At 40.7% G+C, this 114,499-nt stretch overlaps 7 protein-coding genes and 1 long non-coding RNA gene across 9 annotated transcripts; 3 read left to right on the forward strand and 5 right to left on the reverse strand.

Annotated features, from left to right (window-relative positions):
* The first annotated feature begins 934 nt into the window (after window positions 1–934).
* LOC134100541 (myosin heavy chain, fast skeletal muscle-like) lies at window positions 935–12,720 on the forward strand. The gene is made up of 38 exons (XM_062553781.1): window positions 935–1,138; window positions 1,285–1,428; window positions 1,514–1,670; window positions 2,786–2,813; window positions 2,954–3,080; window positions 3,166–3,258; window positions 3,583–3,646; window positions 3,737–3,835; window positions 3,915–4,018; window positions 4,104–4,242; window positions 4,680–4,798; window positions 4,955–5,104; window positions 5,207–5,377; window positions 5,467–5,767; window positions 5,878–5,948; window positions 6,030–6,117; window positions 6,202–6,319; window positions 6,400–6,523; window positions 6,660–6,796; window positions 7,097–7,352; window positions 7,461–7,703; window positions 7,790–7,966; window positions 8,069–8,214; window positions 8,317–8,407; window positions 8,516–8,905; window positions 9,037–9,282; window positions 9,376–9,572; window positions 10,005–10,188; window positions 10,331–10,496; window positions 10,649–10,773; window positions 10,859–11,167; window positions 11,288–11,491; window positions 11,584–11,709; window positions 11,795–11,965; window positions 12,058–12,162; window positions 12,244–12,339; window positions 12,452–12,583; window positions 12,700–12,720. The coding sequence occupies exons 1-38, from the start codon at window positions 935–937 to the stop codon at window positions 12,718–12,720; spliced, it is 5,823 nt and encodes a 1,940-aa protein (XP_062409765.1).
* A 12,926-nt stretch (window positions 12,721–25,646) lies between these two features.
* LOC134101247 (myosin heavy chain, fast skeletal muscle-like) lies at window positions 25,647–37,721 on the reverse strand. Its single transcript, XM_062554844.1, has 39 exons — window positions 37,518–37,721; window positions 37,258–37,401; window positions 37,022–37,178; window positions 36,911–36,938; window positions 36,369–36,495; window positions 36,156–36,248; window positions 36,002–36,065; window positions 35,819–35,917; window positions 35,627–35,730; window positions 35,395–35,533; window positions 34,977–35,095; window positions 34,722–34,871; window positions 34,461–34,631; window positions 34,072–34,372; window positions 33,901–33,980; window positions 33,708–33,795; window positions 33,504–33,621; window positions 33,199–33,322; window positions 32,964–33,100; window positions 32,574–32,829; window positions 32,215–32,457; window positions 31,952–32,128; window positions 31,717–31,862; window positions 31,519–31,609; window positions 30,862–31,251; window positions 30,466–30,592; window positions 30,257–30,375; window positions 29,540–29,736; window positions 29,198–29,381; window positions 28,929–29,094; window positions 28,691–28,815; window positions 28,303–28,611; window positions 27,963–28,166; window positions 27,765–27,890; window positions 27,514–27,684; window positions 27,237–27,341; window positions 26,743–26,838; window positions 26,037–26,168; window positions 25,647–25,667 (listed from the first exon to the last, which is right to left on the reverse strand). The coding sequence occupies exons 1-39, from the start codon at window positions 37,719–37,721 to the stop codon at window positions 25,647–25,649; spliced, it is 5,832 nt and encodes a 1,943-aa protein (XP_062410828.1).
* Window positions 37,722–60,185: 22,464 nt separating this feature from the next.
* LOC134101149 (heat shock protein beta-1-like) lies at window positions 60,186–61,690 on the reverse strand. Its single transcript, XM_062554734.1, has 3 exons — window positions 61,020–61,690; window positions 60,836–60,899; window positions 60,186–60,425 (listed from the first exon to the last, which is right to left on the reverse strand). Exons 1-3 carry the CDS (start codon window positions 61,387–61,389, stop codon window positions 60,284–60,286), a joined length of 576 nt encoding a protein of 191 aa, XP_062410718.1. The 5' UTR covers window positions 61,390–61,690; the 3' UTR covers window positions 60,186–60,283.
* A 307-nt stretch (window positions 61,691–61,997) lies between these two features.
* Window positions 61,998–69,639, forward strand: LOC134100371 (uncharacterized). Of its 2 annotated transcripts, XR_009941265.1 has the most exons (5): window positions 61,998–62,108; window positions 62,226–62,472; window positions 67,297–67,393; window positions 67,831–68,072; window positions 69,080–69,639. It is a non-coding gene; the product is annotated as an uncharacterized LOC134100371 (long non-coding RNA). The 2 variants fall into 2 exon arrangements; XR_009941264.1 differs by lacking the exon at window positions 69,080–69,639 and having other exon boundaries at window positions 67,831–68,297.
* LOC134100370 (sushi domain-containing protein 2-like) lies at window positions 64,438–76,824 on the reverse strand. The gene is made up of 19 exons (XM_062553547.1): window positions 76,617–76,824; window positions 76,243–76,444; window positions 75,778–75,926; window positions 74,946–75,113; window positions 74,581–74,755; window positions 73,838–74,039; window positions 72,930–73,015; window positions 71,672–71,940; window positions 71,093–71,239; window positions 70,768–70,932; window positions 69,111–69,359; window positions 67,856–68,134; window positions 67,227–67,400; window positions 66,964–67,066; window positions 66,318–66,346; window positions 66,160–66,200; window positions 65,973–66,039; window positions 64,797–64,858; window positions 64,438–64,630 (listed from the first exon to the last, which is right to left on the reverse strand). Exons 1-19 carry the CDS (start codon window positions 76,681–76,683, stop codon window positions 64,595–64,597), a joined length of 2,670 nt encoding a protein of 889 aa, XP_062409531.1. The 5' UTR covers window positions 76,684–76,824; the 3' UTR covers window positions 64,438–64,594.
* A 1,007-nt stretch (window positions 76,825–77,831) lies between these two features.
* Window positions 77,832–83,520, forward strand: LOC134100373 (BTB/POZ domain-containing adapter for CUL3-mediated RhoA degradation protein 3-like). The gene is made up of 7 exons (XM_062553551.1): window positions 77,832–77,891; window positions 78,576–78,789; window positions 79,271–79,440; window positions 79,771–79,857; window positions 80,057–80,109; window positions 80,234–80,429; window positions 80,799–83,520. Exons 1-7 carry the CDS (start codon window positions 77,889–77,891, stop codon window positions 81,015–81,017), a joined length of 942 nt encoding a protein of 313 aa, XP_062409535.1. The 5' UTR covers window positions 77,832–77,888; the 3' UTR covers window positions 81,018–83,520.
* Window positions 83,514–100,625, reverse strand: myo1hb (myosin IHb). Its single transcript, XM_062553550.1, has 32 exons — window positions 100,566–100,625; window positions 98,414–98,575; window positions 97,450–97,565; window positions 96,790–96,988; window positions 96,356–96,436; window positions 95,675–95,854; window positions 94,973–95,071; window positions 94,723–94,836; window positions 94,402–94,473; window positions 94,069–94,188; window positions 93,872–93,939; window positions 93,634–93,739; window positions 93,187–93,267; window positions 92,621–92,712; window positions 92,116–92,210; window positions 91,753–91,799; window positions 91,563–91,643; window positions 91,146–91,251; window positions 90,761–90,878; window positions 89,326–89,439; window positions 89,090–89,166; window positions 88,412–88,480; window positions 87,759–87,843; window positions 87,262–87,424; window positions 86,827–86,910; window positions 86,393–86,486; window positions 86,162–86,217; window positions 85,689–85,824; window positions 85,401–85,468; window positions 85,141–85,238; window positions 84,922–85,021; window positions 83,514–84,703 (listed from the first exon to the last, which is right to left on the reverse strand). The coding sequence occupies exons 2-32, from the start codon at window positions 98,537–98,539 to the stop codon at window positions 84,677–84,679; spliced, it is 3,072 nt and encodes a 1,023-aa protein (XP_062409534.1). The 5' UTR covers window positions 98,540–98,575; window positions 100,566–100,625; the 3' UTR covers window positions 83,514–84,676.
* A 10,990-nt stretch (window positions 100,626–111,615) lies between these two features.
* Window positions 111,616–113,273, reverse strand: LOC134101248 (uracil-DNA glycosylase-like). The gene is made up of 4 exons (XM_062554845.1): window positions 113,167–113,273; window positions 112,918–113,006; window positions 112,240–112,418; window positions 111,616–111,886 (listed from the first exon to the last, which is right to left on the reverse strand). The coding sequence occupies exons 1-4, from the start codon at window positions 113,271–113,273 to the stop codon at window positions 111,746–111,748; spliced, it is 516 nt and encodes a 171-aa protein (XP_062410829.1). The 3' UTR covers window positions 111,616–111,745.
* Between the last annotated feature and the right edge of the window lie 1,226 nt (window positions 113,274–114,499).

Genomic DNA, 114,499 nt, shown 5'->3' on the forward strand with positions numbered 1-114,499 from the left:
ATCTGGTCTTTGGAAGAAAAGGTAAAGCACTACATCTGATTTATCTGAACAGCTAAACGACTGAAACAAGTTATTTCCAACTTGCCTAAAATGTTTTGGGAGACATTTATTAATGATGAACTATGGCACCGGTGTAGCTCCATTCAAGGAATCATTTGTATAGAATTAGTGCGATAATGCTTAAATAGTCAATTACCTAATGTGCCTAGTTACTCTAATGGATCTAAAGATCTTCAGAACGGAAGCACGTTTAAACATTCCCAGGCTCCACTATAATTCATTGACATGAATGTAGCTCCATGTAGCTCCATTCAAGGCATAATTTGTATAGAATTGGAAATCTATGCTACAGATTGTGTCCAATATGCCTAAATAGTCAATTAACTAATGTGCCTAGTTATGACTCTAATAGCACTAAAGGTCTTGAGAACAGAAGCTTACGTTTAAACACTCCCACACTCCATGATTCATAGACATGTTCCGGGTTATTGACATTTTACTGAATAAAGCAGCTTCAAGTGGGAAATGGAAAACTGGGCAAAGTAAACATCATCAAAGGTCCATAAATCACTTCAGTAGTTCATGGTGTGCTTTGGATATGTGTGGATACTCAAGGTGTATATTAGTATATGGGGATAGGATCAGATTTCAGGGCAATTATGCTGTAAAAAAATTGGTTTCATTATTATTTATATGTCTAAAGACTCTGTTGAACTTGACGTTTGAATGAATTGTACAGTTTGAGTAGCCAATGTACATTGATAAGCTCCATATGAGGTCTGGCAAACAAGTGTGGCTTTCCATGTTCTGTCACTTAATGATTGTCAACTGCTTTATTTGCAGCGCTGTGTCTGTACATCTAATTATATACATAATTTTGGATGTTGAGACTGTCTGCTCTTCATGTTTATGATTAATGCAGTAACCAGCAATCATGGGGGACGGTGAAATGGCCTGCTTTGGCGCCGCTGCCATATACCTTCGTAAGCCTGAGAAGGAGAGAATTGAGGCCCAAACCAGGCCCTTTGATGCAAAGAGTGCTTGCTATGTGTGTGACAAAGAGGACTTGTACGTCAAGGGCACAATTAAAAAGAAGGAAGGCGGCAAAGCCGTTGTTGAAATACTTGAAACCAAGGAGGTACTTTAGCAAGACTGTTAAAATTCATAATTCTAAAATTCTAAAATTAAAATCTGATGATACAATTCTTAATTCTAAAATTAAATCTGATGATCAAATTCTTGAATGTATCTCTTTATTAAAGCTGTTTTCTACATTGTTTTTAGGAAAGGACAGTGAAGGAAGATGAAGTCTTTCCCTTGAATCCTCCCAAATATGACAAAATTGAGGACATGGCCATGATGACCCACCTCAATGAAGCCTCTGTCCTGTATAACCTCAAAGAGCGTTATGCAGCATGGATGATCTATGTAAGCATTACGCTTTTGAACAAATTAAAAGAAAAGAAAAATGAAAAGCAATGGAAAACCAATCTTCTTTATTTCTTCATTCTAGACCTATTCTGGACTTTTCTGTGTCACTGTGAACCCCTACAAGTGGCTCCCAGTATACGATCAAGAAGTGGTGAATGCCTACCGAGGCAAGAAGCGTATGGAGGCCCCACCCCACATCTTCTCTGTCTCTGACAACGCATATCAGAACATGCTTCAAGGTATGCTTTCAGTTTTAAAGCCAACACTGATTAATAATCATTAATTACTAGTGCAGTGACCGTACAAACATTGTTTTCCAAGAAACTTGTTGCCAAATGACGTTGATGCAGGTAGATCATGTTAGATTGTGATGATGTAGAATCAAGCCCATGCAGTTAGTAGAGCTTTTTACTGTCTTTGCAAAGTAAAAAAAGTGAAGGGGAAAAGCAAAGATTAGTTACATAAACCGTCTCTGGGAAAGGCGTCTGAGTTGCAGCTAATGGCAATATTAGACACATTACGTACGCTACCCGTGCGTTTTTGCTGTTGTTGGGAAATTATAGCCTAAAGCTAACCGTGGCCTAAAAGCTGACCATGGCAATTCCAGCGCTATGAACTCGGAAATGATGTTTGAATGAATGCTATGAAGCCATAGTCGATGTCCAGATAGAGTCAAGAACGGCTGTTTTAAATGCTAATTTTAACAGAATGCTACCAACGTGTGTGTCGGCATTGCAAGATCAGCAACCTGATCAGGCAACAGAACCGCGGTTGTTGATGAGTAGATGCAACGTTGACTTTAACAGCCTGCTTACCAACATGGGTGCATGTGTGTCGGACTCAGCATGTTTATCCAACATTAACAATCTTGAAACGGTCCGTTGCTTACGTGAGACATCGTAATTTCCATGAATGGCAACACGTGAGTTTGTCAGCGAAATGTGCTTTTTTGTTTCTATGCTGGAGTGAGTGAGAAGGGGCGTGGCTAAAGTGTGGAGAGCGGTAGAATTGTGGGATTGCAGTAGAGTTGTTTTTTGCTTAATTTAGCGATATCTTTGTTATTTTTTGTCCAAAAACGGCCAAACTTTGCACTGCACTCACGCATGTCATTAGCAAGACACGTGTCAAATTTTAGGTCAGTCGGATGAGTGGTTCGAGAGTTATGCGTGCCACACACAGAGTGACACACAGACAGACGTTCCTTGCATTAATAGATTAATTAATTAATAGATTAATAGATAGATTAATAGATAGATAGATAATAGATTAATAGATAGATAGATAGATATTAATATATGATATATTTGACTAATTTATGTAAACCATTCATGTAAATCTCTATTTTGCCCCACAGACAGGGAGAATCAGTCTGTCCTGATCACGTAAGTGTCAAAGTATCCCTTATAACTTTTTACAGGTTTTAATAAAGGGCTAAACTTTGCATAGCGTATACAGTATACTCTTCTGGTACACTTTGTAATTGTAATTGTGAGAAAATTGCCATATCTTCTGTTCAATACAGCGGAGAATCTGGTGCTGGCAAGACTGTAAACACCAAGCGTGTCATCCAGTACTTTGCAACAATTGCAGTGTCTAGTGGGAAGAAGGGAGCAGCACCAGATGCTCCAGCAGCTCAGGGAAAAATAAAGGCAGGGGCCCCTTGCATATTTATAGGCTAATTATCATATAGCACCAGACATGAACTTCAATAACAATATATCTATGGACTTGCAGGGCTCTCTTGAAGACCAGATTATTGCTGCCAACCCACTGTTGGAGTCTTATGGTAACGCTAAGACTGTGAGGAATGACAATTCTTCACGTTTCGTAAGTTTAGTCTCTTTTTGTTGTTTTTAGACAGAATGAACATCTTAGAGCTTTTCTTTTAACAAAACACACTAAAACGTTATCTTATATCTATTAGTATTTTTTTAAACCATTCTCTGGCTTTCTACTTTCTACTCTACACTATCATATTTTACTTTTTGTATCAGTAAAGTCAGTATTCATTTTTACTCTTAGGTCTATTACTGAATATTTTAATATTTTTTTAATACTTGAATATTTTCCTCATTTGTAACTTGTAACCTGCATTGGTTAACAGCTTCAGCTAAATAAATACATGTCATTTCAAAATGTAATCTCAAACAGGGTAAATTCATCAGAATTCACTTTGGCTCATCTGGGAAACTGGCTAGGGCTGATATCGAGACTTGTAAGTATAATGAAATAATTCATCTGTTTAAAGAAATATTTAATTATTGCCAAGTATCAAATGAAAATGCATCCTTTCCTGCTTAACAAGATCTACTGGAGAAGTCTAGAGTGACATTCCAGCTTCCTGATGAGAGAGGCTACCACATCTTCTACCAGATGATGACTAACCACAAGCCTGAGCTCATAGGTAAGGTTAATATTTTCAACAAACATTCAAAAATCAATACATGTCATTCTGAATTCATAATATAATTTGACCCCTACAGAAATGTCCCTCATCACAACCAACCCCTATGACTTCCCAATGTGCAGTCAGGGTCAGATTACTGTGGCCAGCATTGATGACAAAGTGGAACTGGATGCCACAGATGTAAGTCTTCCACATACTGTAAGTATTTCCCCCCCTTTGATTTCTTGAAAAAGCTCCAAAATAATCAAACAATTTATCATTTCAGGATGCCATTGACATCCTGGGTTTCAGCGGAGAGGAGAAAGTGACCATTTACAAGCTGACTGGTGCTGTGCTACATCATGGCAACATGAAATTCAGGCAAAAGCAGCGTGAGGAGCAGGCTGAGCCTGATGGCACTGAGGGTAAGTTACACTAATGGACCAGTCACTTCTAGTAATAACTAAAGGGTACTCTACTCTTATTTATTTATCCATTCACTCATTCATTTTTGACTGATTCTCAAGCAGAACCATTGTCACTGCTACTGTACACCATGCCCAAAAATGAAATACCGCCATGTGATTATATCAACATGGATATTCATGTATATTCATATTCTAAATTTCCTTCTGGATTAAGAAACTATCTATCTTCATTTAAAGACAAACATTTACAAAACAATGGTCACTCTGATACCTTTATTTTTGTGAGACTTGTCTATCTAAGACAAATGTTCTGAGGGAGAGGAGATTTAGGTGAACAAACTTGTTTCATAAGTTGTCCCGAATTTGTTTGGAGTGTGGAGTATGAAATTGGTTGCTACAAATGTCAAAATGCTACACTTTGGCACTTTTTTTAGATGCTGACAAAGTCGCTTACCTTCTGGGCCTGAACTCCGCTGACATGCTGAAAGCTTTGTGCTACCCAAGAGTGAAAGTTGGAAATGAGTTTGTCACCAAGGGTCAGACTGTGCCACAGGTATTATTCTAGTCACTAAGAGCTTCACAAGATCACAAACCACTTGGCAGAGTTTGGACAGAATTGCTGATAGTGAAATTACCTGTTTTTATCATATAAGCATTTTAGTTTTAGGTTTGAATATAGCATGACCGTTGTTTGAATATTCTGTTTCAGGTCAATAACTCAGTTTCGGCCTTGTCCAAGTCCATCTATGAGAGGATGTTCTTGTGGATGGTCATCCGTATCAACCAGATGTTGGACACTAAACAGCCAAGCCAGTTCTTTATCGGTGTGCTGGATATTGCTGGCTTTGAGATTTTCGATGTGAGTGTTATTCACCAATTCAATAGTTGTTCACCAACTATTTGTTTCTAGTGACTCATGTTGTAATATTCTCCAATTATGTATGACATTTCTCCTACATAGTACAACAGCATGGAGCAGCTGTGCATCAACTTCACCAATGAGAAACTGCAACAGTTCTTCAACCACCACATGTTCGTTCTGGAGCAAGAGGAGTACAAGAAAGAGGGCATTCAATGGGAGTTCATTGACTTCGGCATGGACTTAGCTGCTTGCATTGAGCTCATTGAGAAGGTCAATTTCAATTAGTCAAAAAAGCCAAGTGCTACATTTCTATTGTTTTATAATACCCACCATTACAACTAAGCTCATTTTCCCAACAGCCTATGGGAATTTTCGCCATCCTTGAAGAGGAGTGCATGTTCCCCAAGGCCTCTGACACCACTTTCAAGAACAAGCTGTATGACCAGCATCTTGGCAAGAATAGGGCCTTTGAGAAGCCCAAGCCCAAAAAAGGCTGTGCTGAGGCCCACTTCTCTCTGGTGCACTATGCCGGCACTGTGGACTACAATGTCACTGGATGGCTGGACAAGAACAAGGATCCACTGAACGATTCTGTTATTCAGCTGTACCAGAAGTCGGGAGTGAAACTCCTGCCTGTCTTGTACCCACCTGTCGTTGAGGGTAACAAAAGCTATATAAAGTATAAAAGCTAATATAGGAATATCCAGTCTATAAACTTTCTGTGCATTTAACTCAACTGTGGAATTTTTCACTTGTCTGTATGTCAACAGAGACTGGTGGCGCTAAGAAGGGTGGTAAGAAGAAGGGTGGCTCCATGCAGACCGTGTCATCACAGTTCAGGGTATGCATTACATCAATAACACACATGAAACATCCTAAGGAGAGTTGAGTGTATGATTGCACCTCATTCTTATCTCTACAGGAGAACTTGGGCAAACTGATGACCAACTTGAGGAGCACCCATCCCCACTTTGTGCGTTGTCTGATTCCAAATGAAATTAAGAAACCAGGTAGAGAGCTTGGCTGAAATTATACAATATATTCTTCTAAACCTGATATTTTCCTTGAAAATACACACCTCTCTATTTTAACAGGTCTTATGCAGAACTTCCTGGTCATCCACCAGCTCAGGTGCAATGGTGTTCTTGAGGGTATCAGAATCTGCAGAAAGGGTTTCCCAAGCAGGATCATTTATGCTGACTTCAAGCAGAGGTGAATATAGGTATCAATTTGTTATAACAAACATATTTGTATTTGGAAGGGAAAATAATGCCCTCTTTCCTTTAAAATAGATACAAAGTGCTGAATGCCAGTGTTATCCCTGACGGTCAGTTCATAGACAACAAGAAGGCTGCTGAGAAGCTCTTGGGATCCATCGATGTTGATCACACCCAGTACAAGTTTGGACACACTAAGGTAAGATGATTTTAGAATTATCTATGATCAGACTAAGGTACTTTGCAAACTGTTTTTTTTTTAATTGGGGATAACAACAAGCACTATATTTATCTACGTTTCCAATCAAATGTTTTCATTTCATCTTCTCTTTCAGGTGTTCTTCAAGGCTGGTCTGCTGGGTACCCTTGAGGAGTTGCGAGATGAGAAACTGGCTTCCCTGGTCACAATGACTCAGGCTCTCTGCCGTGCATATCTAATGAGGAGGGAGTTTGTGAAGATGACAGCAAGGAGGTAATGTATGATGTATTTGGTGTTATCATGTTCAATAATCATCTGTCATGATATATAGCATCTCAGTTTTTTTAATTAACCATAATAGTTTTGGTTGAAAGAATAATGAGTCTCGTATAAATTGTTAGTGGAAATAACATAAAGCAAAATTTCTTAATTTTTTTAAAACTTTAACTAAATGACTTATCATTCCCAGTCCGTCTTTAATACAAACATAATTGTATCAAAGATGGGACTGGTCACTGTCGTTATTTGACAATCAACTGACCCAAGTTTTTTCAAACCATTTACTTTTTACAGAGAGGCAATCTACACCATCCAGTACAATGTCCGTTCATTCATGAATGTCAAGACTTGGCCATGGATGAAGGTTTACTACAAGATCAAGCCTCTACTGAAGAGTGCTGAAACTGAAAAGGAGCTGGTCAGCCTGAAAGAGAACTTTGAGAAACTCAAGGTGGACCATGAAAAGACAACAGCCAGGAAGAAGGAGCTGGAGGAGAAGATGGTGTCTCTGGTGCAAGAGAGGAATGACCTGGCGCTGCAAGTGGCATCTGTAAGTGTATACTGTACCATGTCACTATTCACAATCATACCACTACCCAGTCTCAGCATTGTGTTTGATTGTATATTATGCCATGCTTCTATGTCACATTTACAATAGGGATCTGAGGGTCTCAACGATGCTGAGGAGAGGTGTGAGGGTCTCATCAAAAGTAAGATCCAGCTCGAGGCCAAACTTAAAGAGACAACCGAGAGACTGGAGGATGAAGAGGAAATCAATGCTGAATTGACTGCCAAGAAGAGGAAACTGGAGGATGAGTGCTCTGAGCTCAAGAAGGACATTGATGATCTGGAGCTGACCTTGGCCAAAGTGGAGAAGGAGAAACATGCCACTGAAAACAAGGTTTACATTCTTTAAAAAACAGAGAATACTATATGTGGCAAGAAGTTTTGTTCAATAGATACTGATATATGATTTTCTATGTGCAGGTCAAGAACCTGACAGAGGAGATGGCTGCTCAGGATGAGTCCATTGGTAAGCTGTCAAAGGAGAAGAAAGCCCTCCAAGAGGCCCATCAGCAGACTCTTGATGATCTTCAAGCAGAGGAAGACAAAGTCAACACTCTGACCAAGTCCAAGACTAAGCTTGAACAACAAGTGGATGATGTGAGTTAACAACCTGAGAGTTAAAGGAAATATATGGATATCTTTGTGCCTCTTAATTGCAATATGTCATGCTTCAAATGCTTAATGTTCCTCAATCTGCAGCTTGAAGGTTCCCTGGAGCAAGAAAAGAAGCTCCGCATGGATCTTGAGAGAGCCAAGAGAAAGCTTGAGGGAGACCTGAAGCTGGCCCAGGAGAATATCATGGATCTGGAGAATGACAAGCAGCAGTCTGAGGAGAAGCTGAAGAAGTAATGGGAAATTCCCAGTAGCAACACTATGTAAATGTATACTCATAATGCCACTAAACCCTTTTCCTGTAATTAGTCATTGACAATTAATTCACTTTACAGGAAGGACTTTGAAACAAGCCAACTTCTTAGCAAGATTGAAGATGAACAATCATTGGGTGCTCAGCTTCAGAAGAAGATTAAGGAGCTTCAGGTTTGTTTTACATAAACATATGATTTTATACTGCTTTGAGTAATCTTTTACTCAATCACATTTAAATCTCAATCTTAATCTCACTTATCTTTTTAAAAATACCAACAGGCCCGCATTGAGGAACTGGAGGAAGAGATTGAGGCTGAGCGTGCAGCTCGTGCCAAGGTTGAGAAGCAAAGATCTGATATCTCCAGGGAACTTGAGGAGATCAGTGAGAGGCTAGAGGAGGCTGGTGGTGCCACTGCTGCTCAAATTGAGATGAACAAGAAGCGTGAGGCTGAGTTCCAGAAGCTGCGTCGTGACCTTGAGGAGTCCACCCTGCAGCATGAAGCCACTGCTGCAGCTCTCCGCAAGAAGCAGGCTGACAGCGTGGCTGAGCTGGGAGAGCAGATTGACAACCTCCAGCGTGTCAAGCAGAAGCTTGAGAAGGAGAAGAGTGAATTCAAGATGGAGATTGATGATCTCGCCAGTAATATGGAGGCTGTTGCTAAGGCTAAGGTAAACAACATAAGTAGCAAAGGTTAGCATAATGAATACCTGAACTCTAAATCCATTAATCAACTCTCCGGAATCAAGGGCTACAATTTGGTTTCATCTTGATAATGATTATTTGTATTGTTCACTAACAGGGCAACTTGGAAAAGATGTGCCGCACCCTTGAGGACCAACTTGGTGAAACCAAGGCCAAGAGTGATGAGGGTGCCCGTCAGGTCAATGACCTCGGTGCTCAGAGAGCAAGGCTTCAGACTGAAAATGGTGAGCTTGGCCGCCAGGTAGAGGAGAAGGATGCTCTTGTGTCTCAACTGACCAGAAGCAAGCAGGCCTTTACTCAGCAAATTGAGGAGCTGAAGAGACTGAATGAGGAGGAAGTCAAGGTACTGATACCTTTGCATGAAATTAAGAAATTGGATAACATAGATCACCTCATGGGCAATGCTTCATTAACTCGTTTATTTGTTAACAAACAGGCCAAGAATGCCCTGGCCCATGCTGTTCAGTCTGCACGCCATGACTGCGATCTCCTGAGGGAGCAGTTTGAGGAGGAGCAGGAGGCAAAGGCTGAACTTCAGCGTGGCATGTCCAAGGCCAACAACGAGGTAGCTCAGTGGAGGACCAAGTATGAAACTGATGCCATCCAGCGCACTGAAGAGCTTGAGGAGTCTAAGTATGTATCAAACATGCAAAGTATCAAATAGAATGCTGGGTAACACTTTATATTGTGGGGTGAATAACTGTTCTTGTGGTACTACCACCTTACAATCCCCATACTGAGCCATGCATATTTAAGCCATAATTCATATGCAACAACGTATTAACTAACTATGAATAAGGGGTAATTAGGCGCTTACATAGGGTAAATTATTAAATAAGGGTCTAGTAAGGGTAGGATAAGGTCTTGCAGAATAAGGTATTCATTATTGACTTATAATGACTAACAAATGGCTAGAATGCTACTAATGTTAGTAAGCAGCTAATTAATGGTGAATATATGTGTCTTAATATAAAGTGTTACCGAATGGGGTGGTGGATTACTATATTGTGTATTAAAACCAAGGCAACTATGAAGTAATCTCACATAAATACATTGTTATCTCAGGAAAAAGCTTGCCCAGCGTCTGCAGGAGGCTGAGGAGCAAATTGAAGCTATCAACTCCAAGTGTGCCTCTCTGGACAAGACCAAGCAGAGACTCCAGGGTGAGGTTGAGGACCTTATGATTGATGTGGAAAGAGCCAATGCTCTGGCTGCCAATCTTGACAAGAAGCAAAGGAACTTTGACAAGGTAATACCTCCAAAATATAAGAGACATGGACATTTAGGTAAAACAAAACAAAAACAAAGAGAAATATTTCTACATATGTACATGAGATTTTGGTAGCTGTGCATTGATGTAAATGACCAAAGATACAAACTACTTCTCAAAGGTCCTGGCAGAGTGGAAGCAGAAGTACGAGGAGGGTCAGGCTGAGCTGGAGGGTGCCCAGAAAGAGGCTCGTTCTCTCAGCACTGAGCTGTTCAAGATGAAGAATTCTTATGAGGAGGCTCTTGACCAGTTGGAAACTCTGAAGAGGGAAAACAAAAACCTCCAACGTAAGTCAAGATGACCATGAAATACTTCACAATAAAACCATATCAAGAAAAACTAATACTGTATTATGTACTGCCATTTAAAGAAAAAGTAATAGCATATGAAGAGGGACTGACTTTGTGTTAAATTAAATGTTCTAAATGTATTTCTACAGAGGAGATCTCTGACCTGACTGAGCAGCTGGGTGAGACTGGAAAGAGCATTCATGAGCTGGAGAAGGCCAAGAAGACTGTTGAGACTGAAAAGTCTGAGATCCAGACTGCTCTCGAAGAGGCTGAGGTAGACATTCAGGCTGACATTATTAGGACTTTTCAGAAAGGAAAAATATATATATTAATTTCAAATCCTTTATTTTCTTATTCAGGGAACTCTTGAGCATGAGGAGTCCAAGATTCTTCGAGTGCAGCTTGAGCTGAACCAAGTAAAGGGTGAGGTTGACAGGAAGCTTGCAGAGAAGGATGAGGAGATGGAACAGATCAAGAGGAACAGCCAGAGGGTGACTGACTCCATGCAGAGCACTCTGGATGCTGAAGTCAGGAGCAGGAATGATGCCCTGAGAATCAAGAAGAAGATGGAGGGAGACCTCAATGAGATGGAGGTTCAGCTGAGCCATGCTAACCGCCAGGCTGCTGAGTCCCAGAAACATCTGAGGACCGTTCAGGGTCAGCTCAAGGTCAGCCATAACAACAGAACCTTCTAATTGCTTTACATGCTTGTGTTACTTGGCCACCAAACATTATGGTAACAATGGCTCATATATTGAGGTAGTGTACATATTTTTAATAACCTCCAGGATGCCCAACTGCACCTTGATGATGCTGTCAGAGGACAGGAAGACATGCAGGAACAGGCTGCCATGGTGGAGCGCCGGAACACCCTGATGGTGGCTGAGATTGAGGAGCTCAGAGCTGCCCTGGAGCAGACAGAGAGAGGCCGCAAAGTGGCTGAGCAAGAGCTGGTTGATGCCAGTGAGCGTGTTGGCCTCTTGCACTCCCAGGTAAAGAACAACAGAAGTTGTTTTAACTGATGTTTTAACAGACTGTTCCAGCATTGAAATTATACCATAGGTTGTCTGTTTTTCCAAATTAGAACACAAGTCTGATTAACACCAAGAAGAAGCTTGAGGCTGACCTGGTCCAGGTCCAGAGTGAGGTTGATGACATTGTCCAGGAGGCTAGAAATGCTGAGGACAAGGCCAAGAAAGCCATCACTGATGTACGTTTGCTTTTTTTTCAGAATCAGAGCATTATATTCAGAAGTACTTGTACATCTATTTAAAATACACTATTTTATCATCTAGGCTGCCATGATGGCAGAAGAGTTGAAGAAGGAGCAGGACACAAGCTCCCATCTGGAGAGGATGAAGAAGAACCTGGAGGTCACTGTGAAGGATCTGCAGCATCGCCTGGATGAAGCTGAAAATCTGGCCATGAAGGGTGGCAAGAAACAGCTCCAGAAACTGGAGTCCAGGGTAGGCAGCCAAATGTGACACTGAAAGCATGTGTTTACCTCATAGCTACATAAGAGGCAGTGGCTGAAACTGAAACAATTTTCCACATTAAGGTTCGTGAGCTGGAGGGTGAGGTTGAGGCTGAACAGAGACGTGGTGTTGATGCAGTCAAGGGAGTCCGCAAATACGAGAGGAGGGTGAAGGAGCTCACCTACCAGGCAAGAAACATGTCTGCTTCATGTACAAATGCTTATCAAATCAAAGAGAATTCTCTTTCTTGACACATTTTTTCTCTTTAGACTGAGGAGGACAAGAAGAACATCAACAGACTCCAGGATCTGGTTGATAAGCTGCAGCTGAAGGTCAAGGCCTACAAGAGACAGTCTGAGGAAGCTGTGAGTCATTTCTGTTTTGGCTAAACACATCAATGTTTGCTTCTCATGGTACATGATGAATTGGCTGCTATGTTGCTCTGCATTAATTGCACTACAATTTAATATCTAACAGGAGGAGCAAGCCAACTCCCACTTGTCCAAGTTCAGGAAGGTTCAGCATGAGCTGGAGGAGGCTGAGGAGCGTGCTGACATTGCTGAGTCTCAGGTCAACAAGCTGAGGGCCAAGAGCCGTGATGGTGGCAAGGTATGATCATTTTTCCCATTATTTATCAATATTTCTCAAATGAACGTTGAACATCTGAAAATCATTGATCTTTATTTGTTGTCTAGTGAACTTTTTTGTTATTATTGTTTTTAAAGGGCAAAGAGGCTGCTGAGTAAACCCTCTGATTCCATGTCATTTTCATCTGGAAGAATAATTCTGACTGATGTGACTATTCTTTAACAATGACTATCTAATAAAGTATTTGCATTTCTGAATATTTTGTTTTGTCTTTTTTATTGGCTCCTCTAGTTTTGAAGGTCATTCATGAATTTCAGTCCAGAGTTTATATATCGAAATATTATATTAATAATAATAATAATATATATATATAGTATATATATATATAAATATAATAATATATACAGTATATACTGTGTCTATATATCTGTATGGATGTGACTGAAGTCCATATGGGGGTCAAGGCTGGTGACCCAAAACTTTTGGCAATATATTGTATAACAAAATGTTTCAAATCTAAGGATCTATGCTGTAAAGGTAAACATACTGTCAACCCCAGCTCTCAACCCTACATCTGAAGTAAGCTGGCACAGTTGAACTGCCCATCTTTCTATCCAAGTTAAGTGCTCTTAATAGAATCAACATTTTCAGAATCAGCTTTATTGGCCAGGTTTGTGTGAACAAACAAGGGCCGCGTTTCCCAAACACGTTAAGAAGCTCTTAACGCCAAGATCTTCTTTGGAGCGCTTTTAAGAACGCTGTGAAAGAAAAACGTGTTTCCCAGAGTCGCTCTTAGCTTAAGAAGATCTTTCACTAAGAAGGAAACGTACGATCGAGCTGACCCTTTCTTAACAGCCTTCTTAGCGATCAAATGCTCAGTGATCATAGCCTGCCGCTAGGGGCACCTAGATTTGGCTTTAGTGACCAAGCTGCATCAGGGAAACGTATCCTCCACTTTTTTAAACAATAAAACAATTTTCAATGTTGCAATGCACTCTTGGCTGTGGACCACTGGCGCAAGAAACATAGACTTACAAAAATAATATTGAATTACACGTCTAAGTTTTCAACACATCTGCATATGAGTTTATAATACTTCACATACAAAAAACATCAACAACCCTGTGGCATTCCACGGATATCAAGGAAACAGATGTAATTGAACTAAGATCCTAATCCAATGAGGCTTCACCTGCTACAGTAGCCTAGTATAAGCGTTGCCAAAGTCCGCGATGTAAAAGTCCGGTTTACATTAATGCATATGTGCACCCCACTCGCAGGCCACATGGGCTGGAGGGTTACATCTTCTCGGATAAAAAGTAGACTAGCCTACATCACATGCCTACTACCACACTATCTATAAGAGAGATGGGATGCGTCTTGCATGAGTTAATATATCATTGGCCTGAGCTAATAAAAAATAGACCTAGGCTATATTGACTATCACCCTGTTTTATCAGTTAGTTTGAGTTTTTTGGCAGACGTAAGGAGCCGCGACCGCATAGCCCAGGCTGCAGAAGTGCCGCAAGGCAGGGCGCAGCAAATTATCTTCAGAAACAATATATTTAAGCTCACGATATTCACACCGGCCCAAAACGTTAACGGCCCACCGGTAATCCTCCCGAAACTCCCGAATCCGATTAGCCACCCGGGCCTGCACACACACACACACACACACACGCACGCACGCACGCACGCACGCACACACACACGATACATGCGTGGCCTAATTGCACCTGTAGGGGGAACACGGGGCGCTGTGTGTGACTTGTGCGCTTATAAAGGAGTGGGTGATCGATTTGCCGGGCATCGATTGATTCCGTTTCAGCACCACCGTGGTGAACAGCTCTCGTTAAGAGCTTCCTCAGAAGCTTCTTTGGCTTGATCTTAAAGCAATAGTTCGGAATTTTGGACATAGGACCTAATTTCCAACTCAGTCTGGGTGATATAGGTCGGTGAAGACCATTTTCAGTGAATTTCTGCCCTTCCTATGAGTTGCAGCGTTCATCTCGTGCTAATCCAAGATAACGCAAGTCAACGGTAACATCCAGCCTGCCACTGAAAACACAGAACACCCGAAACAAATACATTTTAACGTTAGACTATCGATGCACATGCCTCGTGTTGATAGAACCATGTTAGAAATAAAGCGAACCTTGCATCGCATTGCAATAGCCTACTTTGTTCCCTGTATGGCAGTGGCGGATTGATATTGAGAAACTAGTCCCTCAAAATGTAATAAATCATTGAGTTGCAAGGTTAGTTTTATTTCTAAAATTATTCTATCAACACGGACATGTATATCGATAGTCCGACGATTTAATTGACTTGTCTCGGGTGTGCGGTGGAGTGAGTAAGACTGTTGTTGATGTCAGACTGATGTTACCGTAGAAATGTGTTAGCTCAAAACCAGCGTTAGCAAAGGGGGACGCTGCAACTGAAGGAAGGGGCTAAACGCGATAAAAATCACCTCGGTAAAGTTGGAAATGAGGTCCTATGTCCAAAATTCCAAACTATTCCTTTAAGATTCTCCTAAGAAGGCAGTTAAGAACGCGTTTGGGAAACACCCGTATCTTAGCACTCCTTCTTAGCGATTCCTTCTTTGGAGCCTTCTGAAGTCCTTAAGAATCCTAACTAATCCTAGCTATGCTAGCGGCGGTCATAATTAGTAGCAAAACTAGCAAGTGCTAGACTAGCAAACAAAGCAAGCCTTTCATTTTGCAACCTACACGAAACACACGCAATTAGCACAACCAATCAGAGTACCCCAACGCCCAAAACCCCGACGGCGAAACTAGCCCCGACTGAGCAAGCTCAAAGTCTCCCGACCAGATCCCGACGGGAAAAAAGTCTCCCGACCACCTCCGCAAACTGGGACACACCGGACCAAGTTCTTCCCAACCCCATACAACTCCTCCAGACGTCCAACCGTCAGGTTGGTGTATCTCCTGCTTTAGGTCCTGTGTGCCTAGGTTGATCCCTAGGGGGAGTGGTGGGGGACTTTTCCTAAAGTCCACTGTCATCTCCACAGTCTTATTGGGGTTAAAGATGCACTGAACTGAAATTTTAAGTAAATGTGATATAACAGATGTATTGTATTTCTTCTCATTGGTACAATGATTAAAATGGCTGGATTTGTTAAAAGTAAGGCTGTCAAAATAACTGATTAATTTAGATTAATTAATTTGAGATAAAATAACTGATTAAAAAAATGAACGCAGAATAATTGATGACCTTTGACCCGGAGCCATTCTAGTCAGTAACCATTAGACCGTAAAATGGGGAGACAGGAATGTGCTGCCTAGATCATTGATTGGAACATTTGCTTTAAAAAAAACGGCCTGTCGGTGTTAAAAAGAAAGTGTTGATTAAAACAAAGTCCTCTGCAATGTCTGCAGCACAGAATTTGCATATCACCGGAGTTGGTCAACTCTTAAGTACCACATTACTGCAAAGAAATAGTGTTGACATTGCGATTTTGCGATTACATTGTATGCGATTAATTTAGATTAATTAATCACAGAGTATGTAATTAATTAGATTACATTTTTTAATCGATTGACAGCCCTAGTTAAAAGGGCTCAAATGATACGTTGAAAGTGGTGTTGTTGTTACATGGGCGCAGCCATGTTGGATTTTAACAACCAGCTACGTCACTGGCATGGTAAGCTAGACCGTGGCTAATTAGCCTATAGTAATTCTGAGGCTATTACTCTAAGGCTAGGTGACATGGCTGATGAAACCAACAGGTCTAGGGGGGGTTCCTACTGTATAGAGCTCCACAGTCCCGCCCCTCCTCCGAGAGAGGTGCTTGCCCGGAAGTACATTTCTCATTCATTTCTCCCATTGACTTCTGGAAAAATCCAGATATAAAGAGTTTTAGACCATGCCTTAGGCTAACCAGCTACTATGTGACTCATAAGCATATAACTTATAATTTCGAGTGAAAAAATGAACAGAAAATGTAAAAAAAGCGAAAGGTACAAGCTGTGTACATATCTTAAATTCCGAGTTAGAGAACTCAAATCCCATGATGCTTTGCAACATTTGCAGCCTAACGATAGTTTAACATGGTTCCATATTAATCTGAGAAAAGAAGATTATTACTTCCTACCGTTTCCATTGAGTAAATTCAACCTTCAAGATGAGAAAACCGTTCTTTTTCGGAAGACCACACATCGGTCCTGACAGCCCTGCAGCCATTTTAAGTTTTGAAGTTCCAGCGAGACATAGCTGGACGATAGGCGCGGGAAAAGTTGAGTACAGTTTGTTTGGGATTGCCATGGCAACGGCGATCTTTACCAATCAAAGGCTCTGCTTCCAGTTTTACACGTTAGGGTGTCGGGTAGTGTAGTACTCTCTCGTTAAATCGTGAACAGCATTGTTTTCTCAAAACAAAGTTGATGTCCCATTAACTTTTGACATCTATATGAGCAGGTATAATCGCTTAGTCACATCGTAGCTGGTTTTAAGTCTACCATGGACGGTTACAACTTTATGGCTTATTCTCCAGTTGTCAATGGAGAAATTGTATTGGATTTTTTCTTCCGGGCAAGGCTGTGGGCGGGACTGTGGAGCTCTATAGAGATTGAGAACGTGACGTAAAACGCAACGCATTTTGGGAATAGGTGGCCCAAAACTAAGTTGTTTTACTGATGTGCGGGAATAACGAAGTGCAGTTGTTGAAATGCTGTTTACCTGCTGTGTTATAAAATTCAATAGAGTAACATGGAGCTTATCTTTTATCATTTTCCAGCGTGGAAAAATAATAGTAGGCCTACTCGCCATGTTTCAGAGGTGACAAAAAGGCGAGGAATGGCATGGATAGCAGCAGTAAGGAAGCGCAAGATTATGTTCTGTTTTTTACACAAATTTTTCACGCTTAGTTTTCATTATTATCATGCCAGATAGACCCAGAACACATGGGCTGGCATCAGGCGAGCCAAACCTATCCATAATTCTTTGTGTTTTGATGACATTGGTCACATGTCTTAGCGATCTCTATTGCCCCTGGCTGCAGTAACAAAAGATGTATAGGGCGAAATACATTTTCACAGGCTTCCTTTGATGAGGAAACCAGCTCTAAATGCATGGCTAGCTGCCTTAATTTAGACTTAGAGTCTGTAGCGAACATTTTTTAACCACAGATTATATAGAAAACTGTTCGTTTGACAATACAGGGTCAATGAGGGTTAAAACAGACAGATTAAAACCTGATGCAATTCCCTCAGTGTTTGACTTCTCAGACTACAGCACAGGCCAAACAGACAGACCATCGGGAAATAACACCACCACCGATGCGATCTGCCGCAGAGACAGGGCGCTGAAACGCACACGTCAGGCACGACAGTAAGAGGACAGAGAGGTATGTTTAGCTGCCAACATGTCTACTACTGTATGCAAAGGGCTGGATGTAACGTTGTTGTCAAATAAACAAACTCATACATATTCACCTACATGCATAAATAAAGCCTAACGTAGACCTTATGCCATATAGCGTTCAACAAAACTGAGACTGACACATTGGGCATAACCAAGCTAGCAGCTAGATACCAAACGATCCAACCAAAGGCTTCACGTTAGCCTCCACGCTGGAAACAAACTCACGTCAAACTCCACATAAACTAGCACTCCGATGATAGCCTTTATACCGTAAACCATGACTCCGACGGTATAACAGATCGATAATAATGCGTTTACTAGCTGGTAACTAAACCACAGCGGGTTTGTAAACATAATCCCTTTCTACTCACCATGAAGTAGCTGATGTTCACCGTCTCAGGGCAGATTGGTGTAAGGATCCCCGCATTGATGAGTGGCGTACACACAAGTTTAATTTTCGTTTACTTTGTTTTCTTGTACAGTAAACAATACCGTAACAACACCTTAACAGCATGGTAAGAGTTAATAGCCACATACGAGTCCAAACTATCCTTTACTTTTTGGAGCTACCTTTTCCGTTTCTTTGAGCACTGCCATGCCATCCCGCCTTGGCCATACCAAAACCGAAACTTAACATAACCCGTTTCAAAATAAAGGACCCTCCCATTTTATTGTATAGATGGAAAGCCTATTCACTTACAAAACAATAATTACATATTATATATATATATATATATATATATATATATATATATATATATATATATATATATATATATATTATTTAATGCATAATGTGCTTGGATACAATACATTAGAGTGCACGACAGTATAACAGCCCTCCAACCTCCCACCACATTTCCCTTTTTTTAAACACCATGCATGATATTGATCCACAGCATCCGAAATGACCTATGCATGGTGATGCATTGAAGGCCTACACCTATCAAATGGTCCAGGTTGACCTCTTGACAGCAGATGGATTCAAGTGCGGTGTCCATGCTCCAGCAGCTTCCACACACACACCAGTCACTTCGACCCAAACGATCCTCAGGTAGGCCAGAAGGTGGAACTGGAGCCTGAAATTGATCGCCCCCCATCTGATCATAGTTAACCACTACAGGCTTGTCCCTCACAGGCTCAAATGCGTAGGCGATGTTCATTTTCGCGCTAAAAAAATCCACCGGATTCGAATGATAGCCTCATGGGCGGCGCCAGGGTGTTGCTTGCTATAGCTAAAGCAACACCAATATTTTGATAAGCAACACCAAAGCAACATCAAGTTGGCTCGAGTTTTTTAATGCGGGTGAATGTCGCTGATGTCTTGGAGATAGCCCCGGACCTCTGTGCCTAAAAACAAAATATGAAAATCGCCCAGAGTTTTTATGAGGTTCCAAAAAGGTTCCACGGCCAGCAGCCACAACTGCAATAGTGTTACTAACTAAGGAGTCGGAATAATTTGTTGCAAATTCGACAGCAGTGTTCTATTCTTCCCCCTTCACTCGGACTGATATTACCAGAACCCGTCTACAGCTTCAGCGTAGCCTGGTTAATTGATATGGATACAAGAGGGGGCAGCCAGTGCAAGAAGAGGTTGAGAGTGAGACATCATCTCCCCCACCCCTATAGTAGCCTACTTCCATCAACTCTGTTAGCTAGCCAACCTCTGTGCCTCGCTAACATACCGATTTTCATGCAAACTGAAAATTGGACGAGGAGTTGTGTTGGATTAATCCATTTACAGTTAGCGAGTGGCACCTCATTCATTCATCATGGGTTTTTTAAGCTTTATTTGTTATGAAAATATGATGATGAGGACCCCAACGAATGGCCTTCATATTCTCTACGTTGAAACTGCAAACAGCACACAGTTTTCAAAGTTTCCCGGGGTAGAAACCCCTGTAGCCTACCCCGTAAAAGAAAAAAAAAACACCTGCTTTTGCACTAGTGACGCTCCTGGTCGGCGATATGCACTAATATGCCTACACAGCAACAAGTGTAGGCTATTTGTCTGGATTAAAAAAACGACGCGAAGGACACAATGTAACAGGCTATTGCATTCTCGAACTCGACAGGATTCGGGAAGATCTGTCCACGGTAAGACATTAGATTTTGCTTTTAGCCTACTTTATCTCAGCCTACTGGAGCACATCGGGTAGCCTACAGTAGGCATTTATATCAGAGACGAACTTTGGAGTCAGCAGCCATCCACATGGTCAAAGACATTAAAGTCTGCTTCTGCTTCCCCCATCCATAGGCTATAGTTCATTAAAGAAGCTTCCCCTAGTATTTTGTTCATTTTTGGATTTGCAATAGCCGTTGCGTGGTCGTGTGCGTGTGTGTGTAGCTCAGTCTGGCCAGATGTTAAAATTTGTGACGTGACGTTATCTGGTTATCTGTGCTGCCGCTGCGGGGGGGGGGGGGGGGGGGGGGGGGGCAGCAACACCTGTCTGTATCACAGCAACAGCTTAGCTACACCAACAAAATGATCCTGGCGCCGCCCATGGATAGCCTACCTCAGGCTCACGTATGCTAATTTCTCGTCAGCGTGCTGCAGCTGCTGCTTCTCAGCTCCTATCATGCCAATAACGCATTTTTTTGTTGCTTTAAAAAAGCTATGTGTTGATTTTTTTAAACATTTTTTTTAGTGTAATTTATCTGTTATTGTGATAACCAACACATTATCAACGTTGTTTTATTTTAGTTCAGTTCATCTTTAAGCTCCAGGTGGTTCTGACTGCACCACTGAAGGCCCTTTTCCTCCGACAGAGAACCGGCTCTGTTCCCGTTCGCGAACCAACATTTGAACCGTTGGTTGCGTTTCCACCAAACAAAAGCCGGTCCGGAACGTGGCACCTTGGTTCGGAAGTTGAACCAAAAAATACTTGTTTTTTCCTGCGAACCAGAGTGGGCATGTCATTGCGCCATTCAGAGAGGAGAAGGCTAAAAGCATGAGTTTTCCGTCCATATCAACTATTGCCATGAGTAAACAAAGCGATCCAACTAGCATTGCACTGTAGACGTTGACTAGCATTTTAAACAGCTAGTTTTTATGGGACAACTGGTCATATCATTCTCCCGTTTATGCATCTCATTAACTTTTGCTTTTGCATGCACCACCCATTGTTGATGACGCATCTTTGGTTCGGTTCAGAACTGGTGTAAATGCGGGCTAGTTCACTTGATAGCACCACGGTTCAAAGAATTCTAAACGGCACCAGTTCAACACCAGGTTCGTTTTCGGTGGAAAAGGGCCTTGAGCCAGCTGCTCCACTTCCTATCTGTAAGCAGACTCAGCACCATCCTGGATCCTGGAGTTTTACAGATGGGCTCTTGAGGTGCAGTCATTTGTGTAGAGGGAGAAGAGCAGCGGGAAAAGGACACATCTCTGTGGGGCACCTGCACTAATGGACCGGGTCAGAGACGGTTTATAAAGCGAGGCGATTCATATGAGGGTAAATTCTGGTTTCATTGTGACGCAACTGCCACTCCCATTTAGGAGGCAAACGGGAGCATTGATACGGGAGAAATAAACCTGCTATCAACGGCACCTGCTTCTGCTGATTCTACACCGTTCTAAACCGATTATCTCGTCACTGATCACGCCCCTTTAGGAGGCGGAAGTGGTGCCATTTCATTCCATTGAAAAACCCCTTTATGATTCATCTTAGTAACTATACGATTTTTGACCGGGTTTTTGATAAGACACTCCCCAGTCTGACAAGCTGCTGCCTGTCAGACAGAAAGCTGATGATCCACTGACAGGTAGAGGCAGGCACTGATAGCTGAGTGAACTTCTGATGTAGGAGTTCAGGCATGATGGTGTTGACCGCCGAACTGAAGTTCACAACAGGATCCTGGTATACGTCCCTGGGGAGTCGAGGTGGTGCAGGATGAATTGCAGTCCCATATTGTTGTGTAGTGAATAACACAAGTTGCTTACTTCATTAACTTTATTAAGCTGAGCAGCGGTAACAGCATACAGTCAGTCTTCACATAGCACACAGTATCTCTCCCATTTTACTGAGCTAGGTAGCCTCTATTCTATTCTAACGTATGCCTCCACCTAGTGGTATGGAAGGGTAACACATCTTTGTCATACATATTGACTGCATCATCCGCCGACCTGTTTACTCTGTAGGCAAACTGCAGGGGGTCTAGCAGGTATCCTGTTATGTCCTTCAGATGGCACAATACCAGGGGGTTGGGTGTTGAGGGGAAACCTATTGTACTTGATGGGTGTGATAATGGGTGCTTTTCAAACCTGCAGTAGAAGTCGTTTGTAATTTGTGTAGGGCTGTCAATACATTTTTTAAAAATTATCTAATTAATTACATAGCTGTGATTAATTAATCTAAATGAATCGCATATATAATCTTTGCTGTGCAAGCATTTTAAATATTTCAATTAAAATTAATCGTTGAATAATCGTCAGCATTATAGTGACATTAAAGTTAAAAAAAACCTCTTTTATTATTACTTTGACTGCTCAAATAATGGTCATGACAATATAATATGACCTAATGTCATATGACCCAAATTCAGACCATAAATACGAAAATCCTTGTCCAGTGTTTCAGACGGCTATACTACATGAAACAATGATTCCATGTTTTATTTTGTTCAAAATGGACTGATGATTGACTCAATTTTCAGTCAATTCAATTAAACCTGTTATCAAAGTGATTTAATGATAATAGAGATTGTGCTGTAACAAAAACACTGTCAATTACTTAAAGTTGCTTCTGAAGCATGACAAAGATTGGAGGCGTGGGTCTAACCTTTTTTCTCCTTAGAAATGGTCAGATGTGGTCAAATCCATGTACTGTAAATGTCTTTGTCCATAGATCTTAAAATTATACTTAGTTTTTACATGGCATAGGTCATATTTCAGTGTCATGCTGCCTTTGCACATATGTTATCTAGGCCTATGACTATTATTAGGACTTGGTGTGTGAACTGTGACTTTGGTAGTCTGAGTGTAGAGCAGATAATTAACTGCCATTTCTGAGTCTTCCCTTGCAGAATCTAAGGTTCACTATTTTGGTATACTGCTCGAGTGTGAATTCTCCATCTGTAGATGACATTACACTTCTGACCGACACTTAAGGAGGACCAGTTATCACTGCAGTTCATATTCAAGAGGGGAGTGCAAGTTTCCAAGGTGGCTTTCAGGTAGTATGCCCTCTGTTGTGTTTTGGATCAAGCAGCGAATCAACGTTAGGTCGAAATGAAATTATTAATCATTACATTGGAACATTCTGGCAAGTTCCGAATGAAACAAGTTCTAGTGTATAATTGCATTGCTGATGCATTATTGTGGATGTTTGTTTTTCGAACTGTATTATACAGTACATGGAATTAAAATGTAAGTGTAATTTTCAGTGTTTTAATATTTGTATTCAATCCCATTAATGTAATGTATTAAAATAATAGTCCACCACATTATATTCTGACTATGAAGGTTGAAAGTTGACATTACGTAACAAGCAGCTCTTCCTCCTCTACACGCCTTTTACACTCATATTTCCCTTATTGTGCCACACAGCTCCAAAATGAGCTTGCTTTTAGCATGCCACCTTCATAACATTGCTTATGTTAGGGAATGATTCACAAAATAGCACTAGACCTTTCAAAATTTTCAACTCAACTATTTTGTATGTTTATTGCATGGATACTGTCAATTCTAAACACTTATGTTTTTATGAGCACCGCCAAAAGACACATTAACGGATAGGTGTGCCATTTTCACGTCAATTTACAGTATTTTACACCATGCCTGACTGCAACATTCTGACACTGTGATGAGGGTGAGCATGACTGTTGCAAGGCAACCAAATGACACAAACCATTTAGGAGAAACATTCCTTGGCCAATACTGTTGTATACCAAGCTTGAACCTCAAAAAATGTATTGGGTATAAACAAACTGAACTGTGTGAGCAGTGCTGCTAAAGGCCTTTGCCAGAATACACAGGCTTTACCTAGCAGCAAAAAGTAGACAAATAATTAAATATGATTAATTAATCCTCATCCATTATCATATAATCCATAACCTCTAATAATAGCCTGGGTATTTATTGACTTTAATGATTCAATGAACCCAGACATCAGCGATGGCTCCATATCATCTGTTTCGTATTTCTTAGTCATTTGCACCTAAGGGTAAACTTAACATTACCACTGCAACCTAATATACTGAGCATACGTAACAATGGTAAAGAAACCAAATTATTTTTGGACCCAGAGGATTTTAAGAGACAGGTGTTTATCTTACTGAATCTGACATTTTGCCCAACTATATTAAGAGACCACACACCACTCTTTTCTGTCCTGTTCTTCCATCAGTGTCGAAGGTCACTTCGCAGAATCACAAACTCTCACACAGCCTCTTCCTGTTTACCCCATATATGCCCTGGTGTGTGCCTGGACACCACTGACCTGTGCTATTGTTAAGTGCCTGAGGAGGGTCAGGCCAAAGACTTTGACTTTGACTCACATATCATATGGCCACTGTGGCTCTGGGTCAGTGCAAGTTATCCCCCTGTCTGTGCCGACAACACAGCTGCCAGAAATGGCGCTCCTGGAATGACATGCCTGCTTTCATAGACGGGGCATGGGTGGGCCAAATAAACAAACAAAAAAAACCCGGCACAAGGATTTGCGGTAAATTTGCTTAGTCTTGGGGGATATCTGGCCGGCAAGCTTCTGTTTGAATTTGCAAGTAATTCAAAGTTGGTACACTTAGTGCACCATAGCAATATTTACAGACTACAACCCATGTATGTGAGATAGGCGGGTCTCCCTTCATTACAACACCTCCCACCTCCCACTACAACACCTCCCAACCTCCCACATAGAGCACTATGGAGCCCAGGAAGTGTCACGGCAAGATATTTTTGTTATTAAGAGATTGTGTGCACAATTTAGTGTTTTGTGTGCTCGTTGATTGTGCGCTCAATTTAGTCAATCGTGCACACATTTTACTATATTGGGCGCACAATTTACTTTAAAAAACAGCAAACAAAATCAAGATACTTCTTGACACTGTTGTACATAGAATTGTTGCATAGAAATACCTAATATGCATATGTGACCATTCAAAGCAAAATCAGACATTTTGCGCACAACGTTATTTTGAGAAAATCAACAATAACAAACTTCCGGGTTAAAATGTTGAATTTCACGTTTTCGCATAATTCGACTGTATGCAGTCTACAGTTTCATATCGTGAACGCATTTCACGGAAAGACCTACGTTTTGACTGTTAAACCCGGCGAAGATTCAACACATTTGCTGTCATTCCCGTTGTGCATGCGCCGCTTAAAAAGGTGATTCCTCCTCTTCTGGCATATCGTGACAGGAGAACCATGTCAACTTTGGATGCGGTTATCTTAGCGATAGTTTGTGTAATACCCTCGATGTACATATCGTTGGAAAGCTTAGTTTATGGTCGTTCACGTGAACACAATAACTTAATAATAAATTAATAAATGTTACCGAATGAAGAAAAACATATGTGACGCCATCTTATTGATTTTCCTGAGAACCAAGAAGCAGGCCCAGACATAGTAACTGTACTGTTCTCAAACAAGACAAAACAAAAGCACAAAAAAAATGATAGCTTCAGAGGTTAAGTATTTATTAAGCCTATTAAGGCTTGTCATGGCTGTCACAAGGAGACCGTCAAATCTTCAGAGGGATTACTCTGCAGATTCTTTGGCCTTTGGAAGAGAGAACAGAAAGAAGCAAAATGTGTTTAAATATACCATGTAATAGAGCAAGCTTCACAGTTGTAAATGTCTTTGCAAAATGCCTTTAGTCTAATAGTGATCTAGTTGTGAGTTTGTGTAAAAATGGCACATAAAATGAGGAAAGGGATCAGAAAGGTTGGGATACAGTTAGTACATAGCCTACCGCTACAAGTATAGGAAAGCTACAAGACATATTTTCCTGAAATGCTAGAACTAAAATTATGCTAGAACTCTAGGCTCATTCCTTGAATGTTATTTTACACATGTGAGATATAAATAATAATAATGATAATAAACATTGGACAACAAAGTCCAATCTATCTACAAATAATGCTCTACCTTTCCACCATCACGGCTCTTGGCCCTCAACTTGTTGACCTGGGACTCAGCAATGTCAGCACGCTCCTCAGCCTCCTCCAGCTCATGCTGCACCTTCCTGAACTTGGACAAGTGAGCGTTGGCTTGTTCCTCCTGTGTTATAATGAAATGGGTGAGTAGTTCAGATGTTTAACTTCGTCTCTTTGATTCTCGTAGGCCTACATGTGATTATTAAAGGAACCGTATGTAAGAAATGTATTTCAATTAATCCTAAAATGGCCCTGATATGTCACCAGACATTAAGAAATCATGCTCATTTCAAATACTTATATCACTGACAACAGTAGTCCGGCCAGGATATTGTCATTTTAAAAAGTGAAGTTGCAGCCCTCAACTGATGTTGATGTTTACATATTATGTGTTTTGGTCTGATGCGCACGCTCCACCTATCTACTAATCACAAAGTCAGTGGTGTTTCGGCATCCAGGTTGCCGAATCCGACTCAGAGGGGAGGGGGAGGGGATACACTACATTATTTTGAAAGTGATTGCAGTACCGGTTTTGGCCAAAATCCTACATACGGTTCCTTTAAATACTCTGTTTATTACGTGTGTAGCCTCATACTGTACATGTAAATACACATGTGTTAACACAATGAACAATACTGATTGATTGCTAATGTTACTGTAGGCTACAATGTACTGTAAGGAAAAGAGAGGCAACTTACAGTCTCCTCGGCCTGCCTCTTATAGGCCTTCACTTTAAGTTGGAGCTTGTCGACTAGATCCTGCAGTCTGGTGATGTTTTTCTTGTCCTCTTCGGTCTGGGGGGGGGTTTACAAATTGTAAATATTACAGTCTGACCAGCATTTCAACTGCATACTTTTGCATTACATCTTTCTTGAAGGTTCACTACTCTTGTAATCTACTTCACACATCATTTTTTTTTATATACAGCTTTGGAAGTGTGATCTGCTTGCTTGCCATGATGCATCAGTCCAAAGTGGAGAAAAGGGAAGGGAGCTGTTAGCAAGGTGAAAATGCTGCTAGGTGTGATGTAACAGCAATTGAAGTTTTGAGCATTTTGCTCCAGTGTTTTGTCGCGTTCATGCGCCTTTGCTGTGGTTTTGCTGTGCTGTGTTTACCAGCCAATTTATTAAGTTGGATAGCTTTTGTGTGAGGGACATCCTCATGTGCATTTATAATTACAATAATAAATTACCTGGTAGGTGAGCTCCTTGACCCTCCTCTCGTATTTGCGGACCCCCTTGACAGCATCAGCACCACGTCTCTGTTCATTCTCAACCTCACTTTCGAGTTCACGAACCTTGACATGGGGAATAGTTTCATGTCAGACTCCATTTCAGTTATTAAAGTATCATATATATATATATTGTATTGTATTATTATATCATCATATGTATTCACATGCTTTTCTGTTTTCCTCCATACTACGTGTGAAATATTGTATGTTGACAATTGCAAGATTTGTTACATACCCTGGACTCCAGTTTCTGGAGTTGTTTCTTTCCACCCTTCATGGCCAGATTCTCAGCCTCATCCAGGCGGTGCTGCAGATCCTTCACAGTGACCTCAAGGTTCTTCTTCATCCTCTCCAGATGAGCACTGGTGTCCTGCTCCTTCTTCAGCTCCTCTGCCATCATGGCAGCCTAGAAATAAACAGTGTATTTTTATACAATTGAGGTAATGTCTTATTTCATGTTGGTTCAAGTTTAGACAGAGAACTTACATCGGTGATGGCTTTCTTGGCCTTCTCTTCAGCATTTTTAGCCTCCTGGACAGTATCCTCAACTTCGCTTTGGATCTGAACCAGATCAGCCTCCATCTTTTTCTTGGTGTTCAGCAAACTTGTGTTCTATAATTAAGTTACAGATTACCTTACTATATTCAGTGCTTCATAATTTAAGTCTGAGAACCTTTTCTCTACCTGAGAGTGTAAGAGTCCAACACGCTCACTGGCATCAACCAGCTCCTGTTCAGCCACTTTGCGGCCTCTCTCTGTCTGCTCCAGGGCAGATCTGAGCTCCTCAATCTCAGCCATCATCAGGGTGTTCCTGCGCTCCACCATAGCAGCCTGCTCCTTCGTATCATCCTGTCCTCTAAGGGCATCATCAAGGTGCAGTTGGGCATCCTAAAAGATGGCATAATGTGTCAGAATTATACATGTATTTAACAGATGGTGTTAAATGGTTTGTCATGGTGCATCACAGCAAGTAATAATCAAATGTAATTTATTGCATAAGTATATCTATATGGTCTCAACTGACCTTGAGTTGACCTTGGTAAGTCCTTAGTTGTTTCTGGGCATCAGCAGCCTGGCGGTTAGCATGACTCAGCTGAACCTCCATTTCATTGAGGTCTCCCTCCATCTTCTTCTTGATTCTCAGGGCATCATTTCTGCTCCTGACTTCAGCATCCAGAGTGCTCTGCATGGAGTCAATCACCCTCTGGCTGGTCCTCTTGATCTGCTCCATCTCCTCATCCTTCTCTGCAAGCTTCCTGTCAACCTCACCCTTTACCTGGTTCAGCTCAAGCTGGACACGAAGAATCTTGGACTCCTCATGCTCAAGAGTTCCCTGTTTAGATTAAAAAGGTAAGCTTTTTCCAGCCATTCAATTTAGTAATATATTGCTCGCTTTGTGTCATTTTATTTACCTCAGATTCTTCCAAGGCAGTCTGGATTTCTGCTTTCTCAGATTCAATAATTTTCTTGGCTTTTTCCAGCTCATGAATGCTCTTTCCAGTCTCACCAAGTTGCTCACTAAGGTCAGAGATTTCCTCTGTTGAAGTACAGTTAACATATTCAATTCAAATTCAATACTCTCACTTATGATTATGCTCTTTTTTTTCAATTTAAGGCAAGCACTTCATATGTAACATTATTTTGATTTACGTTGCAGGTTCTTGTTCTCCCTTTTCATTGTCTCCAGCTGGTCCAAGGCCTCCTCATAGGAATTCTTCATCTTGAACAATTCTGTACTTAGAGTGCGAGCCTCTTTTTGAGCTCCCTCCAGCTCTGCCTGACCCTCCTCATACTTCTGCTTCCACTCTGCCAAGATCTTTGAGAAACAGGTAGTCACTTCAGGTTAATTTCAGTTTGTAATTTCAATTTCAATTTGTGAACGGAAGTACTTTGGAATTACAAATATTGAAATGTAATACCTTGTCAAAGTTCCTTTGCTTCTTGTCAAGGTTGGCAGCCAGAGCATTAGCTCTCTCCACATCAATCATGAGGTCCTCAACCTCACCCTGGAGTCTCTGCTTGGTCTTCTCCAGAGAGGCACACTTGGAGTTGACAGCCTCAATTTGCTCCTCTGCCTCCTGTAGACGCTGAGCAAGCTTTTTCCTGATAAAACAATGTATTTACATCAGAGTACTTTATAGCTAGCTAATAATTCGCTTCAGAATTCCTGATCATCTTCCTGATTTTTTTTTTTTTTTTTTTTGTGAGAGGACATATGGTTATACTTCATTAGTTTTAATGTGTGTATGACAAACACTTACTTGGCTTCTTCAAGTTCCTCAGTGCGCTGAATGGCATCAGTTTCATACTTGGTCCTCCACTGAGCAACCTCGCTATTGGCCTTGGACATGCTGCGCTGCAGCTCAGCCTTAGCCTCCTGCTCCTCCTCAAACTGCTCCCTCAGAAGGTCACAGTCGTGGCGAGCAGACTGAACAGCATGGGCCAGGGCATTCTTAGCCTATTTGATGAAAACCAGTTGTGTCAGTGGAGAAGTTCATGGTCTTCAGTGTAAATATGTGACCCTGCAAGGCAAAACCAGTCGCTCTGCGCTCAATGCTACATGTATTGACAAAATCCACGATAAAGAAACGTTCGGGCTGAAATGTTGAATTTCGCCTTTTTTCGCTTCATTCGAGAGTATATAGTCTACACTTTCATATCGTGAACAAATTCCACAGAAAAAAAAATTGACTCTTAAACCCGGTGAAGATTCAATACATTGACAGTCATTGCTGTTGTCCACACCGCTTTAAAGGTGATTATCTCCTCTTCTGGCATGTTGTGATGGGAGAACCATGTTAACTTTGAATGCGGTTATCTTAGCGATAGTTTTTTCAATACCCTCGATATACATATCGTTGGAAAGCTTAGTTTATGGCCATTCATGTGAGCACAACAACTTGATTTAGTCAATTTTACCAAAGCGACTGGTTTCGCCTTGCACAGTCACATGTGTTTTATTATTTTAGGTTCATTACCTTGACTTCCTCCTCATTCATTCTCTTCAGCTCCTCAATTTGTTGAGTGAAAGCCTGCTTGCTCCTGGTCAGCTGAGTGACCAGAGCATCCTTTTCCTCCAGTTGGCGGCCAAGCTCCCCTGGTTAAGATGGTCAGCATAAAATGTAAACAACACAGTTTAACATGAATAAGGAAAGATTTAAATGGCAATACATTATACAAGTTTTACCATTTTCAGTCTGAAGTCTTGCTTTCTGAGCACTGAGATCATTGATCTGGCGGGCGCCCTCATCACTCTTGGTCTTGATCTCACTGAGTTGGTCCTCAAGGGTGCGAGAAATCTTCTCCAAATTTGACTGTTCAAATGTATTTAAGATTATAATCACCAGGATGAACTTACAGCACACTGAGTGCACAGACACAAGGAACAGGACATTGATTGTAGAATCGGTCACTGGTGGATCTGGCTCTGAAGTAATGTATTAAGTAAGGTCTTGTGGAGTAACTGTTCAGCTAGATTTAACAAACCATGACATTCATCGAAAAATGAATAGATTATTAAGTGGATAAATATGTGATTCCTTTTAATAGATTACTAAACGTTGTACATTTACAAACTGCACACCTTTGCTTTAGCAACAGCCTCCATGTTGCTGGAGAGGTCATCAATTTCCATCTTGAATTCACTCTTCTCCTTCTCAAGCTTCTGCTTGACACGTTGGAGGTTGTCGATCTGCTCTCCCAGCTCAGCAACGCTGTCAGCCTGCTTCTTGCGGAGAGCTGCAGCAGTGGCTTCATGCTGCAGGGTGGACTCCTCAAGGTCACGACGCAGCTTCTGGAATTCAGCTTCACGCTTCTTGTTCATCTCAATTTGAGCAGCAGTGGCACCACCAGCCTCCTCAAGCCTTTCACTGATCTCTTCAAGTTCCCTGGCAAGATCAGCTCTCTGCTTCTCAACCTTGGCACGAGCTGCACGCTCAGCCTCAATCTCTTCCTCCAGTTCCTCTATGCGGGCCTATTGGTAAGGAGTAGTGTAGAAGCGGGTGCGCACATCTGATTATTTTAAAGTAGGTGCTGGACTCAAAAAAGGCGACAGTAAAAAGACCAAAAAAGTCTGCACACTAAGGCTCCAATATTATTTCTTTCTTTTAAAAGAAAGAAATAATATTGGAGCCTTAGTGTGCGGACTTTTTTTGTCTTCCTATTGGTAAGGAGAACATAAGTAATAAACAAAGTGTGAATATACATAGACAGCTTTTCCTGTTGTTTAAGTCCAACAAACCTGAAGCTCCTTAATCTTCTTATGAAGCTGAGCACTAAGTGATTGTTCATCTTCAATCTTGCTGATAAGTTGGCTTGTCTCAAAGTCCTTCCTGTTTTACAAAAAATGAATGAAATTAAGTCAATATTTATTGGCTCATACATCAACTGTGAGTTTTATTGCAAGGAGTTTTGTTGCTTTGTGAAAGGCTTGCATTACTTCTTCAGCTTCTCCTCAGACTGCTGTTTGTCATTTTCCAGATCCATGATGCTTTCCTGAGACAACTTCAGGTCTCCCTCAAGCTTTCTCTTAGCTCTTTCAAGGTCCATACGGATCTTCTTTTCTTGCTCCAGGGAACCCTCCAGCTGCCGATTCATGGGATTTGTAATGAATGAAAGTAAGCAGTACAGTGATACAGGTGTGATTCCCTAATATGTTTTGATTTCTAACTCACATCATCCACTTGTTGTTCAAGTTTACTCTTGGACTTGGTCAGAGTGTTGACTTTGTCTTCCTCTGCTTGAAGATCATCAAGAGTCTGCTGGTGGGCCTCTTGGAGGGCTTTCTTCTCCTTTGTCAGCTTACCAATGGACTCATCTTGAGTAGCCATCTCCTCTGTCAGGTTTTTCACCTGTACATAGAAATTGACATGTCAACATCTAGTGAAATAGACATTTCTATATGCATGTATACAGTGTATGCATAGTGTGTCCTAACCTTATTCTCTGTGGCATGCTTTTCCTTCTCCACTTTAGCCAAGGTCAGCTCCAGATCATCAATGTCCTTCTTGAGCTCAGAGCACTCATCCTCCAGTTTCCTCTTCTTTGCAGTCAGTTCAGCATTGATTTCCTCTTCATCCTCCAGTCTCTCGGTTGTCTCTTTGAGTTTGGCCTCGAGCTGGATCTTACTTTTGATTAGACCCTCACACCTCTCTTCAGCATCTGATAGACCCTCAGATCCCTATTGTAAATATAAGATGGAAGACATGGAAGACATCTGATTTTTTTTGAAAATGCAATGCTGAGACTGGGTAGTGGTATGATTGTGAATATCAAAATGGTATAGTATACACTTACAGATGACACTTGCAGCGCCAGGTCATTCCTCTCTTGCAACAGAGTCACCATCTTTTCCTCAAGTTCTTTCTTCTTGGCCTCAGCCTTTACCAGATCTTCTTTACATTTTATAAAGTCCTCCTTCATGTTAGCCAGCTCCTTCTCAGTTTCAGCACTCTTCAGCAGAGGTTTGATCTTGTAGTAAACCTTCATCCATGGCCAGTGTTTGACATTCATGAATGAGCGGACATTGTACTGGATAGTGTAAATAGCATCTCTGAAAAAAAAAATTGACAAATCAACTGTATCACTACATCTGCCATTTATGGTACGCCATACTTTATATTGTATGAATGGTACATGCTGCAGTATAGAGTATCTTATGGTGTAATTTTTCTAAGTAAAGTGTACCTCCTTGCTGTCATCTTCACAAACTCCCTCCTCATGAGGTATCCACGGCAGAGAGCCTGAGTCCCAGTGACGAGGGAAGCCAGTTTCTCATCTCGTAACTCCTCAAGGGTACCCAGGAGACCAGCTTTGAAGAACACCTGAGAAAATAAATGACAGTGTATATACAAATGATGTCTCTGAGGTATCAATGATCTTATCATATGAGTGATTCTGATCTGCTCTGAAGATTCGTTACCTTGGTGTGTCCAAACTTATACTGTGTGTGATCAACATCAATGGATCCCAAGAGCTTCTCAGAAGCCTTCTTGTTGTCAATGAACTGACCCTCAGGGAAAACACTGGCGTTCAGCACTTTGTACCTGCATTTATTCAATAAATATATTGATCGTTTTCTATGTATCCAATTATTGCTATTTCCATCCAGTTATTAAAATATTGCAATGTGTGAAGGCGAGAACTTGAAGATTAGATGGTACAATAGCACAATGCCATGTGTTGTACTGATGGTACAACATCAAAATCATTTAAGGCTCAGTTCACCTCTGCTTGAAGTCTGCATAGATGATTCTGCTTGGGAAACCCTTCCTACAGATTCTGATACCCTCAAGTACACCATTGCACCTGAGCTGGTGGATGACCAGGAAGTTCTCCATGAGACCTAGCACAATAACAAATATGTAGTGTCACACTTGTTCTCAAGTGAGAGGTGTGTGGTGTATACAGTTTTGTTGGTTTGTCATTTACCTGGCTTCTTTGATTCATTTGGAATCAAACAACGCACAAAGTGAGGATGGGTGCTCCTCAAGTTGGTCATCAATTTGCCCAAGTTCTCCTGTTGAGGTTTTTTTTTTTTTTTTAATAGAATTTACTTCAAATATACTCAAATGGTAACAAATCCTTCACACGTTTGTTTATGATGTTTTGAAGACACACATACCCGGAACTGAGAGGACACTGTCTGCATGGATCCTCCCTTTTTCTTACCACCACCCTTTCCACCTTTGCCACCACCACTCTCTGTCATGAAGCAGATAATAGGAAAGACTTTCATACACAACCTGGGGCAACACTTCAGACTTTTCCTACTTTTCTATGAAATATCAGTTACCTTCAACAACAGGTGGATAGATGATGCTGAGTAATTTGACAGCTGACTTCTGGTACAGCTGAATAACAGACTCGTTCAGTGGATCCTTGTTCTTGTCCAGCCAGCCACAGATGTTGTAGTCCACAGTGCCGGCATAGTGCACCAGGGAGAAGTGGGCCTCAGCCTTGCCTTTGGCAGGCTTGGGCTTCTCAAAGGCCCTATTCTTGCCAAGATGCTGGTCATACAGTTTGTTCTTGAAAGTGGTGTCAGAGGCCTTGGGGAACATGCACTCCTCTTCAAGAATGGCAAAGATACCCATGGGCTGTTTAGAAAACAAATGAGCTTAAACATGTTCCATATTAAACTAGTAGATTTGAAGTAGATTTGTAAATATGCAAACTTTAACCCACTTTCTCAATAAGTTCAATGCAAGCAGCCAAGTCCATGCCGAAGTCAATGAACTCCCAGTCAATGCCCTCTTTTTTGTACTCCTCTTGCTCCAGAACGAACATATGGTGGTTGAAGAACTGTTGCAGTTTCTCATTGGTGAAGTTGATGCACAGCTGCTCCATGCTGTTGTACTATGTTAGAGAAACGTAAACATTATTTGAGAAGATTACAACATGAATCACTAGAAATAAGTAGTTGGTGAACAATTGTATGATCCTCACATCAAAAATTTCAAAGCCGGCAATATCCAGTACACCAATGAAGAACTGCCTTGGCTGCTTGGTGTCCAGCATCTGGTTGATGCGGACGACCATCCACAAGAACATCCTCTCGTAGATAGACTTGGCCAAGGCTGACACAGAGTTGGAGACCTAAAACAATGCATAAAAAATCATTTTACAGCACATTGAATATCCCAGATTCTGGCAACTTACAATATCAGTAAGATCAGAGTGATACAGTATGTATTAGAGCACCTGTGGCACAGTCTGACCCTTGGTGACAAACTCATTTCCAACTTTCACTCTTGGGTAGCACAGAGCCTTCAGCATATCAGCAGAGTTCAGGCCCATAAGGTAAGCGACTTTGTCAGCACCTGAAAACATATTTAAATATTATTTCAGTATACATCAAATTTGCCATGAAATGAAAAGAAAAAATTAAGATTTAAAATAAAAATAAAAAGTTCAGAGATGTTGGGTAAAATAAATAACTTAATTGATAATGCAGCTTTAGATTAATACTTTATTGTATAGGCATCAAGAAAAATTAATGTCAATAATTTACCTTACTGATTATCAATTGTCAGTATCATCTATCTCTCTATCTCTGTCTCTCTCTCCATCCATCCCTAATAGAGTTAGGTCTCTAATACAGTAGATTGTTGTAACCTACTCTCAGTGCCATCAGGCTCAGCCTGCTCCTCACGCTGCTTCTGCTTGAATTTCATGTTGCCGTGATGGAGCACAGCACCAGTCAGCTTGTAAATGGTGACTTTCTCCTCTCCAGTGAAACCCAGGATGTCTATGGCTTCCTGGAATGACAAATTATTTCATTATTTTACAGGTTTTTCATTATTTATTTTTTTAAAGAAATTGAAAGGGGGAAAACACATTTGAAGACTTACATCTGTGGCATCCAGCTCCTCTTTGTCATTAATGCTGGCCACCGTGATATGACCCTGACTGCACATTGGGAAGTCGTAAGGGTTTGATGTGATGAGGGCCATCTCTGTAGGAGTTAAAAAAAAATATTATAACTAACAAATTAAAAATGACATGTATTATTATTTTACGTTGTTTGAAAATATGAAACATACCTATAATCTCAGGCTTGTGGTTGGTCATCATCTGGTAGAAGATGTGGTAGCCTCTCTCATCAGGAAGCTGGAATGTCACTCTAGACTTCTCCAGCAGGTCTTTTTATGCAGGAAAGGAGGATTTCATTTGATACTTTTAAGGCAGTAATGAAACATTATAATTAATCAATCAATTATACTTACAAGTCTCAATATCAGCACTAGCCAGTTTTCCAGATGTGGCAAAGTGAATTCTGATGAATTTACCCTGTTTGGGTTAAATAATGTTATTTAGTCTACGTAATACTGTATAACAATTGAAGTAAATGTCTACTCTCTTCACATGAATTTAACTTACGAAACGTGAAGAGTTGTCATTCCTCACAGTCTTGGCATTACCATAACCCTCTAGCAGTGGGTTGGCAGCAATAATTTGGTCTTCAAGAGAACCCTGCAAATGAGAGAAATGTTGTGTGCTGTGCAAACTTTTATTGCTCCTTTTACTTCACTTTCCCAGTCAGTTTGCAACGTTGTAGAGTGGAGAGTAAGAAAATAATGACAGACTTTGTACCTTGATTTTTCCAGTGTCTGTTGCTGGTGGCTCTTGCTTCTTCTTGTCACCACCAGCCACTGCAATTGTTGCAAAGTACTGGATGACACGCTTGGTGTTCACAGTCTTGCCAGCACCAGATTCTCCGCTATGTTATATGGAAGATATCATTAGCTTTTATGTTTTGGTACTGAATTATATTTACTTTAAGTATGAAATTAATATCTTAAAGGCATCCAATGCCTTTTTTTATCAGGTTCCCCCAACAGTTGCTAAGTATTTGTACTGTATTGTCGTACATTCCACTCACACAATGCCACCCAGGACACATATACATATGTGTGTATTTACGAACCAAAGGGGAGGAACCAACAAAGATAATCTCTGAAGAACTAAGCCGACTGACTGAAGGTCAACGGGACTGAAAGGAAGGGGTATAACTGCTCAAAGCACATCTTTCTCCCCATTACCCCATTATCATCAAAATGACTAATAAGCTACTTAGAACTTAGAGCATAGAATGTCTCTAAATGACAATGCTTTAAAAGTGCTTTGTCACTCACGTAATCAGGACAGACTGGTTCTCCCTGTCTGTGGGGAAAAGTAGAGTTATATGTTTATGGAGAAAAATAAAACTTCATTATTGTATGAAGTGGGTTTAACTGAAAGCATACCTTGAAGCATGTTCTGATACGCGTTGTCAGAGACAGAGAAGATGTGTGGTGGGGCCTCCATGCGCTTCTTGCCTCTGTAGGCAGACACCACTTCTGCATCGTACACTGGGAGCCACTTGTAGGGGTTCACAGTGACGCAAAAAAGTCCAGAGTAGGTCTGAAATAATGAAGAAAGATCATTTATTATTTCATCAGAATCAATAAATTCATGGGGTGAAGTTTGGAATGCGACTCACATAGATCATCCATGCTGCGTAACGCTCTTTGAGGTTATACAGGACAGAGGCTTCATTGAGGTGGGTCATCATGGCCATGTCCTCAATTTTGTCATATTTGGGAGGATTCATGGGGAAGACTTCGTCATCCTTAACCGTTCTTTCCTGAGCCAAATGAAGAAAACAGATTTAGGAGGTGCACAGCATGTAACATTTTGTTTACACAATTAAATAAACCTATTTTGATATCATCTGTAATTAGATGCTACTTGCTACTATACCTCCTTGCTTTCAAGCAATTCAACGGTGACTTTGGCACCATCTCTCTTCTTGATTGTAGCCTTCAAGTACAACTCATCTTTATCAACCACAAAGGAAGCACTCCTTGCATCAAAGGGCTTGTTCTGGGCCTCAATTCTCTCCTTCTCAGGCTTACGGAGGTAGATAGAAGCCTTGCCAAATACTGCCATTTCCGCATCCCCCATATTTGCAGATTACTTTATGAATTACAAGCACATATAAAAAATGAATTAATTCCTTCTTGCTTAATGAAAGCAGGAAGCAAACAGATTTTTAAACTGTTTAAACGTTTTTCAGGTTCGGGACAAGTAAAAGAACCTGCAAAGCAAGGACAGGATAAAGGCACCTGAATGCTTTCATGGTTATGGTATTGAAGTTATGATTATGGTTGTATGATTTAGCAGACACTTTTGTCCAAAGTGACTAACAGAATCACTTTCCATTACTTTTCTGAAATAGTTTTCTGTGCTATACTTTGCTACTATTAGCTGACTGGTGGTTAGTTGTTTGATGACTTAGCGTGTGTGTGATGCAATAAGCAAGATACTCCATAGTGTCTTGAGTGTGTCACACTTTGTCAGTACATGTTTGTGAGGTGGCAGGCGCTAAACAGGTAAACGTGGACAGTCTCATGTAAATTGATATGCAAGTGTAGGCTGGATGAACCCTGCCTGACCTGCCGGCGAATTTGGATTTCGCCCGGCAGCTTAGGCTGGAGACCTGCACACCTATGTCCCCTGCTTCCTGTCCACATCCTTTGGGTCCAATCACAAACTAGCTTATCCAAAAGAAGCACCGGATTGTTGGTCTGATTGGTTGAGGGACTATCCAAGCGTACGGAGTCATTTGAACTATGCCCATTCATCACGTGTCGTAGAAATAAAGCGCAGACTCCCCATACTAATGTTCAATTGAGCTTAGTATGGTGATAGCCAGACTAACACAAGTGATGATCACAGAGACCATATCACCACAAGCCACACATAACAGCGAGAGAGAAACAAAACAACAGCTTTACCACAACAAAACAAACACCAATACATGATAGTCTCATAATATTAAACACCAAAGGAAGGAGAGCATGCACAGCATTTATTATATTGGTTGCTTCTTATCCTGCTCTTGCCAGTCTCCACTGATGTATTCAGAAGGCATTTCCTCTCCTCTTATCTGCCATCAGACTAAGAGGTGCAATAGGCTCTCTTGTCATAGTGTGAGTATCCAAGTGAGCAGCCCACAGAATAGTTTGGACCACCAAATCTAAAGCATATGAAGAATCTTACCTTGTTTTCCCAAAGCCAGATGAACTGTCAGCTCCCCTGAGGAGAAAATTACAGTTAAATATGTACATAAATATAAACAGCTGGGGATTTGATAGAAGCCATTTTCACTTCCTGGACACATCACTCATCTTCAGTCTGTCAGTTCATCGCTTCTCTTAATCATTCCGGAAGAAAATACCTGATCATTCACTTAAAATGCACACAGTACAGTGGATATCAAATAATAATTGTCATTGTGGCATGTAGACCACTGACTGTCATGGCTGCAACCTCACTAAGTGTTTGCTATTCAAGAGAGTCTATTACACCCTATCTGGGTACTGCTGGTGGTGCCCAGGGAGAAAGGTGACAACTTACTGGGGGGGCTCTCCTCTGGTGATTTCTTGGGCCCTCCCTGTTCTATCAGGGCTTTATATTAATCTCAAGTCTGCACACTAAGCACTAAACAGAAACCAAATAAGGCAGGGGACCTATATGGTTTTGTCACATTAAAGGCAACCTTAAGCATTCACAGGAGAGTCAAGTCAATTAAGTGATGGTATTTCATACACATGCATGTGTGCGCATGCATACATTCACACTCTCTCTCGCACACACACACACACACACACACACACACACACACACACACACACCATGCCTTAGTCACCCCCTCATAATCAAAGATTTTGAGTTGGGTTCCGTATTTCAATTTCTACAGTAGAGCCAATTTAATTCATTAATCACAATATTTGTTATTACATTGTATAATAGAGCATGCAGTACTTATTAAATTGATATGTACAGGAATAGGAATTTGAGTGGTAGAGGTATGCCCTTGTGTGCTGATGGGTATGCTACAACCAGACTATTTTCATACCTTTACCTTAACTGAATACACGGAACATTGTTCTTACCTTGCATGAACTAACAACAATAAAGTACTGTATATATGTGACAGATATGTCTGTACATGATGAATCTTAACATGACGTATTTGTGGGGATTAATTCATCTGTTTTTTGGTTTGTATAGAGGTACATTAATTGCTGGATCATGGTTTTTCGTCAGTAATGTTTTGTGCATGGTTAAAAGCTTTTGTCATACCAGAATAAAACACACACATACTGATGATAACTAATACAATTGCTTAGTTATAAGTCAACATTGCCACACCCATAAGAACAGATAACACAGGTAAACAGTCATAACATGCCAGCGTCAGGTCTGATGCAGTGCTCTTAGCTCGCTTGAGGCAAATGTTGTTATTATAATCCTGCCAGGTACGCTTTGAAAATGAACCTTTAAAAAAAAAAAAAAAAAAGACAACCAAGAAACCAAGAACCAAGAAAACCCTGTTCTGAAGTCAAATGTGCAGTATCCCTGTTATTTTTATAGTGTACGGTCAAGAACTTGTGATCTAGTGGCGAGATCTTAGCAACAAGTCCCTGTCAGTGAGAAATTGTGTGGCAAGACACACTTTGCATACACACGTTTATTGCACAGATGCATTTCGACTTAGAGCCTTGCTCAGTGTGCTCCTCTCTGTCAATGCAATACAAAGACCGCTGGTGTGGTTGGATGCTGGACTGCTGGTGTGGTTGGATGAATGTCCTTATGAGTGTTATTCAAACATTCAAATGCTTTCTTCAAGATATATTTTATAACTCATTATCAGTCAGTTCTCTGAAAGTACATATCGAAATGTAAGACTTCTTTGTCGCTGCCTATAACTTTAATTACTTGGCAAGTAGGCCTACAGAGTCATGTCTGCTTGTCTCACACATACACACACACACGCACACACATGCACATACACGCATACACACATACACCTGTTTTAGTTAAACAAGCTTTGGCGAAACCCTGCTGTTTCACACACAGTCGCACATGCTAGCAGATTCCTTCTGCGAAGATGTGTTTGTCATCATAATACTAACAAACTGGAATGATGTGCTCCTTGTTCAGGAAACACCATCAAACTAGTAGATTTAAACTGGACACACCCTAAATGCACTTAAACTACACTTCAGACCATGCGTTTCAGTCAGATCTGTGATCATTTTAGATATGTCTGGCTGGCATAGACGCTTGTTCTATTCATCATCAATCTAGAGATTCCTCTAGAATCGCAATATATTTATTTTTTACTTTGCCGTTTTATATAGCTATATTACCGAAGCCGTGAACCGCAAGTGAAGACATTTTTTATTTTTAGATGTTATCTTGTTATTTCGTACGGAAGCCCTGAACCGCAAGTGGAGAATTTTTTTTGTTATTTCGAGATCATATCCCGTTATTTCGAGATAATACACATTTAAAAAAAAAATAGTTAAAAAAAAATCTCCCAATTTTTTTTTCTTCAGATATTATCTCGTTATTTCAAGATAATATCTCGTAATTACGAGATACTATCTCGTTATTTCGAGATAACACACTTACTGTAGGCATAATTTTTTTCTTTTTTTTACTTTCAGATATTATCTCGTTATTTCAAGATACTAAGTCGTTATTTTGAGACATTATCTCGTTATTTCGAGATGTTACAGTTATCTTGAAATAACAAGATATTATCTCGAAATAACGAGATAATATCTCAAAATAACAACTTAGTATCTCGAAATAATGAGATAATATCTGAAAGTAATCCCCCCCCCCCCCCCCCCTTAGTGTCTTATCTCGAAATGACGAGATAGTATCTCGTAATTACGAGATTTGATCTCGGAATAACAAGATAACATCTCAAAAAAAACATTCTTCACTTGCGGTTCCGGGCTTCCGTACAGGGGTTCCGTAAAGATAATATCTGAAAGTAAAAAAATAAAGTTTTTACATAGGTTCGTTATCTCGAAATAACGAGATATTATCTTGAAATAACAAGATAAGATCTCGAAATAACAAGATTACATCTCAAAAAGAAATTTCAGGGCTTCTGTACTATATAGCCTACTTCCCATGGTTTGTTCCCCCTGTACATAATGGAAATTCTTTTGTTGTGGAGTACTAACAACAGAAAATCTCCAAAGAGCTATATCTACAGACAAGGTAATGTTTCACCATTCTCATGAGATGTCTTCAGGTCGTACTGGGTTTATGCTGAACGTCAGAAGGCTATACTGGAAAGCAGGTCTAATCACATCCGCTTATCAAGTAATGAAATTATTAGAACACATACACTGTAAAAATAATGGTAAATCAGCATATGCATGTGCATAGGTAAACATAAACATTGTTATATGTTTGGACCATTGATTTAGCTCTATACTCAAATTGTTGATGGTTGATGGTCTTTGCATGCTTTTGTACAAAACATAACATAACATGCAGACGAATGCAGACCAAATTTAAAATGCAGCTGAATTGCTGTCAGAATCAATGTTATCACTTGATTAGTGGATGTGATTGACTATGACTATGTGAACGATTCCCCTATTACAAGTTTGCTTACCATCAGAATCTTGCATAGTGTAGCTTTAAATGTTTTGACTTGTGTCACAATTGAAAGGTTTATCTGTTTGTTAACAGAAATTCAAAGAGGTAATGATATATGTCAGCTTACTAAGTGCCCCATTGAAAGACTAATTGGGGAGAATAGCATGCACATAAGCTGGCACATAAACAAACACACACACACACACACACACACACACACACACACACACACACACACACACACACACATGCCAGCGCACACACACATACACAACAAGCATTGAGGGTTGGCAAGAGTACAGCTGGTAAATACATGACAACATTCCATGGCTGCGAGGTATGCCATTACATGAAGGGGTAATTTGCTTTTTGGACTTCTCTTTACGTTGCTTGCACTTTAACTGCCCAGCCCACTGTCAAATGCCAAGCTCTATGTGGCCTGAGCCAACTCCTCTAACTCATTCTGGAATGACTGATCCTTGAGAGGCTTTTACAGTCTACAGATATTTTAAGTATTCCGACCTTGTTAGTGTTTCCCATTCTAGTGTTGACTTTTAGAACATGCTTTTATGACCCACTTCAAAATCTGAGATAAATCATGTCATCACTCCAGTAGATTTTAATGGCCCATATTTGTTAACGGCTTCTGCCTATGTAATTATTTTCAACTGGCTAAACGTGAACAGAGGCAAATGATGCTGACAAAATATTGTCATTTTCACTCACTCCCTAGCTCTTAATATTTCATTACATGATATATTTTAAACAATATTAAAATATTGGAATGTTACTTCAATCAGTGTAAACCAATGCCATTTTGATTATTTACTGTTCTCCCTTGATACCATACCTCTCATGGTCTCCTCCTGAAACTTGTCTTTATATTTGTTTTTTATGTCATCAGTATAATGGTTATAAACACTATGCAGAACTGGAAGCTGTATATCTAAGCTTGATATGTGGGCATTTCAGATATTCACTCTCAACAGAGCTTAGAGCCATTGTTATGCTGGTCTATCAATGCATAATAATGGTGTTGGGCACAGTAATACCATGCTGTAACTTATATCTCACATGGTTAAAGTTTGAAACTATATACCACACTCCCTGACACGTAACATAAAGGAAAGTGGAGAGCTAGACTTGGGTTGGGTTAATCTGTGAATGACTGATTCGGGCAGCTGCACTAAAACCTAGCTTCTGCATGCCCAAGGGATTCCCCACGTGGCTAACAAATTAAAAAGAATGAGCACCCTTAAGCCACCTGTTTCCCTTGAGCTGGGGCTGAACTGAATCAGGAAGCAGAAGGAGGAAGAGTAATACCCAGATCACAAGTGGTAAGACCATTCCCCCTGGCTGTTTCACAACAGTCTCCTACACAGGCTTGTAAAAATGAGAGAAAGTGAGACTGTTTAATTTAGGTCACATTCAACTACCCATAATGATGCTTTGACAGAAAGGTGTTAAGAATGAGTTGCATGCCTGTAAAATCCAAAACGTGTGCATATATGTACAGGTCACTGTTTGAGTGTCTGACAAACACAAATCTAATGAGATCTAGATTAGTATTTTGAATGTCACCTGACATTTGTTTTTGACAAGGACAAAGACATTACAAACTGTGGAATGGTATGCTTATATCAAAATAGTATAAAAGGTGCTCTTCAGCAACAGAGGTTCAGCTGCTTTAACAAAAACCACAGGCCTTACAGGAGAACTTGTAAGGTGAAATACAGTCACACAATTGGCTATCAAAATTTGCTTTTATCTTTGTCAGGGAATCAGACTAAAAGGCAAAATAACAAGATGAGTCAAATCCAAATGGAGAAAAGAGATTTCTTCAACAGCGATTTCACAGCATGTTCACTCTGACACTGATTGCTGGATGGTAGACCTAGTTTTGCATTGTAGCATAGCATTGTACTGTACTATGGCCAGACAATATGAGTCCTGTTCTTTCTAGGTTGTTAGCTGCATTTGTACGGCACAGAGTGAATGAAATGTCTGGAAAGGAGACATGATAAAACAGTATCCCTGTAAAAAAGGAGGAGTCAGAGGTGTCCGGTTTATCAAACCACATTACTTTACAATGACATGAACCAGTCTTGATAGTCATTTCAATTCAGCATTCCATTTATCTGATTGAAACATAGAAACATGTACATTACTGTGTCATAAATCTACAGATGTCAGTCAGTGTGGTTCTGTGAATTTAATTTACAGTCTTTTTCTGGCATGGTAACTTTTAAAGACTTCATGCCTAAACTAATAAGGTTAATAGGTTAACAACTGGTACAAATGGCGGATAAGAATACACACTACGTATGGAAACTCAAGAAGAGTCTATTTTAAACATCTGTAACCAAAACCAAATTGTGGCTTGTTTTGATTAAGACTTGACATATTATTTAAAGGTGCTCTAAGCAATGTTACGCGGTTTCTAAATGGAAACATTTTTGTTACATACAGCAAACATCTCCTCACAATCTCCTTGTTGCCTATCCCCTGAATCACTGTAAAAAATGCAGTCTCTGTAGATAGCCCAGGGTCCAAAAATGGCAACAAAAACAGCCTGATGCAGCCTTGACCATGAAACATGAACTTTTCCAGACGAGATTGCACGGGAGAAAAGGGGAGGGAGGGGAAAGCTAACTCTCTGTTTTGTTTGAATGTTTTCATCCCACAGCTGATCAGAACTCTTTTCTAGATTAGGAGAATGTCCATTTTTACCTTAACCACAGTGGAAGAATGCAGATGTATTATACTGTACACATTCCTGAGATGAAGTTTAATGAATATGCATAGACCATGTATATGAGCTGAATGGAAACTCAGCCACTAACATGACTGCAATATATGACACTTGTGACCCGTTTATAACTGGGTCCCATCGACCGATCATAATGCGAAAAAAGTTCGGGAGATGTGTGTTGTAGGGCTACAGCACTATGGCTTGTAAAAAGTCAAATGGACTTTTTGTCTCAATAGAGGAGTTTGTCCTTTCATGCAACACAGTACTTCACAATGATGAGTCCTAATCCAAACTTGTAGTTCATTAAACTTTCTTCCAACTTCAGCTGTTGGAGATGAGAGAGAAAAACTCACAGAAACTGAAGTCTGTCTACCACAGCCAACTGTGGCTCTTAGAAAGTAGTCTGAGACTAAACAGGGGGGCAATGGTCAAGGTCAAGGACAAGGGCGCAGTGGCACAACTAGCTACAGAGTCTCTACCAGATTTGGGTCTGGCTGCCCAGGGACCTGGGTTCAGTCTGAATCTGCCCAGTCTCATCCCACTTGCTTCATATCAGTTTCTTCGCTGTCCTATCATAATAAATGCAAAAAATATATATACTTTTAAAAAGTCAAGTTCAAGCTGAAGTGGGATTACAGTGCCAAGTTAAGATGGTGATCACTGACCAGCAGCAAGCGGTCGATTTCCTATTTGGGTTTACTTAAGCAATAAACCCTGAGAGGCCGTAGGTTACACTGATTTTAGAACAGATAAGGGGCATTGTTTGGCATGACGCACAAGCGGAGTCCCCCTTAGCTGTTAGCTCTTAGCTAAAATCAGTGTAACCTATGGACTCCAGTAGCTTATTGCGTATTGCTTATATCTATAATGGCTACTACATACTGTATATCTGGCAATTCATAGATAATCATTAAAAACTCAGGACCCAAACAGGTTGGTGGTCAGGAGTGCTTCTTCACCAATTGTCTTAAACAGGTGCTCTTTGGTATCAAGGATATTCAATCACTTGGGGATTTAGACTATAACTTCAACTTAACAGTCTCTTCTGTATATAGTAAGTTTCAAGTGCCTTTCAAGAGTTTCAAAGGCACACTGCTTACTAACTTTAAAAAGCCTTTATTTTTCATAAAGCCTTATTTTTTCTTCATTACAACAATGTTGCAACAATCATAATCATTCCTCCACCAAAAATATACCTCCTCTATTAGAATATCAGAATAACACTGTAATATAATGAAATTCGGTCAAGGTGTGTTTGTGCAAAACATGATTCAGCCAATCATAATCAAGGACCAGAACAAGGTTGGCACCGCTGGTGACAGTGTTGAACTTGGTTCAACTTCCAGAGCGTAATGCAAAGCTCATCAATGTCAGTTTAAGTGTGTTACAATTTGTCGCTAACGGTTTGTCATCTCCAGTGTGATGCCTGCGAGTGAAGTAGCTCAGTGGAAAGCCAAACATTGCAGTGCCTGATGTCAGCCAGCTAGAATACAAGGGAGCAAATACCTGATGGCAGCCAGCTAGAATACCAGGGAACCAATGCCTGATGGCAGTCAGCTAGAATATAAGGGAGCTAACTGTGGCTAACTCTCCTGAAAGCATGCTGCTAATGCTTCAATGAATCTTGGCCTAATCTAGGCCTGATGAGGTGAAGTGTGGTAATAAAAATCTGAGTAGATTTTGTGGCAAACAGCTATGTGTTCCAGTTGGCAAGTAACAAGTGACCAAGGGGTAGACGCTGAGCGTCTGCCACGGAAGAGAAACAAATTTAGGTCTGGAACGGCAATGCATTTTTAGCCCATTACTCTCCCTTGGTGAAAGCCAGACAGATTTCAAGATGAGGTAAATCACGCAGTCAAGCTTCCAAAAATCAGGCTTGCCAAAGGGCAGAGATGATTTCAGATTCATCTCAGAGACATTTAAGCTTCATTCATAAATGGATTTTCATTCATGGTTGTATGTATCTCCACAATCTGGCAGAACTGACATGGGACCCAGCTAAAAATACATTTAACAGGTTTGATGGCAGAGACTTGTTTCTCTCTAACAAGACTTGCTAGAGAGAAAACAAGAATCGACACCCATCTAGCCACTAAGCAAAAAAATATTTCACACTCTTACCGAATGTTAAGATTGATCTGTCTGTAGCTCTTGGCAATCGCTATACTGATTCACGTTACATTTTTACCAAATAAACAAAGATTAAATACCATTCATTGCCATGTGTTTCTTCCATTTAAATACAAAATTCACAATAACATTGTAATTCATGATAACATTAATTCACTATTCTTGAAAAGAATTTGAAAAAAGTCCACAGCCTGCACTGTCATTTCTTCAAGATTTACACAGTAGCCGCAAACTGCCCTCTTTTAAGTGCCAGAATATTCCCTTTCACGTTGTGCTGGCTATTTATATATCTGCATCCTTGTCATTTTGAAAGTTCACCTCCTTAACTGCTGTATTCTCAACTGCTGTCATCGTTTGTAGCAAGCCATATATTTCATTTTATTACTGTTGCCTGCTATTACAGGCAGATATCTCAATCGGCAAGAACTAGCTGCCTAAACATATCTGTGTGGCAAATTATGATTTACAGTGTGTAGTGTTTCACTATGTAAAGATTTGTGAAGTTGTAAATTGATGCATGCATAAATATCAAACATTAATGTCCAGTTAACCACACATGGATTTAGCTTATTATAGTATGAATAGTATAGGCCTATAGGCCTAGTAGGTAGGCCTATAGTACTTTTTCAATGGAGATTTCCACTGAAGTTTTCTTGTACTCAAGGACTAGACATATACAATATATAAATACTGTACATGGGCCTACATGAAATGTATGAAAAAATAAAGTAAATTATGTCTAAAAAGTAAATAAAAATCAGACTGCGTGTGATGATTTTCCTCATCAACTTCCTTGCCAAATTTTGCTAAAGCCTTTTATTGTTAGCATTAGCAGTATATTAACGGTTTCCAATATGGAAATGCCAATCAGTCAGTCTAATTTAAGATGTGGTAACTACATTCACATTTGGTGGTGTAGAGTGTCTAGCCTGTCTAGCCTTTTATGTAAAGTGCTTACTGTCTGTGGAACTTCAGAGCAAGGTATTAACAAGATCACAGCAACCACTTCACCTTACATCTTTTGTACTCACGTGGCACTCGCTGTAGGGACAATGAATTTCACCGTAGGAACAATGAATGATTCACATGGACATGATGGACCCCGTCTGAATTAAATGCCTTTCTGGAACAAAATTGCCAGATTAAACTTGGCTAAAGATTAAAGAATATGACAAATCCTAATATTTAATGTTAGGAGCACATTCTTTGGTCTGATAGATTAAATAGATAGATCAAGACCCAGATAGATTAGTTCAATTCAGATTGGGTCTAACATGTCTGGCGTGAACTTGGCCCAGGCTCCCATGGGGTAAGGCGTTTCCCTTTCAGTGACTCCTGTGATGATATTGGGCTGCATGAGTGCAAAAGGTGCCATATGAGAGGACATTTTCACATTTCACTTGAACCTCAGCAACGAAAGGTGTTCTTACTTTTGGTGCATTGATTTCCTAATATGGGTCCTGATGTTGAATTTGAACTGGATGTTTTTACAGTATTTTCTATTTTCCATTTTATAACATTGAGAGAATATCCTGTTCAACTTAGAAGTAATGCAATTACTGTAAAGTGATACTATTGTGTGTCATTTGACATTTATGTGAACAGAGTTTTGCTCAGTATACTGTATATGGCATACTTTCAAATTGTTTCTGGTTCAGATGGCAGTTACTCGTTTGTTGCTTAAATCTTAGTGGCCTGTACTTATTTATTTTAGTTGAGAATGATGACATGTTATTCCATTGTGCATTTATACATATTGTAATACTTGGACTGTAACTGTAACTTAGAAATCATTAAGTAAAAATACTCTGCTGGAAATAGTTCTTAAATCAATTAGATGTCTTTGGCTGAGTCAGTCCACAGACCCTGTGGACTCACGCTGTTAAGTATAACAGAACTATTATGATGGCTAGCACCTCCAAGCTATATTTGGTGTGACACATTTCTCATATGGCATAGGCCTATACAAGAGTCCACGAATCAATTAGTGGACACATGCGTTGGCAACACTCACTCGGAAACATGACGTTCTGTCAATCAGTTTGTGATTAAATTAGAGTACACCTTTATTAGAAATTGATATTAGCACCTTTATTTAAACCTCTGATTGGATAATAAAGCCTACAATAAACCATATTAGGGAATCATAAGATTACACAAGTCTATACACTATACATAAACACTGTGATGAATTGACAATCATCCCAACATTCTGTCAACTTTTGGTGTGAAATGAAGGAACTAACCTTTGGCTATGAAGTGCTAGTAGTTTTGGCCAAAGGTCAAAAAGATGATGCATCCTTCTCTTCTCTCCTTCGCCTTCTCCTTCTGGCAACCTTTACCACACTTACAGTATGTCTGACTGACACATCAAACTATATTTCAAGCTGGTTAGGGTTAATTAATTAATTGATTGATTGATTGATTGATTGATTGATTTAATTTTTTTTTGTGCTTTAAGTGGTGTCAGAATTCTGTAATGTGAATGAATTTTTGAATATGTTGAAAAGTGTATAGCCTTGGGGAGAAGATGAATTTGGGTATGGTTCAACAAATCTGTTGAGCCATACTCAACCCCAACCACATCCACACTGGAGTATGGAACTGGTCACTGAAAGCTTCTGATTACGAGAAAATGTCCTTCGTTTGGTATGATTTTGCTTAGATTTGTCAAACATTGTTGATGGCATCATACTAGATATTGATGGCATCATAGCAGTGTTTTGTAAGGCGCTCCATCGCAATGGAAAGTTGCGTCAGTCAGGAAGGAAAACAACATGTGTTCAGTTGCTACAGGCCTATGTGTCATTATGCATTTAACCAACAACAAAGTTTTTCCGAAGTTATATCCCCTACCACGCTGAAAAGGTGAAATTTGATAGTCGCCTACCGCAGGCTAGGCCTCTTCCACACTGCCTGCGTGGCGTGAGTGCGTCAGCTGTGTGATATTTTTATTTCGGTTCCTTGTTAACAGGTTAGAGTGAAGCCTACACGCTGCATGCGTGACAAGCACGTCTCAGGCGCAGTTCGAGCTGCGCTGAAAACGTACTGTACGCATGCTATATGGGACCAACGCTTATATTTCAATGTCACGCAGCCGCTACGCAAGTGACATGCAACAGAAACGCCGCATCAAAGATCCTTCATTACTGACCGCTTTAACCCTCTCTGGCCGCACTCACGCCACGCAGGCAGGGCGCAAGAGGCCGACATGGCATGTCTGTAGCGTGGCGACTGCCTCTATGGCTGGTTATTTGGAGAGGAATGAAACTGGAGTAGCCTAATCGAGAAAAAGGTGATGCTTTTACAGGCAAAAATAATTGGAGATGCACGCATAGAGAAGAGTGTGTGCTATTCCTTTGTTACTGTACTTTAAATGGGGTAACATTTACTGGAGGGTATGACACACTGTCATAACACGTGACCCTAACCCTAACTTGTACTCTAACTCTAACTTGTCATGACAAAAACAGAATGACACTTGTCACTCATTAAGTAGATGCAGACGCCTTCAAGTAAAGTGTAACCAAACAGAGTGAAGAGTTTTGAGTGATTTTGCAGTTTATCCTTATTAACATGATATGTTTTATTAGCAGTGGATGGAGCAATGGATGCTTACATCATTACCATTGCGGTCTTCACAAACAAAGTAGGCCTATAGGCTGCACAAATGTAAAAATAATAATAATCATTTCAACAGCACAGTGGGAGTTGTATGGCTTTTTGCAAAACTGATAGTTTTGTTCATTTATGCAAAAAAAAAAAAAAAACAGATTGATAGAAAATTACAGATTACTTGTCTGTCAGTTTTACTGTAGTATTGCTAGTCAAATGAAAGAAATACAGTGAATAAATATCTAGCCAAAAAACAGGAATGGACAGATTGACAGAAATCTGACATAACGACCAACAGATTCTTAGAAAGCATCATTATCACACATAGTGTTATTTGATTGGTGGGCTCCATTTAGATATTTGGGGTGGAGAACACAGAAGCAACTTCACGCAGAGGCTTGGCTTCAGGCCCCCCTGGGCCTACTGTAGGCCCAGTAGGCCCAATATTCAGTAATCCACCCCTGCTTGAGAAGGGCTATTTTAGTGAGACTCTTCTACTGACCTCAAAGGAAAGGGACGTCCTAGTGTAGGGTGCCTCCTAGTGGCGGACAGTGGCACAGCTAAAGGGTCACAGCAAAAGTACCTTGGAGACATGTGCACTCAACAGCCCTAAATTAAAAAGACCTCTCCAGGCATCCATAAAAGTAATGAATTAATTGTAGGCTACAGGAAAAATAATTGTAAAGATGCAAGAAATACCTCTCAACTATAATTAAATCATGCTAGATAGATTGTTTTGTTGAAACTCCTGTGTTTCTTTCATATTTATCTCCAGCTGTTATGTTATTTTGTTAAAAGGTTATAAACATATTTTCCTGCCACACATTTGCAGCATCACTCAAACAGTAGTGCAGGCTATTAAAGCCTTCAAGAAGTGTTGAGGAGCCATTTATTTGTTCAGCTGGTATTTCATGTTGATTCAGGTCCACATTTTCCTCAGTGCACAGTGAGAGCAATTCCAAATCCCTGTCATGTTTGAAAATAGTGAACTTAAACCCTTGTCTCTCATGATAACAGTCAAGCCTGCTCCCGTTACACATATCTCCTCTGGTTTAACTCTGATGAATTGATACTCTGCTGACAAGTTCATTGGAGTAATATCCCCAGGCGCCGTTAATCTTGAGTTGACTACTTCAGCAGCACACGCTATACCCGGTGCCACTGGGCAGCCCCCCAGTGATGAGGGATCTCGCACTATTTCAGACAGTCTCTCAAACATGGCCATGAAGCGCGGCTAGTCTTGAGTTTCACTGGCCATGGAAACTTGTCCACAGCTTGACATCTTCCTGACATCAGATGCGCCTCGGCATTTGTCAGGTGATCTCAGCCAGGGAACATTTCTCAGGAATCCTCCTCCTCCGCAGTTAGGAAAGTCACTGCATGGCCTATTTGGGAATGTCCCAGGGCCTAAATCCAGGACAGACACTTTAGACGTTTGTCGCTGCATGCACAAATTGAATAAGGATAAGCATCTCTTCCCTGAAACTGGAGCCAGTTCATTTGCGGTCAAATGTGCAAGGCTGAAGTGACACCCTCTTGGATTTTTTTTGCATCAGGATTAACCATTTAAAATCCTCAACATTGACTGAATTCTGCAGAATGGTTGGTATTTACTGTACACAGTACAGTTAGTTGCATGCGACAGAACATCTAGAAAATGCTAAACAAAATCATGAATATATCCTGGAACTCGTGGATCTCAAAGATAGAACATTTTAAATTGTAGTAGATTATGAACATAGCCTATCACAAGGTACTGTATGCGAGAAGTGAACTTGGAGAAATGATGGAGCATTTTTTTTTTTGAGTTCATAAAACATGAGATCTTCACATGACATTTTGTTTTCCCATTTTTGTTCAACAACCAACAAATACTAACAACTCATGACTGGCCAGTGAGTTGCCCCACCCTCGATATTGTGGATTAAAGCATTGTCATACATACTGTTTACATACCCTAGCTTTTTGTCTATTTAATCAAATTATCAGTGTGTACAAGCCAAGGAAAAGGACATCCCAGATTGATTGTCCATATACCCTGCATACTATCTTGCTGAAGGCCCAAGGGAAAGGCCTGGTTCTGTTAGCATATCACCAGCAGGATCAGGCCTTTTCCAGAAGTGCATTCCAAGAAGTTTTCATTTGTACCCCTATAAAACAAAGTGCTTACACTGATTGTGAAACTACTCCTTTGGACATTTAACTTGCTATTGCTTAGCCGGAATAGCTTTCTTTTAGGTTTTAGTTTTTGTTCATTTCACACGTATAGAGATATAGATTCGATAATTTGATTGTAATTTTTTACCTCATTGTAAAGCACTAAATTTGTTTCTATAAAATCCTGTTTATTGCAAAAACACACCCCTTTCAAAGGGAACATTTCTTAGAGTTAAAAATGGTTACCAGTGAACAGCATATGTTAAGAGCATTTGGAGGGCAAGTACGGTCACACTTCTGTTTATGGTTTGGGCCACATTTAGCACAGACACGCTCTGTGAGGAACAGGACACTTTGTGCATGGGTTGTCTAATCTTTTGTGTGTGCTATTACTACCAAAACCATGAAAGGATTGTTTATTTTTGCCCCCCATGAAAAGTATCTGTGTGGCCACTACATTCATCCTTTAATTGGATAAAACTTCTGCATGCCTGTACATGCACGGTGCAGTGATTTATTTGGGAACTGTTTGTAAGGCCTGCTGCTGGGAAGGGGGTAGTCGGGTCACGCCATCTGTTTTTGTAGCAGCTGTCAAGAACGGTGCTTTGCTGTTGCCGCCACACAACCAGTCTGTGACAGAAAATTCCCATATCACATTGCATCTTAAATGCCGGAACCACGCGTCTTTATTGCTTTTGACTACAACAATCTCTTTTTGTGACTGAGAAATGCAATCAATTGATTGTACAGGCTGTCATACATGATAATAACACATATTCATCAATAATATAGCCTAATCATGATTTATTAAGGTTGACACTGGTGGTGGGTTACTTGAAATACTAGATTGGGGTACTAGGTGTCATCAGAAGCTGGGGGGAGGTGAGAACTCTAAATATACATCTGTTTCTGTGCTGAGGGGCTGACTGCCTACACACACTAGTCCGTGGAGCCACAGTGCCCCCTGCAGGCAGAACTTTAAACGTCAGACTTGAGCCAAGTTCACAGGCCAGTTTTAAGGGCAGACACATAAAACAAAACTATGGGGGGTCCATAATAGATTTCAGAGATGAGCGTTTTATGATCTGTGTGCTGAAGGAGAATAGCAGTGTCTACACAACATAAATCAATCAAATGGATCATTACATTTCTGCTATTGGCTGTCAGTGGTGGACGAAGTACACAAATCCTGTACTTGAGTGAAAGTAGAGATACACATGGGTAAATGTTACTCCAGTAAATGCAGAAGTCCTCCTTTTACATTTCCACTTGAGTGGAAGTACACAAGTACTTGCCTTCAATTGCAAAAGTAAAGGTCCTGAAATGTATTATGACAGTTGCGTTTACTATTGTTGAAATGATTCGGCACAGCCATAGGCATTCATTGAGCCTTTCTCCTTCAATTGTTGTATGTAGAAAGAGCTACAAGCAAATGTATGTGATCCTATACTTCAAAGGAACCAGTTTTTGCTTTGTTGAGTGCTTTACACTTTCTGACCAAATCAAAGACGTTCCCTTTTTGTGTTTGATAGTGTCAGATTGTCTATCATTGTACAGTATATCTCTCTATCATTGTCTATCATCATTTGTTCGATGGCTTCATGAGGCTAGGTATGGTAACATCGATATTGTGAAAAGAGGTCAACAAGGTACAGTAAATAATGGATATGGTCTTTATTCCAAAAGGAACTTCAGCTATACTTCAGCTATCACAAAATGTAGTGTAGTAATAAGTGAGATATTTGGCCTAGAAATGTAGTGGAGTAAAAGTAAAAAGTTTAGCCAAATTGAAATACTCAAGTAAAATACAGATACATGAATAAATGACTTAAGTACAGTAATTGAGTACATTTACTCAAGTAGTGTCCACCACTGTTGGCCGTGCATGTTTAGTGATATCGAAATAACCTTTTATTTGTGACTGACAGAGAAAGAACCACTTCCTGGTTGAATACAAGTGCGAGCAGGCGATTGCATGCTGCCTTTGTGGCTCGATTCATGGTTGTCTATCTCTCCCATCAGGACGTGAGAAAAATGCTTTCTCCTCATCCTCTCGGTTTGTAAGGCCTGCTGCTGGGAAGGGGGTAGTCGGGTCACACCATCTGTTTTTATCAGCAGCTGTTAAGAATGGTGCGTTGCTGCCTGCCATCGCACCACCACCACTAAGTCTGCCCACAGAAAATTCCCACAATATCACATTGCATCCTGGATGCCGGAGCCACACGTCTTTATGGTTTTTAACTACAGCAATCTCTTTTTTGTCAGCTAGAAATACTCTACTAATTGATTGTTTAGGGGTGTCATACATGATAGAAGAACATCTATCCATCAATAATATAATCACGTTTTCTTTAATTTATTAAGGTTGACACTGGTGGTGGGTTACTTGAAATACTAGAGTGGGGTACTGGGGGAAGCTGGGGGGAGGTGAGAACTCTAAATATACATCTGTTTCTGTGCTGAGGGGCTGACTGCCTACACACACCAGTGCGTGGAGCCACAGTGCCCCCTGCAGGCAGAACTTTTAACATCAGATTTGAGCCAAGTTCACAGGCCAGCTTTGAGGGCAGACACATAAAACAAAACTATGGGGGGTCCATAATAGATTTCAGTGATGAATGTATTTATGATCTGTGTGCTGAAGGAAAATAGCAGTGTCAGCACAAAATAAATCAATCAAAAGGATCATAATGCTTCTGTTACTTTGTCATTTAGAAAAACGCACGCTGCAAAATGAAATCTAACCAAGTGTTATTATTATTATTATATTACTGTAAGATGAAAAAATCTATTTGGTATTGTTTTTTAGTATGAAAAGACTTACATAGCGCTCTCTTGAAAAAGATCATTTTGGCTAAATGTAAGAACACTTTGACTTATTTCAAGGAGTTTTACCGCAACAAATTTATTCAACGCACTGGCAGACAACTTTGCTTGTTTTCAGGATTACTGTAACAAAAGTTGGATTTCTTTGACGTCTCTTCCATCTAACTGCAGAGGAGGCAAGACTGAGGAGAAAGGAGGAAGGTGGAAGGCCCGATACACATCGGATACGCATTCTCATTGGTCCAAGATGGCAAGGTAAAATATTCCCTCCCACGTCTGGCAACTTTCAGTTTCAAACAAGTCCATAGGGATTTATTTGTGTCAAGAAACTAGCAGATCAAAAAATACCTTTATATGCTGGAATGATCATGAACTACCATGCAAACTTTTTTTTAAGCTCATGATTATTTATTTTTTTCACACATTGTTTAATAAGTATTCATTCATGTCTCGAGAACTATCAAACATTACGTCATTATCAGAGTCAATAAGAGGGAAGAGTCCATGTTCATTTTTGGGCTTTGGTATAAAGCTTATATTGCATGTCTGTTTACTTTAGCCTAGGAGGTGATGTGCCGCATCATCAGTAATTGACGTCTCTTAAAAGTGATGCATGAGTGAGCAGGCCATCTCATCTCTCATATCGTTCTCTCCTTCATTCCTCCATCCTCCTGTCGTTCCTTTCTCGTTTCCTTCACAAAATTAATTAGAAGGAGGGGTTAGGATCGGAGGAAGGAAGGAAGGAAGGAAAGGAGGGAGGGACGATAGACAAAAAGACAAATGAGAAGAGGCCCAAATCATTGCATGCTGTTTGTGGCTCCATTCATGGTTGTCCATCTCCCCTCACAGGACGTAAGAGAAATGTTTTCTGCTCATCCTCTCGGTTTGTAAGGCCTGCTGCTGGGAAGGGGGTAGTCGGGTCACGCCATCTGTTTTTACAGTATTAGCAGCTGTCAAGAGTGGTGCGTTGCTGCCATCGCACCACCACCACTAAGTCTGCCCACAGAAAATTCCCACAATATCACATTGCATCCTGGATGCCGGAGCCACACGTCTTTATGGTTTTTAACTACAGCAATCTCTTTTTTGTCAGCTAGAAATACTACTAATTGATTGTTTAGGGTGTCATACATGATAGAAGAACATCTATCCATCAATAATATAATAAAAATGTTTTCAATTTATTAAGGTTGACACTGGTGGTGGGTTACTTGAAATACTAGAGTGGGGTACTGGGGGTAGCTGGGGGGAGGTGAGAACTCTAAATATACATCTGTTTCTGTGCAAAGGGGCTGACTGCCTACACACACCAGTGCGTGGAGCCACAGTGCCCCCTGCAGGCAGAACTTTAAACATCAGATTTGAGACAAGTTCACTGGCCAAGTTTAAGGCAGGGATTATACTTGCAGTTAGACCAAGCGTAAGCGTAAGCGCCCGTGTGCGACCTGCTGTGTCCTGTGTACAGACTCACTGCAGCATCACGCACCCAACTGGAGGTCTTCACTAGGGGGAGACTATAGTAACATCAGATGTGGATGTGGCCATGTGCCATTGTTTACTCTCATGATTGCCCCCAGCTTCAATGTCGATAATGCATCTTGCAGTCACCTTTTTTTGGAGTGATCGCCCCCTACTTTCTTATCAGTATTGCATCTCGCGGACGCGTCATGTTCGCTTGCGACGACGTGCACGACCGACGCACCAAACGACCGCAAAATACGCGAGGCAGCCATGATACGAACACGAACGCGTTGTCTGCAGCAAGTCTAAACCTGCCTTAAGGGCAGACACATAAAACAAAACTATGGGGGGTACATAAAGATTTAAGTGATGAACGTATTTATGATCTGTGTGCTGAGGAAAATAGCAGTGTCTGCACAAAATAAATCAATCAAAAACATCATAATGTTTCTGTTACTTTGTCATTTAGAAAAACGCACGCTGCAAAATGAAATATAACCAAGTGTTATTATTATTATATTAAGATGAAAAAATCTATTTGGTATTGTTTTTAGTATGAAAAGACTTACATAGCGCTCTCTTGAAAAAGATCATTTTGGCTAAATGTAACTGTATGTACTTTTTTTAAGCTCATGATTATTTATTTTTTTCACATATTGTTTAATAAGTATTCATTCATGTCTCGAGAACTATCAAACATTACCTCATTATCAGGGTCAATAAGATGGAAGAGTCTATGTTCATTTTTGGGCTTTGGTATGAAGCTTATATTATCTGCATGTCTGTTTATATTAGCATCAGTAATAGACCTCTGAAGTTCGCCTACAAAAAGGATCCAAAGCTGCCATCTTTGCCCATATAAGGAGATCCGGGAGTTAATTGAAGCTAACTGCCTATGGCAAGTTGCATTGTAAGTTAGCTCTGGGGTAGCAAAGATCAAACTGTGCCGTCTTCACCTACCGAAGATCACAGTATCCACTAGATGTCAGTGGACAAAACTGTGTAGCGAAAAACGTCTGCATTTCCAATGTCATCATCCCCGTGAGAGTTTAACAGGTGCGATAATTGAAAAAACCCATGTTATTTTCCCATAGAAAAAATCTCAAGATACCGGATCTCCTTATTTGGGCAAAGATGGTGGCTTTTTTGTAGGCGAACTTCAGAGGTCTATTGACATCTCTCACTGTAAAAGTGATGCGTGAGGGAGCAGGCCATCTCATCTCTCGCCGCATCATCAGTAATTGACGTCTCTTAAAAGTGATGCGTGAGTACTGAGGCCATCTCATCTCTCATCTCTCATATCGTTCTCTCCTTCATTCCTCCATCCTCCTGTCATTCCTTCCTCGTTTCCTTCACAAAATTAATTAGAAGGAGGGGTTAGGATCGGAGGAAGGAAGGAAGGAAGGAAGGAAGGAAAGGAGGGAGGGACGATAGACAAAAAGACAAATGAGAAGAGGCCCAAATCATTGCATGCGGTCAAAGATCATTAAGGGCGGAGCAAGATACTTCATGAGAAGCCACTTCCTGGAACCCGAATCGCAAGAGGGGGGGTCAAAATCCCCCTTTATGCAGAGCAGAGGCAGCAACTGTTCCATTGAAGTCTATGGACATAGATCAGAATTTAATGTATATGCTAAGATCTCCATTCTCTAGAGTAAGGAATGTGATTTTTGGGCACGGTTTCATGACCCTCAACCCCTTCTGACCACTTCAGGTACATTTTTAGCATTTTTGAGCATTCCAGTCTGGAGAAAATCGACTTTATATCAGGTGTGCCCCTCTTGTTTACTGCTGATGTTGGCCGGTTGCTACGTACACTCTGCCTTGACAACACATTAGCCAGCCAGCTGAACCAAATCCTGATTTGTGCTAACGACGATCAGATGGTGCTGGGGTAACTTAATGAGAGCAGCGACATACATGTATTTCCATTATTCCATTGATGTTTTTATTTTAATTCATTGAAAGTGTACATGCTTTGTGTGTGTTATTTTCCATATTAGAATGAATACATGTAGAAGGCTTGAAAGAGCAGCAAGATTATTTTGGAACATCATCAAGCAACTGATAGCAATTGCATTGATAATCGAGTGCTTGATTTTATACACCTGTGGAAATGGACCTGATGAAACCCATGACTACGTCAATGACACGCATGACACACCCCCTTTATGCAGAGGAAGTGATCCCCGTTTTGCGCCCATAGACATGAACTACGACGACGTATCTTGCTACGCCTTAAGGATCTTTGATGCGGTTTGTGGCTCCATTCATGGTTGTCTATCTCCCCCCACAGGATGTAAGAGAAATGTTTTCTGCTCATCTTCTCACCTACTCTTTTTTTCTTGTCTTGTTTTATTTGTGGTTGTCTACCGCCCCCTACTGGACCTGTGAGAAATGCTTTCTGCTCATTCTCTTGCATACGGTCCCTTTTTCTTACTCTTTCAATCTCCTTTTCACTTTCCTTCTTTCACTCTTTGTCTCTAGGAATCCATGAGTAGACCAACTGCTGTTTTGTTCCCCTCTCAAGTAGCCTGGCAGCTGAAAGGTGTTTGTTTTTGAGGAGAATCTGACACCGTTTAGTCACACAGGGCCTTTGCTCCAGAAAGCTTTGATGTTGTGATTTTCTGTGTCAGCTGGTCAGCTGTCTGTCACTGACCCCTTAATGACCCCTGGTGTAGTTCACTTTATTAAGCAGTGATGGTTATTTTGGCTTTTCTGGAGAAAATAGTCTACTTTAGGCAGTCAGTCTTACGGGTTCTTTATCCTTATCTTATATCTTAGAGTAATAATCACTGTTTGGAGAAATTGCAGTAAAATATCTCATACAGTATATCACCCAGTGCTTGCACTGTTGTAGCTGTAATAAAGTTGTTGTTGTAAAATATGTGAGATCTTCAAAGTGAGATATTCAAAGCATTTATTCAATATACTACACATACAAAGCTTTATATATATATATATATATATATATATATATATGTGTGTGTGTCATAAGTGTGTTAGGCTGTGCGTGTGTGTGTGTGTGTGTGTGTGTGTGTGTGTGTGTAAGAAAGAGAGAGAATCAGAGGGAGAGAAAGTCAGAGAAAGATGAGGAGTGTAGGACTGTGATCTATTGTTGCTGGATCTGAATAGGGATGACGATTTCTTCTACACGTCTGGTGCCAGAGGCTGGCAGTGGTGCTTCCACTGAGAGGACGCCCCCTGGTGACACGGAGCAGGCAATGTTTTCTGTGTCCACTTCAGCTGGCAGTCTGTCAATACATACCAGAGATGACATATGATGACAATTACAGTGCAATCAATCATTCAACAGAATGTTCCTTACGTAACACATGATAATTAAATTCTTGTTTAATGTGCATGGGTCTCTTTTGCTGTCTGTTGTAGTAAGACACACACACACACACACACACACACACACACACACATACACACACACACACACACACACACACACACACACACACACACACACACACACACACACACACACACACACACACACACACACACACACACACCATTGCTTGTTCTACATATCAATCCATATCTGCTGGCTTCATGCTGAATCAGCTTGTCCACATAAATGTCATAAATTAATACTATTATTACACAGACCAAATCAGTCATTAAGAAGTGAGCTGGTTCAATCAACATTTACCTGTATTTCCTATTGAAGCACCGTGAAACCAGTCCATGTGCATCTTGCCTCTCCTCGTGTTTACCTTCAACATCAGGAATATATTCACATCATTATGCGACAGAAAAGTGAATAAAAAAGCTCCAGAAAGAAGAGTATTACCCATGGCTGTTAGACCACCATGCCATGGAAACATCTCCAGTACCTGTTATTTCTAGGTAGCCGTCCTTTGTCCTGACTGTGATGTCCTCAGGGGTGAACTGATTGATGTCCAGAGACACTCTCCAGGTCCCTTGGCCAATGACCAGTTCTGAGGTTCCCTCGGTTACTTGTGACTGAGCCCTGGTGCTCGGGTGTGATCCCGGAGGCGATATGACAGGACCGTGTCTGTACCCAGGCCAGGAGGTCCCCGCCAGCCTCTTCTGCGCCCACTCCAGCCAGTTTAGATCCCTCTTGTCCAGGAAAGGTGGAAACTCAAGCTCTCTGTTGAAGAGACGGCTCGGCATCGCCCAGTCGTGGAAGTGGTCCTCGCGCAGAAAAAGCGGACGCGGCATCATCTTATTTTCGTCGCCCATGGCTCAACTTGGTGTGGAACAATGAAATATATCCCTGTTTTTTTTTCTCTCTGTGTCTTGTCTTGAAATAGAACCACTGTCTGAGAGAGCCTGAAATGGGTGGTAGATTTTCTTCACAAAAGCCACATCACCAGAGACGTCCCCAGAAAGTATTTCAACTCATGAAAGCTTCATGTAACTGTGAGACAGCCTGCACAGCCTTTATATGGGCCCCTCGATTCATACCAGAGCTTATCAAGCGGAAAAGAATTATTAGCTGACAATTGCCGTATAGGCCAGGCAGAGCTTTCACTTCACTGTTACCCGGGCAAAATGACGCTAATTATTTATATTAATAGTCTTAAGGGGGAAATGTCAAATAGTTGGTGGGTGACTGCAGTCACAGTAGCGACAGTGTTGTTTGTTGATGACCTCTGCAGTCCTGTCACATCCTAGTGCTCTTTGTCTCGCCATGGTAACCACCCCTTGGCATTGGCGGGGTGGTGGTAGTCGTGGTGGGGTGGGGTGGGTGTGGGGTTTTGGAACAGAATGTCTGTTGCTCTCTGGAAAGACTGACCTATTGATCTTTGTGTGAAAACAATGTGTCCTCAGTGCTCCATCAAATGTAGAACGTAACGTCTATTGTGTTTGCAGCTCTTCTGGGGAAGAAATACATTATCTCCTGCACTTAAGATGGAAAGCCAACTGATGTGCCCAGATGCGCCCAAAAACATTGTCTGGTATGTCTTTTAAACGTATTGATGAGTTTGCATTACATAATGCACTTGTTTTCAGTTGTTCTATAATGTCTAAAATATGATGACTTTATATATATCTAGGCCTTTTGTGTTTCATAGGACAACATGTTTGCCCAGACGAACTTAGCTTTTGAATCTAAGCCATGTCCGACAACAGCATAAATCAAAGTGAGGCATGTCTCATGCTTCAGACAAAGGCAGGCCATCCTCCACGGCAACTGAGCCAGTAGGAACAGCCAACGCTTACAAAACCAGCGGACATTCTTGAGAATCAAGACCAGGGAACTGCAAAACAAAAACAAGTGAGGAAACAGTAAATCAACCATTTCAGTGGACAAACGTAGAGGTAAATAGCTTCCTTTTTTATGCATGAAAATAGATTTATTTAACACACTGTATAATTATCATAGGCCTTACTTATAACATATTATTTATAGTCCATGTCTCAGATGTGTTTGGATCAGATGGTGTTAATGTAATTATTTGCAGAGGCATAAATATACGGTAAAAAAGACAAAAATACAAAAAATCTATGAAACAGTTTTATCACAAATTCACATTGCTTTTCATATTCTATACAACAAGGTCTAGTCTATTATGAACATTAGGAATGTAGAAAAGGCAAAATTGGCTCTGATGTATATCCAGAGAATATATTATGTTTGGTCGGTTTCTAATGTGATACAGTACACACACTTTTGAAATGTATCGAAGGCAGTTATAATATGAAATGTCAGTGTCCTTGTGCTGTACATCATGCTTGTACTGAGTTCAGAACTTCATCCTCTACACACCTTCTTCTTGTGTTGCTCTGGAAGTAAACTAGATGCACCGCAAAGCGGTACACAATATGACCACACCACTCAGTCCTACACATTCTCTCCGCAAAAATATATCACGCTTGTCAATTCGTTTCCATCTTCTACTCCATCCCCTACTGTAACTTTTATGTACAGTAAATTAGTGTGTGCATGTGTGTGTGCTTGCTTTTGTGTATGTGTGCTTCTCTGTCTGTGAGTTTTGTGAGTGAGTGTATGTGGTGGGGGTAATGGGTTTGTGTGTGTGTGTGTGTGTGTGTGTGTGTGTGTGTGTGTGTGTGTGTGTGTGTCTACTTGGCTGTATTTGTGTGTGTGTGTTTTGTGTCTGTATGTGTATGTTCACTTGTAATGTAGTGTGTGTGTATGTGTATGTTCACTTGTAATGTAGTGTGTGTGTGTGTGTGTGTGTGTGTGCGCATGTTTTTGTGTGTGAGGGCGTGTGTGTGCATGCGTGTGCGCATGTTTGTGCATGTGTTTGTGTACATTTTGATGTGTGTGTGTGCATGCAGGTGTGTGTGTGCGTGTGTATGCCTGTCTACTGTGTGTGTATGTATGTGTCTCTGTGTGTGTATTTGTGTGTGTGAGTGAGTGAGTGTGTGTGCTTGTCTGTGTTTGTGTGTGTGTGTGTGTGTGTGTGTGTAATCCTGGGTGTGTGTTTGTGTGTGTGTGTGTGTGTGTGTGTGTGTGTGTGTGTGTGTGTGTGTCATCCAGAAAAGTGGTGCTAAATTCCCATAAACTTTGTTCAGTGAACGGGTAAAACCGTTTGTAAGCAAAATCAAGAATTACGATCTTTTAGTTACCTAGCAACCACAACGTATAGTCATTCAAGTTTTAGCAGTCTCCCCAACTTTAACATGAAGTGCAGCATAGCGGAGAAGTAATCGGACTATGAATCCATGAATATGAATAATTTTTTTTCATTCTAAAGCGTCACTAAAGCACTTTTCCTCTGTTGCACACACGCTATTTGTTTATCCACCAAATAGCGATGTTCACAGATAAGGTAGAGCATGTTGCATGATTTTATGAAAGTATGATGTATTGCGACATCGGAGCAAGTCAAATTTGTGGTTTCTTAGGTCTCATTTCATTGAACCACAGGTACGCTACCCGATCTAGTTAAGTTACATACTGTAGTGCGGTTATAGCCGATAGAGGGCCGCGAAGTGAATGCAGAAGTGCCGTTCACCCTGTTATGAGTTGATGAACCGCTGAAATGATTTTGGAAATATTATGTTAAGGTACGAAAAACTCTTCAGTGTTGCTTTAAAGATATCCAGTCCAATCCAATTCATATCACAGAAGCAACTATAATGGTCTAATCTCAGTTAATAATCAACTCATATAATACCCTCATTTCATTTAGGGCTACAGTAGCCTGGCCTTGACTGTCATTCCATTCTTGTTATCATTTCCTGGATGTGTGAGAGTGGCAGGAACATTCTTGTGTAAATCAATATGGACAAAAGACCAGATGGACACTCACTCAATATAAACACACAACCTTTATGAATTTGTATGAATAAAAAGTAAGATTTGCAGTTTAAAAAGAGCAGCAGGAAAAGGGGGAGGACTTGAGGGAGGCACGTTTTGTTATCTTCACATGGCTAGACTATGAACTGGTCATATTATCTGCCTCTATGTGGTTGGCTAGTTGTTTAAATACAAAGGCTCATCAACTGGATCCTTTAAGAGAAAAGAAAGAAACATTTAGACATCAATCAAAAAAGCACATCTTATTTTTTAATTGCAGGTGATTCTTCAACTGAATTGTTGGATTACTGATTATCCACATGATTTCAACTGGTCTACTCATTTGTAAAAAGAGCAGTATACTCAGATGTTTACTCACAGAGATTTGTGTGGCATAAATACCAGGGATTTGTGTGGCATAAACACCTGGAGCCACAGAGCCTGAAACAACAGAAGATGGCTTCACTGAAATGGCATATCTTTCAACTTGGATGTTTATTTGATATGACTAAACCAACTTTAAATTCAAAACTAAAATGAGCCTTCCTTCAAATCAAATACAGTTTGCCTGGGAATACCAATACAAACTTTTGCCAAAATTGAGATTTGCTTTGCAAGTCCGTCTGGCCAAGAGGCCATAGAAGCCCGTTTCCAATTTCCTTAAAACATGGGCATGCCAATACAATCTATCTCGTGGCTCAACTGTGCGTCGGTGAAGTGCGCGTGCGAACAGAGTTTGCATCTTACCTCTCCATGACACTTTTGAGTAAGAGTAGGCCTACCGCACACAACAATAGGTTTGGCCCTAATTATATATAAAGACTTTACATCGAGAGACCATTAGGAACACGGCATAAGTTTAAATAATAGTTCCATGGCATTATTTAGTAGGGTTATTACCACGTTTCACTGCATGTAGTCATACAAAAGTAGTAGTAGAAACAAAAACATGTTTATTGCATGCGGGATTAGAACCTACAGTGTGTGATTGACAAGCCACCTGCCTAAGCCACAGTGCTATTGATTGGAGTGCTTACATTGCAGGGTTTGAGAATATCATAATACTGTAGTAGCCAACCAAAACGACAGCTTTGTGATTTTTGGTAAGGCACTACTGACACTGACGATATCACCACCAACCGGAACTACTGTACCAAGGAACGACACAAGTATGACTGTCCACTGCCCTTGGAGTGAACTACCAAGGTTGCGACACACAAGTTTGCCTACGACGCTTTCTAGAAACACACCCCTGGATGGTATAGATGTGTATTTCTTTGGAATTGAGTAAACAACTGCACTTAAAGCCTTTGTTTACAAGATTGCTACACTTTTCTAATGATTTGGTAAAAGTTGAATATAACAATTTAAGTTTAATTTAACTGCTAGTTATGTCCCTGCTGAAAGTTGTAAGTCAATAAACCTTTTCCGGACTTCCAGAATGCACGATTGTACAATTGTGAAGGTCTGGGTGTTTCCAGGATAAAATACAGTTGCAATCGTTTCACAACTCTTTTGCTGTATTGTTTAACAGCCAAAGAATATTTAGAAATACCTGAATTTGTCTTGGTGTTTAATTCTTGAGTTGGTATCGTTTTTGCATAGAGATCTGGTGCAGTATCCTATAGGGTAAAGTAAGAGATTACATTTTTAAACCTAATACGCAAAAGTATTACTTGATTTACATGTATAATATCACTGATTGAAAACCACAGAGATCTGAAAGTGTACTGTTTACTCACCTTACTTCTGGGGTTGGAGTCAACAGGAATGTCCTGGCCATCTAAGCAGATGATTACACTGTGACTGTGGTTTCATTTGGATTACATGTACAGTACAAGTCTGCATTATATTATAATTGTTAGATTAGAGAAAAAATATTGCAAAAAGAAATACAAACCCTTTTTTCTGGAATTTTCGGAGGCATTCCTTCACACAGACAGGATGAGCGAGCGAGCGAGAGAGAGAGATAGAGAGTGAGGGACAGTGAATGACAGTGAATTTTATTTATTTTATGAATCGTATAATCGCATGAATCGTATTAATGCTATTGTACTACTACTACTACTTTCTGTTCTGACTGCTTTGGCAATATGACTATCCCTTGTCATGCCAATAAAGAACTTTGAATCTGAATCTGAATCTGAATCTGAAACACACCTGGCTCCGCCGGAAAACAAACGAGCGTATTAGAGCCTTTAGTGCAAGGAACGAATCACCATATGACAGCTACGCAAGCGGCGGTCATAAGTTTCCTTAACTGTAAATTGCTCTCATGGTCTCATGGCTTTTTTTTAATTTCTCACTCCTGAACACTACAAAACTGGTCTGAACTATTTATTTATTTACAGATTATATTGCTATATATTTCTTTCTTTTCTCCCTTATTGGATTGAGCTACCTCTTTCTGTAACAATAAATTACCACCAACATTCTTGTGTGGCAATAAAGTACATCTTACCTCTTCTTATCTTATCTTGGAATGATTTGTTTTGCGATACATAGACATGCTAATAATAATAACAATAATAATAATAGAAATTCACCTCTTGTGTCTCCTGCTGTGAAGAATTATTGAGGTCACTATGGTGATAAGGGCAAGAGTGCCAATGACAGAGCCGAGAACGATGCCGAGGGTGTTGTCTGCAACTGAGATGGACAGAAGATTTCATTTAATTTCTATCCTTAAAATCTTCATTGCAACTGTTATCAAAGTGACACTAATAACATTCATATACACCTAAAACTTAATTTGTTCATGTTTCAAAACTTGGGCTGTCTCTGCCTGTCTGAGTATGCGTGAGCTTACCCGTGCACTCTGTGAGCTCCCCTGACCACTGTCCATTGCTTTGACACGTGCGCTCTGTTGACCCCTGCAGGACATAGCCGCTATTGCAAGAGAACTTCACCGTGAATCCCTGTAGATATGTTGTGCCTTCCTTCTCACCATGACTTGGTGGAGCAATCCAGCCACAGGTCAGCACTGAGAAAAAACACAGAAATAGAAGACACTGTAAACTTTAAAAACAAATGGTAATAGCCACACCAAATTCTCTGGTGATTGGTAGACTGAGGGCCCTGATTTAAATGCTAGGCAAAGTCAAAGGTCTACCTAAAGCTAATTCAATAATGAGGCAAAATCTATTTGCTAATTTAATAGCATGAGCTGCCTCAAGATGCTTAACACAAACTTCGGTGGTACAGCTCAATACTTCCACATGTCACACAATAGCTTTAGTTCATACATGAGACAATTTGCTCACTGACTTAACAATTTGCCAGTCACTTAAATTTGGGTCCTGAATTGTAGCCTGAATACACTGGTGATTGGTAGATGGAGTACAATAGAATGTATATACAATCTAACATAATGGTCATGTGCATTTAACCTTTGACCTTTGTCTTCGACACAGCCATATCTGAAAATGTCAGTGCTACCTGTCTTGAGGTCCTCGGCTATAGTGGCATGGCTGCTGAAGGACACACGGGTGGCGTTTCCCACTTGAAGGCTGCGCGTCACCAGCGTGTCATATCTGCAGAACTCAGCGCCGTCGCCAGCGCACAGCTTAGCGGCCTCGTTCAGTAGCGGGTCATCTGGATTGTCAGGGATGGTGAATGTCGGAGAGAAGGTCGCATCGTGCTTTGGAACAGAAAGGTACGAGTCCAACAGGTACTTCGAGTCGTAGGTAAAGAGGGATGACTCGTTTAGGATCGCCCCTGGGGAGCACATTATCACATAATCACTTGTCACAGTAAACTAATCTAATGTTCTAATGTTCCAGAAATGGAGTCTGTTCATTATCTTGGGCCAGAAAGCAATGTATTCTAATGTTTTAAACCATTGTACAAAACCCTGTTTCTTATACCGATTAAATTACTGATTAAATTCCAGTTTCCTGACTTTCAATACTAAACTGAACATGGCTAAACATTTCTCATTGAGGATGACAAGATGAGATGAAGATGAGAGCAAAGGCAGGGTCAAAGATATAGAATGTGCATTGTAGCTCTGATGGAACAACTGAAACAATCATCTTGTCAACAAACAGGAAAGTGGTTTACCAACTTGAAGACAAAAACAAAAGTTCATCACAACACTAGTGCGCAGCGCCCATAATGCAAGTGTTATAAAGCTTTTGTCAGTTCATGCAGCATGTCAACGTGGCAAGGATGAGCTGATAAACATCAAGTGGATGACAGATAAACAGAAGATAAGCAGTCACTGAACTTCCCAAGGTCAAAAGTGCACCTTTAAGTGCCACAGCTTTCGCACATGGGCCGTTAAATAGCAACCACTACATAATAACTAACACAGTTATGATGACCACGATGACCACGTGTTATTTCAGTGTAAATATTACCCTGAGCTGTCAAGTGTGAGATGTGTCAGTGCTATGCTGTCTCTTGCTATGCTGTCACCAATGTGAGCATGCACCCATTCAAACTCTTTCGCAGATGTGTGTATACAAAATCAACGTTTAGATCTCAGTGCCTCAGTTCTCACCAAGGGCGAAATTCTGAGAAACATTTTAATTATATTTTCTAGATCATATGGTTGCCTTCTGAATTAAATTAAATAATTAAATATATGTGAAATGTGAACAGAACTGGAAGTATATTTTTTCCAGGGGGGTGATTAATAAATGTTTCCCATTTATGCAGTGGGAACACAAATCAACTGTCGGTAACTTACAGCTTGCACCAAAGCTGTACACCTGCTCAGGATTGCTTGCGTCTGGAACAGCTTCACCAGTACTGGAGACCAGATCATCCTTTGGATCGTTATTCATCTTTCCGAGCAGCCCTTGGGTTGAGTCTGTGAACTCCTTGGGGAGTAAAACGGTGGCTGCCATAGTCCCTTCCCTTCTCCGCACCTCCACTCCCGCCCCAGACGGGAACATGACAGTCACATTGTGAGGTATCGGGGAGAATACGAAGACACCTGTGGAGGAAAAGACCTCTGTTAAAGCTTTATTGTAACAGATATTTCAAATTGGACTCAAATTGGACTCAAATTCATGTACAGTATTGTACAAGTATCTTATATAAGTATCTTACAAGTATCTTATATACCGGTAAGTATCTTATATCTTATATCTATAAGTATATTTATTCACTGATATGAGCTGTTTTTCAGGCCGATTTTGATACGTCATAACAGAGAATAGCTGTCTGGTCAGTGTATCTCCACTGAATCGATGGGTGATCATGTTGCCAGTAGTTTGTGTAGTAAAGCGATTACAGAATTCCACCGTTGCGTTTGACTGTTGCATCGCTGGCTACAGTATGTGTGACAACTTGAAGGCCCCATCACATTGCACACGGCATGCGCCGCACTCACTGCTGGGTTGCTCTTGGTTGAGGTAATGTTCTAAAGATTTGTTTGTGGTTACTGCTGGGCTCCATGCAAAAGACCAATGACTTACAGCACGGCGCGGTCAAAGTTCAACATATTTCAACTTTGACCCCGGCACGCGCAAGAGCAGCAAGGCGGCAAAATGCCACTTCACTTGCACTGCACTTTACTGAGCGCAGCGGCAGACCAGTTCTTGCACGAGCAGGCCATTAAAAGCAATGGGTTTCATAGTGCATGCCACGTGTGTAACACCCACAAACGTAATAACTTCCTACAAATGTAGTAAACCACAAACATGGTTTATTACATTTGTGGGAAGCTATTACGTTTGTGGGTGTTACACACGTGCATTGTGATGGTACACCAGACAACTGCTGGCTGTTCCATGCACCTTTATGAGCTTCGTATTTTATCTTTGAATCTGCCCTCCTCCAATAATCCTTATCACTGGATTGTTATCGTCTGATCAGAAACACTTTGGATGTTGATGCCTTTGGAGTTATGCCATATCAATAACTTATCAATAGAACACAATAGGACATTGTACTGCTATAACAACTACACCACAGTATTACAATACGATGCTACACAAGGCCTACATGTAAATACACATATGGATAATGGCATCTACTACATAAATGGTAACGTAACCTACAGTATACAGGCCATCCAAGGTAAATAAACACTTTATCTGCACCTCGGTGACAATCAACCTACTAACACTCCCCCAAACCACCAAACACCTCTCCTTGCCTGTTGAGCTGACCACAATCTATACTGGTCCCATTGCACTTTGCTGCTTTTTCGCACTTCTAGTTATTCTGCACTTTTTAGCACTTCTGCATTTCATTGTACTCTGCACAATGACAACAGTTTAATCTAATGCATGCTATCCAACAAGTGTCACACGAGCAGTATCTGAACTGTGTCCAAGAAACAACATGTAGTTTGTGCATGTGAATACCAAATACGGAATACTGGCTATTGATCTCACCCTTGAGGTCCATCCAGGTTTGTTCTGTGAAGGAGAGGGGCATTTGGTTCTGGAGAACCTGCAGACTGTCTTTCAGTGGGTCAAGTCGCACCTCGATGACATCAGATTCCCCTTCTTTCATGGCAACAGATGACAGCTTTGTGGCATTGACCAATGCTCCTGATCCTGAGTATAATCACAATTTGTTATGACTTTGCAAAAAGAGCATGTGAAGAGCTCAGTTCAGTTTTGGGGTCAGGGCTATGACATTTCTGTAGCTCAACTAGCAGCATAAGGCACTTACTTACTACAGCTAAAAGATTATGAATTATTATGCCAGACTTACCACTCTGTTGGTCAGTCAGCTGTTCTGTCCTTCCCTGAACGACAAATTGCTTTGCATTTGAAATGACTAATGAATACTCCCCCTTTCCATTGAAGGTGTATCTCGTGCCATCAAACGTGATTAGGTGGGGATCTCCAAACACTGCACCTACAGTAACAGACCACAAAAAGGATAAGACTTATTATAAACTATTAATTATTAGAGACAACCAGTATTACAGGGCAATGTCCAAGTTTATTTTACATGAGACTTCATGAGCTCAACAAAAAAGATTCCACTCAGTTAAGGTGAATAGAGTGAACTTTTTTTTAACTAACAGATATTACCATGAAACTTCCACCAGGTAATCAACTGCATTACTATCAAAAATGTATTACAAGATTTCTGTAAGAACAAAATCGTTTGGACACCTTCGCCGTACTCCTGGCATAATGAGAAATCAAGTTAACAGCACTACTGCCATTCCCTTTGTTCCTATTCCCATCTTTACTGTGATTCCCTGTGTTGTCGGATCATGGATGGAGGGTTGCCATCTATCCATCTGTGCACCACCCACTGTTTGAGATCATGCAATCTAACCTGCTTTCGGGGGCTGGTATGTCCTGCAGTCACTGGAGGGCCTGTGCGTGAAATAGTAGTGGCAGTTGTCAGACCACAGGCAGCAGTAGTAAAAGCTGAGGACATCGTAAACCCAGTGGGAGGCTCCGGGAATTCTGGGAGGTTTCCGGAATGGTGGGGAACCCCAGTCGTGCCCCCTGTCAGGAGTGCTTCCCCCGATGGAATCCGACGTCAGGACTTGGGCCCCCGTGCTGTCATAGCAACATTGCTGTCCAGCTGCATACTTTGGGCTGTAAGTTACGCAGTGGGAGTAACATGAGGCGATTTAGCAACACAGGAGTCATGCCACTGATTTAGCAGCTCTTGAATAAATGCCAAGAGGTTTGAAACCACAAAATTTATGCCAGGGATTTTGAAACCACAAAATTTATGCCAGGGATTTTAAAACTGCAACACGACCAAGAATATAAACTCACCGCCTCCAGCACCTCGGGCAACATTTGCTTAGTAAAATTATCAATGTCCTTGGTATTTTTTAACATGACTTCTCTGGCAGATACATTACACTCAGTTATGTATTTTATTAGCCAAGCTATGAGGACCACATATAGTCCACATAGTGTCACTGTCTAGCATATGTGAGAGTGTGGTAAATTTGGCTGACAACTTTGGCATGTCACTGGCATGAAGCTGGAGTGTTGGCCAAATGCACCACAGTACATCACTGGTCTCAGAGGATCCACTCCTCTTACCTCTAAGTAGAGAGATCACAGTACAGAGTGGGCAGAGGCATCCTTTGCATGATGATGTGGTGTTAGGACAGAGTGTGAGGCATGTGCCGGCATGGCATCTCCATAAATAATACCAACATTTTCTCTCTACGTTATATATTGCTTTCTATTTCAACCCTATAAATGATCTACAGTACAAACAATTTACCATTTTGACTCGCCCTTATGTAGACTATTATACTTAAACATTATCAGCATGTTTAATCTGAACAGCCATGTGAACAGCCTATAACTATAAGTTATAACCCATGTGAGTGTTTCAGATGTTTGAAATATTTTTCACCCACAAATCATCCACTTAAACTATCAGAGTGGTACAAAGGAATATCCTGATTTTTCCCAAAGACAAGAAAGTTATGCTAAAGTTCTAGCATAAAACGTACACACTTATATAGTTGGAATGGATTTTCATTCTATGGAGAAAGAAAAAATATTCACTTGCAAGCCTCTTTCCTCTCTTGTCCTCTCTTTCATTTTTCCAAACCTACCTGGCTTGTATGGCCCGTACACAGTGGACACTCCCGGGGTGATATGTGCATACGCTGCCCTTCTCTATGTCACATCCATAGTCAGTCTGTCGAAGATGATGATGAGTTAATAATCAGTGATATGGTTATGGTTATGGTGGTGGTGCTTAGCAGATGCTTTTGTCCAAAGCGACATACAAACAAAATAACACAATAATTAAATTTAGCAGTTGATAATACTATAGTGTTGACTAAAAAGAATAGCTAGCCTACTTAAACAATACATAGTGTTAATATAAGCAATCCAATGAAAATAAAACAATGACTAAATAGGAGAATAGTAGTTAAACAATAAAGTCATTCAATTAGTTATATAATAACAATAACTATGGAATAAAAAAACAATAATAAAAACAATGTCAATTTAATCAATGGCGTAATGGTAACAAAACAACGCTAAACCATACAAACCTAACCATAAGAACATTAAGAGACTAAATGCATATTGAATAAATATGCCTTCAGATTTCAGATGCCTTCAGAACGACTCAAAACTACTATTGGAACGAAGAGCACTGGGCAACTCATTCCACCAACATGGAACTACTGATGAGAAAAGTCCTGAATTTTCCCCATTGTTTATAGCTGGTCGACATCTGGTGATATCATGGCAGTTAACTTGCCTATTGCCATGCCAGTGCATCCTCTACTTTCTGGTTTTGGAAGAGATACTGTATATTGATATGATGATTTGATAGATAGAATTTATAGAATGTACTTGCACTGTAATTCTTGTAAATGTCTTTAACGATGAAATCTGTCCGGCAGTCTGTCTGCCATAATGTCAACATTTCTTCAGAGACTAATTTGACAATTCAGCATAGTAGTATTGAGGATGTGACTGCTGGTTTTTTATCTGGCCAACTTACATGAAACCTGCCAGTGTCTGCTCTTGCTTGGGCCAGAGTACAGGGACAGTCGATGGTCTCCTCCAGGAAATTGGGCCAGCTTTTCTCTTGTAGGTCCCACTTCAGGCACTTGTCCAGGGCCCATGCGGCTGAGTCTTCCCTGAACTTCTCCTCCAGGTGCCATGCTAGGGCATGGTCTTCACTCCAGACGGCATGAACATCACTAAAACAGCATACGCATTTGTCATCATTGTGATGTTGTATGTGTGTACTGTAGATGATGTTGTGATAGAGAAAAAGTTTCTTAATTGTATCTGTTACATGCCCACACTTTGGAAGCCAGGTTTCTTACAGAATGCCTCAATGTATCAAAAACAAAACAGTTTTTCCCCAATATGACATTCATAGTGAGGTACAGTACTGTATGTATGTAAGTTATTTGCATTGTTGTACAGGGACTTGAATAGGGCTTTACTTGGATAGTTCGCCCACAGAGACTTAACAGACAGATTATCTGTTAAGATTCAAACAAATATAAAGTTGTTGTTGAACAATTTCTGAACATCACTTTATCAAAACATCAAATCCAACTCCTAACCTTAACCTCCTCCTAACTTTAACAATAAATCCTGGTTAACAGAGTGTCAACAGATAGTTTGCTGATAAGCTATTTGTCCAAAGTGAAATCTGGGCATCTAGCCTTTAGGTAAACTATCCAAGTAAAGTGTGTCCGGAACTCATCATGGGCTTCGTAGACTGCGTACCGTTTCCCGTCAGTGTAAGAGCTAGAGCTGACCCGCAGGCACCCCAGCTCCCAGGTTAAGAACGACGCCTCTGCCACACTGGGAACAAAGGTGAAGGTACCATTGTTGGGGTATCCTCTGGCCAGGGAATATAGGTACTTCCATTCAGCTGTCCAGGACGCTGAATACGGCTCTCCTATCAAAAAAACAAACACATTTTAGTCTAACTGACTGTAAATGTTTAAACAGTATTACACATTTATTTTTTTTATCAACATTTACATTTAAAATAGGAGTCCTCCCCTCAATATACCACCCTAATTAAGCAACCTGGTTGGATAGATATAAATATTTGTTAATGTGAATAAGACAGGAAGTTGTCTAACCTTCCTCCCTGTAGCCCCACAGTTCTATGTTGACGTTCTCAGCCCTGACCAGCGAGATGTTCCACGTCATGCGAAGGGCTCCTCCCACGTTGGGGGTGCCGTAGTACTGCCAGTGGGTAGAATTCACCAGCGTCACCTTGAAGCGCGGGTCCAGTTTCCCTGGATGAACTAAGGCGGTAAAAATACAATAAAAATGTTGAAACAACTATGTAATCACAGTGTTGTAATCACAGTGATCACACAGAGTGATCATACGATCACAAACCATTAGATGACACATGTTCATAGTCTTTGACAGACATTATTGCATCATGCCATAACATTTACAATCACATACATAATTCATCAAGATCTTAAGCATTGTCAGAGTAATGGAGTATACAGTATGACTAGGTTAATGGTTAGCATATACAGTAGATAAAATAATAGAATATAATATATACTTTTTTGATCCCGTGAGGGAAATTCAGTTCACTGCATTTAACCTAATTTAACCGAATTAGTGAACACACAGCACACAGTGAACACACAGTGAGGTGAATCACACAACCCAGAGCAGTGAGCTGCCTGCCCAACCAGTGGCGCTCGGGGAGCAGTGAGGGGTTAGGTGCCTTGTTCAAGGGCACTTCAGCCATGGACTGGTTGGGGATCGAACTGGCAACCCTCAGGTTACAAGGCCGAAGCCCTAACCAGTAGGCCATGGCTGCCCAATATGACTGCATTGTGATTTCTCTGAGTGAGACTAGTCATGTAACTCTCAAATTAAAAAAGTAGATACATTCAAAATACGCAAAATTGCTTACAGAAACATTCAGACAGTCAACCAACAAACCTGAGAGCCAGGATCCCTGACGGTTGTATGTTGTTCCATCAGTGGAGATCTCTAGGGGAATCCATCCTGTCTCGTAAAGAAGAGGCGTTATGCAGTGGCCACGATTCTCTGCATCCACATAGCCCTCAGTCACAATCTCTCCATTAAACCTAAAGGATAAAGAAGCAACAAACAGATTTACAAAGCTTGGAACTAATTAACTACCACAAAAACCAAGCATGCAAACAGTGATGACTTCTCTGGAGGTCCAAGAAGGCATTATGCCTTAGTACAACGGAGGACACAACAGACACCAACTTGTCATAGAATTCACATAACACAGTACACAACACAAAAAAATAGCCCAACAATTCTGTATTATGTCCTTAGACACCCTGACAAGATTACTGTAGTTCAAGTCAACATAAAAACCATTGTGTGCGAGAGACAATTGACACTGACAAATGAGCAATAATTAGCTCTTACCGACAGGTTACAATGGAAGATGTTTGATTGAAAATTGCATTCAGGACCACAACATCTACTCCACCAAATATAGATCCAGAGTATGGAGAAATGTCAACACAGAACTCCTTAAAGTTGGCACAGCAGTTTCCTAAGGAAATACACGTTACATGGCAGGAACATGTGTCCAGTTTTTGGCCACACTTTCCTTCACATGTTTGACCTATTTGGAAGAAAAAGATTAGAAAGGCATCAGAAGTATTACGATTTTCAAACAGAATGAAATGAAATCTCTCATTGACAAAGTTATAGATTTTTGTTTAGCTAGCTTAACAAATGTTGAAATGGTTATATGATATCATATTATTATTGTATGATGGCAAATGACCACTTACCAGTTATTCCATAAAAATATGAAAAAATACATACTGCTGTAAAAACATAGTGGAGTATTTTCCCCATTAAGATGCAGAATATCCTTAGAACCCCCTTTGCCAGTGACTGTCCGATGCAAACTCCTCTGGTAAGCCTCTAACACTTACTAAAGGCTCAAAGTCTCATGTCTCTGAGGTGCTCTCTCTGAGGTTGTTGCAATCCAATCAAGTTAAAGTAAAATATTTAATCTCTCACTAAGTATTTCTGTTGTTTATAGTGCAATAATGGCAAAGGTCTCTCTGATAAGATCCTATGAGCTTGGTGCATCTGTTGCTCCTTTCAGAATTCATATGCACTTTGCAGGACCTATTGTTTTTACTGCTGGTGGTTCAAATTCAGAAGGACCGCAACCCACATGTCTGCAGATAATGATAAACAGAGCAAGGACATGAAACACAACCTGAATGTGAAAAGGCTTTTAGTAACTAAACATATTAGCCTACTAGAGAATACTAAATATATCAGCTGTTTCAAAATAAGTTAAACATTAGAAAAAAACACAGACAGATAAAAAAGATAATTTATTCAGACTTGTTCAGATGGGTGAGGGGGTTAAATCAAGCAGGCCCAGATTTAAGGTAGGCTACTTAAACTTAAGGCAGTATGCATTTTCAAGCCTTTCCATCCCAAATTGGCATCTTTGCTCATGTTTCTGTTGGTGTGATGTGGTATTGTAGGCCTAGGCACCCATAGGCCTATATTGCCTAGGCCTACAATACCACATCACACAAACAAATTGGGCCAGCTTTGTGAAACCTTGATGCAGATGTGCAGCAGTAGGCTAGGCTTTCCCCTGGATATGCCCCATGAGTTGAATAACTTTGCAGTCAAGCGCAGTTTCATCTGCTTTTGGACACAGACTATCCGCGTATTATATATTGTTCATAGGTAAAAAGTGCATATCAGTTGATAGGCCTGTCTAGGACTAGGACAGGAGGGTCATTTGAGGAAACCTACCTTGGTTCGAAGATTGCTATAGTTGTTGCATGTAGGTCTACACATGTGAATAATCCGTATTGAAATTGAATAGATAGTTCTGAAAGTTTCAATTCTATTATTAGAATTGAACAAAAGCAATTTGGTCGAAATCGTGTAAAAATCACATTAGAAATTCCTTTAAGATAACGTCACGCTGAACCGGAAACGGGAAGGGAGGAGTGACACACAATTGTTTTCCTCAGCAAAGTTGTTTCCCTTGGCTAACTGGGACGGACGGATTGTCCAGGGATTCTATGGTAAGTATCTTTTGCCTTTGTACTTTATTGTGTTTTCTGTAATATCGAGAAGTCAGTCCAGCTGACGGACATTTCGGATTAAGTTAATCATTTAGTGACACTGAACTGTTTTTTAAAGATATGCAACTTAAGTATTAATTCTATTCATCAACTTGTCGGACTTAGCTCGTTATGCTAAGTGTTCTACTTAATTACTACGCAGGTAACTCAGACAAACTTTCAGGATTGGCAGCTGAATATTAGTCCTAGTATATCAAGTCATGAAAAACTCCAAAAACAATTCGTATTGTTACCCAGGTTTAATACAAGTCGGATTGCATTTCAAATGACAGTATCATAGTGTTGTAGCCTAAGTTAGCTAACCATAGTTAGTTTAACTGGTTTCCTGTAGCCTAGCCTACCATTGTTTTTGAGACAAACCTGTGCTGAATCTGCCATGATGTTTTTCAAGCAGCCATTGTAAACTTATTTCAGTGATCACAATGTTTCTGAAAAGAAGCGTGCCTGAATTTTGCTCTGAAGCTAGCGAGCTATCCCAGTACCAAAGGTTTTCTGGCCTCATCTGCTAATTGATGGTACTGTCGGGAGGCTGAGCCGAACAGGCGTAGCCTGGACAGCCAGGGAAAACAAAATGTGTCAAATTGTGGTGCTGCTTGGACTTTTAGTCTTTACGTTTTCTCACAGGAAGAGATGTCGGCAGTGAGTGCGGTCAGCACAGCAGTGCCAGCGGCCACCACCCGCACCACCTCTTTCAAGGGTTCCTGTCCAGGTTCCAAGTATGTGAAACTGAACGTGGGAGGCGCCCTCTACTACACCACCATGCAGACCCTAACCAAACAAGACACCATGCTCAAAGCCATGTTCAGTGGAAGGATGGAAGTCCTTACAGACAGTGAAGGTAACGAAAAGCTGCCCAACACTTCTGCATTATGACCAATGATGCTAAATGAGTTGTTGTGGTCCAGCTAGCCTGCATGCACAGCTTGAAGATGTGTGATACAGTAATTATTCAAATCTACACAGTGTCACAAAGTATTTTTATTGTGAAGGTCAAAATGTATCAATATTTTCTTATGTCATCTTTCTATAACATTGCTATGTGTGTAATAATCATCACAATTAGGCCTATCGCAGTTGTGAATGATTGGAATGGGTAGTTGCATGTTCAACCGTAGCTATGGAAAAGGTCTAGCTCAACATACTAGTACTTACATACTTCACTCTCTGAACACAGTAGTTGTTCACTGACTGACTGGTGTGTTGAACGTGTTGCCTGACACTGAGTTCTCTTCCCTCCCCTCCAGTTGTTGCCTGACACTGAGTTCTCTCCCCTCCCCTCCAGTTGTTGACTAACACTGAGTTCTTTCCCGTCCCTCCAGGCTGGATCCTAATTGACCGCTGTGGGAAGCACTTTGGCACCATCCTGAACTACCTCAGAGACGGGGCCGTCCCGCTACCCGACAGTCGCAGGGAGACCGAGGAGCTGCTAGCAGAGGCCAAGTACTACCTGGTCCAGGGTCTGGCAGATGAGTGTCTCGCTGCTCTACAGGTATGGTTTAAGCACACACACACACACACACACACACACACACACACACACACACACACACACACACACACACACACACACAATGTGTGTTATCAAGTGCAGGTGCATTAACTGAATTTCCAATACAGGGAATGCATAGCTGGTGTGCGTGACCTGATGTGAAGACCTTTGTCCTGTATATATTGTATACTGTAGATTGAGGGTTGTCCTACTGTACATATAGGTGTTGTCTATGTATTTAATCTTTACCTTGGTGGTGTGAGGTGCTTTACTGATGTATTTTATACAGTCGTTTGAGCATCATCATGAGTGAAATCCTGTCGTTCTTAGAACAAAGACACATATGAGCCATTCTGCAAAGTTCCCCTGGTGACCTCATCTAAGGAAGAACAGAGGCTAATAACCAGTGCTAACAAGGTAAGATGCAGTCATTGGGTTAATGCAATTCTGCCTGGATTTGATCATCTTGATGGTCTCCCTGACCATATCTTCATATTATCACACTTATTATATGTTTGTCATGAAACCAGTAATAAACTTTTACTCAGTTTTATATTTGTTACGTGGAAAGGGCTTTTGTTTTAACCAACCTCATTATTGTTATGTTCAACTTCAGCCCACTGTCAAACTGTTGTACAACAGAAGCAACAATAAATATTCCTACACCAGGTAAGGGAAAAGAGTATTGTTTTTAGGAACAAAGCATTGTGTTCATAGAACAATGTGTTTATGTTTAAGAACAAAGCAGTGTGTTCATAGACATCAACAGTTAATACCTCTTTGTTGTCTTTAGCAACTCAGATGACAACTTGCTGAAGAACATAGAGTTATTTGACAAGCTGTCACTGCGGTTCAATGGCCGAGTTCTCTTCATCAAAGATGTGATCGGAGATGAGATCTGCTGCTGGTCTTTTTATGGCCAGGGACGCAAGATTGCTGAAGTGTGCTGTACATCCATTGTCTACGCCACAGAGAAGAAGCAAACTAAGGTAGGAGAAAACTCATGGAGAAATGTCAAAACAGTGACCTTTTTTTCTGGTCTTCTGTGAAATACTACAATGTGGGATTTTGCCGACTTAAAGAGATGCAGGGCAGGCCGACATTTCCAGGGAAGTGAAGTTGCACTGGAAAAGCTAGTTTGGGAGTGCAGGTTTTCACCCACCATCTTGCGCCAATGCTTATGATCTACTATGATCAAATTACTTGATGAAATGATTTATAACGGTGACAGACATAATAGGGCTCTCCGAAGACAATGGTCAACTTTAGCATTTATTTAATTTGGGCTGGAATGATGCAAGATTTTGTCCTTCTAATGGAGTGGACCGTATTAAAGCTTTATACTGTTGTCCCCTTAGGTTGAGTTCCCTGAAGCCCGAATCTATGAGGAGACCCTGAACATCCTCCTCTACGAGTCCCAAGATGGCCGTGGTCCTGACAACGCTCTGCTGGAAGCCACAGGTGGCGCCGCCGGGCGATCGCACCACCTGGACGAGGACGAGGAGCGGGAGCGCATCGAGAGGATCCGCCGGATCCACATCAAGCGACCCGACGACCGCACCCACCACCACCAGTGAGATCACCTGAAGTCGCCAACACACATTCGCTGCTGGAGATGAGGTCAATTTTTTTGCATTACACACCTCTTGCCACCACTGGCAATCACACACCACTACCTGCGAGATCACTGTTAAGACAAATCTAATTCCACAAAATGACCTCACACATCCAAGGCTACACATACTGTACTACTATCAGTATCGATAACTTCACTACCTGTCCCAATCGAAGAACACTTTTAACGTTCCACTTTCACCCCTATTATGCCAAATGGGGTCCTTTACCAGCAGTCCTTTTGAATAGGGCGTTAATGTAGGATTTTAAATCACTTTAACACTGAATTGTTACAAAGACCTCTCTACTGATCGTGCTTTTCAAGGAGTCTTTATTGTGATGCAACTGACCAAAAAGTCGATATGAACAAAAACTCTTTAGGAACCAATGATTAGCTGTGTTCCCGGAATGTTTTGCTGTGCTACAACTATCTTGAAATATAGAGACTCATTTCAAACACTATCTTTCTCATCGTGCACAATATTGCTTTTGGAAAAATACAGCCCATATGGTATAAGAAACCATGTTGATTTTGTTTGGTCCAGCACCATTGCAGTTGCTATTTTCAATATGAGTATGATTTAGGCTTTGTCTATGCCCAAGTGCTCGAAAAATATGGACTTTAATTTACATGGCAGTGCCATGTACAGTAGTTGTGAATTTTTGCAGTAAATTGTCAGCATGATCAATGACTCTTTGGTCGTGCATCAGGCACACGAAAAGCAATTGTGCTGCAGTGGAGAAGGTTTCATGTTGCGCAGCTTGTACTGAGCTGTTCGACACCCTTTCTGACCAGCGTTAGGAATCTAGCAGTTTATTCAAATGCTGGATTCTGTTTTAAGAATAAAAAAAACTAGTACTTAACACTGGTCCTTCAGGATAAAAGCTGTATATTTTTAGGTTAGCCTTATTTTCTTTCTCTTTTTTTTTTGTTATGTTTTGTTGTTTGATTTTTTGTTTTTGAATGCACATCACTTTCAGAGCAGCTACCACTGCAGTCACCCAGTATGTTCCAGTTCAGTTCAATGCTTTGCGATCTGAACCATGCTGCTATGGGCTTAATACTCCGACACCATTCCTACTTCCAAACCCAGATCCGTAATAAGAGTAGCAGTGCTCACATCACCGAATATTGACATGAAATATGATTAAAATCTGATCTACTGTATTTAGTGGCATACAAGATAATGGTGCCTGAAAGAGTTCTCCCTGCTATATGCCTTCAGTTGTCTTGCTTGGCCCCCTCAAGTAGAGGTGGGTTGAACGTGTTGCCTTATTAGCAGATTGAGGACACATATGTAAAGCATAAATAAATATGAACTGACTTCATAACCAGCTTTGCAGACTATCAATGGTATTAGGTCATTTTTTTGGACTAGTGATTGTGTACAAGCATAAAAAAAAGATATATATTGCATATTTCCCATATTAAATCGTTACATCCATTCTCCAAAGTTCTTTTTATTATCAATTAGTGGATCTAAACATGACTATTTGCATGTTATATGTTATATTTGACTCAATGACTCCATTTGACTCTTGGTCACCAACCAAGTACGAAAGTGTATGCTAGCATTATCAAAAGCTTTATTAGAGACAGTGCCTTATTCCTTGATTCACATTTATTTTGCCAGCAGAGTCAGACACTCTAATTTATGTATTATGAATATTATCACTTCATATTTAAGGCACCATGTTTCACCTAAAACTATGAATAGTTTCACACATTTTCCCTAATAGTAAAAACACATAATTCATTCAAATGTTTCTGTTTTACTGAGGCAAGTGTGTAATACAGTAGTATTCCCCTGAGATAATTGACTGCTGAAGACCATTTCCCGCAGTTATGGACTAGGATAATGGTTATGGTTATGCTATTTAGCGGACACCTTTGTCATCAATTGACCTAATCCCTGTTTTCTCACTAGATTTGAATTCACATTTGAATTTAGAACTATTGAACATATGATGTAGTGCAAATTCTAACCAAAGACTTTGGGTCTGTCATTTAACAGCCAAAGATTTTAATGCAGAGCTGTTGCTGTAGCTGTAGGCGCAAGTAGTCAGAATGTTACAATAACTACAATTGAGACCAGCTGAGGGGCTAGGATGTGTTCTTGGAGACATGTCAAATGTTGATGTCCTAATATTCAAACCACGACATTCCTTAGTGCCTGATCCCATGTAGGTTGTGTGTTGATTCACTGCTTAGAGAACTAGCAACCAAAATGAGACCTAGCCCTGTGATTATCTATATGAAGCCGAATAGAAGTGACCAGATTGAGATTTGTTTGTACTGTGAGGCATTCCTTTTCCTCAGTGGTTTTAAATTAAGAACAAAAATATTTTAGTGACATTTTGCAGTAAAACAATCATTTCATGTGAGATTTGTATTTGCACAAGATTGTATTTACTAGTCTGTATTTTATGTTAATAAATACATTAAATATTTGTACACAAGTATGACTTTTGGTCTTGTCTTTATTGTAAAGCAGGTTCTTGGTGGAAGTATAAAAGTATGATACACATGGCTAGTTCATAAAATAGCATAGTTATGTCTTACAACCTGTACAGTATTTTGACATCTTTTGAAAATGAACTTGTGTAGTGATGAGGGACGGATCTGAGGGAATACTTCTGTCCAATTCCACAGTTTACAGTACACAGTATAGTTGCAGTTGTGGTGCTTTGAATAGACAAGATCAGAACTGACATTCCTCCCCAAATAAACATAGAAAGTGTTGCCTTCTGAATCTGTAAACCACAGACCATCCTATCTGGTTAATTCAGATGTATTATAATGTGTGTCTGGCTTTGTGAGTCTAGGGAGTATATTACAATGGCATTTGGCCAATAAAACCGGATGGACAGACTTGTCATTAACTAAAACTAACATGTGGCTTTTGGAGAAGTGACACTTGTTTTACAATGTAGGCTACTGTACATGTACACAAATATAACATTGCTATGGAGTGAGACAAATATGATTCTCCAAACCTATACAACAGAAAAAGTATTACACTTTTAAACACGCTTAAAACACAGTTTTGCACCAGTATGTGTACTGACCTTATTCTTGGTGTTGGTAATTTTAAAATCTTGAGGAAAATAATTCTGACTACACAAAGATTGCCAAAACAAAATAAAAACATAATTGTCTCAATTTTTGGTCAGTTTATGTATCTTATTGTTATTATCATTAGATTTAACATTACTGCCATTTTGTGATGTCTAGTTTATACAAGAGAACTGCATGACCTGCATGACCAAAGTGTATAGGGTTGTTGCTCTGTCTTATGTCTCTAAACAAGCAGAATGTGGCTTTAACAATAATGTTGCGCCATGGAGCATGTATTTGTATTATAATAACTACTTGATGATAGCAGTGAGTAGCTGTGTTTTTGTTCTCAGTGGAGATATACAGATGTTGGTGAGGGCATCTTGAATCATAACATCACACCACTGTCCACGGATTTGTAGAAAAAAAGTCTATGGATGGACATGGCTTGGCAGCCATCTTGGAGTTACTTGTTTTCAGTCTGAAGTCAAATGACCAGATGAGATGGGACTGAGGCTGTTTTTGGAGGCGCTGTAAGTGCATCTTATCTCCAGTGCTTGGGGGTCATCGGGATTTTGTCTTTGTCGATTCCTGGAAATTGAAATCATTCGTGCGTTAAGGAAATGTTTTCAGGGTTTGCAGTTCATTTAATCGAAAGTGTTTCTGCTACCAATTCTCATTTGTGTCAACTAAAAAGCCATGAAGCTAAAGTAGGTTAAGAATCATACATACAACACACTGTGCAACTCAATCTTGTGGACACTTGAATTATTCAAGTTCAATCAACGTGCTTCAAGTTGAATACTCACCACCATAAGATGACCATTCTTGGCCCGGTATACCATGGACTCTGAACCACTCTTAAAGTCCACAAACCCCTCCCGGCCAGGGTGTATGTCAAATCTTACACTGCATATAGTTAAAGCAACATATAGAATTTAGTTGTAGCTTGTATAATTGCTTATTTATTCTTTTTCGGTAAAGTTAGGAAACCGCGATTAATCATCTTAGAATGATTTTTATCTCACCTTCCCTGAACGATGCTGATGATGCTTTTCCTGTTCATCACCACACACAGTTTAGTGAGGGCTTCAAACAGATAATCACACTGCAGAACAACATCCCCCTGCAAACAGACACACACTGCATAGTCCCACAAGAAAAAGGGCAATTTGGACCTAAGTAGCATAAATTATGTGGCAACAGATAGTAAATATACATTTTTAAGTACTTTGTAATTTAGCCTTATATCTATTCTATTTTGGGGGAGGGGGGTATTTTCTCCTACCTTCTGCTTGGCATCACATGACACATGGAAAATTAGGAAGTTGTCACTCAGGTTGCTCACAGATATACCTGAGAAGACAGATCAGCCATTTTGCTTACACACATGCCTCAATCGCCTATGAGCCATGTCACAAAACTTGCAAACCAACCAGTGATAACCATGCTGTTAACAACATGACATCAATTTAATTGGCAATGCTAAAATGTCAGAATAAACACACCCTACTTTAATGGTAAAATAGATACTGGCCTCAAAAAGAATAGCCCGCGATATGACCACGGTAGTTACCTTTCAGTGAGCTGTACTCCATCCTTTGCTTGACCTTACCCTCCTCCACCAGGTAGGCAGCGACCTGTGTGAAGACAAGCTGCCTGAAACGGGGCCTGAAGCCATTGCGGTCGTACTTGATGACAGGAACACCATACTGTGGGTAGAAAAACAAAGACCAATGTACTTTTGACTGTCAGCTGATGTAGGATTGCGTCTCTTAATTCTGTCATTTGTTATCTTAAGGTGCATTATAAAGCATTATAAAGGACTTATTTTTAATAACTGACATGGTTGGATATGGTCATATCTTCGCAAGATCTGAATATGACAATAATAAACTAGAGAATATTTCAGTATGTTTTATATGAAAGTAAACTTTCTTGCGGTCATTAGATTCTAAATAAGGTTTAAAGAGTGAAACAGAATAAAATATCAAAAGAACAGTGTATAAAAATACATAAAAAATATTTTTGAGTGAAAGTGTATTATACCTTTACACCCTCCTGACAAAGTGTCTGCAAGACTTTAATGTTGATGTCTTGTTCATCTGCACACAAGAAAAAGAGAAATTCATTTCACTTCTCAGTTTACTGTATCGATTTGAATACCGCATTGTACCTTACGGTATACATGCCTTTGATACTGTAAAGTTACAATGCATGCAATGGGTGATTTTCAAAATAAAGACGTTTGCATTTATTTCACAAAGACAATAGTCTTACTTATCCTTGTGTCGGCGAATGGGCGTCCCACACTGCTGGGGTAGTTCTCCTTCTTGCCTCTAAACAGCGCACTGGTCAGTCCTTTCAGCTGAAGCTATAAACAGATTCACATTCATGCCATACAGTTTGACCAAGATTTAAATCAAGATGTTGATTATGGTACTTAGCAGATCAATAATTAAATAATATTGCCATACAATTTACAATATACAATTGCCAGCAGTACACAATTTGATCAATATTTAAATCAAGATGTACAGTAGATGGTTATGGTATTTAGCAAATCAATAACAAAACAATATTGGCAGTATTATACAGTAGTCTTTTTTTGTTAATACCATAAACTGTAGTGTCTACACGGTAAACATCATTGAGCCTTAATTGGTTAATTGGTGGTGTACAGGAACATGTCCTTGTCAGGGGTCAGGGATCACCTGTGCTTTTCTCGGTGCAGTCATTCCTTTTACGTACTTCCACACCATGTGGCGAGTGTAGAGTTTGCGTAATAGTTTTGAGGCCTGGTTAGAAAACAACAATAAAAGAATAGTTATTATCTATAATACCCCCAAAGGGACTTTTTTTTTCACTGTTACAGTGAACCGACCTTAGTGTTTATGTAGAGTAAATCTGTAATACATAAAATGGGCTTTATACTGTTATCGTTAAATAGTCATTTCGATAAACAGCAATAACAACAATAACATCCAGACATCTCAATATCCACAGTCTCACTGTTACACAGCATTATTCATGTGGTATGCAACATTATTCAAGTTGCATATAACAACATTTTATACAACATAATTCCTGTTTTATGTTAAATAATAAACCATTTGCTTTAGCAGACAGCCTTCAACAAACTACTGTACCTCCTTCATGATGGGAGGAGGAGTGAGCCAGAGGTGTCTCTCCAGAACAGTTTTGGGCAGATTCTCCTTCAGTCTCATGAGGTAGTTGTGGCGCACAAACGCCAAGTACTCTGAGTTGTCCACATTCACTGGCTGGTTTCTGGTCATGAAACCTTTGATAAACCTATAAGATTAAATATTTCTGCTGTGAGGAACTGTGTTAGGGGTATAGAAGGATCTAGATTCCCTACCTATATTGTATTGTTTGTTCATTTCTACACAGAATTTTAATGTCATGGCCGGGGCCAAGTTTCCTACTGTACATGGATTAGTCCTAGTCCTATAGACTTCGACATTTCCACAATGGAAATCTCCTCTTTTTTAGCCCAGTAGTATGCTTAATTTATGTAAAAACTGCACATCAAAATCTTAATATAAAACCAATACAACGTTGTACGTTAACGGTATTAATGACATACAGTCTCCATCGTATAAAATGCATGGTGTTTGTGGCTTACTTCTTAATGACTTTGACAGCCCATGCTCTTTTCTCCTTCTCTTTCCTGGCCATCATACCCCTCCAGCAGTTCTCGATCTTTGTGGCTGGCACACATACAAATAAGGCAGAGTTGTATCATTCAGACAAAAACAGACCAGACAATGAAAGACCAGTTTAGTGACTAGAGTAAATGTGGAGCTTTTAGTGTTTCTGCCTGCTGGGGATCAAATGTTTCCTTTAATTGCTCGCTTATCAGAAACCTCTGACCGCACCAGAGTTCTCATTCATTTGCCGTTTCCTTCCAGATTAATCAAGTAATAATAAATCATGATAAATCATGTCTCTGTTTGTTCGGGGTCAGACTATCTATCTGGACAGAGGAAACAAATACAAATATATACTTATCTCCTCTACCATGAAAGTATTAGGAAATACACAGAGAGAGAGAGAGAGAGAGAGAGAGAGAGAGAGAGAGAGGGAGACACACACACACACACACTTTCTAACAGTACAGTACTGTACATATTACAACTTATACTGAGGGAGTCTAATCCAATAAACTCTAACAGTAGCAGTCTCCTCTAAAACAGTGTTGCCCCATATTCTGGTACTGGGTTGATTCTGGGGCACTCCGCGGGCCCAAGGAGCCAGTGTTTCTGGGTCACCACTCACCAGCCTCCTTCTGCTTGAGAAAGTCCCCTTTCACGCGGTACCCTTTATACTTCGCCTGGATCCTGGTAGCTGTATAAGGAGAATATTTAATAGGGGTGGTGGGAAAAGAGTTGTGAGCATTTGACTCTTCACAGGTTGGTAAAACAGGGGTTATCTAAGCCCTCAAGCTACCTAATCCTCAAATGCCTAGCACCCTTATAAAGTAGTCTGGGAACTCTGAACTCCCCATATCTATGACGGCGGAACTGTGTTAAATTTCACTCTTTATGCATCTTTGACATTATGGCTATTCAACTACATCAAGCCAGACAGACACTGTACAATTTTGGCCTGATATTAGACCCTGATTTAGTCAGCTCAGACAAATAATCAGGCCAAATTCCTTTCCAATTACTTATGTTATGCAACCAACACCCGATAGGCATTGAGGTAACAATCAATGTTCCATTTTGGTGTGTCATACATGTGACGTGTAGTGTAAGTGACTGAGAAAGTGCCTGTCAAGCTTCAGGTAGAACATGATCTGTTTCCATTAGCATTGTTTGTCTAACTGACATTTAATGGCATTTGTTGCCCTGTAACATAAAACTTCCTATATGTCCAGAAGCATACACTGTAGCAACTGATAGCCAGATGCTATCTGAAAATCTATAAACAATTTATTAAATGAGTTCTCACCCAGTTGATGTTTGCAAACATCAAATGCATCTTCAGTGGCAAATAAGGTTCTCGGATGACGGATGAAGATTTTTGTTCTTGGGGGAAAAAATGACAATTTTGCATTAGACAGTTCATTAGGGTTTTTTAGACAAGCCAAAAATAAAGTTTTTTCATCTGTCTTGATCATTGCAGCAATTGCACTTGGATATTTAGGGTGTCAGAAAGGTCCATGTTATAGTGGCTGCCTGGTTCACCTGCCCATCTTGTATTCCTCTTTTTGGTATCCCAGGTGTTTGACCAACATTTGCACACCTTCAGCTGCGGTTCCTTTCCAGTTTGGCCAAGTGTCTGGACACAGGGGCTTATACCTGTGAGGATGAATAGAAACAGAAATAGTCACAACTTCACAAAACAAGCAGGATTATTAGGAGTTCTTCCAGGTTGTGTGAGGATCTACTCTACACATTTATATTAATACTGTAACTTTCACACTGTTCACGTGATTGACTAAACGTCTGTGTCCTTGAGGTAATGCGGTTACCGCTGAATTTTTAGTGGAAATGGCCTACTGTAGCATTGTGCTGATAGAAAAAAGTCGCCTATTTAAAGACACAGTCTGAATTTTAATCCTAGCTCTCCATTTAGTTAGTACGTGCACTTGGACAACTAGTGATGTAGCCTACTGTATAACAGTGCCTGTAATTAATTTTAGGAGGAGAGTTAGGACATGTTACTTTGGAAGGAGAGGGAGTGCTGCAATTTGATTTTCTTTGGAACTTAAATACAACAACTTTCAAGCAACCTCTTCAATCAGCATCAGTGTCAATAGGCCTATGGTTCACTATATTGTACAGGACTAGAGGACTGTAAGGGCTATATGTTATCAAGTAGGCCTATACTAAATAATGTAGTCAAAATGATAACTTTATGTTGGTTTAAGTTAAAACAAAACATGTTATGAACTGAGAGAATACATGGTTCTACATCATTGTTGGCAAAATTATCATGATAGCCTACATATTTCAGCCATATCTGGTTTAGTCTTGAGTAGGCCTAGGTTACTTTTCTATAAATGAGTTTCTTTAGGCCTTATAGACTATATTGTAATATTTTATAATGTATGAAATATATTTAGGCTATCAATAGTTCTCAAAAGTCATCAGATGTCGTTATTTTTCAAAAAAATTCTCCCGGGGGGGCATGCCCCCGGACCTGCCTTGTAAATTACATTTATGACGTGCACAGTAGCCGACACTACCGTACACGAGAGCAGCAGTTCACAAACTTTTTTTTTACACGGGGGGGGGGGGGTGTATATTTTCCTGCTTTTTTGTCCTTTGCCAATCACATCCCTGGGTGAGATGTTTGAGGTAACAAAATTTGAACTACACCAATTCAAAAGACACTGCAAGTCGCCACCGACAATTGTATTTTTCTAAACTAAAAAAGATAGTCGCACTCCAGAATACTCTCATTGCCTTGTAATATTTGTTTCAGTAACGGCAGGAGTACCAAACCCTTTCGCCAGTAGGCTTTTATCAGTGTATGGAGAACATTAACAAAAAAGAGAGAGTGTGGTGGTTTTGTGTGAATAGAACGTCTATTTTATGTTTCTGCCTACATTTGACATATATGTCCTATAGAAAGGATGTGGAGTCACAACTCTGCCTCCTATAGGGTATAGAGTACCTCTGTAGGAAGACCTCGTATCTCCTCCTGTAGGCGAAGCCTGCCCGCCTGACCCGGAGATGTTCCATCAGCCCCAGGTACTTTACCTGGTGTCTCACGATTACATCATCAAATCGTCCTACGGCGGGGGAAAGCTAGAGGTCAGACCACACACAGCCACCGCACAGTGTCATAAAACATTCAGGACCAAGTAGCCACATACATACACACACACACACACACACACACACACACACACACACACACACACACACACACACACACACACACACACACACACTCTCCTGAACAATTACAGGTCCTAATGGAGGCAAGATACGTAGTGAGATTGAGATGTACACGGCGAGTCGAGTGGATCTACAAGCCGACCTGCTCGATTGCTCACCTGGCTGTTTGCCATCGTTGGGTTTCACACAACGCACATACCAGGGCTCCTTCGACATCAGGATCTCCGTTAGGCCCACGAGGCTAGTCTTGAACTGTGTGGCTACCTGTGGAATCGAAAACCAACAGTCATGGTGTCACTTTCAGTGGTATAGTGTTCTTTTTAGAAAAACAAACAGTTATATTGGGCCAAGCTGTTTGTTGTAACCATGCAAGGTTTTCAACTTATGCAATTTCATGACTTGTATTTTTCATATACAGTAGTACATGATCTTTGTCCATATCAATTGGTCTATACTGTCAGGGCCAACGAGGAAAACAAACATTGCCTCTTAATATGCCCACTATTAGGGGAGATTCATATGTCATATAGTGTCTATATAACATATAATGAAATATCATGAAACCTTTTCTGTACCGTTTCTGGTCTTCGTTTGCTGTCAGGTTCACTGGCTGGAAAGCAGTGCTTGATGATGTTATTTTGGGACTGACGCATCACCTAAAATGAACCAACCTAAGGTATGTATTTGTGGCATTTAAACCTATACATCAGTTCTATGTTTACATTAATATGGGAACTACGAGGATTTGAAAGGAAGGATTCCTACCTCTTTTATGTTTCTATACAGGAGATCATTGTTTTTATCCAGAAATCCTAGAAAAAATAGAAGAAATAGCTCATGAGTACATCTGGCAATGCATTAAGAATATCCCTTTCACCTGGCTAAACTCCATCTTCTAAACCCTACAATGACTCAAAATATTCCCTCAAATGGACAAATAACAAACACACTGTATGTACATGCATGTATTGGAAAGGGTCAATAAACAACAAACAAGATTTAGGCAGAGCATAAAAAGTACAGTGAAAGTCTTGGCAAAGCACACCAGGTGAGGGGAGACAAAGAGAAGGTTCCGTGATCAAAAGATATGTAGATGTGTTTGTTAGAAACATGCTCTTTTCCACTGACCCTGAACGGAGTATGTGACCTCCCCAGCATAATGAATCAAACGGAAGTCTCCTCGATCAAGGGTCTTCCTGGTCTTTTGGTCTGCCAGTTTATGCCTGTGGGATTAAAATGTCATAATGTGAAGAACAATAACAGTAGTTGTATAATCGATCTAACAATAGCAATAGCTGTTTAATCAATCTGTAAAAATAACAACAGTCGTTTAACCGACCGTTCTTGTCTGAGGGGTTGTAACGCATCTTCAGACAATTTCAATAGTTTTGATCCTAAATAATTCAAAACTAGTAATACTTTTTAGAGAAAATCCCGCACACTGTCCATTATGCATGCCAAACATTTATTCACAACGTTTCGGTCATGCACATGGCCTATAGAGTATTACTGGTTATATTTACCTTATCCAACGCACCTGTCCCCACAAAAGAGGTGCAAAAGCGCTTTTCAACTTAATAATTACAAACTGAAATGTATTGAATTGAATTGAGTACTTGTAGTAAAGACTAACGTGATGAAGTGAGGGTGTCCACTCAACGTCTCCTCCAGTTTCTCCAGGAAGGTGAGATCGGTGGCCTCTCCAGGACGCAAGCATTCCTCATCCTGCAAAGGCCACACCAGGTAATGACCGGTTGCTTTTCTTTACACCAGAAGTTTGCATTTCTAAATGTTTTAAAGACTAGAATGAATAACACAAGCCTCACAAGCTAAGAAAATAAATATAATGTAATTTCAGGCTACAGCAAGCACTGTTTTACAGACCAGAAACATAGCAAAAACCGATGAAAATGAATGAATGAAATGAAGTTTTTTGCAAAATTAAGACGTTTATAGTGTGTGTGTGTGTTTGTGTGTGTATAGTAGTGTTTGTTTGTTTGTTGTGTTTTCCTTTCCACTATGTAAAGCGACCTTGGGTTTGAGAAAGGCTTATTATTATTATTATTATTATTATTATTATTATTATTATTATTATTATTATCATAAATATGGAATGTCCTCATTGTTTATACCCCATGGATGTGTGTTGGGGTGGGTTGGTGTGTGAAAATGAATTAAAGAGGAAACTGTTGCTCTTACCAAGACGGAGATCATGCCTCTGTGTTTTTCTTCCACGAGGTCACAGATGATCTTGTTGTTGAAGTATGGCACTGGTTCCCACTGAGATGAGCAAGGCAGGTGAGAATGTAATAGTGACCTCAATGTTTTTCTTTGCCAAGTGCAACGGCAATGAGGTCAACAAATCAAAGTGTGAGTCAAATCAAAGTGTGAGTCAAAAAACAAGGAGAGTGTTTTGGTGATGACGGTCTAGCAGAACCTACTGTACTGTACAGCATATGTAATCAGCATACAACAATGTGTGCACTGAAAATGCTTCAACAGGAGATGCATCTCTGATTTACCTTTTTATTACCATAATAAGAGCAAAAGATCTTTTATCAAGTGTGAACATATATAGTGTACACTTCATGTGCATTGAACTCAATCACACCAATTCTACATTTAAAAAATATGGCATCTCTTTACCTCGATCCCTTCTGTTTCATACTCCTCCTGCTCAGATTTCAGTGTCAGCTGGATGAAGAGCTGCTGTAGCTTCTCATTGCAGTAGTTTATGCAGAACTGTTCAAAACTGCAGTGTATGCCACCACGACAGTACAGCAACAACAACAAATACAGAAAACGGTTACGGCCAGCCTCTTTGTAACATTCTGGTGAAGATTTTTAGAAGAGTTATGGATTTGCTCAAGAGTTGGTATCTGACCTATTGGTTTGGAAAACTTCAAATCCATAGATATCTATCAGGCCAATGACGGTCTTCCTTGTTGAATCCTATGGAAACATTAATACATACAGTAAATTATGGAACTGAAAAACATTTTACTGAACTATGTGATACTACTATGCTGTGTTGCTTGCATATAGTATATCATTACAGGCTGTCACATAAAATAACTGCACCTTGTTAACCAAGGACTCATTGATCTTGCCCACCAGCCAGTTGAATGTGCGGCCGTAGATGGCTTTGGCGAGTGCATCCCTGGCGCATTTTGCATGGTCTGTGGTGAAGGGACTGAGTACCTGGAGTAAGATATTAACAACATTAAAAGAATAGATCTCTTCCAAACTAACAGCAGGTAAAAACAGTTGTGTATAATTTGGCCATTTTAGAACCAATGTATTTATTTTTAAAAAAAGACTAAAGCACAAGTATAAACCTTACTCAAACAGCTACGACAAATACCTCAACATCGGTAAGAGAAATAAGGTCTTGATTGAAATGCCTTGAAATACCTCTTCAGATTTGGCTTCAATCTTCCTGTGAGTTAAACCCTGCTGCAAAATCTGTGGCGGAATCCCAAGCAGCTAGTAGAAAGGACAGAGAATATTTACTCAGACACTCTATTGCAGTACTTATATTTTCAGTACTAAAGCCTCACAACAACAACAACACAGATGTTAGAATAACTGTTTTCCTTTGTCTCAGATCAAGGGTCTGCCTGAAACATGGATCGACCATTCCTTGTGAACGCAATCACTCACGATTGATCTGTTTATTAACCGACCACCTGTATTCAGCTGTTGTGCTGAATGGACAGTTTGTTTGAAACGCACCTTCGAAAGCCAGTGTACTTCAAGGCTGTTGTTCAGGGCAGCATAACCCCTCACACCTTTCTCAAACTGGACATTTCCCAAGTGAAGAACACTAGCAATGATCGCCAATAGGTGCTGCAGCGTGACACACAGAAAACACAGTCAACAGAGGAACTCCACCAACATTCATACTCACGCATACACACACATGACAAGGCATTCATAAATCAATAACAAAAACAAAATCAGCGCATATTTCTCAGTGTCTCACCTCCACATCGCTTTCACTGAGGTCAATCACAGTAAAAGCTTTCTGCACAGTCCTCCAGTCACTCTTATCATTGATGGAGCTCACCTTGGCACAGTTACCCTAGACATAAAGAACAGATGGAAGGGATCTTACTGTATTTCTAAGTGACCAGAGAAGACTTAAATTCAGGTTAAAATATTTCATGATGGCCCCAGTCGTTCGATTCCCGCCCATGGTCCTCTCCGGATCCCACCCTACTCTCTCTCCCACTCGTTTCCTGTCACCCTACACTGTCCTGTCTGATTAAAGGCATAAAAGCCCAATAAAAATATCTTTAAAAAAAAAAAATATATATATATATATATATATATATATATATATATATATATATATATATATATATTAATTGGCCGTCATATCTTACCTCCACCAAGAAATATCTTTTTAAACTGTCTCCCCCTCAAGGGATCAAGAATGGCAGAAACCAGTCACTAATATGTCTACTGAAGTAACACTATATTTAAACTCTGGGCAAAGCGTAAAGTTAGTCTACGAGCAGAAGTTTTCATGCATCATGAATGAGACAGCATGAGACAGCATGAATGAGACAGCATGAGACAGCTTTTAGCTGACCCACATCTGTTCTGCTTAGCGTTTTGTCATGGTGTTACATTTGCTAAATCGATTTTGCATAGTTACTAACTAAGCAACCTTTATTCTCACCCGAACGAGGTAGCTGTACTTCTGGCAGTCCCTCTCTAGGCCCAACCACCGCAGTAACTCATCCTCCCCACCCTCCACCAGCTGGTAGAAGATGTGGAAGTTCCTCTCGCCATGGTTTTGGTGCACCACCCTGGACTTCTCCAGCAGATAGTTGAGAATATGGCCTCCGACCGCTCCACCCTGATGATTAGAAAGGTGTGTTTAAAGTGATGGTTTGAAGGAGGCTGTCTGTCTGTCTATCTGTCTGTCTGTCTGTCTGTCTGTCTGTCTGCCTACCTACTCTGTACTATAGATGATTTCATAAAACGTTCTCACTTGGATAGTCTGCCTGAAATTATCAGCAAACTATTTGTTGATACTGCTAACTAGAATTTAAGTTTAAGGTTAAAGATAGCAGTTGGATTTGGTGAAGTAGATGGTCAGTATTGTTCAACAATAATGCTACATATACTGAACATAAATCTTAACAGATAAGCCACTGTGGTCTGACTGTCCAAGTGAAGTGTTACCATAAAACACAAACACGTAGTCTTCACAGAGTTCATATCATATACATGTAGTAGCAAATATCACTCATTTTAATCTCCTTAATCTTGGTTGTAAATGGTTTAGTTGTCCAGCCATTCTGGTTTGTTAGTCTGGCATTCATTTCTCAGTATTTTCAACCTGTGTTTGACCTACTTTGTGATCAAACTGTATGTCCATGTACTTCCCAAAGCGGCTTGAATTATCATTCTTCAGTGTTTTTGCATTTCCAAAAGCCTAAAAGACAAATGTTTTGACATATTCTTATGCAACATTTCAATATTTGCATGTCTTGCAGTCTTAACATATAACATCATTTAACCATCTTGAAACATTTCACAGTAATTTCCTGTGTATTAGCCACATTGTGTATAAGCTGCAGGACAGAGTTTTATGCAAGTTAAAAGAAACAAAACTATATTCATATCATATTACTGCCCCCATGTATTTACCTCATCGCTGAAGAAATTTTGCAAAATCAATGTATGTATAAGCCGCGGCTAATAGTTGGGAAATGACGGTAGCATTATATAGCAACAGTGCCTATAAGCAAACACTCCTGAACAGTCACAGACATAGAGGATGCTTACCTCTAAAACAGGGTTGGAGAGGAGCAGGCGGTCTCTGACATTGTCCAGTACCCGGGTACTTGGGCAGCTCACGGCGTAGAACTGCAGGACCTTTTTGCAGGCCTCGGTCTTCCCCGCCCCGCTCTCACCCGAGATCAGGATGAAGTGGTTGTTTGTTTCACTGAGCATGGTGCGGTAAACATTGTCTGCGAGTGCAAAGCTGAAATCATAGTCGTGGGTCATCAGACGATGTACAATCGTAACAATTGCTACAATCGCCCCTGCACAGCTGTGGCGCAACTGGCTGGGGCACCTGCACCGTACGCCAGCGACCCGGGTTCGATTCCTACCCCGTGGTCCTTTCTGGATCCCACCCCTGCTCTCTCTCCCATTCACTTCCTGTCTATTCTTCACTGTCTCTATCATTAAAGGCATAAAAAAGCCCAAAAAATATACTTAAAAAAACCCCCCAAAAAACAATGGCTACAATCATAGTCATAACAATACTATTTGTTACATACAGTATTTGTCATATCGCCAAGTCTATGAACACACAGATTATGAGTATGCCTACATTTAATCTAAAACACATTTACACATCATCTTGGTCATTCAAAATCAATCGCCAAAACATACTGTGCTGTTTTCACACACTATATTGAGGGAGTGCAGTAAACGTACATGTGTGGTGGCAGTTCGAAGAAGTTAACTCCCATGTATACATCCATCTGCTTTTTGGAGTAGATGCCTAGTTCTTTATAAGGGTTGACTGAGACAAGGAGAGTCCCGATGTAGGTCTGTAGGTTAGAATTAGGGTTAGGGTTAGGGTTAGGGTTAGGGTTAGGGTTAGGGTTAGAGAGAATTACAGACAAGAGAATTACTCTTTTCAATTAACTTACGACTGGGCAAGTTTTACTTAACATTTTCATTTTTACTGTGCATGCATGAGAACATTGATAGCACATGATGGCTGATTTTCGTCCAAAATCTTTCCATAAGATATTACCACAACCTTTCCATTCAGAATAAGTGTGATTGATATTAGTTGAGAATAAAAATATGCTGTTTGTGTGTCAATGCTGTGAGATGGACTGGTTCAGCACCGGTTATATTAAGTACAAACACAATCAAAGGAAATCAAGCCAGTGCCAGGCAGTCCCTCTCAGCATGACTGTTCCTGGAGATCTATGTTTAAAGGGCCTCTCCTGACCTTAGGAGACCATTCCGCTGTCCTGATTGCTACGTCAGCTTTTGAGAGCACCACTACAGGGGTTTTAAATGAAACCTTTAATCAAGCAGTTTGGCCAGTCAGTTGTTATGGCATTTCAATTCTCAAGCACTTGATGGAATACTCCCCTTTAAACACAGGCGCTCTCTCGAGACCAGGTAAGGTCTTTAGGTCAAACTCACCTACTCTTTCACTACTCGCTGCTATAACACTTACACAGTATGTTACATGTGATTAGATTTGTTTAATAACAACAAATAATGTTTTAACAAAAGTGTGAACTTTAAGATAGTGTGAACCTGTAGATTATCGTAGAAAATGTTTATCTCAATTTCATCTACATCAATGTCGAGGGCTACAGAGTACTTCCAACCCGCCTCCCAAAGTAACTTCAGTATCTGTCCCGCAGAGACTCACATAAATGAGATTTTCGTGGAAGCGTTTCCTCAGGTTGTCAAGGAAGGCGCTCTCGCTGGTGTAGTTGTCCAGCAGCACAAAGTCCTGGATGCCCACCCGGTCCCGCGCCGTCAGCGAGCCCTCCATCTCCCTCAGGATGCGATCACAGCGTTCCTCCAGGCCCTGTGACCAGTCCCAACATGAATGACAATCCGTCAGTGGCCGGCCAAGAGAAGAGATGGTAGGAAGTAGGTTATGTCACAGCATCAGTGAGTTAACAGCCAATCACGACGAGCCAGAGTTCCCGTTACCTATACCCATGAGAGTTCATGCTCTCATTCAGACACAGCATCAAGGAGAGTAGCCAATCCAGACACAGAGCGAAGAAGTCGTTTATAGTCTCAATCACAGCATCATAGAGATTCCATCAATCATCATAGAGTAACCAACCCAGTAAGAGGAGGAGGAGAAATCATTTACAGTATATTCTCATATGGATACACCTGTCCATAAAAATATACACAAATGTTGCTCCCCTAGCTTAATGGATGGAAGATAGCCATATAGGAGAAACCAAAGTAGTGGATTCAACTCCCAAAGAGAACAGGACAAATATATTGTACTCATTACCATCACTCCTGAAAGGTACTAACTCTGTGTTGTCTAGGGAATGTTTTCCTCAGTGGTTTCATATATGACACATACTGTAAATATAAATGTAAGTAAATATACTATACATGTACAGTAAATCAAAGTACAAAAAACACCTAAAATGTTGGTATTGGAATTAAATGTCCTAAATCATTTTGACATATTCTTTTGTTGGACTATTTTATCCAAAGGAACTTTCGCTACAGGATCGCAAGTGAAGCATTTTCACACTGTTTTTGAGAAATGACAAATTTCTGAGAAATCAAACTGACAATTGGATATTGTTTTTTTTCAACTGTTGTTTAGCCAGGTGTCAATTTCTCAACCTCCCTACTAGCCCCCCCACCCTTGATATGTCAAGGCCGTGGCTCGGCCAAAGGACATCCCTCCGGTCCTCTTCCGGCCATGCACTCTTATCGTAAGGCCATTCTGTCAGTACATTCTCACCATACGTCCAGAATAAACGTCATGACTGCACTGTACCGTAGGTCCCAAGTCTGATAGCTCAGAGACTCTCTCCTCATCTGTGTTTGTGTCCACCAGTTTCACTGCCCAGACGCCAGTGACACAGAATAGGAAATGGCCTTGAGAGGATCTGTCCCCCTCAGTGAAAGATTTACGTTTGGGAGGGCAGCTATCTAATCTGCTTCCAAGCTGATTTCCGCGACCACCGGGCGATTCGTCACCTGTCGGAGTGTCCACCAGCGGATGCGAGGCACGGTCCCAGAGGAACCACGCTGACATGCAGAGAGATGGACTCACGTGTGCCACAAGCACACCTTCCGTATAAGGGCAATATCACACGGCTTGTCTTCCGACTGTGTTATTTAAAACATTTAATTAATTAATTCTGACATGACAGAAAGGACTAAGTTGGTGAAAGAATACTACAATGATATATCTATATTATATGAAACGTTACTGAAATATATCTTACTCAGTTACGTTGGTAGAAACCTGTATATGTTACGCACACATACAGTATTCATGTATGGTCAGACAAATATAAAATAAACAGTTATGAAGACACTGCCTATTCTACATTACCATCATGTAATCTCTTGAGGATCAGATACTGTACCATCAAATGAGTAGAGTAAGGACTTTAGAGACAGAGCGATATAAAGAAGGTAGGAGACATAAAGAAGATTAGTAAATGATATTTGAGAGGACTAGATGTTACAATCCCTGTTTGCACCACTTCTAATTCAGTGGTTCTTGAGTATAAGGCTGCTGTAAGGCTTTACCAGGCTTAACTCTACTCAAGAGTACCATTATTTAAACAAATAGACAACCACACCATATTCTCAGGAATTCTTGGTTAAAACACAAATTTCAAAACTTGAAATATTTTGATATTGCCTAATCTTTCACTACCATTCACAGTGAAGGTCTTTAACAACAGTGACAACAGATACTCCAATCTAAAACTACTCTAACAACACTCACAATCTCTATGCAGGTGCAATGTATTACTGATGAGCCATTATCCCTAAATACAGAGCGAAAGCTCAGTCCCTACCTTGGATGAGATTGAGTCCCCTATTGCTATGAGTGTGTGTGTGCGTATATGTGTGTGAGTGTGTGTCTTCCAGTATCGTTTTCGAAAGCACAGCAGGGGTTATATAATGGGAAAGTGAGAGGAAATAGTGACTTGTTGACCCCAGCACCTCCACCAGCGCACACCCACTCCTACGATTTCCTACGGGCCTATTAAGAATATTAAACTTAGCGGAAAGGGAAGAGGTGATCAAGCATTTCTGACTGTTCTAGGCGTAAGCGTGGTAAACAACTTAAGATAAACAATAAACACTGTGTACATAACAGCATAATTAGGAGATATAAAGAAGTTTAGGTCTACGGCATACGGACAAAAGACTTTGGAAGATGTTTTCTTGTATCCCAAAGTTTCTGCAAGTTATTTTTGGGGAAAAACAAGGCTATTTTCATCTGAAACCACAGGAAACCTCAGCTAGGCCTAGTCATGGGGAGCAATATAGGCCAAGGGCATCAGCTCATGCAGTAATTCATCATGTCTTTATTGTTCTCATCTGGCTTTCCTGATACCATTTCCCTCGTGTGTGTGTGTGTGTGTGTGTGTGTGTGTGTGTGTGTGTGTGTGTGTGTGTGTGTGTGTGTGTGTGTGCACGCGCATGTGTACCAAAACACATAACACATCCATACATGCACTCCCCTCCACAAAGAGAGAGAGAGAGAGAGAGAGAAAGAGAGAGAGAGCAATAGCCTGATAAACCCAATTATCTTCATGTATCCCCTGAGAGACACGATAAACACATGGAAATACACTCCCTATAGAACTCCCTCCACCTAGCATGCACGCACACATACTGTATATACACACACAAACACCCACACACACACACACACACACACACACACACACACACACACACACACACACTAAACAGTACAGTATGTACGTGCTAACATACACATGCAGATGGAGGTGTTTTCCTCATTAGTTCTAACTCTCCAAAGTAGGCCTAAGTTAATGAAAGATGTCTGAGAGCTTTAAGGCATTCATTTTCCCCATTTTATCAAATTCTAAGGGGATCACGGTGAACCACTTTCACTCTATTTGTAAAAAAAAAATGTGTTGATCATTTAGTGGGTCCATTTTGAGAGTGACAGTTTCGGGGGGGGGGGGGGGGGGTTCATGGCATCTTTCTTGGCAATCAACTAAAATCAACTAAACTCAACAACTCAACACGGTGAATAAAATGAATGCCTTGCCGTGTTTTACGGGTCATATCAATCAAATATAGCTCATGCCATCCGTCCCTATTTTTGTGCCGGCTGTTTGTTATCTCATTTAGGAAGGAGTGGTACGATTCCTGCCCTGTCTGAAAAACAGGCTCCCACGCACTGACAGTGCTCCAGTCTCAACATATTATAATTGTAACATAATATGAGTAACAAGAAGTAATGGTTTGTGGATGTTTTAAATTTGCTAAATTAAAGTTTAACAATACATATTTACATACAGTGTCAAACTGTATGTAAATATGTTATACTGATATGTAATATTGTGGTTCACTGTACTTAATGGGATTACTTCATTGTGGTTACGTAATGTAGATTATGTATAGATTATTCGTATTTCTACACATGATTATTCCCATGTGTTATCTCATCAAACCACATGTGGAAAACTCCCTCTTTGTCCAGCACTCAAGATGCTTCTCAGCAATACCCATTATAGCCATATATCCTGTTGAACAAACACAGAACTACTGAACTGAGAACGATGCAACTACAAGCATATGAAACTGTAAGAATGTACTGACAGCATGGCCTTACGATAAGCAGACAAAACTACACCAGTACAGAAGCATAGACATGTCAGTGAATGAGCACTGAAGGTCACCAGAACACCAGAAGGTCATCCCCAACACCTATATAAGCAAAGGGAAGAAAAACAGCAGCCTGCAGATTTTAAGATGGCTTGGGTGTTTGAGGTTTAAAGACAACACTTAGAAGCTGCCAATGGTTTCACACGTGGATATCAAGTAGCGGTAAAATGTTTGAGAAAGAGTAATCTCTGTGAAAGGTTTCAGGAAACAAGCTCTGTACTAAGCCAAGTTGGCTCTGTGTAATAATTTGATGTTGATGACCCTGTGATGGCATGCTTCACTAGGCCAAGGCAGAGATTACGGAAGTGCATGACTAGGGCCACAACACTCAACGGATGAAAATCTGACACCAAGGCTGAGATGAGGTAAGAGGATGTGTGTGTGTGTGTCTCCGTGTGTGTGTGTGTGTGTGTGTGTGTGTGTGTGTGTGTGTGTGTGTGTGTGTGTGTGTGTAGAGAGAAAGAGGGAGGGAGAGAGAGAGAGAGAGAGAGAGAGAGAGAGAGAGAGAGAGAGAGAGAGAGAGAGAAGAGAGCAAGGGAGAGACAGCTACATGTTACTGGCCAAGATGGAAAAAGGGTTAGATGCACAGGCTTGGATTTATTACAACTTTCCAAATTAGCATGATTAAGGAGATATCGAGGGAAGAGAGGCAGAGATAGCAAAGCGGGAGCAGAGTGAAAGAAAGAGAAAGAAATAGCCACTTATTGGCCAAAGTAAAAACAGTTTTAAATGCCAGAGCCAAATGATCTATTGGATTCACTGAGACTTCCCAAATTAGCATGGCTGAGAACCAAGGGTGAGTGATGGAAAGATGAATCCAGAGAGAAAGCGAGAATGTCAGCGCGACATGACAAGGAGGACAGGGAGTGGGAGCGAGAGAGCAACAAGACACCCCATTTTAATGGCCGCCATCAGAGGGGGAACAGGAGAGGCGGCACGGCCATCTCTCGCCAGGCATCAGCGGAGAGGCCGGCCCATTGTCTCCGTCACCCCCACCGGCCCCCGGGGCCGGATCCGGTTACTCCTCGCTCACGGTGGCCAGCCGCTCCTGAAAAGCCACCACAACGTCCGCTTTCGGGGTCAGTGACTGACACTGTGTCACCTAGGGCAACACCCGCCGCTGGCCTAGATAGCCGCAAGAAACTCAAGAGTCCGGGCTTTTGTGTGGCGTCACCTGTCACCAAGTCTAGTGGCGTGCTAATGGTGATGGCTCTGCAACCGCCTTGCTAAATGTCCTCGATGCAAGCATGCTTAAAAATGTATTAAACCACGGCCCCCCCCCAGAGTGGGGAGGGTTGGCTATATGTAACATGGGTAGACCGGAGTGTTATGTCTGGAAACGTTTTTAACGCTGTTTCACACTGTTCCAGTGTTAGTCGTATTTATTGTGTTAGAGAAACACTCGTGGTGTTATCAACTGGAAAGTATGGTTGGAGTGACTCAAGATTCAAATGAAATTGAATTACAATTTTGTTCCAATTGTGTGTGCTCTCTTGAAAACACAGTAAGATCTCATACTAATGTTTTCTAACAAAGTTTTATCTTTTGGCTCTTATTATACCATAGTAAACCATGTATTGAACAATTTTTGCATTCAATCATTCTACAACACAAAAAAAGAATAATTTACACTGTAGATTCTACAGTAACAAAAGATACACATTCAACATAGAGATACAGCAGACAGAGACTCATTATGCTCTTAAAAAGCAGAGTACCTGGATATCCATTGCTTTGTCTGGTCTCATTCAGTGAACATGCAATCCAGCCAGCGTGCTTTGGCGGTCCATTTCCAACTAACCTTTTCACTGCCAAATTAGCCCACACATGACTAGGGCGTTGACCAAAAGCGGGCGAGGGTTCGATTTTGACTCTTGCGGTATGGGTAACCCTAATGAGGAGTGCCCGTGTGCGCGTCGCTCTCCGCTCTCCGCTCTCTCGCTCACACTCTCTCTCTCTCTCGCTCGCTCTCTCTCTCTCTGACGGCCTCCGCTGGGGTGCCCGGTTAAGAGGGCCGTGGCCCGGAGGTGTAGCCTCTCGTGCGGGCAGCCGCGGCTTCCTGCCCTGCCTGGTCCATTCAGCCTAATGAGCTGAGTCTGGCTCTGCGCTCCAGCCTACCTGCTGAATCATTTATCGGGGGGGGGGGGGGGCAGGAAAAGATCCCCCGTTCGGCATTACTCCTATTAGCCTCCTCCACCGCCACCACTTCAGCCACTTCCACCGCAACCCCACTGCGTGTAACACAAGGCTCCAGAAACAGTATCCTCCACCTGCATCGAATCTCCATCCCAACCCCACCCCACCCCACCCCACCCCACCTTTCCTCTCCTCTAATACCCCCCCCCCCTTCCTGCATACACAAAATTACAGGCAGGCCCGGAGTCCAGTTACTGATCTTTGATTAGGCCGATCCGTTTTCAGCTAATTACTAACCACTCATCAATGCCTGATGCAGATGGCAGCTCCTTTCCGTCCCCTGAACGGGCCCCACTGATGCTTAGACGCACATGCCATGGAGCCACTTAGGGCATGTCAATACACACTATCAATAGAGGTATCTGTTACTATTTATAGTCATTGTAGGGAGCATACAGTATACGTGGTATTGTTATGGTGATACAGCACAGCGCCAAGTGGTGCCACTTGTAGGAGCTTTTCTAGGTCAACCTTTATGGATAACAATACTTAGTAAGTAAGTAGGTAAGTATAAGTTACTTCCATGGTGAAACTCCTCTCCTGTTTTGCATAGACGTATAGCGAACATTTGTAATACAACAGGTTTATTGGTTGAATTGCTTCTTTCATTTACATATCGTTAACTTGTCTGGTATATAATAGCATCCTTGCTTTCCAATAGTCTGATATGCATCACTTTGGATACAGGCAGAACTAAAGGTTGAAAATAGCACACAAAAAAAAAAAAACATTTCAAAGTTGTATGGTTATATCAAGGACAGGAAGGTTGTGACAGTAAGTCATATCATTGTCGAGAGAAGTCGACAAAGGAGTTGTATAAAATAATTAGGTTGAATTCTCCGTATTTTAAGTTAGTCCATTACATAATTCAGTCTGTGCTTTCACTTTTGGAGAATTATGGATGTTAAAACTGAACATCGTGCAAGCACAATCAAAGATGTGTCCCATTACCGGTGACGCCTGAATGCTTCTAGTTACACTATCCGCTCAACCTGTCAGACCACAATCAGGTCTCTGATTGATGAGCACTGCTTTTCATGCAGGATGAGTTGACTCAATTAAGAATGCATGGTTATTGTGTGCTTAGAGTCTCCAGGACAGGATGCAGTGTTACATAAAGCCTCAACAGGTGGTTTTGGGAACGGCATGCTGTATTTACATTGACATATATTCATTGAGCAGTTGCTTTCATCCAAAGCGATTTACAGCAATAATAACTTTCAAGCTACAGTGCAGAAGAGAGCTTGACTAGAAATAATACTGCATCTGTCAATACTATTACTAGAGGATAGGAGTGTCTACATTATAGTAGTGTCTACATTAGGCCTATCAGTACCAGTCAAAGTGTGATGGAGGCGGAAGTGGTAGATAGAAGTAGAGGAGGGAAGAGAGGGACGAGGAGAAGAAGGAGGTAGATGAGGGAAGATAAAACAGATGTATCACTCCATATAGGAGTGCTGATTTGTGAGTATTGTGAGTCATCGTGGGGCAGCATTATGATACAAGTGTCTTTATTTACCTGTGTTTGGACACACCTGTTAGTACCACAAACAGTAAAAGAGTCTGTGTTGCTTTGATGATCTGCTTCATAGATTTGATTCATGCTTCAGAAGAAGCAAACAAATTGGTATTTTGTCAATGCTTTTCTTTGTAATTCCCTGTCAGTGACAGTCAATCATTTTCTTCAGTTGATGACTGAAATGAACTTTTACAAGAAGAGTTTACTACTGATTGTGCCCAAACGCAATACTACACAACAGAAATTAGTCCAAATTAGCAGTTTTGTTGTCTCGTCTTCTTGAGTTGATAACCAGTTACAGTCTTATACCTAGGGGATTCTTTCCCAGGGCCTCCTCTGCATTGTAGTTGGGATGTTGTTCCTCATTTTGTAAGTTGCTCTAGAAAGAAGTGTCTGCTAAATGAATGAAATGAATGAAGGTAAAACATGGGACAGAATATTTTGTGGGTCGCCTCAAGTTCATTCTGATGTCCCTCGGAATGAATGCTTCAGTGTCCGTTCTTTTTCCGAGCTACCTGCATGGGTCTCGTCCAGCCTTTAACTAGCCCAACACTTCCATCCTCACTCTGATTTAGCACAGAGCCCAAGGAATCCAATTACACTGGAGTCAAAGGGGTTGGGTCTCTATAATAAACTTTATGCTGAGTAATGTTACAAGGACAAGTGGACATTATTTAGTTCTCTTTTATGTCTCTCTGTCTCTCTGAAGTTTAGCTACATTTTCAGTAATCTCTGTTTGTATGACTGTCTATCTCTATGACTGACTGACTGACTGACTATCTGCCTGCCAATTATATTTAATTATCGATAGGTTCATTAAATTGACTGAAATAACAAGAGCAAAATGAAGTAGAGCAGGCCACACAGAGGTGATCCACTGATGAAAGGTCAGTGAGCGGGTCAGTTTGACAAAGGAATGAATTACTTCAAAATCAGCAAAACATACACTCAAAATGTTCAAAATTCCAGTTGTAAGGGTATGTATTCATAAATTGTATACAATCCAGTGGCTTGTATAAAGAATGACTTGTTACTTTCTCTAGTCAAAACTATGAATAGATAAAAAAAAAACACAGTTTGTCCAGTATCAGCCTTGCCTGGAGAATTAGCAAACTAAACTGAATTAAAAGAAGCATCCACACAGACAAAAGAGTGCAAATGTCAACATGATGTACACCGTGCCAAGTAGACACATGTAGATAAAACTTCCAGTAAGCAAAATCAGTGTCAAACATCTAAAGCAGTAGTGGTAGTGTGCCCATCCCCACCGCCGGTGAGGTGCAGCCAGGGCAAAAGGGGCTGGATTAGAATGAGGTGCCTGAGGAAGACCCAGCAGGGTTGAAATGCTGCAGCACATTACTGTAAACATATGGGGCAAATAGCAGAGTGCGGGCACCTCACACATCTAGCTATACTCACATTCCCAAACACTGCGACCCTACAGTAGCTCTCTGTGTGCAATCACTGCACGATGTGTTATTTTTGCATAAAGGCACCTGTTACTTGTCTGACTAGAAATGCAAAAGTACATCACAGCCAACAATCCAGCGCACTTCGCTTCAGTCTGAGTCAGTGAGCTGGTTTTGCTCCAAGACCAAAAGTCTTGAACAAGGTGAAGGCTAAAGTGACCTGACCGACAGGCAGGTCCCTGGCCAGAAGGCCACAGAGGCCAAAGACACACAGGATAGCCACATCAATATTGAGCAGTCCACTTAACCTTACAGAGACCAGCAACATCTAACTGATCCTTTATTTATAATCGCAAATAGACACAACTGCCTAGCACCCTACACACACCACACCATACCGCAGACCGCATGTGATTCCATGCTGTTGGACCTGAGACTGACCTGTGATGTAGCAGGATAGCAGTAACAGGACTATAGGATTCCGATGCCGTCTCAGTTGCACTCATGTCGCAAATATCATTAATAACCATGTAAGTCGGGTTCAAACTTGAACAGTGAACAGTGAGACATCATTCATAGCAAGAACATTTGCTGTACTAGGCAGAGACAACACAGGTACTGTAGTAGTAGCCAGTGTAGCAAGATTACGAAGACATTGGATAAGTGTAACCTGAGTAAATGCATTTTATCGTCCTGCCCGGTGGGTGAGTTACCTTCGAATCCATGTTCCCGTTAGCCGCGTGGACAGGCTGCAGTGAATGATCCAGTTCCAGTGGACTCCTGGGTGACTGTGGCGGGACGTGGTGTGTGGTATCACCCTTGTTGCCGAGAGAGAGAGAGAGAGAGAGAGAGAAAGAGAGAGAGAGAGAGGGAGAGGAGACTGTGGCGATGGCTATGCCTTGTCCAGGCAGAGGCAGAAGAGGAGTAGACCTAAAAATGCTGAAGTGGGACAGCACACACTTTACCTATATCACCTGGATTTATGGGTATCCCACAATGCAGTAGTCTCTCTTGCATTGGTGTCATAGTGTCCTAATTTCCTTCACCCACCATCTACCTCTCTCCCCCCCTCTCTCTCTCTCTCACTCACACACACACACACACACGCACACACGTGCACACGAACACACACACACACACACACACACACACACACACACACACACACACACACACACACACTCCCACTACTTCTCCCACTTTTTTCTCATACACTCTGTGTCTACCTCTTCCTCTCTCCGTGACTCTCCCCCAATGTCTCTTTCTCTCTACCTCCTTCTCCCTCTGTTCCTCCCTCCTTCTCTCCCTGGCCTCATTCTGGGATGCTGCTTCAGGCAAAGTGGACTAGACCTAAAAACATCCCAATCATAAACATTTAAGAGAAGACAGACTGAAGAAAAATTAGCACATCATGCTAGTTTCAATCTCACTGGGTGAATAAACTTTTCAACTTTGAAATAAGTTTACATGGAGAGTCGGGCTGGAAACACGTACTGATATTATAAAAGTTGTTGTGGTAACATATAATGCTAAAGGAAGACACAGAACGTTCTGTATCTGCAAGTGTATCTTTCGTTCTTTATGAGCTTATTTTCAGTTATTGAACTTAGCAAACTTCAATATCTCCTCTCTCCAAATGTCTCGTTTTGACCTTCCATTCAAACAGTCTTCTTTTCTCCAGCACTCTCTCTTCGACTTTCACCTCATGAACCTGTGTATCGCTTGAACCAGATTCGGACACAAACAGGTCATCTTTTTGTGCCTCCACAAAACACAGCAGGTGCCGCCTCAGCTAGTGAACAGCTATGTGTGTCATGGGATGTGTATGTTGAGGTAAGCTAGGCAGGCAACAGCAGGAGGACTGCATATAGACCTGTCACGGTATTGCAGGCTTGCGGCCATGGCAATTTAAAGTTGCAGGCTGTGATTATTAGTTTCGGGGTATTTAATCTCACTCTCCTTTATTTGTTCCTTTTGAGAATACAGTATCTCTGAAAACAAACTTTTATTTTGTACACATAAATTGTTCTGTAAATAAGACCAAGCCATTTCTAGCCAATAAACATGTTGTCTCACAAGCATGGCCGCTAGTTGTACAACCCCATGTGTAAAATGCAAATAAACTCATATTTAGCTGCAAAAAGGACACCGGCAACATCTAAAATGTTGAAAATGACATAAATTACTATGTCACGGAGGAAGAGTCTAGGGCGCCAAAATGGCCTGTCTGCAATCCAGACCTGTCAAATCAGGTGCATCATAGAATTAAAAATATGATTAAGAATACCCTATACTGTTGAGCAACTGAATTCCTATACCGGGCAGAAATGGGACAACATTTGATTCTCAGAACTCTAGCAACTGGTCTCCTCAGTTCCTAAACATTTACAGAATGTTGTTAAATGGAGAAGTGAAGCAGCACAGCAATAAACTTGCCCACATCCCAACTTTTATTTGAAACATGCTGCTGGCATCAAATTCAAAAATGAACATATATTTTCCATGAAATAATTTAAACAATTGATATGTTGTCTATGTCCTTTTTGCAGCTAAATATGGGTTTATGAGATTTGTAGTATCATTCTGTTTTTATTTGCATTTTACACAACGTTCCAACTTTTTCTGATTTGGGGTTGTAATGTGATTGGCTGTTGAGCTGAATTGTCAACAGCCATTCACCCAAATGACAGACCTACTGTATACCTTTAACTGCTCAGTGAGACTCTGGGTGTAAATTGTTTCATCTCCAGTCTGGGCATGGAGAGACCCTAACCACACTTACTGAATCTGCCTACTATACAAGAATAGACTACAGGCACGTACCTGTATTTACCTTCCACTGACTGAGTAATATGAGTCGAGTTATCACTCTCAATGAATAGAAACACGAGAGCTCCGAGGATATGACCAGGTAACTTTAAGCTGGTAATTAAATGCGCCTTGATTACCATACAAATGCAACTGTCAAGTTAGTTTTAAAAGACATTTGAGCAGTTTTAGACTTTAAAAAGCGAAAGGTTTATGTGCAAATCTCAGACTATTAAGACACATTAACTTCAAAGTTTAGTTAGGAATAAGCTTCACATTCATCACTACATTTGTATACAGAAATCATATTTATACAATGATAAACGCAGTACATCTCACACACACACACACACACACACACACACACACACACACACACACATTTGTGTGTCTAGTCTTCAATGCCACTTGGCTGACCAACAAAATGTGCACAAAAAAAAGCAACTGAGCTGAAAGGACATTTTTCATCAAGCCACAAGGACAACATGGAAATAATACTCTCTGATGCAACTGTCTACCGTAACAAGACACTAACTATGTACCGCATCCAATGTGCTCACATCAACTGCATTCATCATGCATGTTCATTGCAGACACTTCTACTCTTCCCTCTATTGGTATGATGTATTAGTGCAACTTCAAATTCTCCTTGACAGTAAACCCATTCTATAGCCTGGGAACACTCAAGATATTCACAATTGCACAACTGGGAGAGGGTCTGGAGAAGGTTCATTGACTAATGACTTCCAGCAGTGGTGTAACTAACAATTAAATTAAACTTGAATTGGGACATTAAACTCTTACCAATCTTGTAAATGAAGGTTTTAAATGCAGTTGTTTACTCAGTTCCAAAGAAATACACATCCATCCCAGATTGAGATTGTAGGCTATTTGCATGCATGTTTTAGGGACATTGGAAATGGGCTTCAATGGCCTCTTGATGGCTACTGACCTGAAGAGCAAATCTAAAAATTTGCTGAAAGGGTATTCCCAGTGATGCGCCTTATTTAGCATCAAACAATGCTTAAATATCGAGGGCTGAGAACCAAAGGGGCGTATATCACCTGAAAGCTCTTGATGAGCTCTCTTAGCTGACAAAATTATAGAAGTAAAATATTAATAAATATATAGTTACTGAACAAAAACCTGTGAACATATACTGTAGAAGCAGTTAGATTTGTTTTGGCTCTCCTGTAAAGTTGGTGAAATGTCACTTACGCCCCTTTGGTTCTCAGCCCTCGATATGTTGTCTTGTCACAATAATGATTTGAGGCTGTAGCTTAAATGATATTGTCAAACAAACTTACTTACATTTTTGCTATACTAATGTATTTAAAAAGCCAGCTGATATATAAAAGTGTTATGAAATAGTGGCACTCCTAAATTGAGCAGAGTCTCAGAGAGCGGTCCAGTCCACGGGGGTCGTCCCTGACCCTCTGAGCAGTTCATTTGTCTTGGAGAAGTGTCTGCATCCAAAGAAGCCACGGTCAGCTGAGTACGGTGATGGGTGTGACGTCTGGAGGACATGATGGTATCTCTGGAAAACGGCAGTTCCGTGGAATCATAATTAACGTAAAGTGGACTTTATGAAATGTCTCTAATGAAATACTTTAAAGACTTAGATTCCCATCTAGTCAATCAGATTTTAAGACATTAGATGGTATTTGTATTACTTGTTTCAAAACCACTTAGAAACAGAGCAACACTATGCTCATTGCTTGTATGCTCATTGCAGTCCATTGTTGTAAAATATCACCACAAGATATGTTTTGAGATTGTTGATATACACTTTTTTAATTTAATGTACTTTAACTTCATATTGCACTTTTGGAATGACTTTGGTTGCTTTTAAATGTGCTGTACAATGATGCGCTCTACTCAGACTCTCACCCTGTCTATGATGGAGCCTTTCCTCTGGGCGTAAGAGCCCCACAGCAGGAACACCAGGCTTCTGAGACTCCTGCTGAGCCAGTGCACCACTGCGTCGGTGAAGGTCTCCCAGCCCTGCTCAGTGTGGGAGCTGGGCGCATGGGCCCGCACCGTCAGCACGGCATTTAGGAGCAAAACGCCTGGCAGCATAAAAGGGAGAAAGAAGGGGAGGGGGGGATAACCTCTTTAAATTAGATTAATTAATGCTATTTATAGTTTATGTCAACAGATCTCTGTGATCAATAACACATCAGTCATGCATTAACAATGAAACTGTATGGACCAAACATACAGTATAAACATATTCTGGTCACAGATCTTTGTCAATGTGTAGCAAGCGATGAAGGAAGAACTGGCATCAAAAATGAAGTGTACTTTCACTGTAGCAGCTGCAGGGACAAACAGTACCAATAGGGGGCAGTATTGACCATGTAAGATATCTGGGGCTGATCTGGGATATGAAATGTGCTATAGCTATTCAAATGAAATGACTTGGCTTGACTTGACTAATCTGTCATTTATTCCCCTTATTCAGATAAGAGGAAATCTCTCCAGACCAACATGCAGAGGAAATTCAAATTAGTAACAGGTGTGTCTGTGTTCACCCAGCTATAGTCCATACTTCAGAGCACTGTTTACCTTGTGTAGCCCATCCGGTCAGGTCACCATGTCCAGGATGCTTGAAGTCCTTTATATCAGCAGTCAGCTCTGCATAGATATTCTCTAGACTGAGGGGTCACAGTAACATTAAGCCAAGAGGTAACATTTTCTTTTTTAAAATTTAAAAATAATGTATGTGTTTCTCCATAAAAACGACCCATATGCTTGATTCACTAACACATAAAGTGTTATATTTCAGCATACAGACTTTATAGCCAAGAGTCATACCTGGGAGGAGGTAGACCAGGCTTCTTCACACTGAAGCATAGACCATGGGCCTGGCCAGGGCGGTGGTACGGGTCTTGACCAAGGATAACAACCTTCACCTTCAACATCATAAATAAAATCTGATGTACTGCGTGTCTCAAAGACATCCGAATACGTCAGAGATTATGTCATATTGAAATTATGTCATATGTTCTGTCCTCTCAGATAGAAGGAAAGTTTGGAGTATCCATGTTCCTGTAGATCTCTTCCAGTCAGTAGTTGTCTGGCCACATTTTTATCAAAATTATGCATTTTATCAATTTTATCATTATGCATTTCATATCTTTAAGTACAATTAATGTGCACCTTTTCAATGGCACACAAATGGGTCCAAGAGAAGACTTGTTCTGGGGCTGGATACACCGTAAAACATTCTCGCTCCAGCGCAATGAACGATGCTAACTGAAATATTAAAAGAAATTAGGCCCGGTCGACACATTGTTCACCATTTTGATTAGCCTATGTCTATTGGAGGCAAAAGATGCCAAATAAATTGACTGAACAGATTGAACAGAAAGTATCCAATACCTTTGTGAAGTATGGTTTAGAAAATTCTGCACCAAGCTCTTTTCGCCAGCTTTCCCCAATAGGTACAGAAACATTGCGAGCTGCTAACCTCTGCAGGGCAGCCTGGCGTTTCTGCTCTATTAGAGCAAGTTGCTCATGAGTCAGATCCGGCATTATAGGGCCAGTTGCCTGGGAGCAATGAAGAGACAACAAACAAACTGGAACTCTAATGATTATATGTTGAGTCACACTTTACTTGGATTACTACAAATGATTGACAAACTAACTGTTGACACTGTTATGTTTAGGTTAGAATTAAGGGCTCAGTTTAGTTAAGGTGGTGTTCAGTTTAACAACTTAACTTGAATTTCTACACACCTTCTGTGAAGTATCTGTAGGTTGACGATACAAATAAAGTGCAACCTTTAGTTGTACCTGGTTACAACTGTATGGTCACATTAAATTGCTAGTTTAGAGAGTAAAATAAATGTTGTGTTGCCTCTCCTTCCTGTTCCAAATACACCCTGTGGGTCCTGGGGGGCATTCCAAGTACATAGTTTAGTGACAAACCTGCATGGGGGAGTTCACTCAGAGTAAGTGGTAAACCTACTGATAGAATGTTTGTCACTAAAACATACTTGGAATACCTTCACTGTGCGTTCAGATGTCAAAGTCAATGTTGAAACTGAAAGATCCCTAACATGGATTTTCATTATGTTACGTATAATCTTGTAAATATTTAAGTAAATAATGAATACACTTACAATGAGTCGTATGCTAATGTCTA

Source organism: Sardina pilchardus, chromosome 14 (assembly GCF_963854185.1).
Source record: "Sardina pilchardus chromosome 14, fSarPil1.1, whole genome shotgun sequence".
Lineage (NCBI taxonomy): Eukaryota > Metazoa > Chordata > Actinopteri > Clupeiformes > Clupeidae > Sardina > Sardina pilchardus.

Coding starts and splice junctions, on each gene's coding strand:
- LOC134100370 (XM_062553547.1), bottom strand. CDS start 76,683: ATGGGGAAAATACTCCACTATGTTTTTACAGCAGTATGTATTTTTTCA. Junction 76,445..76,616: donor ATATTTTTATGGAATAACTG/GTAAGTGGTCAT, acceptor TCTTCCAAATAG/GTCAAACATGTGAAGGAAAG. Junction 67,067..67,226: donor GGAGCTCACAGAGTGCACGG/GTAAGCTCACGC, acceptor TGTCCATCTCAG/TTGCAGACAACACCCTCGGC.
- LOC134101149 (XM_062554734.1), bottom strand. CDS start 61,389: ATGGGCGACGAAAATAAGATGATGCCGCGTCCGCTTTTTCTGCGCGAG. Junction 60,900..61,019: donor CGGCTACCTAGAAATAACAG/GTACTGGAGATG, acceptor CTGATGTTGAAG/GTAAACACGAGGAGAGGCAA. Junction 60,426..60,835: donor TGCTTCAATAGGAAATACAG/GTAAATGTTGAT, acceptor ATGTATTGACAG/ACTGCCAGCTGAAGTGGACA.
- LOC134101248 (XM_062554845.1), bottom strand. CDS start 113,273: ATGTTGAAGGTGAAGGTTGTTATCCTTGGTCAAGACCCGTACCACCGC. Junction 113,007..113,166: donor CCTGGTCTACCTCCTCCCAG/GTATGACTCTTG, acceptor GTGACCCCTCAG/TCTAGAGAATATCTATGCAG. Junction 112,419..112,917: donor GACCGGATGGGCTACACAAG/GTAAACAGTGCT, acceptor TTATGCTGCCAG/GCGTTTTGCTCCTAAATGCC.
- LOC134100541 (XM_062553781.1), top strand. CDS start 935: ATGGGGGACGGTGAAATGGCCTGCTTTGGCGCCGCTGCCATATACCTT. Junction 4,019..4,103: donor TGGAACTGGATGCCACAGAT/GTAAGTCTTCCA, acceptor TTATCATTTCAG/GATGCCATTGACATCCTGGG. Junction 10,774..10,858: donor CTGCTCTCGAAGAGGCTGAG/GTAGACATTCAG, acceptor TTTCTTATTCAG/GGAACTCTTGAGCATGAGGA.
- LOC134100373 (XM_062553551.1), top strand. Junction 78,790..79,270: donor AGTCCTTACAGACAGTGAAG/GTAACGAAAAGC, acceptor CCGTCCCTCCAG/GCTGGATCCTAATTGACCGC. Junction 80,430..80,798: donor CAGAGAAGAAGCAAACTAAG/GTAGGAGAAAAC, acceptor TTGTCCCCTTAG/GTTGAGTTCCCTGAAGCCCG.
- LOC134101247 (XM_062554844.1), bottom strand. CDS start 37,721: ATGGGGGATGCGGAAATGGCAGTATTTGGCAAGGCTTCTATCTACCTC. Junction 33,622..33,707: donor AAATGAATCAAAGAAGCCAG/GTAAATGACAAA, acceptor TTATTGTGCTAG/GTCTCATGGAGAACTTCCTG. Junction 32,830..32,963: donor GTGAAGATGACAGCAAGGAG/GTACACTTTACT, acceptor TTTTTTTTTCAG/AGATGCTATTTACACTATCC.
- myo1hb (XM_062553550.1), bottom strand. CDS start 98,539: ATGGAGGGCTCGCTGACGGCGCGGGACCGGGTGGGCATCCAGGACTTT. Junction 97,566..98,413: donor TCCACGAAAATCTCATTTAT/GTGAGTCTCTGC, acceptor TCTAACCTACAG/ACCTACATCGGGACTCTCCT. Junction 94,837..94,972: donor TCAGTGAAAGCGATGTGGAG/GTGAGACACTGA, acceptor GTCACGCTGCAG/CACCTATTGGCGATCATTGC.